The sequence below is a fragment of the Dromaius novaehollandiae genome, unplaced genomic scaffold, assembly GCF_036370855.1.
Source record: "Dromaius novaehollandiae isolate bDroNov1 unplaced genomic scaffold, bDroNov1.hap1 HAP1_SCAFFOLD_32, whole genome shotgun sequence".
NCBI lineage: Eukaryota > Metazoa > Chordata > Aves > Casuariiformes > Dromaiidae > Dromaius > Dromaius novaehollandiae.
Window position 1 is genome coordinate 118,921 of NW_026991447.1, and position 114,216 is coordinate 233,136.

Consider the following 114,216-nt stretch of genomic DNA (forward strand, 5'->3'; position numbering starts at 1 on the left):
CGTGTATTATGTAGTGATATCTGCAATACACTTGGAGTTGAAGATATTTTTAAGACTTCCCACAAATGTATCATCATTTCAAATAATGTAAAAAGAACCTCTCATTACTTGTGTTTCTGAGCAAGTTATATCAAAAATTATATGTGGCAACTTTTTAGTTAGTTTGACAAACGTACTTGTACAGCTCCTTAATCCTAAAGGATACTAAAACATTTTATATTTCAGTGTATTAAATTAATAAGTTATGCAGAGAGATTGCTTATGCTATCTCTGATACGAAGCAAGACAATTCTAATAGCAAAAGAAAACCTCAAAAATTTAAGAAACAGAATTATTCACCTTAGAATTTGGCCAACACACCAGTTGAACACATCTACTCTTGCAAAACACATCACAGTGCCCCACCGTGACCACGAGCAGTCAGGACCTTGATTTTACATCTTACCTAAAGGGTGATACTGCCAGTGATAAATCCACTGTCCTTACATATTACTGGAAATTAATTTTGAACAGAAAGAAACCAACTGCTACTCCCTGTAGTCTCTGCAAGTTTTCGCAGGGCTCCCATCCCATCTGACACCTTCCTGTTCAGCTCGTGAAAATTCACATGCTCGCAGCACAAGACAGCGTGACTACAAGCGAGCCTCGCATTTCCCCTCTGCGCCCCAAAGCATTCTAAGCACCGAAGGCGTTTCTGCTTACCACTGCTGCCTGCAGATAGTGTCCCTAGCGTCTTCTTAGCACTGTCACTATTTTGGGCCCCACTGCTACTGACTGATGTGGCTGTAGAGAGGTTACCACCCGTGGACGCATGGGCAACAACTGACAGAGGGGCAGAAACGGGCTGCGGACTCACTGAAACTGCCAGAAAGGAATTGCATAATCGTATTTAGAGAAAGATAGAGCGAGCGAGCGCAATTTGTTTGTAGAGACACCCTAACAGCATGCTGCTTGGCTACAGGCCATACGATCACACCAAGTAAAGTTTTTAAACTTCAGACAATAGTCCGCAGCCACATCCAGCTTCCCTAGGCCTGTATTTTATACCAAACAGCCCAAGCAAGACAAGCTATTCAACTAACTCAAGACCACTGTCAGTTTTATGCCCATTCCAACTCATCTATGAATGAATCTCTTTCTCCTTACTAATATCCTTCTACCTTGGCATCTCTTCTAATTTATCAAAGCAAACTCCTCCTAATCTTTTTCTGCTAGGAAGAGCAAGAGGAAGCACGTGGCAACAGCAGAAGTGTATCCTTCCCTAAGCAGAAACAGCCAAATCCTACTCACCTCCAACTATCAACTAGCTTTCTAAAGCCCCAAATGTTGAATACTTCCACAAACATCCTTTGTTCACCACAACATGTGCAAAACAGCTACTGGTAGGAAGTTAAGAACACTGACTACCGGCCTACAAGACATAGCCCCTTCTCTATTCCAGATATGAAGCTGATGCTTTGCTTGATCTAGACCAAATAGCCAAGAAAAAGCAATTAAAATAGCTAAACAAAAGCCTAATTTATTAAACATACCAGTCTACTTCACCCACACATGTAACTAGTATAAGAATTCTTTTTTCCACACACCAGACTCAAGTACTTGGGAAGAATCAAAGGGATAGTGAATAAAATAATTTCTGATTACGATCATGTTTCATTTACTCCTGAATTTTAAATGCTCATGCTGAAGTTTTGATTTGTATAACACAGGTACATGCCCAATGGCCAAACTCATTGTGTTGATACCAAATGTAACCAATAGTCAAAAAATAATATTTTTACATCCTTACTTAGTTAGGGGTTCCATTACACATGGAATGATTAAATATTATCTGAAAAACAAAAAGCCTCTAATCTGCAAATTATTTCCTTTTATGAGTCCAGATTTCTTATTAAAAAGCCAGTGGATAAGATACACTGATCTGCACATTAAATACAAACTCTGAACATTGAAGTTGCGCATCTTTCCATTTGCAGAAAATGGCCAAAATTATCAGCTAAAACTCATTACACCAAATCATAGGTTAAAGTAGTAACAATAAACTAGTTGTAATTTCACTGGTTTGACTATGTAAGCTAAGTTAGGGGAAATACAATTCATCAAATACCTGACTTCCTCCTCCATTTCAAAACCAATGAAAGAATCAAACTGTTCGTCACCCTGAACATTGACAAGCATTAAAGTACTTCTTAAAACAAGAAGTATTACGCTATTTTTCTTTTATGTGCATTATAAATTCTGTATTTTTAAAGAGCTACTACTTTGGCTGTACAACACAAGTGCCTGTTAACTAAAGTTCCCCCCTCATTTTTTAATAGGGCATCCTTTCTAACACCTAAGAAAATCTTACTTCTCAGGTACGGAGAAAGAGCTCCATTTCCCACCTCCCAGACTACCTGTCAGCAGGACAGCTAGCCTACAGCAGCATCACCACAACGTCAGCTCTACCCAGCACACAGAAAAGCTCTGTTCGCAAATACAGAGATCGAAATTTGTTAAATTATTCATTAACAGGGTTTTGTTGTTGTTGTTTCAAATAAGATTACTTACTGGATAGGATATAAGCAATCACTGCAGTTTCCCTTAAATATAACACCCATAACTTGAATAATTCTAGGCTAAAATACTTAATTACCTGTAGCAGTTTTATCAACCGAATTATAATCCTCAACAACAGAATCTTCAATCACATCACTGATTTTCTGCCATGGTTCCAGCTCCTCCTCCTCACATTCCATAAAAAGGTCTGTATCCGCCATTCTGTAAAGGGAAAAGAAAAACCATTTACTGGAAAAAAACATGCTTTTTCAGGCAACAAAACTCTCATTATAGAAATAATTCTAATTCCAGCAGTACTTACAATGTTTGTATTTCCCAATATTCCAAAGAAAAAATTTGAGCTGTGTATTTTCCAGTTCCTATTTATTCCTCAGGTTATAGAGCTGAATCTACATTCTAATTTAATCAGTTGTGTTTCCTTTTCAGAAAGAAATCTGTGAAGTTCCCTCCTGCACACTCTTGTTTTTGCCTTAAAATTTCAGTCTTTATGCCTCTCCTGACAAAGCCAAAACTAACAGCCTGAAATCAGAAGTCACTGCTCCATAACCCATTACCTTTAAATAAATAAAAACAGGCTGAAAGAAGGAAGAATTATGTTTTTACTTGATCTTTGGTTTGCAATATTCTAGGACTACTGCCAACATGCATATGACAGAGATTGAAAATTCAAGCTTAGATGAGTAAAAAATGTGCACACAAATGTGCAGGCAGTCCTTGGCTAAGCTCAGACTCCTCCTCCAACCAAACTCTCATATATTTTATCTCTTGTACGTTTCTATAGCCCTGTCACAATGAACAATTTTTCTAGTGTCAACTGTCCCACAGGACACCTCTTCCCAGAGGGTAGGAGAAATATCAAAGGTCTCCAAAAAGCTGCTTTCATCAATATTACTGATATCTAATCAATAAACACACATTTCCAACCACACTTGGACAACTTTCAAGCCATCAAGCCAAGTAAACTGAAATAAGCTTTCTTACAGAACTAGTTTCATACTGTTTCATTTAAACAGGATTTGCCTGTTTCTAAACTTCAATTCTAAATGATGCTTATGCAAAATTTTAATTCTGCTTAATAATACACTTAAGAGTCTTTAACTAACACCAGTAGTTCCAAAAGCTCAACTGCTTTTTTTTTTTTTTAAAAAGAAACTAGGGATTACAATAAGACACCACAAAACCTGAATTTCCTCACTTCCCACATGGGTTATAGCAAAAAAGAATCATTCTTTCCAGCTACTGCAGAATCACTAGAAAAGACTGATAGCTGAATAAGTTCTGTATTCTAACTGAATAGGAATTAACATGTCTAAGAGGGATTTTGCTCTTCATTACATTTTGGTGACAGAAGAGACTGTTATGATTGCATTTTGCCATCTCTACTACCATTTGACAGCCATAAAATCCGATGAGAAATGTTCTGAGACAAACTGGCCAAAATAAACAACTTATAATAAAGGACAAGCAAGAAAATAATCTAACTCCTTTTCAGACAATCCGTGTTTTCAATAGCCACGGAAAACAGTGCCCACCAGAAGGCTTAAACACAGAATAACATAAAACTGTTGAAAAACTTAAAATACACAGAGTTTTAAAATGTAAACTGGATTAAGTAATCACAGAGCAATTAAACTATAGGTCTTATATCATTAAGCTGTGTCTACCCTTCTTATCCTAACACAATCATAAATCTGGCCAAACAAAAGCTGAGCCTGCTATAAACTTCAGTTTGTAAATTAGTCTAAAGCTGGATTTACAAGAGTGGCTGCTAAGACTGCCTGCTACCACTTTGTGCAAATGCAATCTTCAATATTCATTTGCCTGTTGTGCCACAATACCTGTAAAACACAAAACCACACTCATGAATTTCCTGCAATCCAACATAGGCCAAAACAAAATTCCGACAAATGCTGACCTAAAGTAATTGCCCTAGCCAGGAAAGTTTAAAAACAGTAAGAATCCTAAATACTTGTTATTATTTGCTAAATCCAAAATTGCTAGTAATTTTTTAAGCAACATATGCAGTTCTTTGTGCTCCCTTCAGAAACAAAGTCTCTTACCCTGCCATTTTTCTGTGCTTTGTTTGGCTAGAAAGGATTTGCAGAAGTTACACTGCTATGCTGTAGTAGCATTATATTTTACTAACAAATAGTCATCAAAATCATTTCAGATTTATGCTTCATTATATAAATACACATCATTCTCACTTTCCAATTATAACTTTGAAACACACAAATATTTAATACAGAGAATGGTATTTAAAGGAAGCCCATCACACCACTTATGTTCAATAGCTGACCTTCTGTTCCCCACTTCCCTCAGCATTCCTATCAATAAAATAGCAAAGGTCATTCATCACGCTCTGCATGCAACTCTGAATGACTAGTACTGCAATTACTTCTGTGAACTTCTATTAAGATAAAAAGCAGTAGCTCTTTTTACTAAGCTGGTTTGCATCTATTCACACACTACCAACTTGAAATACGTATTTAATATAGCTGTCCCCATGCCTCACGGTTTTTTGTTTTTACATTACTGTATCATTTAAGATTCTGCCTTGAAAACATTTATGTACAATTTCACCTGTGATCTCTGTGGAACTGGACTTGCCCTTCCCTTATGTAGGCCTGAAAAAAAAAAGTCCCAACCCAGCTCCCAAATAACTTACTCCTATCAAAACCAGCTCTTCTACTTTTTTTTTTCTTTGGGGGGGAGGGGAGGGCAGGAGAAACCCTTGGTAGAGAAATCTCTCTTGTGCAATCCTGTTAATTTACAAGGAAAGTATAAGGAATCCTGTTTCTCTGAACATGGGTGCAAAGATGATTTCTTTACTCAGTGCTCCAAGTCCTTTTCAGCCAGCTTTTAACCCCCAAAGCATTCTTTCTCAGGGTTTTTAGATGACCTTCCTTCTCCCAGCTGTCTCCCTACCCCTCTGCTCTGCTGTTCTGTTGAGGGGTACAAGCATATCTCCACGGCTGTCTTTGCTTTGCTCTTATCACCCTTTCACAGCATTCATTATGAGTTGGAAAAAAAAAAACCTTCAAGTGAAATGCAGGCCAGTAACAGCTCCAGCTTGTCGTGTTGGCCTGTGGTATCCACTCCTGAGCTGTCAGCAAACAAAGGGACATTTAATGGTTCCTCATTTTAAATGATGAGAATATGCTTTCTATGCCGTAACATTGCCTCGAGCATAACACTAAGACAGACACAAACCAAGCAGAGAGTCCAGAAGAGAGCTACAAAAATAATCAGGTCTAGAAAATGTGATCTTCAAGAAAAGATGGAATGACCTGGAGTTGTTTAATCTACAGAAAAGATTACTGAAGCATAATAATCATCTTCAGATACATAAAAGACTGCTGCAAAGTGGAAGGAAATGATCTGTTCTCCACATCTGTAATGGAAACAAGAAATAAAGGGCTCAAATTGAAGAACAGAAGATTCCAAGGTAGACATAAAAAAAAAAAAAGCTTCTAGGAATAAAGAACTGCAACAGATTTCCCAGGAAACTCACAAATTTCTCTCTCTGGATGCCTCTGAAAACAGACAGAACTGTAAAAAATGGTACATGTAATATTGGGGAGGCAACATGGATTAAATGACTTTTTGGAGGAGCCTTACGACTCCGTTTTTCTACAGTATTGTGTACATTCATGAACTGAATTAGTAATACTAGGTATTACTACAAAACAGTATTACTACAAAACAGCAGGATATACTTAAGTTGCTGCCACTGAGGTTTACACTAGTGAAAAACAGTTAAATACTCCTAACAGTTAACTCTTTTCATCTTGCTGAATCTACAAAACATTACTAATGAATACAACACCTAGGCCAAATTATCCCAACCAAACATATCTAAACTCCCGCTCATGAATACTGTATAAAGCAATAATTGCTTAAATGTGTCCATTGAACTTTTCACACAAACATCTGCCTAAAACTGCTCTGTCTAGTAAAGAAAATTCCTTGTCACCAATAAGAGGGAAAAAATAGCCGACTGATAAAAAAGTTAAGTCTCTTACTTGTCAAATAAAATTATAATAGTATACAAACCCCCCACAAATTGTTGTAATAATTCTAATATACAATTAACCAAGCATATTGCATCAGGCTTCGACACTCCATTAAAATGAATTAGACCACTGCTTTCATAAAACTAAGCAAGAAGCTATGAATAAGAAACCTCCACCATCATCACTTACACGGAAAAAGAGCACATTTATGAATTATATGTATGGTATGTTGCTAATTCTGTTTCTTAAAAAAACCAAACAACTCGCATTTTTCATAGCACTCATTCTGTATTACCTGCATGCTTCAAAGACATTACTAGCTTATTTATTTACATAAAACCTGCAGTATGTTAAAAATGTTATTAACCTCACCTAAAAGGCAGGAAATTGAGTTCAGCGAAATTAAACGACTTGCTCAGGATCCCAGTAGAAGTGGGTGGCTTAGAAATAAAACTCAAGATGCCCAGCCCTTGTTCACTTAATTAACACAAACTCAAACATCCTCCTGTTTAAAAAAAAAAAAAGAAAAAATTCTGGATGACAGATGATATGACAACAGATTCCAAGAAATAAGGCTCTGAAATATAGGTTCATGGTAGAGATCTACTTAGCAGGGAAAAGAAAGAATCAAAGAGCCTTAAATATTATTTTCGCTGCCTGTTAGTACAAACTTTTTTTTTTTAATAATTACATGACCTTATCAAAAACAATCAAGAGCTCAGATGAAGATCTTGAAAGGATGACCATCGGATAATTACATATTCCTGTTTTTCAATAGTCAGCCCTCACAGAAACATCCAGAAAAAAAATTTATGTAAAGCTTCTAGGACAAAGCTTCTCTTAGCTGGCAAAAGAATGGTGACGCTTACAACAGTAACTATTTGTCTGGAATCATATTACTTCATGCCAAACAAGTAACAGTGCCTTAATACTATAGTGATGGACAGTCTATAAATAGTTAGGATAAATAACCTGATCTATTAGTTAAAACATACACATATGTCTACGTAGGAAGGTTAAAACTACAGAGGAAGTCTTTGCACACATTGTAAAAATATATTATTCAACACCTCATAATTATTCAAGAGACGCAAAGACAAAATGCTAAAGAGATTGTAGTTACAAGCTTCTTTTGACACTAACTTACATTATGCGCATAGCATTTCATCTGTTCATATCAACTGAACTAAGAAAATGTCTTCTCTCTTCTATAATGCAACAGCTTTGTTTTTCAAAGCTTTGATCTTGAATATTTTTGTATGTAAGAAGCCTTTGCTCAATAAAATGATTAATCCCAATGATAAATACTCTACATTTAGCTTTTCAGCACATAGTTGCCAGATGCTTGGTTGAAATTATGGATGCCAAAAATTCCCCCCAAACTACAAACTGTTCTAGATATACTGCAAGAAGTAAAGCCTTTCAGATTGAAAGGTGTTTTCTTCCTCCTCTAGCTGAAAAAGAGGGGAAGACCTTCAGGGAGTGAGCCAACATATTTTAGCTATATACAGATAACTGGCACAACTGTAAGATAGAGACCTTTTTTTTCTTTTTTTCCTGACAGCCGATGTGCTTCATGTTCTTTGTTATGCACGGGTGAAAAAAAAGTCAACAGTCATTAAACTCCTGTATTAAAAGGTTGGCCATTTGGGCCATTTGATAACATGTTCTGATCAAAGTGATTACCATTACTGGGGGGGAAATTCAAGAGTAAAGGTTTTTTTTTTGTTTTTTTGCATACAACTAGACAGATCAACTTATCATGAGAAATGGAGAAATCCTTTTCTTTCCTCCTATGCATCACCACAAAAAAACCTACCTGACTCCCTTATAATTTCAGCTGAAATCTGATCTAAGATCCCAATGTATTTATTTACTGATGAACAACTTTCATGTAGTTAGACAGATATAATCCCTACAGACTGCCATTATTGTCTCAAGAGAAAATGACTAAACAGCTAAAAAGGACAAAACATTTTACTCTGGTTAAAACATCACTGGTACTTCCAATCTTCAAAAACATGTCAATAAACAAAATACATATTTAATCCAAGTTCTCCACCTAAATGAGGTGGCAAGCAGAGGACTCAGTTTTCATAATGCAAATTTTAACTCAGTAAATTCACTGACTCACAGTGATATAAGTGCAGAGAATGAGGTCCCAAATGTTTTCTATTATCTAAAGCACCTGTGGACTGCAGCTCTTACATGACAGCTGCAGAGTAAGGCAGCTGTGCCTCATTGAAGTGATCTCTGAAAGATGTGTGGTTATATATTTACGGTTTCATTCACAGCTTGATATTATTTGACACAAAGCAAACAAGTTATGACATACATATGTTGTGTGTGCTTATACACACACACACACTTCTTTTTAAAAGGGACTTCAGATTAATGAGTTGTTCACAGTGTTCTTCAAAATTCACATGATGGGATGTGCTATTCTTCCTGTTTAAGCTTCACTTTCTAAGGCTTTTAATTAAAAAAATATAAATAAATCAGTACTTGTCAGGGCACTGCTGGTGGCCCAATTTCTGCCTACTGGGTGAAATCATCTGCAGCACAATCAGCCTTAAGGATGTAATAGCAGGTCAGAAATAAGCATGTATTCCATTATACAGGTGACTCGATAAACAAAAAGATGAATTTTGTTTAAAGACAGATTAAACAGGAGGGATAGAGACTGTTATCCCAGAATTTCACAGCTTTCTTCCTACCATACCACGTTACCTGCAGGGATATGAATATAGCCACTAATGGAAAAAGAGAAGGAATAATCTAAGTGTCTTGCTCAGATCAAATACAGAAAGCTTTATCAGAGCAGTGAAGGAGGACCCAGGAACCTCGACTCCTGCCTCTAGCTCCCAAGTCTAGACTTTAGTTAGCTACATTGCCTTTTTATAGATAGGTACGAACTCAAGATGCGAAAATATTTATACTCTATCACACACTGACCAGGTTGCAAATTAAGTCATTCTAATCAACAGATACCACCAATCCTTCACAAATCCCAATTTAAATTAAAGCTTTATTCACAAGTACAGCTTCAAAGAAAGAATATGCATCTTTACGGGAATTTGCAATGTATAAACAAGCCAACATGCAGTTAGAATCAATCTAACTATTAGCACATCACATTAATGTGATAGTATTTTTTTTAAAAGACAAAAGTCCCAACTGACTCCATGGGGAACCCACTCACAGTTGACTATTAGTCATGAAGGACTAAATGAAAGTTGAAGAAATAAAGGCAGGCCAGGAACACAGTTTATGAACTCTAACTTTAAAGATGAGACTTACATTTCCAAAAGTCTGTAGCTGACTAATTTCAGTCTTGCACGAGCAGTCACCCTGGTGCTAAAGCTTCCACTAAAGCCAACGGACCTTTTTCACCAATGCTTTATACCAATTTTGGACAGAGCTGGCACAAAGAAGCCAGAGAACAAAATACAAGTCCTTTGCAATATGGACGCACGAGGAATCTTTGCAACAGCCCCTAGACAGAAAATATTGTGGGTTGGGAATTATAGGGGAAGGGGGAAATATACCCAACACAAACTACATTCTACTGACTCCATCCAAATACAGAGGATGTAGCTGCCCTATGCTGCAATAAGAAGGTAGAAATAAGTTGTAGACAACCTATTTTCCTGATCCAGTCTAGATTAGCTATTGAAGATTTCATTCTAGCATGGTCATAAAGCTATCAAGATATCAACCCTTTTCCCAAAATGAGCTAAGGAAAAGCATCAGTGTGAAAAATCTGTTTTAAGAATTAACTGACCCTTAAATTTTCTTGCCCACTTGCTAGAAATCATCCCCCACTCCCTCCCCCAAGGATAGTCCAGAAAAGAAAATTAAAAAAATAAAATTGAAAATTTCTTTTTAAAAGGCACAAACAAGCTTAAGGAGATGTTTCCCCGCGCTAAGACAGAAATTAATACATAAATCATCTTCTCTTGTCCAAAGTCTCCTTCAGCATGCCAACTTCTCTCTATTATGTCTTCCTTTTATGAATGTGCAAGCTTAACAGAACTGCTGTCTTGTTCCTTATTTTCTCACTTTGTTTTGATTATATGCACTCAAAGGCAAGGAAGGTACCTTAACTTTTTAAGAACTAAGAAGCCTGGTGAGATTACATTACATGTGAATGCAAATTAATCCTATGGTGAAGGTTTCTGCTGTCAAGACATGCTGCAATCTCTTCTTTGAAAAAAAGGATAATGCTCTTCAGTGGCTTTAATGACTGAGTGGCACAGTCCAAAACTGATATAATTTGATGAAAATATATCTTGGGCTGTGATTTCATTATTGTTTATATGGCTATTCATCATTAGCAACACCTCTGATAGAAGAGGGCAGGTGAAAAGAACAGTGCAAGTTGAATGCCAAAGATGAACAGTTACATCCTTCAGGCCAAGGTAAATTTATTTTTGTTGACTGATGTGGTTGACTTGACTTTGCTACTGAAATTATTTTAAAAGGCATATTAAACTGTCTATGGATACTATCATCTGAAGTCTTATGTGTCTTACTAAAGGCTTTGAAGTGTGCAATGCCTACTAATTAAAATGTATTATTATTACACGCCCAATTATCATGATTATTATCTACTGTAAAGTTTGAACTGCAGAACAATAAAAAACATTCCACTTTCTGGTATTTGTCTCTACAGAGTGGGTTAACACTTTGGCACCTTTTGTGAACCCGGGACTACCCATAAGCTGCAAGTCTGTGCTTCCAGAGTCCACGGGTGTGCGCGTAGCGATGCTTGTGCAACTGGCTCTTTTGTGAGCAGACAATATATAGCACTCTACTCGTTTCAACCTGGACACAGGCTCTACTCGCATGAAGACAGTTGGAGCTTCTGTGACAGTATCTAAGCAGCTGTGGGTATCACACATACTAACAATGTAACCATATATATCCATAAACAAGACCAACCATAAAATTGCAGAACCCTACCCACAGCTAGAGCTTAAAGTAGCAAGGGAGAGGAAGTTCTTTGGGTGGGTACATCCACTGGACAATCTTATGTATGTTAATAACTCTACAGTATAAAAAAGGATGTGTATACAGTAAGCTAGACCTTTTATTCAAAGATAAAATTTAACATCTGTAACAACCCCAATCTACTAGACAGTATACACAGATGTCTAGGGAAGGGATGATGCATAACTCGTATATCCTTGCAAAGTATTTCCTAAAAGCAGCAACAGATTCCCCCTTCCTCTACCCTCACTTCCGATCACTCGCTTGTGCCCCATTTGGCATGTCTTGGTGACAGCTGCAACTACTGCCAAGTTAATAAAAATAAAGCTGTGTGTGTTGTCATGTGTTGCATGTTTTCCACAAGGGTTTTGGGCAGCAGAATTCATGCCTCTCCCACATCTCCACATGCTTTGTCACAGCACAGACAAGGGGAAGAAGCAAAGATGCTCTAACGACAGCAGTCTAGGTTTCTCAGACACTAGGAACAGCAGGACCGTCGTAAGGGCTAGGCAAAAGGAAGGAAATGCACTGATGATACCAAACATTTAACTTTTAATATCTGTAGCCCGAGGAAGCAGCTATGAGGTGTCCTCCATACAGTCTTTCAGTGAAATCTTTCAAGAGGGAGAAGAGGAGCCCGCTGCACTGACTTCCCAACCCAGCACACCAAACTGTGTCACTACAGCCTAGCAACGGGCCAGGCGAGCAGGTAGACCGGGCCATGCTGCTCACCAGGGAAAAAGCGCTGGCCAAGTGCAGCAAGGAATCCAAGGTTTCTTTTCAGTGTAACGGCATGGGGACAGCAAGCAAGCATAGTAGGAGGGCCTGCAGTCTAATGCCAAAAAACAAAACAAAACCAAACCAACCTTCCCCTCTCTGCATGCTTAGAAGCTGACGTGCTTTGGAAGAAAGAGCCTTTTCCACCGGGCACAAGGGGAAGAAGTAACTTAACAGTCTAAAGAAGACGTGCCTGTGGGAAAGGAGTCCAACGCTAATGTGGTGGCACCTGTCTTGTCCTGGGGAGAGCAAAGAGGACACTGAAGAGACAGGTGGGTGGCAAGTCAAGCATCCCCCATTCCTGAGCAGTCACTTGCTGCAGAGAGGGTTATCAGGCAGGCAAACCCAGATCCCCTCAGCCTCAGTCAGGAGGATAATGGAGAGAGGAAGAATCACTCGCCAAAGGTGGAGAACAGGCAGTCCAAAAGGGGCTTCTTTCACTCTCCAAAGGAGTGAACAGAGACTATCCTCGCTGTTAACTTCCCTTAAGAAGGGCAGAAAGGACATTTCTCCAGAGGAGGAAAGCAAAACCCATCCTCAGTTTTATTGTGGTTGCTAAGAAAGAGAGAGAAAAATAATCCCTGTGCCCAACATGGCCGCCCACCCAGCACCAGCCATGGGAAAAGGGGGGAGGGGGGGAAGGTAAGTCGGGGAAGATGCAGCCGTCCCCTCCCCCGGGGGAGACGATGGCAACCCCGCGGGAGCCTGGGGAGGGCACCGCTCGGCGCCGAGGTGTTTTGTTTGCGGGGGGGGGGGAGCGGAGGGAGCTGCCAGGCCGCTTCACCGCCTCCCTCCCCCCCCTCCAAGGAGCGTGCGGAGGGGAGGGGGGAGGCTCGGATCACTCCGCCTCCCCGCAGCCCGTGCGGGCGAGCGGCGGCATTCCGCCGCCCAGCGGGAGCCGCGGCGGCTCCTCCCCCTCCCCCGCCTCGGGAGCCCCGAGCCCTCCCTCCCGCCGCCGCCGCGGCGCTCCCTCCTCCCCGCCGCCAGCGTCTCGCGGCCGCTTTGTGTACGGCGCGCGCTGGCCCCGGCCGCCGCCGCCCCCCCCCCGCAGCAGCGCCCCCCCCCCTCCCCCAGACCCGGGCGGTTCGAACCGGTTCCAACGGTCACCAACCGCCACCCGCGCGCGCGGCCCCCTCCCCTCCTCCCGCCGCCGCCCCCCCCCGCGCCCCGCCGCTCCCCCGCAGCATGGCGGAGCCCGCCACCCCCGCCCCCATATAACGGACTGGCGCCAACTCACCTTCCTCGCTCGCTCCCTCTTCCTCCCGCCGCCGCCGCCTCCTCAGCCGAGGCTGCTCGCACACGCTCTTAAAGGGACACACACACGCCCCCCCGCACGGCAGCGCTTTCAGGGCGAAGCGACCGGCAGGGGAGGGCAGGTGGCATGAGCGTCCCGACCCCCCCTCCCCACGGGAACCTCTAGTAGGGTGATGATGCTGAGGAGGAGTATTAATTTTTCTCTTGTATATATATATTCTTTTTTCCGAAGGGGGCGGCTCCCCGCTTTTCTCCCCCCCCCCCCGCTCCGTCAGAAGGAAAAAAAAAGAGCCTTGCGGCCTGATACACACACGAAGGCACCCGCAGGCGCACGCACACACACACATACACACACATACACACACACACAAAAAAAGGGGACCTGGCCGGCGGAGGGATACGGTGACGTCATTTCCTCCTGGGCTGAGAGACGCCCGGCGGATTGGCGCGCGGCGGAGTGACGTCACCGGGCGGCCGGCGCACCCTAGCCTGGCCCCGGCGAAGTTTGTGTGAGGCGCAAAGGCGGCGGGGCGGGCTCGCGCCCCCCCCCCCCCCCCCGCGCCGCCTTGGCGACGGGCGCTGAGGGGGCGGCGCCGCCGCCGCAGCCCCCCCCCCGCTCCGCCCCGGCCCCGGGGGAGCCGCCGCCGCCGCCGCCGCGCCGGGCGCCTCGAGGCTCGGCCTCCCCCGCGCCGAGGCGCTGCCCCGAGGCCAGCGTGGCGCGTCCTGCCCCGCCGGCGACGCCTCGCCTCGGTGACCGCCGCTGGCCGCCGCCGCCGCCGCCCTCTGCTCCCGGCGGGGCGGCCTCGAGGCCTGGCCTGCGCGTCCAGCACCTCGGGGTCCCGCGGGGCCGCCACCGCCGGGTGCGGGGGGCTCGGCCGCGGTGCCGGCGGGTCCCGCTGGAGCGGGTGGTGGCCTCGGCGCGTGGTCTGGCCGCTGCCTTTGGAGAACCATCCATCGAGGCGCCAGACCCGCTCGATGCCGTCGTTAGTGGCCTTTGGTTGGCCGTACGGCGAGGACTCACCGTAGAGGCAGCGATAACCAGGTGGTTGATGCCATAATTAGGACTGAAAGTCTTAACCATGAGTGGACGGTGTTATTTTGGTGGTTACCAGTGTGGCCAAGAGTCAAGGCAGCTCAGTAGCTGCCTTGGGGAAGACGGGGAGAGCTGTTGATGTGGTTACAGGGCTGAAACCCGCTGGCCATGAGCGGTAATGTGTTCAGCGGCCAGTGACATCGCTGGGATTTGACTCTGCAGCGTCACCAGTAACACTTCTCAGTGGCTGCGTCTCAAAACAACCATCTGCAGAAGATACTTTCAGTGGTTAGCAGTCCAGGGTCCAAAAATTTTGAGGCCTTTTTGATAGAAAGTAGAGATCAATAGTGTCATAGCCCTTCTGTAAAACTCGTAATTACATCAAAAGTTGGCATTGGTTTCATCCTTCAGTGATAGCTTCAAGGCAGGGACAAAGGTTTAAATTGGATGAACTTCTCTACAGCTTCTGTAGAGGTTGCGTGGAAGTCAGAACTGAGGCACGTAGACGTGGCAATACAGCCCAGGCTTCGGAGCTGTCCGCATAAATGTAAGGGCTTTGCTTAAGTGGATGCTTAAATCCATACCTAGCTTTAAGTATGTAAACAAATATAATGAAAGTAACTAAATGCTTAAAATTATGCATTTGCTTAAGTACAGTCCTGGATCAGTGCCATGTAAGTGTCCCGGGCTGTCAAGCCAACACATGTAATTGGATACTACATTTCTGCCTAACATAAATTTAAATGGTTTATATCCTTAATAATATACATATTATTTTGAATAATTTAGTAATCTTAGGACATACAGCTTTTTAACTGCATACAGTACAGACTGAATATTGAAGAGAATACGGTTAAAACCAATAATGCATGGTTATTATTAATAGTTAATGTATTTAACATAAATACATGTACAGATTGTAGAATTCGGTTAAGCTGTTTTCAACATCCTTGAAATGTTACCTTATTCATTATTAAAAGAAACAATTTAGGAATTTGGTAAGTAGTATATTTCCCAAATGAGCCCCCCTTGCTGTGATATCCTTGTGTTGCTAGAATGTGATTTATTACTCTGCGGTTCATTAAACAAGCACATTAATTTTCTTCTGATGGTCTTCATGAGTTACCAGTCATTCTTCCTTCCGTTTACACGGTACCCCAAGCTACTTCACCTCATGCTGGAGGGAAGTGTTTTCATTTAATTGTCTGTGTGTCATCTATAAATAATATATATATATGCAATATGAAGGGCCACATTCTCTTCTGTGGTTATGCCACTCCTAATAATAACAAATATTATTATCAGTAGTTATGCGTTTGTGTTCCTGATTGCACTTTGGAGCCTCTGCCTTGGATGAAGCATTATTTAATTATTTAATATAACACTAGCAACTTTCACTGTCTTTTTTCCAAAAATATCATCTGGAGACAGAAACTGTGCATGAAAAGTGATTTTTTAATTGAATGAAAAGAAAAGCAGCCGCTTATACTGGCATTGCTAGTAATGGAGAAAGTTAAAGTTTGTAACCATAGTTCAGATTTCAATAACAACAAGGATTTACTGCTGAAGTTTTACAGTACTGACTGATGAATAGTGTTTGTGTTCACCAGTGAAAATATTTTCACTCACACATCCTAAATTTCCCAAATTTGATTTCTTCCATGCAAAGGCAATATTTCTTATACCTAAAGTGAAAAAAAAATTGACCAAGGTGGTTTTGTCTTTATCCAGTGTGTGTACTGCAGATGCCAAATTCAAATAAAATTAATGACAGAATGTAGCTGTTTTAAATCACATCAGAACTGGTGAGTTATTTTTCATTTTTTTCTTTTACAAGCGGAACAGAGGGAAAGTTCTCTATTTGGTGGAGTACAATAAAATGAGATTTTTTCAGTTGCTATTGAAACGCGTAAATTCACTAGGGTAGCAAGACAGGAGTCTGATATTCTTGCTCCAAAAAGAAGGTTCCTTTTTATTTAGGAAAAAATTACTAGTTACTTTTTTTTTTTTTTACAGTATAAACAGGTAAACATTTGTGTTTCATCTAATAAATAGCAACTGTACATGCACCCTGGACATTTTACTAGATTTGCTGCACTACAGGTGTTTACATTGATGAATCTACAACTAAGAAGAAAAAGGAAACAAGTCTTGAAGTGTAAAGAAAGTAAGTATCTATGGCGGAAAAAAAAGAACTATTTTCCTTACCGCGCATTCACCCAAGAAAAATCAGCTGTGTTTAGATCAGCATGCATGGACCAATCTAAGTATGACGGTCAAGCAGGTCCAGGCGTGCATCCCAACATCATCCTTACACATTTTCCTAATGTAATTTAGGGTTTAGTAAAAAGTTTGATTGACCCAGAAAAGTCCAATTGATATATTACATATTCCAAAGATAATAAATTGGAATATTTTGTGTTTTACTTCTGCAGGTTGCCAAGGTTTTGGACATTTGCCGTGTAAGGCTTGTGCCAGGGGTCTAAGATTAGAACCACCTGCAGCCTACTTGGTGTCAAAGCTAAAAGTGAAAAGGTTTCAACATATGATACTAGAATAACTGAGAAACTCTTTGCAAGGATGTACTTTAGCTCTGAAAGCGGAATAAGATGTAGACTTTTTCCAATTTTTAAGTATATTCAAAAAAACTGAGTGTGGGGCTGGCCAAAAGAACAAAGATACCCAGGGAGCAGAAATTTCCACTAGAATATGTTTGAATGAAACAAATGTTGAGAATGGAACTTACAATAGGAAAACAAAATTATATGTATGACTTCTTTTTTTCTTATGGCAGATGAGCTGAGCCAGGTATGTGAAGGTAGACAGATGCTTGTGCAGTGAGGCATGCTGGTGGCCCAAAACATTCAAGCTTACTACAGTTAAGTCAGATTTTCTCTAATTTTTTCAATTCATTTGTCAGTATTTCCAGTGTAGGACATTTCATTGTTTCCTTTTGATTACAGAACTGCCTTTCACTTATGCCACTGAATTCAAACTTAAATTTAATGTTTAATTATTATTCCTTAGATCTGAAAGTTTAAAACATCCACATGTTCTATGTTTTAACTTACATTTAAAGTTTTGACCTTTGCTTTTTTTTTTTTTTCCTTCCAAACAAACATTGAAATAAATGTCTCCAGCTCTTCCTGAAATGCTTTTCCCAACCTCCCCTGGAAGCATCCATGAAGCACAAATCAAGGGTGTTGTTTTACTTCAAAAGACTGGATGCGGGAAATCCTCCATTAAATGTTTTTCCTTAATATTTTGCACAAATGGGTCACTGTGATGCCTGAGGATACCTATTAATTAGTTCCATGTTCAATTTAGTTCTCAAATACGTTATTACTCATGTACATTTGCAAGGTGTAATACAGAGTACAAATTTTTCAGCTAGAGTTTTTTAGTTTATAGCTATACATTTCTCCCTTCTCCCCAGAATTTCTTTATGATAACTAAATTTGTAGAACATTTTTTTTCCCTGGTCACTGTTGTTTCTGTACAACCTAGTGGATAGAGTAAGGATAGGAATGAGTAAATAGGGTTTACTTAAGCCATCTTAAACCACATAGCTCCCAAATGTGCAAGTTCCAGTTACCATTTCTGTGTCTTTGAAAAGGTTGCTAAAAATTATTTTAAAAACCCTTAAATTTCTATCTCTAGGGTAAAAATCTGTCAGGCTGTTTTAATGTTGCAGAGAAGCAGTGAGCAAAATTTGTATTGTTTCTTCTTTGAGGATTCTTTAAAGCTTTTTTTTTGTCTTGTTTTGTCTTTAGTTAAATGAGCTGTTACGGTATGAGGTCCTAGTGGAATTGATTAAAATTGGAGGTATGCATTTGGAGTTGCATTTATAAAGGTATGCACTTTTGAAAACAATGAGCCCATAAATAAAGGATATCTTTAGAGTTCTTACTGAAGTTTTGGATCCCATTTACCAAGAAGATATATCACAATTAGAAGCTATTATTTGAATGCATATTTGTGCAATAAGGATAAATACTGAGGTTTTAGATCAAACCTTAGGAGTTCTTTTTAAAAGGCACCAAACATTTGATCTAAGAAATATGGGCACTAAAGAGCATTAGGGTCCAGTTCTTCAGCTCACACAGATCTCTCTTCCTTATTCCTGAGAGAGCCTAACTGAGCAACAAAGGTATTAATAAGGACCATAATTCCTTTCTTTAAAAAGCTGCTATGACATGGCAATATTTACTGACAGCTAATAATATTAGTCCTGAAAGAATGATAATATTATGCACAAAGTACGAGCTAATTACTCAGGCAAGTAACCTACCACTGCAGAAGTAACGCACTCAAGGGAGGGCTTAATAAAAACAGAGTTAAAGGCCTGTGGCCTGCAGGACTCTGGGATTTGGCCCAGGATCAAGATATTTCTCTGCAGGAAGCTGTTGTGGCTATAAAAATGTCTGTCTTTTTAATCATTGGTTTTGTTTGTCTTGTCAAGTCCCAGCTGAGATTTCCCTTTACAGTTTCACTAAACATCTGGTTGTTGTCATTTCATTACTAGCAGCCTTGAAGTAAAAAAAAAATCAGGCTTTCAAAGATTACGCAATTTCTTTCAATATTATGAAGTTATTTAAAAATAATAAATATATGGGATATTTCAGTTTTTCATTTCTATGCTTACATTCAGGTCATACTCAAGCTATGAGCTCTCCATAAGCATAAAGCTTAGAATATTACTTCTTAAAAGGAAAAATGGAGATTCCTTCAGATAGTATGATTGTGGCATTTAGGGATTTAATAGAAATCTCTGTTGTAAGATTTGTGATAAAATTTGAAAGGTATCAAAAGCATCATTTGCTGTTACATGTGTAGATACTTATTTTAACTCTGCTAATGGAATTCCCATATAGATAGTATTTTATGTAACAACTGAAGAACAAAAATATGATATGTGAATATCAGTGAAGTTTGAAGAAGGCCGTCAACATTTGTGTTGCAGATGATCACATTGCTAACTTGGCATCAACTGATGCATAGAGGCCCACCTCCATGCTGTTTTAAGACAAATTCACACTCACACTTTTCAGTCTGCCTCTGAATTCACATAAGATTGGGATCATGTATCCATATAAATAAACGGAGAAAGATGTTCTGAAAACTTTGCTTAAAATGCATTGGATAATTCTAGCTTCTCGGCTAATTCTGATAACAGTGGGTTTTTTTTCAGAAAAAAATACCCTTTCCCTTCCAAATTTCTCATTTTTTTCATAATCTTGTGGTATTAATGGATGCTCCTCCTTTGTCTGTAAATTCAAAGCACATATTCTCTATTTCATCATCTGACACAGTACTGAAAGTACTCACTAACTAGAGGTCTGTAGTAGCCTACTACAGAACTACAGTGCAAACATCCTTCCAATTTGACAGTCATTTCATAGCTATTTTTGATTGTATAGTTTTCTAAGTACTTTAATGTCAAACTTACTATTGTTTTATAAAAGCTATATGGTCATAGATTAATTAGCAGGAAGTTATGTGGCACATCAGACTTGTCACTATATCAAGATACATGTTCTCCATTGCTCTTCCCCTTTTCATCAAAGTGTTCTCTTATCACAGAAAGAAATTAGCATGTTGTGATTTGTTCCTGATAATATCATGCCATTTCTCTCTAAGGTATTTTTTCAGGTGTTTTGTTGAACAACTTTCCAAGAATTGAAGTGGAGCTGAATGTTATATGTTTCCCAGTTTCCCCTTTTGAAGGTAGGTTGTGATTGACTCTTGTGTGTCTTATGGAAACTAATTTTTCCTCTACAAATTCTCGAAGATAATTTCTAGTGTCTCCAATGACTCTGAAATTTTGGGGGTTGAGTTGCTTAAACTACATGTTTTCCATTTGGCCAGTAATTAGGTTGTCTTCATTTTGGGATTCTCAGAAGGAAACATTTGCAGCCAAACTTGCAAAAGTGGCGTATGTTGCTACAAATAGGCTAAATGCGTTTACTTTTTTAAAAATGAGCATTCAAATTTAGTAACTGTTTTTGACCAAGGTAGTTCTAATTTTCCCATCTCTCAATTCAACAGCTTTCAAATAAGCTAACGGATAGGTGTTGCACAGGTAAATTTAGTAGTGTTTATAGAATACTTGTATAGGAAGGTGCATCTACAGTAATTAAAAATTTTGCATTTTGCGCTTTGTTGGAATGGGTTTTTGTTTTGCTAAGCTTGGGGTAATGCATTAAATATTAATGGTTAAAAATGTATTAACTAGTCATGAATTGAATTAGGTGAGTATCTTATGAAAGAATTATTGCTTGTTATTTCATAAATTAAGATTTGTAGTGCATGTGCAAAAGGGGATTGAATTTAATTTATATTGACATCCTTAATTCTAGCATTTACTAACTAAGCAGTGTTCAACTTTGCAAACACAATTGCTTTGTAATGCAGCTTCCTAATCATAATTCTGTACTGGGCCTTATTCTGCCCTCATCTCTGTAGTGTTCAAAGGGTTTTTCCAGCTGTCCATTGAAGGACCTGGCTGTTGCTTGTCGTCTCTGTTCTTTTTCTCTCTCATCCTTTTCAGAGGTGATTGAATCTGTCCCCTGTGCACTGCTCTGCTTTGCTGGGCTTTTTGTTTTAGAATTCTTGTTTTGTGTTGCATTTGTTTGGATTTCTTTTCTTTTGTCCTTTGCTTTAATACTGTTTGCACAATCAAGAGAAGAAAGAAATAACATTCCTGATCTAAATCCAAAAGCCTCTACCAAAGCAACATTCTCAATGACATGTTCGCCTGAGGTTTGCAAGATTTTGCCTGTTTTGTAAATATTCATTTAAATCCATGCAGTGTTTTATAAACATTAAAAGGGCAAAACCCTGGTATTAAACTGCCTACTTAGCCAAACACACAACAGAGAATTCTTATTTGTTGTATTCTTTGACAATAGCTTTTTTATTGTTGTTCACACATTCTCATTTTGGAGGGAGGGTCAAATTATGTTGTTTGTATTAAAGTTATATAACTATAATGAAAATATGAATGCAATTTAAAGGTCATGACACTGCTCCTGAAGAAGTTTCATACTTCATACGATTGTGGGTCAATTATGCAAACAAAACGCATAACTTTTGGTTGCTTAATTCTGTAAACATATTATTGAGTTCAAAAAGTCATCAGTAATAAGATAGACAGAACAGTTCACAGATGGCCAGTTTGCATCTTGTCTCGGGCAGTGAGGAACAAAAATCCTTTCTGAGACTGCCACAATTTCATCTCATTATATGAAATTTTTGATACATGCCCAATACAGTTTGTAATGGCTAGTAACTATAATTCGTTCTTTTTACTGTGGTAATATATCAAGACCCTCAATTCAAGATGAGGGCCCCCAAATCCTGTATACTACGCATACATAGTATATAGGACATGAGATACATTAGAGAGCTTGCAGTTTATTATTTCCATTGCACTTATATTGACATAATTTGCATAATTGTTGGTAGAACCAGTGTAGAGTCTAAAGGTTGAATATAAAGAATTCACACATTATATCCACCTTGGAAGAATTATAGAGCAAACATTTGAAAAATGGTAGATCAGAATATGAGGACATTCGTTATGTCAGCTGAGAATGAACTATACAAAGTCTCACCAAGACTCTAAATAAAAAGAGCATTTGAAATACTGTGCTTAATACATGCCCTCATGCAGTATAGTACATGAAATCAGGTAATCTGGTTTTAGTGAAAAGTTATAGTGGGACAGGTATCGTGTAGTCTAATGGTTCCATGTTTGTTTTGTTTATGAAGAAAACAGTTCTGTCACATGCAGCACTTACTGGTACATGGAGAAGAGGAGCTAGGCTTTTGAGGATTCTTTAGTAAGTAAAACAACAGACTAAACAAACCATCTGATCCAGTTTTTTGGAACCAAATCAGAGTTTATCTCAGGCACAATCTGGAGTTCAGATGTCATTAAAAGGTATGAGGCAGAAACAAATCTGTTGGGCCACACACATTTTTTGTGCTGCTAGAAATATAATATTACAGCCATCTCACAAGAGATACAGATGTGTTGATAAAAAAGTATTCTACATTGTTAAGGTATGTTTACAAGTCTTAGTTGTGATACTTTAATGAGATTAATTTCTAGATTGATACAAGATACAAAAATCAGGCCTGCACTTGCCAAAAGTGTTAACAGGAGTCTGAGCTGCAGCACAGGGTGTCGTAGTAGTAGGAGCTGTATAGAAGCTGCAGACAGGTAGTGTGTTAGACGTTAGACTGCGAAGGACTAAATGAAAGTAGTCATTGCTGCTGTTGTATTTTTTTAATACAGTGCTATTTTGCTTCGTAGGTTTGATTTCAAGAGCTGTTTCTACAATTTTCACCATGCTGTTCCTGGGTGTCCCCTTTTGCATGTAGTTTTTTTTATCTTTAGCTGCTTTTTTTACAACTTCTCTGCTCAAGGCTGTGTCTGAGTGTTGTTCCAAAGCCTCCATGTGGAAAAAGTAAGCATGGCCTTACTCTAGTTCTGTGTTTATGATAGATGCATCCCAAGGTGTGCAGTAGATCGCAGTCCTTCCACAGCAGCATGAGATGTGAGCTTAGAGTACTAATGATTTAATACAATGTTATTTTGATACTGGACAATAATGTGTTCCTTGTTGAGTCAAATAATTTAAACATGAGTTAGAAAAAATATATTTTTGTTCCGAAGCAGTTAGCAGAGGTCAGCCCATCAAATGAGGAGAGCAAAACATGACTTAGATGGCCCAATCATGCACCTGAAATACCTAAATACAACTGCGGAGTGCTTAAAAGAATACTTAGAGAAAAGCATTTTTGAGCAATGTTAGGTTAGATTAGAATTTGTTTGCACAAAATATTTAGCAAGCAGTCTGAATTGGCAAACAAGTTAACAAACTGCATTTATCTAGCTTGTGTCCAGGAAGAAATGTTAAATTCACTAAATAAATGGTTAGTTATAAGTTGTTTGTCAACTCCCTCTGACACTCCCTTGGCTTAAGAGAAGGAATTGCTAAAATAGTTGTAGTGCTTCAGAAGCATTTAGTCTTTCAGCTGTTATTGGCAGCTTATATAAAAGAGAGAGAGGAAATGCAACAAGGGAGTAAAATGTAGAATCTGCTCTTGAGAGTGTTTTTGGGGAATGGCAGATTAAGTTGCCTGCTTTCTGGAAAAAAATACTGTTCTTTAGCAAATCCATGGAAAACAATAGATTCATTCCTATTAGGGACTGTTTAGCAGAATCCCAAATGGAATAAAGAGTGAAATCTAGATTTTCAGCTGCTCCAAGGCAGCAGTCAGTCTTGCAAGAATCTTCCACAAAAAGTCATTCTGTGAAGGTTTTGTCGGGCAAATTATCTTTCTGTAGCTGCCTTGCGTAGAGGATCGAAGGGCCATAAAAATGTTAAAACATAACCGCCTGCCAAACTAGACACAACTGAGAGCTCTGATCTGGCCTGGCATGCGTTGCCTCCTGGAGAACTTGAAATACTGCCCCAAATCAAGAGCTTTTAAGCAGAACCGTTTCCCCTTTTACTGCTAGAAAGCATGTGGGTTTTCTCTGTATAAGGACAGTTACTTGGGCACAGAATAGGCAGATAAATGCATCCAGCATGTAAGCAGGAGGATGTGGAAAGCCCACTAGAGTCAGAACCCGGTGCAGCTCCGGGGGGCTGAGGAAGGGGCTCGGGCAGAACTTCAGCGCTTCCTCCACTATTTCCCAGGAAGTAAACGCTGAATTTCTGTCCACGTCCTCCCACGCTCCTGGCTGGGCTGGATCCTCCCCTTGGCAGTTTCTCTCCCTCGTCTTGCCCGCCCTCTCCCTCCTGCATATAGGACCCCCTCGGAAGAGCTTTTGCTTTCCTAAATCCAGTCCAGGCAGCTGCACTTCCTGTTGCAGACACCTAGCAACCCTGAACTTCGGATCCAGCATGGGTAAGAGATCCTGCCGGTGGATCCAGCCTGGATCTGCTGGGGTCCTGCTCTTGTTTGCTAGCGTTCTGCACTTTGAAACCTCCAAACGACTTGTAAGCAGAGTTTAGTGGGCTCGTTTCTGTGGCAGACTAGTCAGGAGAAACGTGGGGCTGAAGTTCAGCATTTCCTCGGACTGTTAAGAGGTTTTTTTTCTTTAAACAGTTTAAAAACAGTGCGCTTTTCAATAAATAGCTTTAATGCTTTCAAAAAATAGTTTTAATGCTGTCATGAGTTGTCTCTTTTGTACCTCCGCATTTAGAAACTGAAATAAACACTTGGACTTGCTGCTCTCGTTGACTGTGAATGTGAAAGGCACTTTCAAGAAGACTGGCAGGGAACTGAGGACCATAATTTAACTTTTTGCTTATGTTTTTATGATAAGCAGTATAATTTTTATAAACTTTATTTTTGGATGGATGGACGGGAAATGCGGGGGGGGCTAAAACAGAACTTTTTTGAATGTCAGTATATTCTTATATAATTTGCAGGGCAGACACTGTTACATTTTGTTTTCACAATACAGGGTAAAATTCCTTGAAAAATACCTTAGTATAAAGACCCTAGTTACAAAGACAAAAACAATGGCACTGACTCAGCAAAAGTGACTAGTCTGGTTTATCTGCCCAGGATGAATGATTACCTTTTTGTACTTTTGTAAGTACTAATAGCACAAAATAAACTATTTTGCTTTAGCTTCTTAACAGCCTTTAAGTTTCAGTTTATAACCTGTGAAAGGGACAGTTTTGCCTCAATGGTCACAACAGTCTGTAAGGAATAACTAGGGAGTGCATAAAGAATAAGTTAAATACTGTACCTTAAAGCAGAGTGAGGTTGGTTACTTGGTCGCAGGGCTTGGAAAAGTATGCCTTGCTCTTGGCCCTGTAGAAGATGAAGTCTTGTCTTAGTCTTCAAAAATTTAACAGAATCATTAAAGTCTGCTTGAGTTATTTGTTACTTGGCGAAAGATTTGCTTTCTAGCAAGAATGTTTTTTTGTCTCTGTTGTTCTGTAAGGCCTATATCTTGTCTTGTATATAGTATAACTGATATTCTCATTTCCATTTTTTTCCATTTGCATGTTTATTTAAACAGTTTAACCTGGGCACAATGATACCATAAACCAGGTTTACCTCCCTTCATTTTTTTAATACATCTCTGTTCAACCCAAGCATACACCTTAGCCTGATAGAACTTGCTATTTACTGAGGCTCTGCAAAAAGCCCAGGTTGGCCTAAATTTATTCCACCTAGATTTATAACAAACTGTTTAATACAAACCATGAAAGAAAGTATCTTGCCTGTGTTAACAGTTTTAATTTACTGAATTTACTGTGAAACTGCTCTTTATCAGGTAGGATAATTTCTTTACGGTGCTATTACCTGTTGTTGTAAGTCTATAAGCCTCGTTATGTAGACTACTAATAACTCCAAGTTAACCTGAGTATAGTTGGCCTTCCTGTCGCTTCCCTAGTGGCTTTGCATGTCAATTAAAAACTTCAGCACATCGATTATGTAAGTATAAACAGATTGGACTTTTATTTAAAAAAGATATGCACTTTCAAAAGTTTTTTTTTATAAAAGAGTCTCCTAAATCCTGCTTTTACAATTTTTTTCTGGTATTTATTGGCCTTTGGGATGATCTGTATTTTCCATTCTTCTTTGCCCTGAGGAGCTCATAACAGATAATCAGCACTTCTGAAGACTTTACAACCCTTGAAAAGGTGGGGAGGCATCTCTGTGCTCTGTCTGACAAAAGGGAGCGTTGGTGTTTGGAGATGCAGAGCAACACGTTGCCTTGGCTTCCGTTGAAACCGAGGTGTCTGGAGTGCTGCTCTGTGCTGCGACTGCTGGACCGACAGATTCAGTCGTCATTCTTTGACTTGCACAGTGTGCAGTATTACTTGGCACATTGGTACAACTTGGTGCCTAGCAAAACTGAGGGAAACAAAGCTTTTTTTCCCTTGACTGTCACCTGAAAAAGCATGGTGCCCTTGCCACCATCAAAGTTCTTTTGACTTTTATGACATTGAGAATATTGGCCCCTTGCCTAAAATTTGGTGAATGGATGGAAAGCTGCAGGGAGTCCCATAGGTGTTATGTGGGAAATTACAGCTTGCATATAGTAAGTCGTTGTAAATGTAGCAAATTATCTCCCAAACTTGTTAATTAGCATAGAGTTTTCCAGAGTGGTCTATGGATCATTGGTGGTGGTTCATGAAATATTGGCTAGTTACGTCTAATTTAGTGTCTGTCTTGTTCTCCAGTTGGAAAAATACAGAGCAAAAGGAAACTAGACTGGATTTCTCAGTTCGCTTTGCTCTCCACACATGAGACTTGCTATAGACAATGGTAATTGAAAGAATAGTGATATTTTATCAGCTTTTGGGGTTTGTATGCATGAAAAACAACTGCTAAGATCAAAGAGGAATGAGGGTTAATGTGACTTTGTGAACGAAGGAAAATTGTACGTTGAAGCAGTTAAAGCTAAGTGCATGTGTTCTTAATTGATAAATTTACATGACAGCAGTTGTGGTGGAGCAATGTTCTGTGGCAAAGAAAGAGAGGGAAGGTGGACTTGGTGGAAGGAGGCTATCCGCATGACAATTTCTCTTTAGAAGTGCTTTTCACCTAGTTGGAGTTTGCAAACCCCCTCTGTGTGATACAGTGTTCCACTTCCTGGTATTCAAAACATTTGGTCAGCTGCCAGATTAATGGGGGATCTGGAACATAATGATAATATTAACATGTTTAAGCATGGATTATTAACATAGCATTGGAAATATTATTGTTAACATGTTGCTACAAGATAGTATAAATTAATTTCACGACAACACCCTTATTTTGTATTCACAAATGAGCTTGGCATTGTGTAACAGGGAAAGATTTGCATCATCTTCAGATGTCTTGAGGCAATTAGATACAACGGTTTGGAATAAAAGAGTATTTGAACAAGATCAGATGAAAAGGAGAAAAAAATGTTTTTGAGGAGAAGGAAGAGGAAATGTTCATCTTGCTGTATGTTTTTGCTAGAAAAGAATTTGGCACAAATAATCTTTTTCTCAAAATAATCTGCAGAACACTGTATTTGCAATGCTAATTAAGTTGTGGTCTAATGCATAGCGAGCTCCTGCTAATTTAGGTGATTGAGAAAATTAGAATAAAGTTTAAATTATGGCTTTTTGTGGAACTTGGACACAAATGGAACAAAGCAAACTTCCTTTTCTCTATTTTCAGATAAAATATTTCATAAAGAATGTGGAACTAAACCTAAAGTATGAAATTATCCTTTTAGAGAAGATCCTGCTTTTAATGTTATGATCCTCAGAATGCAGTGAGCTGATTGCATGAAGAAATGACCAAATCGTCTTTGCCTCCAAAGAAAGGCTCTGTAATTAAATGGGCAATGGAACTATCACTACCTCTATACCTCTAGCTGCTATAACCTTCTATTTTTAAATCCAGTGGTATCAGAGAATGGCAAATAATTAGCTGGTTTCCTCATTTTTGTTACAGACACTTGAGGCACTGAGGGAAGCAACTCTACTATGTTTTTGCTCCTGTCAGAATGTATTTCACTTCATGTCATATTGAAAAAATATGCTAGCATCCTGATGCACAGTGCTGCTAAATTGTTATGTTTTAAACAGCTGATTATATACTAATTCCATTTAGGAATGGAGTAGAAGCTAGAATCCTCCTACATGCTGGAATGGATTCTGCAGGCCTGAAGCTTTGTGGTTATAGAAAAGTAGAGATTTATGTGCTTCACTTAAGCCTATAAACTTGCAAAATGTTGTATATGCCTTTTAAAGAAATATTTCTTTTTTTTTTTTTAATTCTAGCCAGTAGTTTATTGATACAGACCTGAGCATATATGTTATATTTACCCTGTTAGAGCAGAAATTGCTGTATATGAGGCTGTTTTAGTATTTTTACTTAGCTATTGATTAGGATCCAAACTGGTACAAAGGGAACTAAAACTCTTTAGAAGTAAGCTGGAACAGTTATAAAAAATTGCCAGGTAGTAGTTCTGGATGAATTAATTAGCGATCCTACTTTTTGGAAGTGAACAGATTGCTTTCCAGACAGAGAAGGTTTAGATAACAGCTGCTGCAGTTCCTATTCCCCATGCAAATTTTGAGGTTTTGCACAGAGACATCCAGATTTATTGGTTGGTTTTGACTCTTACAGCACAGAAAAGCATTGCTTCTTGATCTTGTCACTATAAAATGACTTGTTCTTCCAACCTAACAGAGACCCCAGCCTTCAACCAGATATTGTCCTTTCTTCTGCTTTGAGGGGTTCCCTTCTCTGACGAAGTCTAGATTCTGTTTCAAGCTTCCTGAAATTATGGGTTCCCCACCAAGCTGTCTTCCTTCTGCTGATTCATGGTGTAGATGCTGTGTTGGAAATGGTAAACAAGGAATGCAGGCTGGAGTTCGAGGAGGGTTTCTAACAGCTGGAACGCTGATGGGAAGGCAGAGATGGGGAGCTGAGTTTCTAATAGAGAGGAGGTGGAATGGTTCATAATCCCCCTTCCTCCCATCCTTTCTGGTTGTCTGCAGTATTACCTCTCACCCAGGCTGAAAACCCTTAGGAATAACCACTTCAAGAATTTATATTCAGGAGAAGACTGGAGGCTTTCCAGTAACAATAAAAAGTGGTATTTAAACTGGGCAATCTATCTACTTACGCATCTGACAGTGCTTCAGCAGCTATCTCTAAACATTAAACACAGTTTTCTTTAAATCCCAGCCCCTTGTCATATATGAACATGGTGTTAAATTGTGAGGCCGAAATTTTTGAAACCAAGGCCCAAATTTTTCATAATTTTTGAGTGTGGAGTGTCACATTCTGGATTTCCGGAAACCGAACCTCAGCGCTGGCTGGAGGTCAGTGAGACTTGTAGGGGCTTGGCAAAGTGAAATTGGATCTGAGATTTCTCAATCTATGAATGCAAAGCCAATGTCCTGTTAAGACAAATGTTTTCAAGTAACTCCGAGATTAAAACTTTCTTTTTTTTTTTCTTCTCAAATCAGCCAAATGTGAAGCATGTGGTCCAGGATATGCAACTCCTTTGCAAGCCATGAAAGGCAAGTACTGTAACATATTTTCTGAAGTCCAGGACATCAGTAAAAGAGTTGTTTTCAAATTAAATGAAGATTAAGTACATGTCTTCTAGAGAGGCTTATTGACTAGCAAGGCTGAAAAAGCTTTAAATATTAAAAGAGATTTTATTTCATTTTGGACCTGACTCTGGGCAAAATATACAAGCTATGTTATCATGAGTTAACTGAATTGCAGTACTAAAAGTAGAGCTGGTTTTAGATAAATGCAGTGATATGGGATGCTAACATGCAACAAACTGTTCTATTTCTCTATTTTGCAAAATAGAGCTTTGCTTTAAGAGTATTGGGGGCAACTTACTGTAATTTAACCTGAAAAAAACCTTCCATTGGTGTTTTTGGATGGAGACTTCTATAGACTTCCCTCTTAATCTCCCATGAAAGCAAGTATTTTTCTAGGATAGAAGAAGGGAAAAAAGAGGAAAGGGACTGTAGGATATTTTGTATGACATGGCAAGCTTATTCACTGGTAGCTATAAAAAAGTTGCAGTCTGTTCTTCCTGGATGGGTAGTATTGCTGGCCTAAATGCTGAACCTCACCAAAGCCATTGAGGCATTTTACTGTAGTTTTTAGTAGTGTCAGAATGTCACTGTGAGTCTTAATATATTTTAAAAGCCTCAATTTTAGAAACTGTAATGAGTAGAATGTTGGCATAGACAGGCCCAAATCTGGGCCGTGACAGTAGGGAGTCGCTGGTGTAACTGGAGAAAGGAGAGGTTTGACATAGCCTTATAGGTGGGAAGGTGGTCCCCAGCACTGTCCTTCTTCAGCAAAACAGTTGCATTCCCAGGACCCCTCACATCAGTAGGGCAAGGGGAGAGGAGAAGCCCCATCGCTGAATAAGAACTTTTTCCTGGCAATTTCTGGACTCTTCACTGCTCAAACTATAATACTACTTAGCATTTCTCCATAGAATAGAAATACTGAGGTCTGGCTTCCCAGTTAGTAATGAGGAAGAATCCCAATTTGCAGATAGAGAAAGTAAATCCCAGGACAGATTCTTGTCAGGTTTAGAATAGCTTGCTGTGAAAATAATTTCTTTTGACTCATTAAATATTTCTGCCTTGAAAGGTCCCCGGGAGGAGATTTTGTACTTGCCTTGTATCTACAGAAACACTGGGATAGAGAAGCCTGACTATTTGGCCACGGTGGATGTTGACCCCAAATCTCCACACTACTGTCAGGTACCTGTGTGTTGAATGGCTCTAATGCTCCCTATCCTGGGGTAGTGAATATTTGGGTTTGCATTCTCAGTTTCTACTTTTACTTCTTCTCACCTGATTTGTGACCCTTTCAGTCATGAACTTTGGATCCCAGCCAATGTTTTCTTCTCTGCTCTGTATTTGACTTCATGTTTTCTTCTTTTTTTCTTCCATAATCACTTTCAAATAGAAATTTCAGTGTTGAGTATCAGTCAAACCCTGTGCTGTTTTTCTTAGTTGGTTACTAAAAGCTAATATTTTTCTTGTTAGTCTCAAGACACTTTCAGAGCCTTTTTATGCGTAGTGTTTTAATAGTTCTCTTTGTAACACTATTGTTGATTTATATTGAGCATGAGTATTAAGCTCTAGAAGGTTATATTTCCTCGGGATGCGTCAGTAGTTTAGACAGAGTTTATAACGAAGGAGCTCTGATACCCCAGGAAATTCTGTATTAGGCACTATGAAACTAATCCATTTACATCATAAATGGAAAGCTCTAGCTAGCTAGCTAGCTACCAATAGTACCAGATCCCAGTTATTGGTAAGACCCTTTCTTTAAACTGCCTTTAAACATTAAGTGCTTATACAACTCAAATAACTGAAGATATTTTGGATGTTGGTCTCCAGCCCTGCAGTGTCTTTAAGGAGCAGCAAATTGGGTTTGACAACAAAGTCTTTCATAATTTCTTCTAGCTACTGTTTAGGTTTGTATTGTGGGGGAGTTGAGGAAACAAATTTCTTAAAACTTTGATAAAACTTAGCTGTGATCTTTCCACTTTTCTTAGTTATACAGAGAAGTAGAGATATGAAGCAAGGGTACAGATTAACATGTCAGTTTGCTACAGTCAGTCCGGTTTGTAATCAGGTAAATCTTGTAAAACCAGAGACTTGTAGCACATGGACAATTAATGTATTTTTTCTGTTGTTTTTTTTTCTATATCATTGTTCTATATCTCCTGAATTAGTCTTTTAAAGATTTGGATGAATTTAATAGCATACCTCATTTTACAAATCCTATGCAATCATGATGTCCAAATTTCTTTTCCCACTTCACTGTTTCCATTCTTCATGTCTTGGGCTGAATCAGCTTGCTGAATAACAAATTGCAGTTTCCTTCTGCTCTTTGCTAGTTTATGCTTGGACATAAAGACTCTTTTCTTTGCATAGGAGAAAAGCTATCTCAGACTTGAATCTTAAGTCTTGTCTTTGACTCTGTAGGTGATCCATCGTCTGCCCATGCCCAACCTTAAGGATGAACTCCATCACTCAGGATGGAATGCCTGTAGCAGCTGCTTTGGGGATGCCACAAAGAGAAGAAATCGTCTGATTCTACCAAGTCTGATCTCTTCTCGCATTTATGTGGTGGATGTGGGAACAGACTTGCGAGCTCCTAGAATCCATAAGGTATGTTTAAATGACTTTAAGATGTCTTTTTATGTTTTTATTTTGACCAAGAGATAGAGATTTTATGGATTGTAACATCAAATTAGAATAGGAGAATCAGAACAGTTTTGGAAGCTTTTGTCAAATGTTAGGCACTTGTGGGAGTTTTGAGACTCTTACAATTTATTGATAAATTACACACAAAAACCTTGCATGCAAGAAATATGAGTAGTTGCGAACACTGACAATTTAGGAGGTTCCAGAACTCGGCCTGCCTGTGCGATATGAATTTCAGTCCAAGTGTTTGTGCACTATAATATTGTTTTTGACTGAGATCACAAAGCAAACTCCTACCTCACACAGTCAGCACATTCAATTGAGCATTTATGAATTGTATTTTTTTTCCACAGATCTTAGCGAGTTCAAATTTGATTGGATTTTCAGTGAGCAAAACCAGATCTTTTCCATAAAGGACAATACCTCCTTGATTTGTAATCCCTAGTCCCTAAACATGGTATATCTAGATCTTTTTTAAAGAAAAATGTAATAAAAAATTTTAATGTGGGGAAATTAACATTTTTTGTTATATCTTGTTCTTGGAAAGAATGGAAATTTTCTCAAAATAAAACTGCCACTGCAGTAATTCATTTGGCATAAATTTAGCTCTGGTATAGACTTGTACTTTATACATGTCTAATTGTTTATGTTCCCTTTACAGTCAGTGGAAAAAGGAGAGACATTGCTGGAGTGAGATTTGTCTAACCTATTTTAGAAGACTGTTTTAGGATGAAGGAATTGTGTCCTAAAAGTGTTTATTTCTTTTCATTGGCTATAAAGTAAGCTAGAGGATTAGCTTAGATGTAAGCCTATATACCGTCAGTGTCTTTACTTGGTCAGATGAATCCCACCCCAATGTGTAAAACTTCACTACAAAGTTACAAGCTTGGCAGAGACAAAATTAGTCTACTGATTAAAAAAGTCTTTTGAAGACAGGTCATAATGTGGAACGTAAGGCAATTTTAAGTGGTCTTTTGTCTTGCTCCACCTATCTGTAAATGCTGTCACTGATAATCTTACAGTTTTGAGTAACATTGGTAACTAAGCAGTTCTTTAGAACCTCGCTAGGCTATTAATGCAATGAAATAAGCACACGCACACATCCCCGGGGTCTCTTCTTGTACAGTGAATTTTGTTTCAAAGAGGGTCTCTGGCAAAGAAGTCCACTCGAAGATTTTTTTCCCCTCCTCTGAGCTGTTACTGCTCCAAATGAGAGCTGACATCTGAAAATTGCACAGTGGTATTTCTCCGGTGGTACTAATTAAAGCAAATAAAGATTTCACTGTCTCGCTGATCCATGAATTAGCCATTTAATTCTTGCTATTTATTTTATTGAGAAGAACAAATCTATAATGTCATGGACGGTACCGTCTTATTGGACAGATCAGAAGGAGGGAGGTGGCAAATACTCAAAAATCAAAGTGACAAAAGAAACAACTCCCCTCACCCACCCACCCTTACTACTCCTTCACCACTCTTTGAAGCTTGAACTCTTAGACAGGGGTGGAATTGACATTCTGTACTAATCTGAACAAAGGTCTGACTATGCGTATACTCATTTTAGATTGTTGAGCCAGTGGAGTTATTCTGGAAGGGTAATGTGGCTAATCCTCACACCTCTCACTGTCTGGGCAGTGGTGAGATTGTAATCAGCTGTTTGGGAGACCCTTCTGGCAATGGAAAAGGTATGAATCCCCTTCATGATTCAAGAAAAGTATCCACGGTAAGAAGTATCAGGTTCCCAAAATATAGGCTGCAAAGCTAGAAACATTGTTAAGAACTCACAGTTCTTTTGAGCACATAACCACTGTAGCAGCTGGGAACCTAAACTGTTTATTTAACTGTAGAGTAAATACTTCAGTTAACAGATAAGCTGTATAGACATTGCTCCACCATAGCAATTCAAACTTGATGTGGAGGAACACGTTTGAACTGTTCAGCTTCTGTGTCTTGGCCTTTCAAATGCATTACTAAAGAAGACCAACTCTAGTGTTCATAGCATGAGCAAGAAACCCATTACCACTTCGCTTGAGCCCCTTCAAGACAGAGCTGGGAAGAATTGCTTTTGAACATAGTCTGTATTGGCTCAATACTTGTGATTTGGGCAAGAAAGATTCTGTTACCAACCTAAGTCCTCTTTTGTCTGATGAAGATGGTAATTCCTATTTAAAACTTGCATATAAAGTTTGTTACCTATTCAGATGTAAAACACCTGACATCTAATAAAGAGAAATACTAGCTATTAGGGGGAAGATACTTTGGATGATTAAGTAGTGAAATCTGCTCCTTTTCAGAGGGTTTTCTCTTCTGCATCATGGGCAAATATGTCCCTGAATAAGATGTGTATTATGTGCCTAATCAAGGATACCAGATGCAATCAGAGAAAAATTGAGGTGAATCCTCCAGGATCTTCTCTAAGACATCCCTTAGTTGAAATGTACTCTAGGAGAGTCAGCTGATCTACTGAAATCAGTCAAGCAGAAATAGAGCAAAACTGGAGCATAGAAAATTCATAAAAAGGTGGTAATGTTCATGGAACTGCCTTTATAAATCCAGCTTTTATTTCATTTAGTCCACCAAAGCAATACCGAAGGAATCACAAAATTTCCTTGAGGCATGGGATACTAATTTACAGAATGTTTAGGAAGTAGATGTTTTAATATTAATATATTACTTGTCTTATTTAAAGCTGAAACTCTGTGTGCAAATCTCTGTTTTAATATCAGGTGGCTTTATTTTGTTGGATGGAGAGACCTTTGAGGTGAAGGGAAATTGGGAGAAGGGAGAGAAAGTACCCTCAATGGGTTACGACTTCTGGTATCAGCCACGGCATAATGTCCTCATGAGCACTGAATGGGGAACCCCAAAAGTCCTTGCAGGAGGTTTTGACCCAGCTGATTTAGAGAAAGGTGAGGAAGTGTTTGTTTAAACTTCAAAAGTAAAAGTTATTGTTCTTTAAAGTTAAAATAATCGCTTCTTTGCTTATTTTTGTTTGATCTGATCCATTAGGTCATTACGGCCGCCACATTAATGTGTGGGACTGGAACTCTCATACCTACATTCAATCAATTGACTTAGGAGAGAACTCTGTTCCTCTGGAAATTCGATTCCTCCACAATCCAGATGCTTCAGAAGGATTTGTTGGATGTGCTCTGAGTAGTGCAGTGCATCGTTTCTACAAGACTGAGGTAAATAATGAAAGCCCTGACAGAAACGAAAGCTCAAACCTAATTGCTTCAGAAATCCACTGATCACTTAGGATTCCAATCAAAAAAAGGCTCCTAACTCTAGTCTAATGCTAATCAAGCTATAGCATTGTGTCAGAGCAAACCTTTTAATGACAGTGTGCGTACAAGCCGATGCAATCTCATTCTGAAGCTGCTATGTAATCCCTCATCTTTGAACAATTGCAGTTGGTCAGTGTTTTGAGTATTTCTGCAGCAGTGTTGCTGATATCCAGCATGCAAATCCATCAGTAGCCTGTTTCTGAAAGGAAGCAAAGCTCAAAAATCATGGGGCTGATCTGTCAGTCCTACTCCCAACTCTCCTGCCCTCTACGGTAACTTGGGAACATGTTGAACAATTTAATCAAAATTGGTGAATCATGAAAGTCTCAAAGAGTGGGTGTTCTTGCCAAGGATAGGAACGTTGGTGATCAGGTAAACATGAGACTCCCTAATAAGTACTCGCATGGAGGAAATGGCTGCAGCATTAGCTCAAGATCTTTCTTTCTGGCCTGCAAACTGGCCAAAAAAATGTGGATTAAACAGCTAATCAGAACATAATGTATACCTTGTTACCAGTGACGATGAGTACTGTCTCTTGCTCAGCTAGTATTTGAGAGCATAGGGAGGACCTTAAGGTAGAAAAGGGAAGAGAAAGTGACGGGATCATGGACAGGGGAGCAGAGTTATTGCAGTTTTAGAGGGAGTGTGGAAGAAAAATAGGACACAAATTTACAGGAGACTAGCAATCTTTAGTTCTGCTGCTGATAGAGCAATCTGTTTGAGATGTTGTTTCATAGTGTAATCATTAACACAGCTCATTCTCATTGGCCATATACTTACCATCCTCACTCCTCGTTAACACTTAATTGCAGTGTATATATCACCTTTGTACAGGGCCAGTTAAATATATAGTAGTATTTGCTTTTCCTGCTTCTGTCATGCAAAACTGAGCCCTCTTGGCTAACATCAAGGCAATAATAGTGCTGTGTTCTCTCCTGTGCCTCCTGCAGAAAGGAGACTGGGCAGCAGAGAAGGTGATTGAAGTACCCAGCAAGAAGGTGAAGGGATGGCTTCTCCCTGACATGCCGGGTTAGTGTGAGCATGTTTGGGGAAGAAATGGCATGTTTTCCTCTTCAGTTCCCTGGTGCACTGTAGCTTTTTGGAAAATCTAATCCTTAAGTATCAAACGCTTCCTGTGTAAAAGAGTAAGTTTTTGTTTGGGTTCTGTGTGCACCACTTCTGATGTAACCAAACCAGCCACCGAGTAGGACATCTTGTCAGGCCTCTGCTCCCACACTGGCTGCTCGATGCCTGAAGTCAGTCTCTAGAAAAATACTTTGAGTTTTGGTCTCTCAGCATGAGCCCCATTGCAGAGGGGCAGGAGACCTGCATGGATGAACAAGGAGCTCCTGGCAGCACTCAAACAGAAGAAGGAAGTGCACAGAAGATGGAAGCAGGGACAGGCCACTTGGGAGCATTATAGGAACGTTGTCAGAGTATGCAGGGATGTGACTAGGAAGGCCAAGGACCATTTAGAATTGAATCTGGCAAGGGATGTCAAGGACAGCAAGAAGGTCATCTTTAAGTACATCAGTAACAAAAGGAAGACTAGGGAGAATGTGGGCCCACTACTGAATGGGGCAGGGGCCCAGGTCACGAATGATACAGAGAAGGCAGAGATGCTGAGTGCCGTCTTTGCTTCAGTCTTTACTGCTAAGACCAGCCCTCAGGAATCCCAGATACTAGAGACCACAGAGAAAGTCTGGAGAAAGGAAGACTTTCCCTTGGTTGAGGATGGTTGGGTTAGAGATGATTTAGGAAAACTTGACATCCACAAGTCCATGGGCCCTGATGGGATACACCCACGAATGCTGAGGGAGCTGGTGGATGTCGTTGCTGGGCCACTCTCAATCATCTCTGAAAGGACGTGGAGAACAGGAGAGGTGCCTGAGGACTGGAAGAAGGCTAATGCCACGCCAGTCTTCAAAAAGGGCAAGAAGGAGGACCCAGGGAACTACAGGCAGGTCAGCCTCACCTCGATCCCTGGAAAGGTGATGGAGCAGCTCATCCTGGATGCCATTTCCAGGCACCTGAAGGACAAGAAGGTGATTAGGAGTAGTCAGCTTGAATTCACAAAGGGGAAATCAGGCTTAACCAATCTGGTAGCCTTCTGTGATGGGATGACTAGCTGGGTAAATGAGGGGAGAGCAGTGGATATTGTCTACCTTGACTTCAGTAAGGCTTTCAACGCTGCCATTCAGAGGGACCTCAACAGGCCGGAGAGGTGGGCAGAGAGGAACCTCATCAGGTTCAACGAAGGCGAGTGCAGAGTCCTGCACCTAGGGAGGAATAACCCCCTGCACCAGGACAGGCTGGCAGCTGACCTGCTGGAAAGCAGCTCTGCGGAGAAGGACCTGGGGGTCCTGGTGGACAACAAGTTGACCATGAGCCAGCAGTGTGCCCTTGTGGCCAAGAAGGCCAATGGTATCCTGGGGTGCATTAGGCAGAGCATTGCCAGCTGGTAGAGGGAGGTGATCCTCCCCCTCTACTCCCCTGGCGAGGCCGCATCTGGAGTAGTGTGTCCAGTTCTGGGCTCCCAAAATGCAAGAGAGAGATGGAGCTACTGGAGCGAGTGCAGCAGAGGGCTACTAAGATGATTAAGGGACTGGAGCATCTCTCATGTGAAGAAAGGCTGAGAGAGCTTGGCCTGTTTAGCCTGGAGAAGAGAAGACTGGGGGGGGGGGGGAATCTTATCAATGTGTGCAAGTATCTGAAGGGAGGGTGTAGAGAAGATGGGGCCAGACTCTTTTCAGTGGTGCCCAGCGATAGGACGAGAGGCAACGGGCACAAACTGAAACACAGGAAGTTCCGTCTGAACATGAGGAAAAGCTTCTTTACTGTGAGGGTAACAGAGCGCTGGAGCAGGTTGTGCAGAGAGATTGTGGAGTCTCCTTCCTTGGAGATATTCAAAAGCCGCCAGGACATAATCCTGGGCAGTGTGCTGTAGGTGACCCTGCTTGAGCAGGGGGGTTGGACTAGATGATTTCCAGAGGTCCCTTCCAACCTCAACCATTCTGTGGTTCTGTGATTTAGGATTGGTCCTGGGAATGCTGATAGAGCCTGAACCTCCTTTGAGCAGGTGCTGGGTTTCCAAGGGTGATTGCGATTGTCCAACCCATATCTTAACATACTTTTCTGAGACTACTATGACTAGAGTTTTGAAAGATACAGCAGCTTGTTTGCTGCTGCTCCTGTCCATTTCCTGACTCTTCTACTGAATGTTTTCTTGAAGGTCTTATTACTGATATCCTCATCTCGCTGGATGACAGATTCCTGTATTTCAGCAATTGGCTGCATGGAGATATCCGTCAGTATGATATCACCAACACCCGCAAACCCAAGCTGGTAGGACAGGTAAGCCAGCATCAGAAAAGCTGTTATGCACAAGGGCAGTACAGTCTTCTCTTTACTTCCTTCTTTTCTTAAAGGAGGAAATGTCTAACAGTTACTGTTGAGTGAGAATTGTCACTATATAGCTTTAATGTTGCTTTGACATCCAGAGATCCTGAGTTCTTTTTCATACGTTTCCTTTGTTACAGGTGTTTCTGGGAGGCAGTATCACAAAAGGTGGACCCGTAACAGTGGTGGAAGACCAGGAGTTGCAGTGTCAGCCAGAGCCATTTGTGATCAAAGTATGTTTCCTAACGTGCATGTTATAAGTTGTCAGTTCTCTGCTAATTCCAGTCTGTTTTGAAATATGCCTACACCTCAGCCAAAGGTGACAGTACAGCATGCATAGCCATATCTGAGCTAGCTTATGTCTTGGCTTATAACTTGGCCTGCAGCAGTCACATTTCAGTGCAGAGTTGAGCTAGCATACCCTCGTAAATGTGCTGGTCCCTGATGGAATTGTACAAGCTGTTCAACTGTAGTGAAACCTGTGTAATTATATCTTCCCTGCTGTTGTTAGCTAGAAAATTTAAAGCTGATGCAGTGTGCATTCATCACAGTGGCATCACTTCTTCTGATATATTTCAATGATTGATAGTTGAAACACTAAATTAGCTCATGTACAATATATTTTGCAGTGCTTCTTTGTGTCTGTGTGCAAACTTTCAGGTAAAGAGTTCAATAGCACCTGGCACTCTGATAAAAAAATGGAAGAGCATTAATTGTCTCTGGTCATTATCAGTGTGCATTAACATTATCACTTTCCAGGCAGCTACCTGTGAAAAGTCTTATGGAACGCACAAGAACTGAATGTAGTCGTGAGTAAGATTCATTGGCCACCCAAGACAGCTTCAGGAAGTTCCATATACTCCTTTTTTACATAGTGCATGTTGTTACCTAGTTGCAGTATAGACATATCCTTGCTTGCAGCAATGTTTTGCCATGCACCTCATGCTTGATTTTGACTCTTCCATCCAAGTACAACAACCTGATCCCCTCGGTCCTTATTTTCTGACATTACCAGTTCTGTGAATTAAGCAGAATTCGTCTGAATTGGCTTTGAGACTCCCCGTTAATACGGGATAAGGTTCCTAATAAAACCTGTTCCCTCTCCAGGATGGGGTATTTGGCACTCCTGTATCAAGGATTTCAGAGAGCTAGATGTTCCTCTAAGTAGCAGGAGTGCCATGCTGTTTTGTTTTTCCTTGCCGTTGCATTTCCTTTGTTTGACCTCTGCGGCAGCTTGTCTTGTACACCTTGTTCCCTGTTACAATTTTAGGGGAAGAAGGTGGCTGGTGGACCTCAGATGATTCAGCTTAGTTTGGATGGGAAGAGATTGTATGTCACCTCCTCTCTCTACAGCAGCTGGGACAAGCAGTTCTACCCAGATCTCATCAAGTAAGAAAACTTCTGCTGTACAAGCCCGTATTCAAGATGTCCTTGTTAGAAACAGTGGTGTGTGTGTACCACCTGCTGGATACAGCACAGTTCCCAGCCAGGCACACTGATTCCAATAACTTATTATACACAGCTCACCAACCCAGAGGTATCACCTACTGACCAGAATCCGTCCTTACTTAATAGGCCCCAAAAACTCCGGGGCTGCACACACTATTTGGTATTGTTGGTTGAAATCATCATCTGTTGGGAGGTAGGTAAGAAGAGGAAGAAAGCACTGAGCATGATCTAGCTTCCTGGAGTACACAGTGCTTCCAAATTGCCCTTGAGTGTGTCAGCATGACAGTTTATTTTTTGGAATTAAAGAAAGCAGAAGATGATCTTCCAGATGTCCGCAGGAGGGAATAGTGCAGCTTGCCCATTACTTGATAAGTAACAACATCTGTTAATTTTCACTCATTCATTGCTAATTTGAGGTTGCAGATTTCACTGAGGTGGTGTAACTCACTTTGGAGAGCTGCTAAGGCCTATTTTGAATCTGGCATTCATTTTCCTTCTATATTAAAAGAAGAGCAACCCTGCCCATATACGGAAGAGAAGAGCAGCAAGTATGAATTCTTTTCCCAATGTCTGTTTTCTTGTCCCTTTTTTCAGGGAAGGCTCTGTTATGCTGCAGATTGATGTGGATACTGAAAGAGGTGGATTGAAAGTGAATAAAAACTTCCTGGTGGATTTTGGGAAGGAACCTGATGGGCCTGCCCTAGCTCATGAGATTCGTTACCCTGGTGGAGACAGTACCTCTGATATCTGGATGTAATTGTTTTATGGAACTGTATTCTTTGTTTCTTTTTTTTCCCCCCTTCCCCCCCTCCTTCTCCCTACCCTTCACTTCTCTTCTGTATAGGCAAATCAGTTCAGCTGGAACCTTGTCCACTATCTCAATTTAGACTTCCATTAGGGTGAGCCACAGAAGCTCCACTTTCTTGTGATTCTCTGAGGAAGCCAAGTGGGTCTTTCTGAACCATGATATAGATCTCATTTATTCCTCCACTATTTCCCCTTTCATGAAGTCTTGTATAATCACTATTGACTGTAGGTTTCTAGGCAGAGGTCACCAATCTTTTAAGGATTGTTTGCCCAATGATGGTGGAGAAGCTGTTCCTAAATAACACCGTAAGGGTATATTCCATGGGCTTGTCCTGGAGCAAGAGTGTCTTTTTGCTGCAAAATTTAATTGCTGATAAAGTAATCAGTGCTTTACAACACACACAGCATAAAAATGGTGCATATCTAATCTGAAGCCACATGTTTCCATAGCTGGGTTACATTTTAACTCTTGTGCAGTGATGCTGTAAAAAATTAACAGTAAAATTGTTCTGCAATTCAGGTGGAGCCTCACATTTTTATTCTTATTAACATTTCTGCTGTTTTTGTTACTTTCTGAAAGGATTTTACATTTTGTGCTCTTTGAAATAATGTAATTTGTCTAAAAATTCCTAGGTGAGGAATTTATTTTCGCTGAAGCTACCTTTGTTCCCATTATTGCAAGCAGAGTTTCCTTCTATCCTGTTTTTTAAGACTGCAGAAAACTGCAAAAAACTCTTCTGCACAGTGTATCTAAGCCAGGTGATGTTAACAACAGGTGTCTTTTAGGTCTCTTGCTTTATGATTGCAAATTATTGAAGGGACAAGAACTCACAAACCTACTCTTTCTTCTATTGCCAGTTCCTGATGCATCTTCCTGAGCTGTTTCTCGGGTCTGGTCCTCTTTCCTGTCTAGATCTGTTCCTTTCCCCTCTGTGTCCATTGCCAGTCTCTACCATTTCCTGCTGAGCTTTAGCGTTGCCAGCTGTAACATTAGACTCACATCAGCAGTGGCTGAGAAGCGGTGTGTTAATGGGACTTCCCGATGGAGCCTTTTGGCTGTTTCTTCTGCCTTTCCCTGTGCTGCTAGAATGAAAGCCCATCTATCTGACAGATCTTACTTTATAATCCAGCCTTCATTCTGTACACAGCTGCTCACAGTCTTGCCTGATATATTTGGAACTAGGCTTTGAGAGTTCCATTTTGTGTGCTTCTAATGTAGGGCAACTGGATTGCAGTCACCCCAGCCTCTTTGAAACCTGGGACAAGCAGTTCTGTTAGGACCTTGTAAAGCCAGAAAGCTTTCCTGAATGGCAAGGGGTTGTAGCTACCTGCGTTTGCAGTAAAAGCATTTTCAGCAGCTTTTTAGAAATGGGTGATGTTTAAATCATCTTTCTGCAAGGACCTGTGGTTTTCTTTGTGGAAGGACTGATTTCAATAATGGACTATACAGTGCTAACCCATGTAAATGCTACTAATAAATATTCCATACTGAATGGGTACAGTGGGTGCTCAGTTTCTAATCAATCTCGCGTTGTCCAGCAAAATCATTTGTTTGATTTGTTAGGAAGAGGATGGAAGAATACGTTTGCTGCCAGCCAATAATACTATAACTATATACTAATACAATATACGGCATATTTTTTCCTCAAATATTTCCAGCTATACCACTATGAGTTTTTAAAATGACAGAAAGTGCATGATTTTCCACATGGCCACGTGAGGGCAGAGTGCAACCTGTCTTCATGCAATGCAGAAGTACAACGCAATACAAAAACTTGGCGTAGAACGCTTCTGAGGGTGGCCCTTGCCCTCTTCTGGGTCTGACAGTGTATACTGCGGGATGACTGAGGTCAGCATCAACTACAGTGGCGCTCCAGTCAGGGCCCCAGACTGAAATCCAAGTCTGAAATGCCCCTGAATGCAGGTGTGTACAACTACCGAAGGCAGGGCTTGCTTCTATTCTTTGTAAAAGGCTAATGTTAAATGCAAAAAGTTGCCTAGATAAGGAAGAGAAGAGCAAAGTGTGGGAATCACTTGAATTAGAATATTATCCTGTTTTCCTAACATCTGCTAATCCAGACACTGGAAAAGGTGAGATCTGAGTAGAAGTATTCTAGTGGTTCTGGGAAGAAATCCAATGGGCCTTGGCATGGCTGTGGGATCTGTGTCCATAGCAGAGATTCTGCTTTTAGTATGTGTGCCTGTTTGGATCTGCCTTACTGCAAGATGAACTTCACTGTGGACTGTACTGACACCACCTTCGGAGGTCTCTGAGATGATACCCTCATGGCAAATACCACAATCAGTCAGAGGAATCCTGCTCCAGATAACCCACAGACTTCAGCGAGGAGCAGTGTGCCGTTGGAAATGGACCTCTGAATTTCAGACACTAGCCAAACGCCTACTTTTCAGAGCATCTCCGAAAAGCATTGTGATACCTTTCCCTATTAACTGACCATCCTCTCTCTCATGCCTGTCAAAGTGGAAGTGAAGCATGGAAAAGCATACAGTGAAACAAAATAAGTTGGAGGATGCAGACTAGGTCCAGGTCTGTGGTGGATGAGAAAAGATGTTAGGTGTTCATTCAGTAGCGTTAAAGAGGCTTTACCTACTGGCCAAAATCAATCCTTACTCAACGGGCACCAAAACCTCTGGGTGTGCACACGTTATTTGATGTTGCTGGTTGAAACCATGGTCTGTTTGGAAGTAGGCAGGAATAAGAAGAAACCACTGAACATGACCTAGCCTCCTGGAGCCCATAGTAATTCCAAACTGGCTTTGAGTTTATCAGCATGAATTTCTATTTTTTTGGAATTAAAGCAGAAGATGATCTTCCAGATGGGCACAGGGGGGCATAGTGCAGCTTGCCTATTACTTCATAAGTAACAACACTGGTTTTCACTCATTCATCGGTAACTGGAAGTTGCAGATTTCATTTATTTTCCTGCTGTCAAGACATATCCAAGGCAGCTAACTGTGTTTATCTCACTAAAAGAGTCTATTCGTAATAACTCTGACATGTGAGCAAGGACAACAGGAGATCTCATATCCCGATTGTTAGTTGGGAAAGCTATAAATGGAAAACAGTTCCTGCTTATGTGAAGCCAAATGAGTCATGATGAGAGCCACTGTCCAAGAAAAGTTTTTGCTCTGCCACCTCGAGCTCCCTGCTTTTCAGGGGAAGACTGAACTCCTGCTTCTGGGGCTAAGAGCGTAGGGAAGTGCCTTGTGTACAGAGAAGTGAACGATGACTCCTTGGAGTGGAACCTGAAATGTTTAGGTAGACTGCTCAGCATAGGTAATCATTGTCTGCATTTCCATCGCCATCAGTGTGGAGAAGAGTGAAACATTTTTGTTTTGGTTTGTTATAAGCTAGGAGTCTGATTCATAGTACATGCAGGAACTCTTGAAGGAGAGTTGCCAGTGCTTATCTTTAGGCAGAGGCACAGAAGAGATCATTTTCAGAGTGCATCTGCTGCAGTGTGAGTTGGCTGCCAGCAGAGAAAGCAGGTCCCACTTGTTGTTCCTCCCCAGCTGCACATTCCTGCCACTCCGCTTGTGTCAGATCTAGTGATCGTACAGTTGCAGGAGGAGTTAGATAAATGAGCTAATCCAACAGAAAACTACTCTGCCAAAAAAGTTGGCATGGCCAATTTCCCTGTGGCAGCACATGGCAGGGCCATTTGGTGGCAGCCTGAAGTTACTTCTCGTTACACGGTGTATGAAATCACAACCTAAGGATGTGGGTTTAGAGTGGGTTTGTCCAGTTGTAGCTGTGGGCTGTAGTGGGCAGGGTGATAATCCCATAGTTCCCATGCTTCTGGTCACACAGTTCCGCCCCTTGCTCTGTGACTACTGCTCCAACAGAAGACAGCTCACTTGGAGGGGAGAGGGTGGCTGAAATACCTGTGGGGAAAAAAGGCAGATGAATGCCACTGAGGAGAAGAAATGTATTTGTTTTCTGCTGATGTTCCCTCCGGCAAACCTAGTAGTCTGTACAGTGTGCAGTTGCTTGAAGTCATGTGCTGAAGGACACAGCATCTACAAGTATGAGTCTACTAGCGCTCTGACATTTGGTTTGTGTCCGTTAGATGAGGTGACTGAGACCGCCAGTGTGGATCGTAGCTTTGCATAGTTTACCTGCTTTTAATAATATTTGCCTCTGCCCTGCTGGATGTTGTGTACCACTCATACCAAAGTTTTGGGCGCTCTCTCTTTCCATGTCCTGAGCATCCTAAGTGGATTCTTCTCCTCAGCTGCCTCCTGAAGCATTCATGTCTTGCCACAGCCTATGAGCTGTGCACTGTGCTGCCTCAGATCTCCTTCTGGCTGCTCCCCTGGGGATCCGCAGCAGGCTGGGAGGCTCTCTGCCAGGAATCTCAGCTTCCTGCTCCCTTGCTGCTGCCCCTTCTGCGCTGACACTTGGTGAGCTCAGCTGGCTTTGCTCTGTCTTCACCTGAACCTACCGCTTCTCTGTGACTGAGGCTGGGGACAGTGTCCATGGTGCATGGTTCACAATGTCTAAAGGCTCAGGCGGGTATGGCATCCACAGCTTTTGCAGAGGGCAGCATGTCCTGTAACATCCAAGCTGTTGTGTTACGCACTCTACCAACCCATCCAATCTCATCATAAATGGGAAATCAGTTTTGATCTCCTTAATGATGCTGCAAATCCAGTTTCTCTAGTCAAACTGTGTGTTTCTGAACTGATGAGCCTGCTCTTGCAAAGGATCTGCTGTAAGCCAACATGTCTGTGGCAGGCTTCGCATCGCCCATCCTGAGACCAAGACAATCTGGAGCTGGGTGCATGCATAGTCGTCTGCATTGCCTTTCTGCCCATAGAGAGAAAAAGGCATTTTGGGAGTATGCTTCAAGTCACTCAAAGCTGGCCTTTAAAAATAGGTCAGATGAATTATACTCAGAAGACCCGTCTTCTCTCTGTTGTGCGAAGGGGGGTGGTCTAGAGCAGCAGTTTGGATGTAGACATCTATGGTGTGGCTGTCCCAAGAGCTGTGTGCCTGAAATGCTTCAAAGCATTGTGAGCTTTTGGGTCAAGCGTTGAGGGCACTGGAGGAATCCTGTCTCTGGCCTTAAAAGACACATTTCCAGAGCATATTTAGATAGCTATTGTTAAGGTTTTCAGTGGCACGGGCTGAGGAATCCCGTTCCTGAAAGAATGTCAGACTTCAGCTTTGACATCTCCAGTGTTTTAGCTGGACATATGCTACCATGAGAAGCAGGAAGTGCAAGTGGCAGTGTTGTCCTCAAAGAGTCTCTAGAGGCAGTCCCACCTGCAGCCTGATAGATGCTGCAAAGGCAGAAGTGGCTCCTTGCATTAAGATCCCCTTTTCTCTCTGCCTCCCTGAGGGAAATAATTGTGCCTTTGACTGCCTAGGTGATCCACCACCCATCATGAAAGATGAGTGTCATCACTCAGGGTGTTAATGGTGGCATCACATGTTTTGAAGATGTGCTAACAAGGAAAAGGAACAAGCTGATTCTTCTGTGTTTAATTTCTTCCTGAATTTGTGTCGTAGGTATGAGAATAAGCTTCCAGGATCCCAAACTATGTAAGGTATGCATGGAGTGACTCCACAGCGTGTTTCTGTGAAGAACACAAGAGCTTTTGTAAAATGATACAAGGAAGATAGATAGGTTTTTGATTAACCCTAAACACTTGTGTATGCAAATATTAAACTAGGACTAATCCAAAATCACTTATAATGCAAGTCATTTAAAAGGAGATCTTTGCTCAGATCCCCACAGAAGTTCAGGTAGGAATAAAAGGTGCAAATTGGGGTTGACTCCATGAATTTCAGATTTGTTAGCAAATGTCTGCTTCACAACATCTCCAAAATAGACGGGAAGCTGCCTATAGGCAGACTCCTTGCAGGTCAGGCTCTTATTAATGTTCAGAGCTTCAAGCTGGCACCCTCTCAGACACATCTTGGAGAAGCTAACAGTGAATTTTGTTATGTTCCTGTACCACGTCACCAACTTGCACCAGCTCTTGTCTTGCCCTTGCCATTTGAGGTGGAAAATTGTGCATTTTGACAGAAGGGTTGGATGGTGTGTTTTTTGTCCTGCTCCTGAGGAGGGGAATGGACAAGTGTGGAGCCAAGCCCAGGAGAGAGCTGGAGCAGGGGAAGGACCTGGACAATGTGCTTCTGCTGGCATTTTTTCCTGGGGCACTGGTGCTGACTATTCTTGCAAACCTTGGTTCTTGTGGTGCCTAGTGCCTAGCTGAACTGTTTGACTCTGATAAAAGGCTGCAGAGAGTATGGAGGCCGGGTCAAAAGTATAGAAAAAGGGGTTTTGAGAATCCAAGCTTGTGAGCAATGCTTAGATGTCCTGGGGTACCTCCAGTGTTACATGAGAGGGTCAGGTGGGAAGAGATGGGACCTCCATCCTGGAGAAGTGAGGGAAGGTTAGACACTGCTCCTGCAGTCAAGGGAGTTGTAGTTTGGGTGTTTAGAGGAGACCTAGTGTCCTTGCTGAAGCAAAGTCTTCTGATGCATTTACTGTGTTATGCCAGTCTGCACCGGGTTGTATAACGTGGTCATGCCCATTATCAAAATTATAGCATGTTCTTCCCCATCAGGGTTAGAAGTGATAAGCAGGGCCAGGGGAGTAGATGCCACCTTGGTGCGGACTGTAACATCAAGCCTCTTGATTGCTTTTCCGTGCCACGGCTTCCCCTCTCTGCCTGCAGTAGGAAGCTTTTATTGGGCTCAGTCACGATACTGATCTCCGCTAACCATCGTTTTCTTTCTCGCTGGTGCTGCCAAGCCTGTTCTTATCCTTCCTACTATCAGTTTTAATTAGAAAACATTACACCCCACAGCTTGGTTTTGTGATGGATGCCAGGGACGTCACCAAGGCAAACCAAATAGGATGACCAGCAAACTTAGTTAATGAGTAGAAGACTAATGATCTTTTTAATTAGCAAGTGTGCAGGTGCAAGAAGGTGCAGTGAGACATGCACATTGTGACAGCAAAAGCATGCACAGAGGCAGCAGCTGAGCACCTGAACTTGTCCCTAATGGAGCACGCCCTTCTCGTGCTTCCTTGGGCCTTGTTGTGTTTCGTGCCAGCCAGGCGAAAAAGGTCCACATGAAATCAGGTACAACATCTGAAACTCGTTTTTATTTTCAATTGGGGAAATATGGGCTGTTCTGCTCATCTCAGACCACTATGAGTGAGCAGTGTTGAGCTCTTTTGAGTGAAGCAGAGACGGGGAAAGGACAGCTGTAGTCACTCTGGGGGATCTACAGGCCCTGCAAGAGACAAGCCCCAGGCTGACGGGAGCCCTGGGTAGACGATACTGAAGGTCTCTGTGCTGCATTTTACAGAAAAGGTGGAACCAGCTCTTGCCACATCTCTCTGCAGCAGGAGTTTCCTGTTGAAGGATGGGATGTGCAAACTGGTTCAAAAACAGTTTCCCCAAGTCCCCTTTGGAAGCACATCTATGAAATAAATTCCTTTGTGAATACTCCAGAAGGGCTGTCACTGTTCGTAATCCAGAGGGAGAAATCCCGCAATATCCTGCTAGGCTTACAAAGTGGTGCACAGCCCTAGGGAGGTCTCGCTGTGTTCATCACCCTTGGAGCATGGTTGGCTCCATGCAGTTGAATTGAAGGGTTTGACGCTGCCCTGAGTGGGGAAAGACAGAATGTGCTGAGTTCTGCTCTGCCTTTTGCCTGAGATGTTTCTCTGGTGAGAAGGGGAGCTGTGAGGTTGCCCAGGCTGTCACAGGTCTCAACTAGCAGCTGAGAGGTGTCTAGAAAGCTTCCTCAGACCCATCTGAATGATAACTTTTCCATTTCTTCAGCTTCTGTGTCCCCTGCGTGTGCCAAAGCAGAGGAAGAGCCATGGTTGGTTCTCTGGCTGTGACTGCTGCTGCTGGGCTTGTAATTCTCATCGCTGGCCCAGAGCTGTAGCTGCACTGTCCCATGAGGGCCTGAGTGTCTTCTAGTGGGCACTGTCCTCTGGTCCAAAAGGACATTGCAGCTCAGGTTAGTGCTGTGATTTTAGCTCACGTGCTGTCATATTTGCTTCCCCAGTGCTGCAGGATAATAGGCTGTCCTTGACTTTGGGCGCTACGGCTTTTCTTGACCACTCTTGGTATTTGCAGAGGACGTCATTTCTTTCACCGTAGTCCCCATTGTCCAGGCTCTCGACTCCTGAAAACGAGCCAAGAAAATAAGGTTCTGAACCATTCCTTTGCATTCTTTTTCCTCTCCCCTGTGATATTTTAACACTTTCTCCTTGTTTTGCAAAGAAACTTGACCTACCATGTAGCTTGTCAGTAATAACCTACAGTTCTTCCTACCAGCCTATAAACCATACACCGCCTGCATGGAAGCGTCTGGCTGTGGTAGGTAACCATGCCTTTTCTGGCTGGTTTTGCCCCTTGCCCTGCAAGTCGCTAGATGGTTTTCTGCTAAAGAAATTATGAGTTCTTCCAAGAACCTGTTGGCACCATAAAAGACCAAGCATTTGGCTGCTTCCTGTGCCTGCTCGTCTCATGTTCAGAGAGATCTTTGGAAACCAGAGAGCCATTAATTACAGACCTAGTGAGATGGGTTAAGCTCTCCTCTCTTCTGACAGAGATCTTCTGAAGGGCTTCTTTAATGGCTCTGTCAGATGTTTCTCCATTCTTACGTGGAGCAGTTAATTACTCATCCCATGTAATTTGCCCACTAATTTAGTGAGTTCTTCCACAAGATACGCAAGATACGGTGGAAGGACGTAAGCCAGTTGAAGTTCCATGATGCCTGGCGTTTTCTTCCTGCTCTAGCTTGGCATCTGGCAGCAGCAAGGCTTGTGGAGGTCTCAAGAAAGGACTCTTCTTTCCAAAGCACTTCTCTCCAACCTTTGAATCCCTTTAACTGAAGTCTTTGCTAGTCCCACAGGTATTTTGTGGTGGTTGGTCCAGTTTGCATGTCATCCATCTGCACTAGTGCCAGGCAGTGTTAGTGTCTGCTGTGGGGCTTTGAATTTTTATTGACCAGAGTGGATAGCTGTGCACCGTTAATAATTTGTCTGCTAGCTCTCATTGTCTAGGTACTGAGGGAATCACTGAACATCTTGGAGTGGATTTGCTTTCTCTTTCCCAAATGGAGGTTTTGATGCCTTCCCTCTCTTCCAGCTCAGCAATCTGCCCTCCGAGGAAAACCCTGGGTGCACTTTCCCAGTGGCCTGATGTGAGGCCCACTCTCTGGATCCAGCCGTTCATTGTAGGGTGTTCCAGCACCCAGTCGGGTCCATATTGCAAGTACCCACTGAAGCTGTGCTTTGGGGTAGTGGGCAAAGAGGGGAGATTGCTGTGGCCAGCGGCCCTGAAGCAGACTGGCCACGTTCCTGTCGCTCAGAGCTGCAGTTCATCCAAGCAGCTGGGCATGGAGACATCTCCGTCATTAGTTTTCCATGGCATCATTCTACTTCAGCGAGGTAGAGAGAGTAAGTGGCTTATGCTTAGGCAAAGTTCAGCAGTGCTGAACTGCCCCCAATCCTGCAGGTCCCTATTTTTCACAGATGGACTAACTTTCCCATATGCAGGCGCAAACTTGAGAGGCAGCAGCCGTATCTTGACCTTGTAAGCGCTGCATCAATATGGCAGAGATTGTATTTCCTGAGGCACCTGTTTCTAGCCTAACGTATTTCCTAGGAGTTGTTTGGGAGATGTCGGCAGCTCCTCAGAAGCTCCTGACTTCTGACTTTAGTACTGTAGGAGTCCCTTGCCCCCCTGAGCCCTGCATCCAAGTCCCTGGTCCTTTGAAGCTCAGAATATTTTCTGTATGCGTAGAGGAAAGTGAGCTCAGCTTCGTGAGTTGATGGCAGGGGGGTCCGTAGCTGCAGCTCAGCTCTCAGGCAGAGACGTGGCTTCCTTCAGGGTCCAGACGTCAGAGGCACCTTTGGTGGCCTCTGTGTGTTCAAGCCCCATAATTTCCGGGAGGCTGCTGGTGGGGCCCATTATCTAGCTGCTCTTCTCATCCCTATTGTGGAATCTGCAGCCACTGCACATTTGTATTGGAAGAGCCTAGGTTTGGGGGATGATTTTAATTAGCTTGAGTCTCAGCTGGGACATGGAGGCCTCTAGAGTGTGAAGAGGTCTCCTTGGAAATCATCAGAGCAGCAGAATCAGATATGGGTGGCCTGTGTTTAAGGAAAGGACCTGCATGGACCAGCAGATTTTTCTTCTAGATTGGTAGTTAGCAAGACGGAAACAAGCCACAGTGCTGGTCTGGCACCTCCCAAACGCTTGGGAGTGTTTGCTCCTCCCTTGGCAGCTTTCTTTCTCCTCCCCACCCCTAACACTGGTATATAAGGCCCCCTCAGAGCAGCCTCTGCACAACACATCCCACTCCAGCGAGACAGACAGCAAGCTGCACCTCCAGTTCCAGCACTTCTGCTCTTGGCGAGAGTGAACCCGAAGACCTTCAGCATGGGTAAGAAATCTGCAGTCTCTGCTCAGCCTCCAGCAGCTCAAAGCTGTGTAGCATTGGTTTGCATCTTTGCATCTTGCTCCAGCCACTGTCTTGGGGCTGCAGACATTGCATCTCGAAACTCAGTTCCACGTGCAGACTGGTAGGTTTGTCCCTCTCCAGCACTGCAGAAAGGAGGAAGGTGGGGCTGAAGTCTGGTGTTGTGTCTGACTGATACAGAAGGTTCGTTTCCTCTAGTCACTACCCTGGTTCCAGGGGCTTATTTGTGCCTTGAAAAGCACCTTCCATTTGCCTGTAGCATCTGTGCTGAGGAGAGCCTCCCTTTCTACTGGGGAATTGTCAGGGAGACAAGATCCAAAACTTACTTTCTCAGCCTTACTTTCCAAAACTTCCTTTCCAGGCCAGACCTTTAGACCTGGTTATTAGTGTAAACTCTCTGTCCCTCCCAGTCAATGGGGAGGGGATCGCTGAGGAGCTCAGAAGATACAGAATAGAGCTGAGCAGTGGTTTTATCTGTGAGCCAGCCCCTGGTGGCTCTTGAAGGAGGATTCCTGTCTTTTGTCACTACTGCAACAAAGGTAGATGCTGGTCACAGAGGACCCCCTTGAGAGCCAGGGTGGGAGAAGGTCCATCTGGTGGGATAGAGCCTTTTGAAAAGACATCCTTAAAGGAGGTGGAAATCTCATTTTCTTCTCTTCTTCTCAAATCAGACCAACGCAGAGTTCAGTACCAGACGTACGTAGCCTGCCCGGAAGTTGTGAAAGGCAAGTCTTCTCAAGCGTGTTCGGAATGCAGGGCATTTGGGAAAGAGCTCTTCTTTTCCATTCTGACAGATTCATTGCATGTCTTAACACATTTCTTTTTTGATAAAAAGATCCCAGAGAGGAGCTTGCATACGTGACCTGTACCTACAGGGAAACAGGCATCGACCAACCTGACTTCCTGGCCACCATTGATCTCAAGCCCACATCTCCACACTATGGCCAGGTACCTGTGACTAGACTCTGTTCTTCCTGGACTGAGCACTAGCTGTTGGCTCCGTGCACCATAACGTCTCTAGATCCGGCACATTTACGCTTTCTGCTGTTCCCTGTATGCTTGGCTCCAGTTGAATCATCTCCATCTCTGTGTCCCTGTGGACATGTCAGCTGTGACCCACTTCCCAACTCATTTCCAGAGGATCTTGCTACTAGCAAGCATTAGAGCCCATGCACTGAACCACCCTGTCAAAGGCTGTTCAGCATGCAAGATGGTCTCTAGTGACAGATGGGTTCAGAGCAACCAGCGCTTTTGCAGAGTTGAGCGTGTTTCTATAACACTTCAAATTAAGAGGTGTTCTGTTATGCACTCTACCAACCTCTCTGCTCTCATCCTAAATGGGGAACCAGCACCTGCCTGCCTCCCAAGGCTGCAAGTCCAGGTTATCCACATCAACCGTATATCTCTGAACTGATTAGTCACATATAGACTTTGACTTCTCCACAAATCTGCACCAGTGCAGGGAGCAGTGTTATCCTCACTAAATAATTGCTTGCATTTAGGTCCCCTTTTCTCCCTGCCTCCCTGAGTGAACTCTAATTCTTCTTTTGACTGCCTAGGTGATCCACCGCCTGCCCATGCCCAACCTCAAAGATGAGCTGAATTGCGCGGGGTGGAGTGCAACAAGAAGGAACAAGCTGATTCTTCCCTGTTTGATTTCTTCCCGCATTTATGTGGTGGATGTGGGTACACAGTGCCGGGCTCCCCAACTGTGTAAGGTATGCCTGAGGTGACGCCAAGACAAGTTTCTGGGAAGGGGTTGGGAGCTGGTGCTTCTGGAGTAAGAGACAGGGAAGAAAGGTTCTCCTCATCTTCTCTTCCATTCTGATTTTAAGACCTGGGTCATGTTTCCCTTTCAGCTGTTTTCTTTCTAGACCAAGAAAGCCTTACACAGGATCTGGTCCATGTTTCTGATGATCATTTTGTTGCTTTCTCCATGTCTGTTGCGAGTAAGGAATGTCTTCTAGCTGAAAGTCATGTCATACCTGTGCATGACCCCCACCCGAATAGCGAGGTAGACAAACAAGCTGTCACAAGTCAGGTGTTGCTGCATTCATGCTTGTGTAAAGGAGAGCTCAGAGGCACCTCTGCTCCTCTCTGAAGAGGAGCAGGGTCTGTCAGGTGTGAGTTCCTGGGCAGAAAGCACTTCCTGCAAGTGTCAGAGAGTTTCACAAATCTCAGGTGGCCAAAGGCTCTGCCAGGATATGTGAAATGAGCTGAGCAATCAGGGGCTTAAGTGTGTATGTAAACTTTTTTCAGATGATTGAGCCGGTGGATGTCTTCTGGAAGTGTAACAAGGGCTACCTCTCTATAGTTCATAGCCTGCCTAATGGTGATATCCTTATTTCCAACATGGGAGATCCAGCTGGCAATGGAAAAGGTATTTTCCCTGTAATCATTCCAAGAATGTGATTCTTATTAGAAAAATAACAACCCTAAAAACTTCAGACTTTCAAAATTTCAAATAGCAAACACAGAAGAACTCCCAGTCCTTCTGTGCTGATATAAGAGCAAAACCCATCCACAAGCCTGAGGTCCAGAGTGAGGACGTGAAAACTAGTGATGGAGAAAAATCTGGTATCCTCCACACATTCAGCCATTTAATCTACCATTCAGCCATTTAATCTTAGTTAAGGGTTCATCCACAACCACTTGAGAATGGGGCAGTGGTTGAGCCCTGCCAACACAAGTATCTTGGGCCACTGAATGCACACTTAGGTGAATATTAAGTTGGGATCATTTTTGGTTCCAAACCCTTGTCCTTAGCCCATATGGAAAGCTGTAATACACATCATTTTGCCCAACAAAATCCGCTTGGTAGAGCCTTTGCAGATGAGTACCTCAAGGAAGAAAATCTTTCAAAGATCATGCTTGACCCTTTCAGTGAGGCTAATGCACAAAGCATGATATCAGTTTGGAAGTGGAGTATGTGATCTGTTGTGCTTTTCTTTCTGTGCCACAGGTGGTTTCATTGTCCTGGATGGAGAGACGTTTGAGCTGAAGGGGAACTGGGAGAATGAGTGTGGAGCCCCCCCCACCGGGCATGACTTCTCACTCCGGCCACGCCACAATGTTCTGATAAGCTCTTCTGGAGTCGTCCCCAAATGTGATGGACCTGGGTTTAATCCAGATTACCTGGGGAAAGGTGAGGGAATATAGGTGCAAATGATTTGGGGAGGATGCCTTTGTGATCAGGGAAAGGATTAGTGCTGCAGAAAGGGGGCAGGCCAAATTCTCCCAGAAAGGCCCATTTTACAGGTAGTGCAATGTCTGTCCTTAAGAGCGGCCGATCCCAGTCCTCCCCAACTGTTCCCTGAACTACTCAAATTCTTCTGCTGCTCCTGGCTGCGGCTGCTGTGGCTCTCCCTGTCTGTTAGTGTTCTTGGGAAAGATTAGTCTACAGGGCTAGCACCACCTCTTCTGACTTGTTTTTTGCCTTTGACCTGAACTCAGGGGTCTTTGGGCGCCGCCTGAATGTGTGGAACTTGTCCTGCCGTACCCTCATCCAGTACTTTGACCTGGGGGAGGATTCTCTGCCCATGAGTGTTCAGTTCCTCCACAACCCCGATGCTGCCGAGGGATACGTCAGCTGTGCCCTGAGTGGTGTTGTCTATCGCTTCTACAAGGATGAGGCAAGTATTGTCCCAGCAGTCACAGGAAGTAATGCGAGATCCAACCATCACAACCTACAGGGTGATGTAGAAACTCTGAAGAGAAATTCAGGGTTGCATCCTCCTGCTGTGTGTATGATCAGAATGAATGGAGACTCTTCATGTGGCAGCTGCACTTCTCCCATCATCTCTGAAAGGCACTGGATGGGGTTTTTGTTTGAACATCTTGGAGATTATTTAGAGTGGTGAATCCCAGCCTTGCTGTTGGTGTCAGAGGGTGCTGTCCCTAACTGTCTCCTTTTAGCGGGTGGGCCTTGTCTGGCGGCAGCCTTCCTAATGCAGATTTGCCTACCTGTGTGTGTGTGTGTGTGTGCGTGTGTGTGTGCAGTGAAGTGTTTTTGCACAGAAATGCTCAGAAATGCCCACACTGTAGTGTTCCTGTTTCTTGTACAGAGAGGCTGCTGGGCAGTAGAGGAGGTGATTAAGATACCAGCAAAGAAGGTGAGGGGATGGATTCTCCCTGAGATGCCAGGTTAGTGTGCCCTGATTCAAGATGAGTATGTGGGTTTTTTTTCTTCTGTTTGTTTGGGTTTTTTTCCTGCAAGAGCCTTAGGTTGTGCAGCCTGGCAAAGCCTGCTCACTGACCCTCAATGCCTTACTGCATAAACGTCTTGGAAGGGTTGTCTGAGCAGCTGAGTGGCTGTATACACCTCCAGAAATATGTTGCTTCCCCAGCTGGAGTCTGTTCCGCTGGGGCAGGTTTCCTGTAGTGGACTCTCTGCATACGGAATAGCAGGGAGAGGTGTGAGCTGTGGCTCCATGCAACACACTTTCTGCTGGTGCTGCCTTATCGCTATAGCTCTTTGCTTCTCTGTCCCAGCTTTCCTAGCCAACCTCCTCATCTCGCTGGATGACAGGTTTCTGTATGTCAGCAACTGGCTGCACGGAGACATCCGCCAGTATGACATCTCCGATTCCCGCAAGCCCAAGCTGGTGGGACAGGTAAGCCAGCACCAGAGAGACTTCCACTGTTGGGTTCCTTAGCAGTATCCAGTGGTGGTTAGAAGACAAGGCAACATGTCTCCCTGTCCCTTGCTTACAGGTGTTTGTGGGAGGCAGTATCTTCAGAGGTGGGCCTGTAACTGTGTGTAGAGATGAAGAGCTGAAGTGTCAGCCGGAGCCCTTGGTGATCAAGGTGAGTTATGCGGCCTCTTTCCCCTGCTGTGTCCTTTGCAAATTGCCTCTGCTCTGCTAGTTCTCTTCCCAGGGTTCCTGGGGGCAGGTCTCCATTGCAGCTGCCAGTGTGTGTGCCAGTGACACTGCAGCGTTTAAAAGCCTGGCCTGGATGGTTTTAACCTAGCAAGCATGGAAAGCATAGGAGTGCAGTGCAGTCGCACAAGATTCAGGCCGGTGCTTTCTGAGTAAATTTGCCGGTGCCCTGGCATGTGGCACAGTCCATGGTGAATTCTCTGTAGGCTTGTGCCTTGCAGGGTTCCTCGCTTGGGCCGAATGGGTTGGAGCTAGCTGAGCCATGCCTGCCAATGCTGTGATCGCACTGCCTGGCCACAGCGAAGAATTCCCTCGTGTCCCATCCTAGCACAACAGGGATTTTGCTGGAGCATAGTGGCAATGTTCTCTGCAGCTGAAAGAGATCCCAGTTAACTTAGAGGCTGCAGGTTCTGTCTGTCAGGTGAACACGCTCCTTGACCAGGGGAGAAGTTCAGCTCTGCTTGCGTCAAGGAGAGCCCTGCTCCAGTGTCCCTGCTAGGAGGAAAGCCAGCTCTTCTGCTCTGCTTCTCTGCTCCTGCTTTTGCTTCTCTGCTCAAAGAACGAAGCCAGTAGAGTCACTGCTCTCTGTTGTACCTTCAGTGCAAGAGAGTGCGCGGCGGTCCTTATAAAATGCAGCTGAGCGTGGATGGCAAGAGGCTGTATGTCACCACCTCCTTCTACAGCACATGGGACAAGCAGTTTTACCCGGATGTGGTCAAGTAAGAAATCTTTGGGAGGAGGGAAGTTGCAGTGTTGTCCCCCTGCATGTGCAGTCAAGGCCCATTTGCAGGGCTTCCCTGTTAGCAAAGGGAGAGGTGCCTCATCCAGGGGGCTACAAGGACCCATTTGTGGTTGCAGGGAGACAGATCTTCCTTTCCTCATGCCCACAGCTTATTTGTGTTGAACTACAAAGGCAGCTGACTTGCACACCTCACCTGGGCAAGGTGAACTGCTCCCTGCGTGGAGTTGCGGTGCCACGGTTTTGCTTGGGAGAGTGTATGTTTATCAGTGTCCTCTGCAGCACGAATCCATCCGTGGATCTCCTAGAGCCAGGCTAGGGCTGTGCTGCAGTATCTCCCAGTGTATCCACCAGAGATGTTTTTCTTAGCAAAGCTGATGGTGATCTCCAACACAAAGGCAAGCTCCAGCCTGTTTTCACATCATGCCTAGTAGTTTACTCACATCCATTGCGGATTCAGTAAAACCCCTAAACACTGGTGCATGCAGCTACTGCAGCTGAGCCTCAGCTGTGTTCTCTGCAGAAGACAAGGTGTTAAAGAGAAGGCTTTTGCCTAGATAGGGAAGAGAAGAGTGAAGTGCGGGGATGTCCTGAACAGAAGCATGGTTTCCTTGTCCATAATATCTGTTCTCTTTTTCCTTTGCAGGGAAGGCGCTGTCATGCTGCAGATTGATGTGGACACTGAGAATGGTGGCCTGAACTTGAACGAGAACTTCCTGGTGGATTTTGGGAAGGAACCCTGTGGGCCCTGCCTTGCTCATGATATCCACTTCCCTGGCGGAGATTCCACCTCCAATATCTCAGCCTAGGCCCCACGTGGAAGAATCCCTTCTCTCTCTCCTTTAGTGCAGGTGTTAAAAAGAGTGTCGGGTAACTGGGTAGGGGGTCCCCATTCACTGCTGGAATCTAAATTCCTGTTAACATAAGCTACAGAAGCTCTGCCTTGTTGGGAAGGTTTGGTTCGGGCAGACCAGTGAGCAAAGTCACGTGGCCCAGGATTAATCTTGCTGGACTGTGTATCTGAGCAGTGAGTCCAGGCGCCCTTTGTGTTCAGTGCAAGGAAATCCCTGGGCATGACTCAGAGCCCAGCGTGCTCGCTCGGATACAGAGCTCTGCAGCACACGCTGCCTTTCGGCAGATGCCTGCATACCCACCATTCCTTGCTTCCTGGCTACAGGCCTGTCAGAAGGCTGCCCTGATGTTTCCAGTCTGTTAGCTATTGCTGTATCGGAGCCTGATGGGAAACCGATGAATCCTCTGTTGTGATTCAGAGTTTACTCACATTTGAAAATGAAGGCAGAAGAAAGTCAAGCTTCCACTCCATTGGAGTTACTGTTCTTCAGCCAGGTCATTCCTGAATAGTCTTCCCCTGGCACGAGAACAGTTTTGACTCGTGCGCCAAGTGGTTGGGCTGAGGTTGGGCCAAATGCGTTAGAGCTGGAGGAGGATGCGTATGAACTCTGAAAAGAGGTGCCTGTTTTCTGACACTGCTTTGTACAATGGCTTTTGTATTCTCCTGCTTTAAACACTAATAAAATTGTTCTTGGCATCAGCTACATATTCCCATGTCTTGTTTCACTGAATCTTGCTATATTGTTTTCAGCAGTGGTTAATGATGAGGTCAGGGTTTTGGAAATCCCTGAGACAGGAATACTGATTGTGCAAGAGTGTGTTATTCTTTCTGAAATTGAAAGGTTGCAAAAATTAGGATATAAAGAGCAGTTAGTCTTTTATGTATTTGCCTTCAAAGGAAACACCCTCATTTACTTCCTTCACACTTCACATGGACAAACGTTCTGCTACAGCTCTCCTGTGCACGCTTATTGCTCCCAGGAGAAAAACAGGCCCTTCTGGAGAACAGTTTCATAGCTTCCTAAACAAGGTGTCAAAGAGGGCTGGGAGAAATTGCCCTCTGGGGTGTCCTTTTCTCCCCATTGACTAGAGAGGACAAAGTTAGATGAGAGTTGCAGGTGATGCACTTCGGTTGAGAGGGATCCCAGGGCCACTGCTCTGCCTGGTCCCACTCACATGAGTGTGACACCCCATTCTGATGCTCTAGGGCTCTCGGTGACTTCCTCGTTTGAGGGGCTTCTCAGCTGATGTCCCTGGTGTCGGGGTGCTGGTGGTGGGGTGGCTTTGGAATGAGCTTCATCTCCCCTTCCTTTGAATGTCTACAAAGCACATGTCTCACTAGAGTTGTTGCCTTCTCTTTGTTGGCTGGAGGGAGAGTCTGAACAGCAGACAGCGTTACGTCGGCCTGCGGTCCAGATGGCAGGAGTTAGATGGGGTGAATCCACTCTGGAAATCTCTCCCTGTGGTCAGGCCGGGCCCTGCACAAGTCCACACAGGGAAGTACTCACTTGCCCAACGGTCTGCTGTGCCTCATGCTATTGACTGACCACCATCTCTGACTTGCAGGTGGTCACACAGCGAGGCAAGGACACAGGCCGGCCTTGAGCCTCAGCTGGGCCTAGAAGATCTTCAGGTGCTTCTTCAGCAATGCTGCAAAGGTGACTCAGCCCCTCCTTCAGCAACACGCAGTCCAGTTGTGCTCTGCCCAGGCCGAGATGGAGGAGGGCACATTTCTTCTGGTAAGAACAAACTCTTCCATCCTCTCGATGGCCTGTTCGCAGGCATTTGGGTCCTGGTTTCAGTATATCAGGGAGTGTGGGCCTCTCCTTCCCCTTGTGCGTGAGTTGTCCTGAGGAATGTGAAACGCGGGTGCAGCTGTAGCAGTGTGAATGTGCCTCGCCTTGCCAGGCAGGGACTTTGGGTGGCTGAAGTGGGATGCTTCGCCTGGTCCCTCTAGCGGTTATTTGGAAGATATGTGTCTCCCTGCATCCTTCAGTTCCTTTTTGGCATTCAACAGCTCCCCTAAACCATGGGAACAGACACCACTGGCCTCATCCCTCTTCCCGGAGGGAATAGCCCCATTAAAGCTATCTTGCCTGAACTGCAGCAGAGACATTTCTATGGAGGTGGACTGGAAGCTGCATACGGGGTCTAGGTCCAGCTAGGCTGTTGTTTAGCCACACCTTGACCTTTGTATTTGTGTCCTGGGGTCCCCAGGAGAAGAAGCCTGCCCTGGTCAGAGGTATGGTGTGATACAGAGGGATGTAATGACCCCGTGCAATGTGCATCTGTGGTGAACTGAACTCCACAGAGCTTGGCATGGTGTTGGGCTTTGAACACAAACCCAAGAGCCCAAGCAGGCGAGTGCGGGGCAGGGAGGCATTGAACAAATGACATCGCTTTATTTGGTGGCCATCTCCAGGTCCTCTGGGCACACTCTTTGAGCTGGCTGGTTTCTGAGTCTACAGCTGGGCTGAGCACGATTGGTCAAGGCAGCAACTTGCCTGCAAAGACGTGCCTGCAAAGGCCGAGCATCCACTGCACAGCCCTTACCTGTCAAACCAGCTGACGCCCAACTTCACAGTCTAAAGCAGTAGCCGATACTCCAAGTTAGATGTGTCACGGGGAAAACTGTTGCATTGCTTCTGCCCTCCTCCCCGCCAGCAGATTAACATCCCACAGTAAACATTCATCATGCAGTTAAAAGAAACCCAGTCCTCACTTTTCATTTTAGTTTGTGATTAACATAAATCTCATAAAATTACCTCTGTGGTTGGGAATGTAAGCGCTTGCCCATCTCTCAACAGGGGCAACCCATCAGGTCCATGGGAAAATCAAGATAGTGCTTCTAGTAAGGGATTAAGAGAAGCAGAAGAGCCTGCTTTCTCTTTATGGCTAAAAGGGTGTGCAAGAACATTTGCATTATGCAGGGCAGCCACAGCCTGGGAGCCTCCCTGGGAGGGAGGAGGCTCTGACAGCACTGCAATAGCTTCCCTCGATGTTTTCAGTGCTGTAAGAAGCTACAAGGCTGCCCTGGTACCTTCCACACCCCTAAGCAGGTGGATCCTCCCCTCGATGTCCTTTTTCCTCCTCCTCCCCATCCAGCTCCCTATATATTTGAACCTCTGCAGAGCTGCATCTTCTCGCTCGACTTGTCCCTATCAGGCACGATGCAGGCAGGACCACCTCTTTCCACTCCTCATCAGCAGCTGACACCGAGCTCCAGCACAGGTAAGAAATCTCCTCCTTGACAGCAACCTGCTCTCAAGAGGAGAAAGCTTGGGCCTGACCAGTGACTTGCTGTCTGCTGGCTGTGGGCTCTGTTCTGGAGCCCTGATAAACTCTTCTTGAGCTGGGTGTTGCAGGTGTGTTACTGTGACACCCAGACAGCATAAGGTTAAGGAAAACATGGGGCTGAATGTGCTGTTTTCTCTAGCCAGGAAAGGGTTTCTTTTCTCAAGCTACTAAAAGTGCCAGGAAGCGTTTAGGTAGCTTGATGATTAAAAGCCTTCTGAGCTATTCTCTCATTTATTCATCTGCAACTTTTACTCGTTGTACAAGCTGTACACTCAGAGGTACCACGGCAGGGAGTCTTTGGTGCAGGGTTTGGGTTTTCTGCAGGAGTCATTTAAGGGAAAAGGTGGAGAAAGCTGGAGGGATGGTTTCTTAGAGCTTCAGGTGGTAACATTTCCTTGGAGGAACGAGGACCAATACTGGCGTCTTATGCTTTTCACAGAACGCACTGACTTTGGCAACTGTAGGAGAAAAACCTTAAAAAAAAAAAAAAAAGAAACTCACTCAGCAAAGCTGAGTCGTACAGTTAAATTGGGGGTTTTACTCCCTTTCCTCAAGCCTGCCATGACAAATGGGGAAAAGTTAGCCTTTTGGTGGTGGGGTTGTTTTGTAAGAAACTCTCCCTTTCTTTTGTATTAAGGACAGTTTTCTCAGCAGCTGTAAAGCCCTTTGGAGAATATGTCAGGCAGGGTTCAAAGCACCCCAGAGACACCCACAGCAGTGTGATGGGGGCTCAAGGGCTTCAGGGACCCCCAGGACAGCGTTAGGGGCTGCTGAGGAGGCTGAGACCGTGAGCGCTGAATCACTTGGGTGGAGTCAGGGCCCCTCTTACATGCAAAAGCTTTGCATTAATAGCCCTAAACTGAAGCACAGCAAAGTGTGGCTGTCCCAAAGACGGTCAGGAGGAGCCGTGGAGCAGAGCCCAGGGGCCAGTCCTCTCCTTCCAAGCCCCTCAGTGAGGGGATGCTGTTTCCCTGCCACAACGTGTGCAAATCAAAATTAGCACACACTCTCACAACATAGCCCTCAAAGCATGCAGTCAGACATCTACATCTGAGCTCAGTTCATCAGTCCTGGTGAAGTCCAAGAAGGACTTACCTTCTCTGACCATCGCTTGCTTTGCCATGGTCTCTAGAGGGCTGGTCATGTTATGGATGTGGTGGTGGACAGTGGGGGGTTGAGCACTCGCCGAGCTAATCCAGAACTCTCTCCATTTGGGGGTGCTCCCCTTTTGGGGGTGTGGGGGGGCTCCTTTCCACAGAGCAGGAGTGTGTGTAGCTCTTGCCGCAGCTATCGGGATGCGGGGCTACCACCTGGACCTGCGGTTTCTCCAGCAAGGCACCCAGAGCTGGTGTTTCCGTTGCAAAATGGGCATTAAAATAACTCGGTGTCATCTAATTTTTGCTCGGTTTTGTTTTTCTCCATGCAGAAAAATGTGGAGCATGTGGGCCAGGCTTCGCCTCCCCTCTGGATGCTATGAAAGGTAAGTCTGAAATCCAGGGCACCCAAGGAAGAGCCCTGAGCTAGCTGCAATTTAGGCAAACATTAAAATAATGCTTTCAAGGGGGCATTATCAATTAAATCCCTTCTCCAGGGCTCCCAGGAAGTGTTAGGAAAGCAATGGTTTTGCTTCTGGCCTGTCCTGGGGCTGAACGTCAATTGCGTAATGACAGCTTGGTTTCAGAGCAAAGCCTCTTAGGTTTCATGATGGCTTGGGATGGCTCAACTTGCAGCAAACACTTGTGGCTTTGCTGTGCAAAACCACATTTTTAAGTTTCTCACAGGCAGTGGTACCATAACAGCCCTTTGACACCACTGCTGGGAGCGAAACCCATGTGGATGTCCAGGGAACAGGCAGGGCTGGGGAGGAAGGGGAGACCATCCGAATTTCTCCAGAGTCCCTCAGGAACATGGCAGTACACTCTGCTCCTGATGGCTGGGATCACAACACGACAGAGCCTCCTTTTATGAAAACCAGCCTCACAGGCTGCTCCCTCAACCATTTGTGCATTTTGCCTGAAAATACCTCCTCTACCATAACTGTGTTGCCTCCCACTACCCATCCCTTAATCCTCTTCTCTGGGGTTTAGCAAACGTGCCCATGAAACACTTGCCTCTGGCCTTAGAAAGCTCTGGAGCTTCTTTCCAATTACTCCCAAACTTGCACGATGAAGCATCTTTAAAGAGTCCCCCCGGGGGCGAGGGCACTGGGGAAAGGCCTGCCTGCTGCACTGCAGAATGGGCATCTCACTCTTTTTGTGGCCACATTTTCCCAAGCTCTTTCAGGATGTTCTTCCAGATTGGTTCCTTCTTCTCCAGGGACCTTATGACCCAATTAGGTGACTCTTGCTCTCAGAGACTTTCTACCTGTCAGGCAGCTTCTGCCTGGGGCTGAACCTGCCTGACACCTCCGTTTGGTCCCACAGTGGGAGCAATACCGCCTGCTAATCACGGACACACCTTACACCGATGCTATCTCGGTAGACAGACTGTCCCAGGGCTCTTTACTGGCAATCTCTGTGTTCCCAGCTGGCTCCCTTTTACATATTTCACTTCTCAGTGCAGTCCTTCTGGAAGGTCCTTGCTCTGTTCAGATGGTAGGACCCAGCTGTGACTACATCCTTGGGGCTGAGCTGCCCTCTGCCAAGCGAAGACTGTTGTGGTCCCTCAACACCTCTTTGCACTTGCCTACTGAGCTCATCCTGAGACATCCTGGTCCATGGTTCCCATGCCTGAAACGTCCATGGAGCAGGCAAACGAAAGTGAAGAGCTGAGTCTTTAAAACATCCCTGGGTGCTGGCAGGGCTGGACCGCAATTTAAATTAATAGCAAATAGCACAAATCCCACTGACTCTGCTACTCTGACAAATTCCCTCAGGACTTTTGAGGTTCAGGCTCTACCTGGTTGTGTTGTGGCTCTGAGTAATTCTGGCATCTGCAAAGCTCTCCCACGCAGCCAGCGGTGGGATCGGCTTCCCGAGCCGGTGGCGATGAGCTCCTCAGTGTCTGTCGGATGCCTTGGGAAGGGGCCTGGGATGTGAGCTCTTGTAAAGGCATCATGTCGAAAAGCCAGCTAATAGCTTTGATCTGCCTCAGATCAAATCTGAAGGGGCCAGTTCACCTCTCTCCTCCTCAGCATTTCTTAGACCAGTCTCTAGTTCTTGCTTTGGTGGTACTTCATCCCGTGTACAACCACGCGTGAATAACACCTCCCCAATGGCAAGGCAACCGTGGGGGCCCGAATGCCCTTTCTTGACAGCTAGGCAGCACTCGGAGCAAAGCTATTTCGTAATACAAACTGCTGATCACCCCTTATACCGTCACCCAAACAGGAGGAGTGCGTGCAACACCGCAGCGGCGGCTGTTCGGAGATGAGGAGTTGAGGTCGAGCAGGCTCGCGAGCAGGGCTCTCCTGCACCGCTGCATCGTGGTAGATTTGCACCACTCAGTGCAACTCTACTGGAGTTACTGGGATTTTTTGCCTTTGATTTCAGTGCTGGCAAGCGTTTATCTTAGCCCTTCTCATGTATTTGTAAAGCTTCTCCTGGACCTGTGTAGATGTGATGGAAATAAGACATGACATGGTTTCATTTGCGGGACCAATAGGACTGGAGAAGGGCTGGCATGTCCTCATGGTCATGGGGCAATCCCAAAGCCATGGCCTTCTCAGAGACTTGGAGGCTATCTGAAGATCCAGGATCCAGAGATCCTTTCCGAGAGCAAGAACATCCTAAACCGACCAAGCCCAAATCCCCACGGGGCAGCCCCCTCCAAAGGGAGCACAGCCCAGCACCTCTGGCATGGTGGAGACCTGCACATCCAACTGCCTGCGTGTGCCCGAGGGAGCACGCCAGCTGCCCGCAGGGAGATCTGGTCTGGCCAGTGACTCCTGTGAGGCTTTTTTCCTGCTGGACGTACTTTCTGCTGATGCTTAGCCAAAGTTTCTATGCTGACAGGTCCCCGGGAGGAGATTGTGTATGTGCCCTGCATCTACAGGAACACCGGGAGGAAGAGACCAGACTTTCTGGCCACTGTGGATGTCAACCCTAAATCCCCGCACTATTGCCAGGTACCGAACCCCTTCTCTCGCTCTTAAACTGGCCTGGCCAGGTGGCAGCACACCAACAAAGAGAAATATTTCAGTGCTTGTCCCTCACATTGCCCAAAGTTGCTGGCTCAGTCCTGAAGGCTGATGCCTGCCTTGCTCTTCCCAAGACTCTGAGCCTGCCTGTGCTTAGGAAAACTATATAAAATCCCCTTTACAGCACAAAGATCCCTTGCACATCACCGCTCACCTCCGTAGGGTCAGGCTTGCCCGAGGCATCCTGACGCTTTGGCAGATGCCCCGAGCTCCCTGGCCGAGCTGCGAGCCGGCACTCTGCAGAGGGAAGCCTCATGCATTCCTCATGCAGCCAGGACTTGGACTTCACAGGTGATCCACCGCCTGCCCATGCCCAACGTGGGCGACGAGCTGCACCACTCGGGCTGGAACGTCTGCAGCAGCTGCTTTGGTGACACCACCAAGATGCGCAACCGCCTGATCCTTCCTAGCCTCATCTCCTCCCGCATTTATGTGGTGGACACAGGAACCAACCCGCGAGCTCCCAGGCTTTATAAGGTACCTTAAAGGCAGCACCAGTGCATGTTAATGGCTAGAGGACGGGGATCATGGCTTCCTGCTGGGGTGATGGCTTGGTGAAGAGGCTTTGGGGTACATCTAAGAGCTTGGCAGAATGCTGACGTCTAAATGGCAGTGCCTGAAGGCTGGGGAAGGTGGTTGCTCTCCCGCTGATGTGCTAATGGTTGAGTTCTTCATCGAACTCCTGGGGACAGCCCAAGCTGTGATGGTGCATGTGAACTTCCCTGCAGGTTGTCAACTCCGAGGATGTGTTCTGGAAGTGTGACCTGGGTTACCCGCACACCTCCCACTGCCTGGGCAGCGGGGAGATCATGATCAGCACACTGGGGGACCCAGCAGGCTACGGAAAAGGTGCTCTTCCTCCTATAATCCCCCAGGAGAGGATGCCGTGGCGGGAATAACACCCACACCCAACAGCTGTCCTGGAGACCTTGTCCAGGACTCTCTGCCCATTTTTCAGACTGCTCTGAAATGAGTCAGTCTGTTTGTTTTACAGCACTTAAGCTGCTAATCTGGCTGATTTCCTCACTACCAAACATGCTTTTGTTTTTGCATCAGGCGGTTTTATTCTGCTGGATGCAGAGACTTTTGAGATCAAGGGGAACTGGGAGAAAGGAGACAAGACGCCTCCAATGGGTTATGACTTCTGGTACCAGCCACGCCATAATGTCCTGATAAGCACTGAATGGGGAGTCCCAAAATGCCTAGGATATGGATTTGACCCAAATGATCTGAAGAAAGGTGAGAAAACATTTGTTTAAATACTCCGAGAGAGATGCTGAACAGGACTTCAGTAAGGCCAGACTTCAGTCTGCTGCCTTTTCTGCTGCTCGTGAAAGCTGAAAAACTAAAGGGTGTAGATAAAATTGTCCAAGACAGTTTGTCTGCAAAGCGAATTTCACACCAGTTCCCAGAGATCACATAGTTTCAAAAAAGAGAAGCCCAGCCCAGTTATTGTGAATACTTCCATTGCAAATTGTAGAAGTTCAACCCAAGATGGTCCATAAATGCTGCCATCGAGCTGCACTTAGTGTTGGATTTTGGCCACAGTGATGAAGGATGGAGCCCACCAAAGCCCAGCTCACCCCCAAAGTTACACTGCCCTTCCCAGCTGCCTCCTGGTGAGATGGTTGCCCAGCCGGATGCTGGGCACCTTCACTTGGCTTTTGCCAAAGCCCAAAATTAACTGCGCGTGCCAAGATGACAGCTCTGCAGATGGCCTGTCCCTGTCCCGGGCTCGAGACCCTCCGCCTCGCAGGTCCCCTCTGACCCCGCTCTGTCCGCCCCCTCGCAGGGCGCTATGGCCGCCGCCTCAACGTGTGGGACTGGACCACCCACGCCTACATCCAGGCCATCGACGTCGGGGAGGACGCAGCGCCCCTGGAGATCCGCTTCCTCCACAACCCGGCCGCCGCTGAGGGCTACGTGGGCTGCACCATCAGCAGCGCCATCCACCGCTTCTACAAGACCGAGGTGCGCGCTCCCGCAGGGCGGGGGACGTAGGAGACAACCGAGTTGGTCGAAAAAGTCGAAAAGATGAAAAGCCGGGTCCGTGTGGTGGTGGCTGCCAGTGACGTGAGCTGAGCACCACGTGTCCCATGTTAACGTCCTCCACAGCCCGGCTCCCGCGCGTGCAGCCTCCCCGTCCTTTGCAACAACCTGTTGGCAGGTTGCTGTAAATGCACACAACCTCCAAAACTTTAGCTGGCTTGGGATAATCTCACCAGGGAACTTGTTCTGGCTGGCAGTGATTCATGCTGCAAGGATTTCCTTAAAAGGAGATTTATTTATACCTTCGTAGTGGGTTTATAACAGCTTAAGCAGCGTCGAGCCAATATTCTTGGCAGAGTTTGTTGTGTGTAATGACAAACTGTGTAAGCAGAGAATACCTTTCAGCGAACCATCTAGGCCAGCTGAAAAATTAAGTTGTCAACCCCCAAAGCCCTTTGCCGGATCCCGGAGCCTCTGCTCCTGACGGCTCTGCAGAGATTGGGGTTTCTGCAGGCAGCGAAGCAGCTGAGCTGCAGCCCCGGTGACAAGCAGTGCTGACCACAGGGCGAGGAGCACTGCCCCTCACCCGGCCTCCATCCTCACGCTGAGCTCTGTCCCGTGCCTTCTGCAGCAAGGAGACTGGGCGGCGGAGAAGGTGATCCAGGTCCCCAGCAAGAAGGTGGAGGGGTGGCTTCTCCCGGAAATGCCAGGTCACTGTGCTCCCGTGGTCCCCACCGGCGCGGGCTTCATTTGCCGCCGCTCGTTTCATGACTCCGCCGTGCCCTCCCACAGGCTTCATCACTGACATCCTCATCTCGCTGGACGACAGGTTCCTCTATTTCAGCAACTGGCTGCACGGGGACATCCGCCAGTATGACATCTCCAACACCCGCGAGCCCAAGCTGGTGGGACAGGTAGGCCAGCGTCGGGCTGTCTCCTGCTGCTTTTGCTCTGGCAGGAGGGTGCGATCACCCCGCTCCGATCTCCTGGCTGCCCCCCGGGCTGCCCAGACCTTGGCTCTGCTTCCAGGTCTTCGTGGGAGGCAGCATCAGCAAAGGCGGGCCGGTGACCGTGCACGGAGACGAGGAGCTGCAGAGCCAGCCGGAGCCGTTCGTCATCAAGGTGAGTTGAGTTGTCCCCCAACAGCACGTTGCCATCCATGTCCCCCACTCAGGCCCGGCTCCGCCTGGACCGACATCGGCTGGGCACCCGGAGGACGCCGACTCCATAGATCCGTGAGCGCCGACTCCGAGCCAGCGCAGCGGGTGGTGGCAGTGCACGGGCGGGACCCCCAGCTGGGGCCTCTGCTGTGCCAGGTCCCCAAGAAGACCCCGCGGGCGGGTAATCAGGTGCCAGCAGCACGTCTTGTTCTCCGTGTACTTCCAGGGCAAGAAGGTGCCTGGGGGACCTCAGATGATCCAGCTCAGCTTGGACGGGAAGAGGCTGTACGTCACCACATCCCTCTACAGCGCCTGGGACAAGCAGTTCTACCCCGACCTTATCAGGTAGGAGACGGCGCGGGGAGCCGATATTTGGGTGCTCATGAGAAACACGCCCAAGCGTTGACTGCCCGGGGCTGGCGGACAACTAGGTTCAGACACCAGCATTTGGGCCACCCCCTCCGCACGGCTCATCCCGAATCTGGGCCGAGACGTGCCGAGAGGAGCCGCGCAGCCCCGACGGCCCCCGTCCTCCCCCCCCCCCCCCCGCCGCATCCGCTCTCTCGTCCCGCGCAGGGAGGGCTCCGTCATGCTGCAGCTCGACGTGGATACGGAGCGGGGTGGCCTGGCCGTCAACGAGAACTTCCTGGTGGATTTTGGGAAGGAGCCGGAGGGGCCCTGCCTCGCTCACGAAATCCGCTACCCCGGCGGGGACTGCACCTCCGACATCTGGGTTTGAGTTCCCTGAGGACCGTGCGGGCGGGGGGCACCGGCGCCCTCCGAGCGGCAGCGTCCCGCGTCTCAAGAACCCGAGAAATTTCGTACGCGTCACGCAGCAAACTCAGGTTTCAAATAAAACAGCCAAGCTGTCCCCTGCACCTGTAGCTGGCCTCATTTCTAATTTCACGCTGTCCTGTGTTTTCAGGAGCCATGAAGCAAATGCGCGGGAAAATCAGGGCCGCTAAAATGTCCTTAAAGGAAAAATCCGGGGCGGATGGGGAAGAGCAGGAGGGAAGGGGCAGGAGGAGGGCTGGTGGGCGCGGAGACGCTTTCCTCCGGCCACCAGCTTCCCTTGGGCCATTGCAAGAGGCCCGTGACCACAGAGCAGGCAGCGAGGGGATGGGGAATTGGAAGCTCCACCGACCGCAATCGCCGGCTTTTGAGGCACCAGCGAGGGAGAGGCTGCGGCAAATGTGCAAACACATACACTGCACACACACAACACTGCATGCACACATGCACACACACACACACCCACAGTGTGCACACTGCATGCACACAGCTCATGCACACACTCCGTGCACACATGCCCTGCGTGATGTACACACTGCATGCACATGCACAGAGACCGTGTGCACTCATTGCATGCATACGCACATACCTTGCGTGCAGATACCGTGCGCACAGATGCACAGACACTAACTCCACGCACACGCACGCAATGCACACGCGTTGCACACACTCCATGCCCACACGCTGCGCGCGCGCACCCACGCACACTGCACGCGCACACACCCGTTTACAGTCGCGCTTCTTCTTCCAGCCCCACCAATCAGGAGCCTGTTACTAGGCTGAGTTCAGACCGCGCCCGGCCAGTCAGGAGCCCAGTGCCGCTTGTATCCGGGTAGGAAAGCTAGCAGCCGCCAATCGCATTAAAGAAGAGCGGAGTATCCGGGCGGATCGGCGGTGCCGCAGCCAATCAGAAAAAAGCGACGAGCGGGGCCCGCGGGCGCGTCCCGGCGGGGCACAACACTTTCGGTTCCTGTTGCGCGTGGGGCAGCGGCACGTGGCGGGGACCGGACCGAACCGGACCGAACCGGACCGAACCGGCCCAGTCTGGCATGAGGGCACGGCGGGCCGGGCCCCGGCTGTAGCCGCCCGCAGGTGGGTGCGGGGCGGGTCGCCTCGGTTCCCCCCGGCCGGGCGGGAGGGGCCGGGCCGGGCCGGGCGGGGCGGGGCTGGTGCAGGCGGCCCGGGCGGGGAGGGGGGATCCGGCGCGTCCCCAACCCCGCCGGGGACTGCGTCCCCCTCGGGCCAGGCTGTCCCGGTGCCCCCCGCGCCCGGTCCCCTGCCCTGGCGCCGCTTGTCAGGGTCCCCCGTCCCGGCCCCCAGCATCCCAGCCTCTGCCCCGGGACCCGCGGCGACCCGCCGTCGCGGTGCCCCCCAGCATCGCTGTCCCCGTGTCTGTGGGGACCTGCCGTCGCGGTGCCCCCCAGCATTGCTGTCCCCATGTCTGTGGGGACCTGCCGTCGCGGTGCCCCCCAGCATCGCTGTCCCCGTGTCCGTGGGGACCTGCCGTCCCAGTGCCCCCCAGCATCGCTGTCCCCATGTCTGTGGGGACCTGCTGTCCCGGTGCCCCCCAGCATCGCTGTCCCCATGTCTGTGAGGACCTGCTGTCCCGGTGCCCCCCAGCATTGCTGTCCCCGTGTCCGTGGGGACCTGCCGTCCCGGTGCCCCCCAGCATCGCTGTCCCCGTGTCCGTGGGGACCTGCTGTCCCGGTGCCCCCCAGCATTGCTGTCCCCATGTCTGTGGAGACCTTCTGTCCCGGTGCCCCCCAGCATCGCTGTCCCCATGTCTGTGGAGACCTTCTGTCCTGGTGCCCCCCAGCATCGCTGTCCCCATGTCTGTGGGGACCTTCTGTCCTGGTGCCCCCCAGCATCGCTGTCCCCGTGTCTGTGGGGACCTGCTGTCCCGGTGCCCCCCAGCATCCCTGTCCCCGTGTCTGTGGGGACCTGCTGTCCCAGTGCCCCCCAGCATCGCTGTCCCTGTGTCCGTGGGGACCTGCCCTTCTGGTCCCCTCCTCAGCATCCCTTGCATGACCATGGCCCCTGGGACCTGCTCTGGTCCCTCCCAGCATCCTTGTACTCCAGGTCTGGACACATCTGCCCCCCAGGACCCACGGGAACCTCTTCTTCTGGCCTCTTCCAGCATCCCCATCCCCCTGTCCTGGACCCACTGGACCAGGGCCTGCTCTCCAAGCCCCTCAGCATCCCTCTGCCCTCTGGGTTCTGGCTGGGAACACAGTCCCCAAAGCAGATCTCAGTCTTCATTGCTGGAAGCACCCTTCCTGGGACCGCCGGGGCCTTTTCCGCAGCCTCGTCCGTCTGTCTGGCTGACACTCCAGGCTCTTTCTGGGATTTCAACCCACTCAGACACGGGTGGGTGTTCAGACCAGAAGAGACGGGGCTGAGGACACCCAAACCTCCGGGCTCAGCTGGGCTCTGCAGCAGCCCTGCTCTACCCATGCTCCCGAGTGCTGCATTCGTTCCTCCCGGAGCCCCGGCCTGGGCTCTGCAGGGAAGGCAGGTGGCCCGAGGTTGATGCTGTGGGTTCCTGTTGGTGCATTAATGATTCCGAAGGGTTTCTCTTCCCTTTTTGTTGAGTTTTGGTTTTCATTCCCCAACAGCAACCAAATGTCATGGCTGAGGAAGAATCGAGTGCCCAAGCCACCAGAAAGGGAAGTTTGTCGCCCAACGACTCCCAGAGCAGCACAACCGAGTCCAGCATGCTGCTGCAGAAGCTGAAGAGCACCATCTCGTAAGGGCAGCGCTCGCCTTTCTTGGGGCGGCTTTTCTTGTTAATCCGAGCACTAACAAATGCAGGCTAATGTAAGAAGGTCGATTAATCTGCAGCCTCGGGGACCGGCAGGATACATGTGGCCCTGTGCCTGCAGCTTCCTGCGTTAGCATTGGCAGTGCAGAGCGGCGTGACCTCAGGCATGCCTCGTTACGTCCTGTGCTAGGTGCTGTACAACGCAGAACAGAGCCCCATGCTGCACTGCCCATTTTGGGAGCAGAATCAGCTCCGGGCTTTGCTGTAGCACAGAGAGGTCTGCCACAACCCGGCAGGATGTGGTTTTATGCCCACTGTGCTTTCACTGGATTGGGGTAGAGCTCGCAGCCGTCCTTGCAGACGGACAGCCAGGCTGTTGGAGAGTGGTTGTGGGTGCACGGTGAAACCCAGAGCATCAGGAGAATAGTGTGAGCACCCAGCAGGCCGCACTTACACGTATGCACAGGCAGACTCCAGCTCTTGGTACTCTGTTATCCTCCTCTCAGCACTTGCTTCGGAGGCTCAACAGACAGGTAGTAGCCTCCTGGGTGCTGCTGACCGTGGGAGTGTGTATGGGTGTCCAAAAAGGCCTCGGGTAGAGCTGCTGTGTGTGAGCATGTTCCCTGTTCTGCTCAGGAACCTGCCACAGTGGCAGTTCCGTGGCAGAGGAGCTGGGCTAGAGCAGGTGGGTTGAGAAATTGCCCGTGACTCTGTCCTGGGCGCTGTGGCATCGTCCTTTTCTGTGTTAATGGCTTTTGTCTCTGTCCCACACAGCAAATCCGTGCAGAACAAAGTCGACTCTATTCTGGTGAGTGCCTCTGCAGCGTCTCGTGCTGAGGGTGAGGGAATGATGTGTCTCCGCTTCCCTGACGTGCTCCCACCCCTCTTCCAGTAAAACTGGGTGCTGGTTTTTACCCGATCCCATTTCCCATCGGGTGGGGATCTGGCTGCGAGAATTAGCACTGAGAAAGCACTAGTTGTCCTGCCCAGGCAGCAGTACCTGCTTTTCCCCAGCCCTGTGTGTGGACCAGAGGAGTGATGAGCCCCTCCCGTCCCCTTGAGGGGCAGTTCCTACCCTGCTCCGTGTGATTTTGCTTTGCCGTTGCCTTGCGTGCAGGCTGTGTTAGTGCTTAGAAAGCTGCTTTGGTTTAAATACTCCATCATTTACTGCCATTAAGAAGGTAATGAGACCACTGCTTACATCAGCTGTTTCTTCTTTTGGATCCTTAACCTTTCTTTGTCTCTGGTCCGTTCTCCCTCTCCCCGTGGACCCTTTGACCGTAGCAAGATGTGCAGAAGTTCTCCGACAACGACAAGCTCTACCTCTACCTCCAGCTGCCATCGGGGCCGAGCCTGGGGGAGAAAAGGTGAGTGCTGGGGTGAAACAGGGCCGTGTTTGTGAGCTTGGCCAGGAGAGCAGAGGCTCTCAGGAAGGTGGGTGGGAGACACGGATTGCAAGAGGCCAGGAGTGAAGACCGCCACAGCCCTGTCTTCTCCTGTCCTGCTTATGCTGCCTCTCTGCTAATTAAATGTTTGTCTTTTGTTGGGTTGCCTGGGTTCCCTCTGGAGCAGCGGTAGCCTGGATCTGAGTTCGCTGAGCACAGCCGAGTACATGCACGCGTGCAACTGGATCCGGAACCACCTGGAAGAGCACACCGACACCTGCCTGCCCAAGCAGGACGTCTACGATGCCTACAAGTGAGCGCAGGGGCGGGCGTGTCTCTCCCCCAGGGCTGCGCTTGTGCAGCAGAGCCCTGCGGGGAGGTGGGTTCAGAGGGCAGTGAGTGTCTGGGTTTTTTGGGGAAGGCTTTGCCCACTGTTGGGTACCCAAAATGAGCCATGTCAGTACAGAAAACTGGGTGCATCTGGAGGGCAGTGAGAAGGGCTTGATGGTTTTAACCTGCAACTCTCTCTCTGGCAGGCGATACTGCGATAACCTCTGCTGTCGCCCCCTCAGCGCTGCCAATTTTGGGAAGATCATCCGTGAGATCTTCCCAAACATCAAAGCCAGAAGATTGGGAGGCCGAGGACAATCGAAATATCCTTCCACAGGCACTGCTGGCCTGGGAAGCCATGGGAGCCGCTCCCCGTGGCAGTTGGATGGGCAGGCGAGAGCTGCTTGTTCTCCAGTGCGACCCATTTATAAGTCTGTGTATGAGATGGTGTTTTGTAGCTTCTGGAGGGGGTCCGATTCCTGTTTTTTTCAGCTCCTGAATTTCGGCTCGGTTGTCTGAGCAAGGTTTCGAGTTTCGGGGTGCATGGAAAGGATGTGGCTGGACTTAGCAGCAGCCTGGGCTTAGCTCATAGATGCCAGGAAGTGCAACGAGCAGGGAACAGCCCAGGTTGGCTTGGGGCTGGCTGCTGTCACCATCTCAAAGACGAGTCCAGACCCTTTGGCTGTAGCAGGGGGTGGTGGCACGAGCCCGGCAGCCGCATCCTTTCAAGTTTTAACCTGTTGCCTCTTGTGGCTGGAAAGCGTTGGCCATGTTTGTGTGGCACTGAAACACCTTAACCCTGCCAAACATACTGCTACAGTGGGATCCGGAGGAAGACGGTGGTCAGCTTGCCACCCCTGCCTAGCCTGGATCTCAAAGTGACGGAGACCGTAAGTCCTCTGGTGCCTCGGCTGCTTGAGTTTCACCAGCTCCTTGTGCTGTTGTTTAGGCAGGAGAACAAACCTCCTTGCTGCTGTGGGAGAGGTCTTGTTATATCGAACGGAGGCCGTTGGTGGTGGTGGGGACCCTCTTCATTTGTGCTCCTGGGGCCTAGTGAGGCTGGGAGCAGGTTGTGCTCTGTCCCACTAGCTTTCCAAAACGGTGGAAAGGGGATGTGCCTGCCCATCAGGCCTTGTATCACTGAGGCTTGAGACTTTCTGGGGACAGCAGGATCAGGCCCTGTTTGCATCCAGGGGGTCCTGGTGGGTGCCGTGAGGGCTCACAGCTTGTCCTGCCAGCAGCAGTCGGAGCTGACGGATCTGGTGCAGTCCTACAACAGCGAGGTGATGGAGGCGGCCTGCGCCCTGACCTGCGACTGGGCCGAGAAGATCCTCAAACGCTCGTTCAACAACATTGTGGAAGTGGCCCAGTTCCTTATCCAGCAGCACATCATCAGCTCCCGCTCGGCCCGGGCCGACCTGGTCATGGCCATGGTGGTCTCAGGTGGGTCACCGGGGTGGGATGGAGCCGCAGGCCCCACAGGACGTGGTGAGGAGCAGCTCAGAGAGCTCCTTCCAGTGTGTTCACACATGGGGGACGGGATTTCCCCCATCAGCTGCCCACAGAATGGCTGAGTTTCTCTGACCCCCATTTGGCTGAGCACAGAGGGGCTCAGGAGCGGTTGTCTCCACTTGGCCACCTCCTGTGCTTTCACAGAGAGCACGGAGAAGATCCACCGGGACAGTCGGTCTCCGCTGACAGCCAAGAAGAATGGCCTGGAAAGCTCGGAGAGCAGTGACAGGAGCCAGGGGCAGGTGAGACACGGCTCTACCACCCAGAGAGCCCTCGGTTGCCCTGGCCAGGTGCATTGGTGGTTGTTCCTCTGCTTGGGAGCTCTAGGACTCCTGGGTTCCTATCTCAGGATGGGGGCACTTAATTTTTAAACACAAGTAGGGAAGGCTTTGGGGGAAGCCTGGCCCAGCGTGAGGCTCTGCTGGGCTGGATGGAGCCCAGGTGACATCCCTCCTGCCATCACCTCTCTTTGCCCACAGAGCAAGAAGGAGAGTGGCTCCAAGCCCTCTGTCCTGCCCCGGCCGGAGAAGAAGAAGCCCCCTGAGGCCCCCAAGCCCACGAGCAGCCCCCAAGTGAACGCCCTGGTCGCCCGCCTGCCCCTGCTCCTGCCTCGCATCCAGCCGGGCGACAGACTCATGGCACCTGGGGCTCCGGCTGTGCGCTCGTCCCCTGCTGTCCTGGCCCCCAAAATCACAGCCACCCCCCTCGGGGGCACCGTCAAGGTGGCCGCCCTGCCGCTGCCGATGGGCACGACGTCGCCGTCGCTGCCCCTGGGCCTGGCTCCGGGGGTGAACGGGGCGGCGGGGCTGGTGAGCCAGCAAGCTGCCGTGCCCGTCCTCAACATGCTGCTGCCCAACGTGCCGCCTGGCGCGGGCCTCCCCAAGGCCGAGAGCCCTGCCAACCCCCGGAGCGCGGGGGGAGAGGGCCAGGGCCCCGGCCCGCAGGACTCGCCGCGCCCCAAGGCCACCAAGCGTCCCCCGGAGTCGCCCGGTGACGCCGCGCTGCAGAAGCGGAGGCGCGGGCGCCCGCGGAAGAAGCTGGACGAGGGAGGCGCCCGGTCCCCGGAGGAGCCTCCGCCGGGCGCCGACGAGGCGGCGGGAGGCAGCGAAGCGCTCCGGCTCGGCTCCGCGGACAGGGCGGAGCAGGAGCAGACCGCGACGCAGGGCTTGGACGTTTCGGCGGGCAGCCGAGGGGTGCCCGGCCCCGCGTCCGGAGAGAGGGGAGACCGTTGCCACAGAGCGTCTCCAGGCGCCGAGTTCAGGAGCAGCGCGCCTGGTGACGGCCCTGCCGCCAGCCACGTCGGGAACAGCCCGGCGAAAGCCTCCCTGCCTTCCCAGGTGAGCGTCATCCAGGATGGCAGGTCCAGCCTGAAGGCCCACGCCGGAGCCGGCACCCAGGAGCTGGAGGAAGACTCGCAGACGAGCCCAGGCAAGGCCGGGCCCCCCCTGGACGACGCCGTGTCTGCGGTGGGGTCCTGCGTAGCCCGGGAGGGGAGGGACCTCTCTCCCACCCCCTCGCACAGCGACAGACAGACGGAGGCCAGGAGAAGTCCCCTCTCGCTGCCCCTTCCTGCGCCGCTGCCCGGGAGCAACGCTGCAGCCGGCTCGCAGCGCTCGGACACGTCCCCGGGTGCCCCGGCGCCCGGGGTGGGCTCGCGGGGGCTGCCCGAGCTCCGTACGCGTGACGCCAGTTAGGAGCCCGGCAGCGCTGCCCCGCTGCAGTCCGGGATGCCCGGAGCCCGCCGCCAAACCCGGGGGAGCCCACGCGCAGCGAGCCTGGCCCCTCCGCCCGCCGCCCCTGCTTGGAGTCCGTGCACGCCTCGGTTCCCGCTGCAATCAGTCGCAAGCCCAACGCGGTGCCTCGCGGGGTGAGGGGAACAAATTGTGGTGTAAAACCGCCTCTGCCGCTTCCCAGCTTGCAAGCACTGCGCCTGCCTCTCCCGCGCCCTGGAATTAAAAACCGAACTGACTGCGCCATATGTGTGTCCGTCTGTGACCCCGGCAGGTCCGGCAGCCTCCCTCGCCGCTCTGGGGAGCGCGGCATTGGGAACCGCGTGCGAGGCGACCCCGGGAACCACGCAGCGTCAGCCCGGCCCCGCTGCGGCCCCGCAGGGGACGCGTGGGCCGGGGCTGCTCCTGCGGTGTTTGCAGGGAGCGTGGTGGCACTGGGGAGCTGCAGGGACGTGTGAACGTGTCCCTGTGTGCATCCAGGCTCGTGCCGCGCTCCTGGATGTTGCACTGTCCTGGCGGCTCCCGGCACAGCTGCCTGCTCGGACAGTTTTCCAGCCCAGACTGGGGTTTCTCGGTTGGGACCTGTTGCCACATGTGTCACCGCTGTTGCGCACACACGTGCCCCAAGTGCGACTGTGCAGCCAAACCATCTGCACAGCCCTCGTGCCCTTCTTGACGCCCGCGATTGCAGGGCCGCGTCCCCCTTGTCCTCGCTGTCCCCTCCCCACTGCGGCCTGGCCCTGGGCTGCCCTGTCCCTGCTCCTGAGGCCAAATCCCGCTTTGTTTCCCAGCCGTGAGGACCTGAGCCCAGCGCTGGGAGCGGGCGGGAGGGGTTCTGCATGCCCGACCCCGCGGCGGGCACAGGTTAAACTTCCTCGTGGGCAGGACAAGGAGCCTCCTGCATCCAACGTCCCGGGGGGTTGACGAAAAAGGGCAATTTTAGAGTGAAAACGCTGGTTACTGCCAAAGAGTGGAGGAAAGGAGCGGCCCTGCTGGGGCTGGCGGGTGCCCGGAGGCGGCGAGAGCCCCTCTGCCGCAGCCCCGGGCCCTGGGCGCTGCGTGAACCGCGTTGTAGCCTGTTCGCGGCGGCCCCGGTGCCGCCGAGCCGCGCCTAGCCGGGCCGGGCCTAGCCGGGCCGGGCCGAGCCGGGGGCTGCCGTGTCCCTCCGGGCCGGGCGAGGGCGCCCGCGGGCGGCGGCCCGGCCCCGCCAGGCCCCGTCAGGCGGCGCCGCGGGCAGCCCGGGCGGCCGCGGCCTGCGCCTGCCGCGCCGCTGCTCTGCGCGGGGGCCCCGCTCCCCCCGGCACCGGCACCGGCACCGGCACCGGCACCGGCACCGGCACCGGCACCGGCACCGCGCAGGTGAGCGCAGCGCCGCGGCCCGCCCCCCCTCACCCCCCCCGGCCGCCCCCAGCGCCCTCGGCCCGGCCCCGCCGCGGCGGCTCCCCCGGCCCGGGGGTCCCTCGCGCCCTCCCCGCGCCCTCCCCGCGCCCGGGCTCCGGCTCGCAGCAGCCCCGGGGCCGCCGGAGCCCCGCGCCGCTGCCGGGCGGCGCTGACTTTCCCCGCGGCGCCGCGCCGAGGGTTTCCTCGCTGTTCCGGTTTCGGGGGGGACGCGAACTTGCAAACGTCGCTGTTAATCTTGCGAACAGCTCCGGGTCAGCGGCGGCCAAGCAGAGGGGCTTTTTAATCTAGCTTACACCTTTTTTATGTACAGAAAGCACCTTTTTAATTTTTTCCCCTCCTCTCTCCCTTCGAGCAGCCGACACGGATCGTCTCCGAGCGCCCGAGCGAGCCCGCGTCGCTGAAGATGAAGAGCCCCCTCGGCCTCCTGCGGGCGCATCCGGGCGGCGAGATGCCGCGGGTAGCATTACGCCAGGTACGGGGCAGCCGGGGCTCTGCCGGGCCGCAGCCCGGGCGTCCGGACCTCTCGGTGACGGACCGCGGAGATCAGTGTCCTCCCTACACCTCTTGGCGTGATACAACCCTTTCTGGCTTCAGTGCTGACCTAAAAGCGCGTCCCCTCGTAGGGAAAGGTGCAGCTTTGCCGTGAAACCACGCAGTTCTGGGGTGTAGGCCGTTTGCATAAGTTTTTTTAAGTTTTTTTAAGTTCATTTTCTCTACACCATTAAATTGTCATTTCTGACCAGGCTTTACCACCCCGCTGAGCCAGCCGATGCCCCTGGTGCTTTGCAATTGCCTAAAAACCTACTTAAAGACTGGCAATATTGCGCGATATACTCAAGTCAGTGGGCTATGGAGCGGTAATTCTTCGGGGTAGGGAGGTGTTACGGTGGATTAGTAATCTGTCGGTGATTTTTTTTCCTAAAACTTCTGCTTCAGGTTAATCGTGAATTCAGCCAGGTGATTGATAACTTATATTTATAGTCCATTCACTCGCCCCTGCTTCTTTTAACCCGCAGTGAAACTTGGAGAAACAGCGCGGTGAAGTAAATCAGTAAAAATGTTGGTGGAAATGCCGATTTCCAGCTCTTTCGCACAGCTCTCTTGCCTTCCTTCTCTCAGTAGTGCCTGGAATAGCAGGGGTTTTCACTGCCTCCGATGTTTTGAGCTCTCCTTGGTGACTTTGTCACTCTCTGGGCAAACCGGAGGCCGTGTCCCACGGTGCCGGCTGTCTTCGGCGCGTGTGCACCAAGGGATCTGCTCCTGCGGAGTCAGCCGCGGGACCGGGACCTCGTCTGCCGGCTCTGCTTGGTGGAGATAGTCTCCGACTGCTTGCCTGGAAATCTGAACATGGTTCCCGTCCCGGGCTCCTTAAATCCCAGCCGGTTTGAAATCATGCAGTTGGGGTCTCCGCGTTTGGAACGGCGTCAGACGAGCTGCTGGCTGAAGATAGAGCAGGGACCGGGGAGGTGGGCTCCGGCTTTCCTCCTCCGCTTCCCCATTAACTCTAGGGAGCCCATCTCAACTCTTCCTTTAGATAAAGGCCCAGGCGTTACTGTGGATAGCGACAGCATCTTTGACTTAAAATTGTGGATTTACATACATAAACGAGTGTGGGAACGTTCAGGCGCAAAGTACCTTGTGATCATTGGGAGGAGGAGGAAACTTCTCATGGTGGTTGGGCCAGGACCGCTCGCTTGAGGGCTTCTGCCGCGGGAGGGTTCGGTGCTGCTCGCTGTCAGGAACAGGTTCTCCGTGCTTTTGGGTGGATCATGATTAATGTTCCTCAGGGGCTGAGAGGTGAGACAGTGATGGACGAGCACAAAAGGTTGCCTGTGTTAATGGAAGAGCTGATTTCTAAGTAAATCACTGGATTTAACTTTTCCCCGTGGGGTTGTGCAGTTTGCGGAGGAGAAAGGAATGAGGGAAGGGCGCACGATATCGTTTTGGGGCTTGCAGGTTGTGGCTTTCCCTTTTCCTCCTGCGCTTTGGTCTCCTCTGCAATGCGGAGATTGTTGCTTTGCAGTTGGGAAGGCCGAACAAAAATTCTTAGGAAAGGTGCCACAAAGACAAAAGTTTAAGTTTGTCATGGACATTTGGAGTAGGGAGTTGGTGGCAAGCTCTCTCTGAAGGAGCTAATGGGCCGAGGAGTTATTAGGACTCAGCCTTTAGCGTGTCATGTAATTTGTCATGGTTCCTGCCACATTTCTGCAGCATCATTTTTATTTTATTCCAAATTTAGGAGTAAGAAATTGTCCTGTTTGCATGAGCCCCAGAGCCATTGCTGTTTCGGTCGTGCAGAGTCGGCTGAATCCAATCAAATAAAACAATGCCTCGTGGAAGCACGGAGGGATGTGCAGTCCTTCCAGCGAGACTGTGTTTGCGAGGTCAAGCCCTGGAGTGAGGCACTTGCGCCCGCTTCCCGAAGCGCCTGCGCTCCCGTCCTGGAGCGGCACCTTCCCGTCGCGGAGCTGCCGAAACGGGTGGCAGAGCTGGAGATTGGGATGGATGTTGTGAGCTGCCTGTATTTGCTGGTGATCGCTGCCCGTCTCTGGTGTAGGGCTTCCCTTAGCCCTTTTCCTTGCAGCTTCGTGTTTTTGCTTTCCCTGTTCTGCTCATCTGCCCTTCGGGAGGAGAAGGAAGCTGCGCTTTTCTTTGGGAGAAAAGTTCAGAACCAGTTTTGTTGTGCGACAGGGGCAGGTTTCTGGGCAGAGTCTGTCTCCAGGGCATGTCTGGAGCCTGTTTTTTAAGCGGAGCACCATGCCTATGCCATGGATAGGCGGAATCTAGTTCAGCCAGGAGTGAAAGACGTGTGGTGGTCCGGGTGCATCAGTGTTGAGTTTCCCTCGGAAGTGGATTTCAGACTTGATTCTCACTGGGAGATGCTTCTTCCTCTTTCACTTTTCCTTGTTTCAGTGGAGCTCGTAGCATCCAGCTAGGTGCCCTGTGTGATCTGGGTCAATCCCAGTCCCTTTGTGCCTCAGTTTCCCCCCCTTTAATATGAGTATCACTCCGTTGGGGGCATTAAGTCGCTCCGTTTGCAGAGGGACATTCGCCGATGCAGTGGCTCTCCCGTTAATGCGGTGAAGGAGAGCTGCAAATAAGTCTTCCTTTGCTCTTCCACACTGCTATGATCTATTTTCTCCTGCCTTGTCCTAACTTATGTGGCTTTCTCGAAGGCAGAGCAAGATGTAGTGGGCCATCAGCACTGAGCAAAACAAAAAGTAATGCAGTGTAATAGAGACCAGATGTCTTGGTGATCTTCATCCTGTATTCTTGGTGGTTTGCCAGGGCTAATATTTCTTATTCCAGTCAGGCAGGAGGGAGACTTTTTTTTTTCTGTAAAGCCACGGAGCTGTTCCAGTAGATTTCCCTTTGCTTTTGTGACTTCTTGAAAGAGCCGTGCACTTGAGTTGCTTTGCTGACACATCGCTGCTTCATCGGTAGTTTCTGTGCTAATAGGGGCTTCCCTCGATTTTGTATTTAATCACCAATTGCAGCACAGTTCCACCAGAGAGAGAAACTTGGCCCGTTACGGCTGTGGGTGGAGGATGAACCACATGAATTCAGCTCAGCCTGGTTTCCAGACTGTATTGCTTCACTGTGTGTAGCTGATCGGTTTTTTATCCCTGGTGAGACCAGCGATTTGGAGCAGGGGAGTTATGCGGAGCCTTGAAGCTGCAAAGAGAGGTAAATAGTACATTGCAATACGCTTAACAAATGATGATGCAAATCACAGAAAAATGCAGAGAGGTGCAGGAGGTGGGGAGCAAATTCCCTCGCTGGGAATTTAGGGAGCGCTAGGAGCGGGGATGTTTCCCCAGCAGGCTCCGAGCTGGCCCTGTTGCTGGGATGTTGCGAGCGTTTGAGGGGGCTGGAGAGCGCAAGCGATGCAGCACACTGATTTTGAAGCCGTGTCTGCAGTGGAGAGGTAACCCTGCAGGCCCGTGGGTGGATTTATCTTGCGCAGTTCCTTAATCCCGGTTTAACCCACTCAGCGGTCGCAGGTCTGGCTGCCTCTTCCTTCGGTGCAGGGGTAGCAGCGTCGCGCACGGACCCTCCCAACACGTTGCTCCCAAGCAAGCCTTGCTTTTCGGAGGAACGTGGCCAAGGCATTCGGGAGTTTGGGTTGTCCGTGAGGAATCGCTGGTTGCATGACCACGTTTTGAAGCGTGGGTGCCTAGAAATAATCTAGATAATTTGTGCAAATCTGATTTAGGTGACAGGTTGGATCCAGGCTTTCCCATGGATATTAAGGAGGTTTAGCTGTCCAGGACCTGGAGCATGTGCTTTCTCGTGACGTGAACAAGAACCGGGGCTTCCCCTGGGTGTTTGAGGCTGTTTGAATAAATAATAAGACTCTAAATATTTTTTTCTCCTGGGATTTGGGATTTGGCCACCTGTGCACCTCTCTCATCACTTCTTTGGCCCAAGGACCACCTAAGGAGGTGGGTGCTATTGGGAGCGGAGGGGAAACAGCCTGGGAAGTCATCTTCCTTCATGGGCCTTTCGCTACATGTTTTATTGCTCCTTCCCTGTTTTGCATCTGATAAACATGTTTCAGAGCTAGTCTAGAAAAAACACCAGTTACTGGGCTGGGCTGAATAGAGATCTTCACTGAAGAAAAGAAAAGAAAAAAAAGATTTACATCCTCACTGGCGTGCTGGACAAGAAAGAAGAATAAAAGGGCAAAACTGGTGAAACAGAGGCACAATTAGCCTCTTTCTATTCCTTGCTGAAGAAAGAAGCTCAAAGAGCTGAAGCATTTTGCTCCAGGCCTTGCAGCAAGGCTGTGGGCGCTGGGAACTAGCTCGAGCTTTCCTAAACTAGGAGACTGGGTTTCCTTCCTCGCGTTGGGTAGCTATTTCAAATGGGTGTTTATGGGGAGAGAGGCTTTAATGGGAACCTCCGTGCTTCTTTTTTTCGTTTTCCTCCCCTCCCTCTACAGCGTAATGAGAAGGGTGTCGAAAGCGTTTCCGTGCATCAGACAAAACAGGCTGGGGCATCGAAAGCCCTCCGCAATTGCACTGTTAGGCTGCGATATTAGGAAGGGATGACTGAGCAGCCGGGTATAAAAGGGATTTTTGCACCCGGCATGTGGCTGCTGGTGACTCTGACAGTTGTCACAGCTGATTTTTTTTTGATTAGTCAGCATTTGTCATCCCAGTTGCCTTCCCGTGAACACTTTAAGGCTTCCACAACTGCTCCGATGAGCAAAGACCTCTTGCAGCTCCTCCCTTCCTTGTACCTGGTTTCACAGTGGGTTTCTCTTCAAATCCTTCTTGGCCAAATTATGCCAGAGAACGTCCTTTTTTTGCCGGTGTGGGATTAATTTAAAAATTGGAGCGTTTGGGATTTTGTGGGGCAAGGCGGGACTCACTAAGGAGGATAAACAGTTTCCTTGCGTTTGCACGATCTTTAGGATCTAATGACCACAAATATTTGAAGCATGCGGGATTTGTACCAAAGGGAATGGCAAGCACAGAGGAAAATGTGTATTACTGCTGTGCAGACAGAGTGAACGATGCTATTCATATTAATTCCAACTGCTGAACTTTGGTCAGGCTTTTTTACCTAGTAGTTAGAGCTTAAGTGCTTTTAAAACAAGAGGAGGAAATCAATCTCCAGAAATTGGCAGTCACTTCTGGACCTACCTGTGTTTTTACTCAGCTGTAGTATTTAAAAAGAAACGTCACGGATTGTCTTTCTCCTGTCTCAAGCTTCGGTAATTGTCCTCCCTTTTTGGCAGGCAGAGCTAGGCCAGCACAGCGCAAACTGAACTGTTATCGCTGACAAAAACCCAGAATAATGATAATAACCTGGTGCCTGAGAGACAAATCCCTCCTGGCTCCGACGTGACCTTGGGAACGTCCCCGGTGCCCAGGGCAGTGCTGTGCAGTGATTGATACCTGAGCTGACCCAGATAGCGGGAGCGGCGCGGTCCGGTTATCCCGGGACTCCGCCTGGCCCAGTTAGTCCCGCGGAGCAGCAGGATGCGGCACGGACGCCTCCGCTCCCCGTTTGCGGCTCTCGCCTCTGGCCGTCGAGGTAATTGCAGGTAAAATAACAAAATACTTCAATCCCGTGATGTCGGCAGGAGGGAACCTGGCATTTGTCTGCTGCAGAGGGAGAAAATCGCCCCGACGACTTTGGGTAAATAACCAGCTATTAAGGCAGAGAAAATAGAATCGAAAGTTTTTTTTCCCACAGTGCAGAAGCTTTTAGCCTGTAAGACGGAATTGTACAGTAAATCTGCTATTTGAAAACTGTTTCCAAAGTGCCCCTCATGAGTTTGTTCTGGGATTATCTCCGGACTTTGCAGCCAGCGCTATTTTCTTAAGCGTGTGTGTGTGCAGGTGCAGGGTGGGGAGCACGCGTCGCCTGCAAAGCTGTGACTGTAGCCATGCGCATGCTTGGCCTCGAAAGGTTTGTGTTACAGGCTAGCAGCTGAACCTAGAATTCACTCAGAAGCATAAACAGATAAAACAAGGTAATTAAATTAACCCAGTCGTGTCTTTCTGCAAGCCTTACAACCTGCCGGCGCAGGTTCTGCGGCTGAAACGTGGACTCGGGGTCGCACGGGGATCAGAGGGGCACAAAATTGCTCGGTGAACTTCTTCTCCGGAGACGGTAGTTTTTTCCACCGTGCTGGACGTGAGAAGCAGGAGGGAATTGGCAATCTGCTTGCAGTGCTTAACATTTGCAAAAGGCATTGTGCCCTTCTGCTGATCACGAGCTGCCTCGCTGTATCGTATGAGCAATAAAGGAAAGCAGTCAGGACTGCAGTAATGATCTTGGATTGAATAGAGGGCCTTATTTTATTTTTAGAGGACAATTTCACTTGGCGCCGGCCCTCTTTATTCACGCTGGTTATCCGTAGAGATGCACTGCTGTGCTTTTTATCGAGCTGGGAAACCAGGAAGCGTTTTCAATCCCCGATTTATCTGACTTATTTTAAAAAAGTCGTTAAGCGCTGATTGTCAGAGAGGGCTACATAATCTGGGCGTTAGCGTCTATACTTTGCAAAAAAAGGGTCATCGTCACGGCAAATTTGGGGTTTGCTCTGGAGCAGCGTGCCGTGGCTCTGCAGCCGGAGCGTGGGCCAGCGCTTGTCTGCATCCTGGGACCGTCGGGAGATTTCACCCTCAAAGAGCTAAATATCGATATCGGCGTCGGTCCCAAAGGGAAGTTAAATGCGTAAAAGCTGAGCGCGGGGTATGCTCGAGCAAGAAACAGAGCCCCCCGATCCCCCAGCTGGGCCCACAAACCTTTAATCCCGTTAGCCACCACGTAAGCTGGTGGTGGTCCTTCGGGGTAGCGTGGGGAAAACAACCTGGTTATTTTGCTCACTCTCATTCTCTTTTTGGCTTGCTCTTTTTTTTTTTTTTTTTTTTTACTATTGTCATGGTAACAGGGGGTGAGTGGAAAATTTGTGTAATGGCTGAGAGATGCTTGCAGCTCACTTTCGGGTCTGAGTGGAAGAGGTGCTGAGAAGACCTTTAGAGCCCAACGTGGTCACCTCGGTGTTGGGCTGGCAGAGCTTGCGTTGCGCGCGTTGATGCGGCTGCACGGGTCCGTTCCCTGTCTAGAGCTTGGGGAGGTGTCCAGAGGTTCCAGACCTTTGGAAAAGGTTTGCACCAAACATCATTTCAGCTCTATGTATCTCTTGAGGTATATTCCAGTGAATTCTTGCTTTTCCGGTGGCCGGCTAGAAGCGCTCTCCTTCTCAGACCGTGCCTCTAACTCCTTTCTGTGTTGCTTTGCAGCTCTGAAGCGTGCAGACCCGCCACTGCTATGGGAGACTCTGCTGCAGACCTGGCCCTAGGGACAGGCTTGGATCAGGCACCCGGCTCAGTGTCGCAGGGGAATGGCGGGACATCTCTCAGCGTCATCACGGAAGGGGTCGGGGAGCTGGCAGTTATCGACCCCGAGGTGGCAAAGAAAGCCTGCGAAGAAGTCCTGGAGAAGGTCAAGTTGATGCACGGCATTTCCTCGGACAGCTTAGCAAAATCGGCCGATGGCCCCGAGGCGGAGCGCGCCCTGCAGACCGCTGCAGATCTGGCCAACGGGGACATTGGAGAGGGCTGTGAAATCAAGTGCTTGGACGATCCACCCGACACGGCCTCGAGGATCCAGGAGGAGGACGAGACCATGGCCAACACGGTGAAGGTTGCCCGGAGGCGGCAGAAGAACAACTCTGCTAAGCAGTCCTGGCTCCTCCGCCTCTTTGAATCCAAACTCTTTGATATCTCTATGGCCATTTCATACTTGTACAATTCAAAGGAGCCTGGGGTGCAGGCTTACATTGGGAATAGGTTGTTCTGCTTTAGGAACGAGGACGTGGACTTCTATCTGCCGCAGCTGCTGAACATGTACATCCACATGGACGAGGACGTGGGTGACGCCATCAAGCCCTACATTGTGCACCGCTGCCGGCAGAGCATCAACTTCTCCCTGCAGTGTGCCCTGCTGCTGGGCGCCTACTCCTCGGACATGCACATTTCCACTCAGCGACACTCCCGCGGGACCAAGCTGCGGAAACTCATCCTCTCGGACGAGTTGAAGCCAGCCCACAAGAAGAGGGAGCTGCCATCTCTGAGCTCAGCACCTGACATGGGGCTGTCCCCTTCCAAAAGGACTCACCAGAGGTCCAAGTCGGACGCCACCGTTACCATCAGCCTGAGCAGCAATCTGAAGCGCACAGCCAGCAATCCCAAAGTCGAGAGCGAGGAAGAGGTAATGTTGGGGGTCTCCAAAACCAGCCCGCCTGGGAAGGGATGCCCCCAGGGACATGCTTGTGTGGTTTGTTCTCATCTCACGTTTCCTTTGCTGCAGAATTTTTATGCTAGTTACTGCAAAGGGTAGAAGTTTTGCTTCCTCTGTCTCCAAGCAAACTGGTGTTAAAATTCCCACACAGGATAATCACGCTAAGGAGAGCTGGTGGTCCAGCTCTAGTGATGTCCAGGTACAGGCTGAAGTTTTACCTGTGCTTTGTACCTGTACGTTGTTTTGTGCGGTTGTGTGACGCTCCCTGCAGCCCCTTCGCCCCCACATCCAGGGCATTTCACCTCCCCAGCCGCTTCTTCCATGAAGCTTGCAAACCTCGACTCTGCCCCTCTGAGATATCTCTGAGGGGTTTATCAGGGAGGGATGCACAGATGGGTGCACGCCAGCTGAGCTGCTCTTAAATCTCATTTCCACGGAAAGCAGGGTTCAAGGACACGTTGCTCTTGCCTGAGGCTTTTATCTGAAGGTGCTTTATGAGCGTGGGTGTGCCATTCCTCTGGTTTTACTTGAGGAAGTTGAGGCTCCAGAGGGGGAATTTTCTTGGTGTCGAGGAGAAGGGAGGGTGCTGGATGGCTTCGCAGATAAGGCAGAAAGCTGGATTAGGAGAAACGAGCCGATTCCGAAGCTGCTGAATTCCCACAGGATTTGGGCAACTAAGTTGGTGTCTCGGTGTTGCAATCTGCAGCCATCTGATCAGTGTTGAAAATCTCATTTCCTCCTTGTCCTAACTTATTCAAATTTAGCAACAGGGAGGTTGATTAGGAGGCGAAAAAGGCCCTTGGCGGTGAAGTGTCAAGAGCAGGTTGCAGGTTCCTCTTCTGATGCCCAGGGCTTGCTCTGCCGGGGTCAGGCGCTGCAAACCAGGGCAGACACACGGAGATGCCAGTACCTGCTGACGACTGCAGAGATGTTGCAGCCATTGCTAACGCTGATGTGATAAAAATATGATTCTGGGCAATATGGGCAATTCTGGGCAATAAAAATATGATTCTGGTAAGATGGGCAGGGAGTCTCGCCCTCACTGGACGCTCTCCTTGCCGCACAGGAAGGTCATCAGAGGGGGTACGGAGGTGCAGCATGTAGAGAAGATCGTGTTTCTGCAGCATTTTTCCCCTTGTTTGTCTCAAAGGAGGAACTGAAGAGCAGTTCAGAGCCTGGCGAGGCTGATACGTAAGATAGCTGGAGGCACGAATGCAGAGGTGAGGGGTAAAGCGACCGTCGTGGCTACCAGCAAGGAGGAGAGGTCCCTCCGGGCCGGTAAAACCATCCAGCTCTGCCCTGTCCCAAACAAGTCTCTGCTGCAAACGCCCTTCCAGCTATCGAGACCAGAGCCACGGCTGTAGTGTTGTCCAAGGCTGTCGCCCTTGTCTACTGTGACGGCCTCCGCTTTTCAATTTTGACTTTTTGCGGAGCTCCAAAATGGTGCAAAGACAAACTTTCCCTGCTGGAGGGGCTTGGCTGCACGGAGCGGGGACTTGCAGTTTACAGTGTTGGGTGCTAATGCAGTTTAACACCAAAATAAACAGAGATTAAATAGGTGAGCTTGGGAGTACCTACATTACATGTTTCTCAAACGTGAATAGCTCCTGTAGGCCTTGTAGCATTTATTTTTAAATATTCAAAAGCTGAAGCTTTGCCACTGAGCTGTGATATCAGTGCATGCTGTGAGACCATGCATGCACTTGCTGGATAGTGAATCATTTTGCTCGAGGGGGGTTTCTTACAAAGAAAATACAGATACATTGATTTCATGTTTGCCGGTAGACTTTGGGAATAAAAGGTTAAGTAGCATCCTTGATGGTGGAGATGTAGGCCACGGGGGGAAAGAGCTGGGAGCTGAAGGTTTTTGTATTTTGCCACTTTGGTTTTGAAGAATTGATGTCTTTAGCATGGGTCAAGTGGGAGAGGAGGACGGGGGAGGTGAGCTGGGGCTAAGTGCACAAAAACCGGAGAAAATCAGCTCTGCTTTCCCTGCCTTTACTCGAAAACCTTGAAATCCTCTCCGAGGGAGGTGGTTCACCTTCGTGGAAGCGATGGTTTCACAGGCTTGGAAATGGGCTCGTTAGACCGTGATCCTAAAGGTCCATCCCGGCGGGTCTTAGCCAGCATTTCAGCTGGCACAACAGCCACAAAAGCCAGTTCCACGAAACTCCTTCGCCGGGTTGTCCCCGTGCCCTGTGTCGACAAGACCTCCCAAACCAGCTTCCCTACTTCCATCTAGGCATCAAAGATCTCCTGATGGTCTTCGTAGTGGTGGAGTATTTCTTGGCTTTCCTGCCTTGCCTAAGATTCCCTCTTTCCCTGGGCTCTGCTCTTTCCCTGCTCTCTTTCCCGTTGCTGCCCCTCGACTCTTTGGTCGAAAACAGCCGTCGGATAGAAAGCAGGACGCGCGGAGGTCTCCCGTGCTCACGCTGGCTGCAGCTGCTGGAATCATGGAAAATGAAGCTTGACATAAATTATAGATGAAAGCGGCGCTGAGGGTAGTTTTTCTTGGCAAGGTTTTAGATGTATTTTGATCCAGTGGTCACGCAAGCTGTTTAAATGTTGCACAGCAGTGGAGATACTTGAGGCACTGCAAGAACTTTCGTGGCCTCTGAATCTCCCTTAACCAACTCCCTGGACTTTTATTATTTTAAGTGCTTAATGTTATTGCCTAGGATTTGAAAGCAGCAATCCCCTCTGCGAAAACACCTTCCCTGGAGCTGGCCAGCTGTTCACCGTGTTGGCTCTCAATGCGCAGAAAAAGGAGCTGGACAAGTAAATCTGTGTTTGGGTAGCGCTGGAGCTACATGAGAGCTCCCTTTCCATCCCAAAAGCTTATTTTGGGACCACGCAGAACTTGTCCAGCCCTCAGCATCAATTCCAGCAAACTCAGGGCTGTTTTTGGCTCTGATTTTGCTTTTCCTTCCAGGAAAGCAAGCAATAGCCAACGTGCGTTGTACTAGGACCCATCCTTAGCTTACTCCCCACTAAGCCTAAAGAGTTTGGAGCAATAACTGAAGTCCCCACTGCTCATCTGGGAGTTTTCATTCCCTTTCTGCTGCTGTATTTCTGTCGCCGGCGCGTGAGTTATCTGGCTGGGGGTCGAGACAAGGCCCTGTACGCTCCGATCGAAATAACCAACTTCTTGATACCGAGAGCCAATGAGAAAGGCTGAGGATGCGCCTTGGAGGCTTCTCAAAGCGAAAAGCAGCGTAAGGGATCGTTCAGAGAAACAAATCGGCCTCCGAGGCTTCGGTAATAATTTGCTGCTTTTCTCAAGGAGGTTTTATCCTGGCCGAGAAGAAGCACCCGGCCAAGCAGCGGTCATGCAGGTGACAGCAGGGCTGGCGGATCCCAGCCTGTCCCCTTCGCTACTCGCATTCGGCCTCCGACTTTGGTTTTTGTTGCATCTCCAGAGAAACGTCCGTTTCTGCCTTGGTAAAAACTGCAAAGCTTGAATGTAAAACCGATAGATCATTTGTCTGGGTTAAGGCTGCAGTGCCTGAATCTCCTGGTCAAGCGCTGTCTGAAATATCTGGCCTTGCACTGCGTTGGCCTCAACCTAATTCATTGAGTATTCGGCTATACTTCTCTCTTTCTTTCCCATCTGTACAAAAATGCCACGTGCAACCCGATCAAGGGTAAAACATTAAATTTCTTCAGCTGTCCTGTATTGCTAATGCAACATTTTGGTGGCACTGCAAACCTGGGCCTGTTTTATGAACGTAGATAATTCATATTCTGCTGCAGATCAGTTCAGAATTCAAATAAGCCAGGACCGGGGTGACGATCCAGAAAGAGGAAAGTATCTTAGGATGGAAAAGAATACCAGGTCTTGCAGAGAAGACAAATATTTCTGACCTATGACTGGAGGCTGTTGGAAAGCAATAGAAACTAAGGAAACTCTGTTGAGAAGATGCAGACAGAAGGGTCTCCGATACCTTCAGTGCCTGGATTAGGTGAATCATACTCAAAGCAGGTATTAATGCTACTTAACAAAAAAAATAAATAAATCTGCATTCCTTTTAGAGCGCGGTATATTAGCACAGTCCGATCAGTCGCCGGGCAAGCGGCTGCCGGGGGATTTGCGGTGCCGGCCAGCACTTGCTGCGAAGGTGCTGGGTGAGGAGGGAGGGCGTCCCTGGACGCGCTCTGCTCCGGGCAGAGATCATGGATAAGAGTGCAACCACCTCTTTTTACGGTGGGGAAACTCAGCGTTTTGAGTGTTTTTCTGTTGCAGCAATAATACCTCAGTTTCTGTCTGTCTCTAAAGCTTTTCCTGTTTGTCTGCCCACTCCCAAATTAATACTGCGGTATCTGTATGTTCATCATTCATATCATCCTACTCCTCCGATGAGCTCGTGGCCAGCTCTGTGTTTTCTCCTTCCTCCCTGGGGCGCACGTCTCTCTCTGGCACCCTCCTGTCCCGTGTTATCTCATCGTCCAGGAAAACAGAGGCTTTTTCCAGCTTTTTCGATAGCGCTCGCTGCCTTTACATCCCATCCGCCTTGTAGCTGGCGTTGCTGGGTCGGATGGACCATTGCGAGACACCCCGGTGCTAACGTGGGCGGTTAAGAGTGTTCGAGCAATATAGTAATGTATTATACTATATATATAGTATATATATAAAAGTATACTATATATACTATATATAATATACTATAAATATACAGTCAGAGTGTTACTTTCTGATGGACCAACTCAAGGTGGTGCAGCAGAGACTCTGGCCCGCAGCATTCGGCCTGAGCACCGGCAGGTCCTGCAAAGCCAGGAGTTGCTCCGGGATCGAATTTGTCCTTTTCTCCGCAGTTACCTGTGGACGTGGCGTTTTGTTTCGAACGTATAATTCTTTCTGTCGAGTTCTTTATGTTCCGGTTGTCACTTCGTGATGCCTAACCACAGTAATCACAGGCAGGAGGGGGTTTATTTTGAGTGCGGGTGGCAGCGTGGGCTTTGCATCCTCGCCAGGTTATGTGCCTGTAACATGATTTCATGATGCAGTTCTAATGTGAATTTATTTTGCTTTCGTTACCTTTCAATTAGCGGAAAGGCACACAAAGCAAGAGAGGAGCTTTTTGACCGGTGCTGTCTTGCATCCCTCTACCTTGAGAAATGGGTTTAGCATTTCTGCCCCTCTTGGTTGGTTGTTCCTAGGGCAGTGTTTTATTGCCGTCCCTGCTGCGGAGTCCAGGTGCGTCCACCTCCCTGCTGCATTTAACCTACCTTTTGTCTTTAAATGGGCTGAGGCTGCTGCCTGTTGAATTTTCCACCTGAAAACCTGAGACTTGGATACGAGATAATTTGCCGTAACCTGACGCTCGAGGCTGAGCTGGTAGAGACCAGCGGAGAAGAGCTGCTTCGTCCCCCGTCGCTTCTCTTCCGCGCCCGGGCTGTTTGCATCGGGAGCCTCCAGGACGGGCTCCGCTCCTGCAGCCCGGCGCCAGTCGGTCCCATTTGTGGTTTCTGTCCTGCCGATAACAACGTCGTTACGTCCTGGCTTTTGGGGCATGTTAGCGGTTTATGCACGTGCACAAAGCGGGATGTGCCAGGGATGAGCAAATGCTTTTGAGACGCTAAAGGCATCGCTGGTAGTGCAAGGTGCCGGTTTCTTTAGCGTTGCTTCGCTTGCTGGTGGCTGACAAACCCCTTTTCTTGTCCTCAGCCGTGTAAAGCCACGGGCAGCAGCCAAGTTCCAGGTTTTTAGAGGCCGTTTCCCTGCCGCCTTCACCGCGAGGTTTTGGTGAGGAGCGGCTGGCTGGGCAGCCTTCGGCCGTGCGTGGCCCGCGGTGTCCTGCTCCGGGCAGTCTGTGGCCCAGCCGCAGGCAGCCCTCGCCTCCTGGAAGCAGAAACCCCTCTGCCTCAGGGCAGCTGCTGAAATTTGGGTAAAACCCTTCTTTTCTCGCAGCGCGGCAGGCAGCGAGCGAGGGAGAGTTGCGCTTGGAGCAGAGGAAGCCGGCTCGTTATCCGATCACCTTCGCTGCGGACTGGGTTTGCAAAAGCCAAGTCTTCCTGTGTCGCTTTTTGTTTCAGCAAATCTCCGTGTGCCGAGCAGGATTCACCGTGAAGTTGCAGAGGGCTCTTCGCGGCGCCCGGCCGGGGCATTTGTTGCACAAACGCTACGTGCTTCCTCCGCAGCGTGCAAACGCGTTGGCAGCGGTTCCTCCTCCGGGTCGGCTCTGAGCAGCGGCGGCAGCTCAACCGCTCACCCCTTCCCTGTTCTCAGCCTGCTCTTGTGACATGTCAGGGCTGCAGCAAGAGAGGGATCCCCCCGCGCCGGCAATCTGCCCTCCTCGAGCCAGGCGAGGGCTGGCTGAATTTGCATTTTTGGGGATGAATTCTGCTGTAAGAAAAGCTGAGATGCTTTTTGGAAACACTTTGCAAAGATTACTCCCCTCGGAGTTAAAGCTGAAGCTGGTTGCGAGCTCTTCCAGCCCTGCCAATCCTGATTTTTCCTGTCTGGCAAGCTTTGCAATCCCGAAGTTTGCCCTGTTTGCTGATACTCCAGCCTTTATGGCCCGCGTGAGCTGTGCCAGGGCCCCACGGTTTGACCCCAGCCTTCCTGCCAGCATGGCAGGGTGTGGTGCTCGTAGTGCCCGTCGCAGGGCCTTCGCCTTGCAAATCCTCCTCTTTAAATAATTTTAGCATTAGGGGAGGTGTGCCAAAATTCATTGTGAAAATCCTGCGCCCGGATGAATCTGTTTTTATTAATTTTTTAGGGTTTAAAACAACGCACGGTTTAAAACAAGTGCATTCAGACCAGCTCAGCTAAATGGAAATGGTTTTTCTTTAGGCGCTCGCCTGGACCCTGAGCCTGCAAGGGCCTGGTCTGAACCGGGCGGACGGCACCCTGAGCCGGACTTGCATGGCCATGTGCATGCGAACAGCAACGTTCGGCCAAACTGGTTCAACTAGTCCAGGGAAAAAGTTTAATTAGAAAGCTGCTAATTGAATAATGGGCTGGGAATCTAGGCTGGCTGCTGGGAGGGAGCGCTGGAAACAGCAGCTCCTTAAGCACCAGCTTCTCGCTGTTAACTGCTTGGAGCCGTTTGGCGGAGGAAGAGCAAAGCTCTCAAGCGATTTGAGTGCTGCCCACGGTGTGGGGGTGAGAACGCTGCTTTTTTTTCTTTTTTTACAGCCGCGTCAGCAATATTTTGAGAAATGGCAGCAAGGGTTCGTATGCAAATCTGTTTACATCCGCATTTCTGCCCAAATTCGTACATCAGCATGTAATTGCACATGATTTCTGAATGTGAAAGCTGCTTTTTTTAGAGGTTGAAAGCCTTTCCCTGGCTCCTGCCAGCATGAGCTGCCTGGACTTTTGCATATTAAAACCTCTTTCTGGCCCTGCCTTTCCCAGTCGGGATGTGCAGCCTTTTACCTCTGTAACTGCACTTTTTGCTGGCAAAAGTGCTTTTTCTGGTCAGGCTCGCTTCCGTGCTTTTTCCCCTACAGCAATGATAAGAGCAGTGCATTTCCCAGCAATTTGCCTTCCGGAGAGCAGTCGGTCCCGCGGCAGCGCTGCCGGATGTGCCGCGGTCCGACGGATGGGGCAGAGCTTGGAGCGTCTTTTCTGCATCGCCTGCTCGGCTTCGGGTGGGACGTTCAGTCGACTGCCTCAGGGTCCACGTGGGCACGGTGACAGCAGGCATGAGTTTGGCAGCCCGAGCTGCAAAGTCTGGCGGTCTGAGTCTTTTGGGCATCCTGGACTCATGTCTTTTAGCCAAAGCCTTTAAATCCCCCCATAATGCAAACACTGTCGCAGAGCGGTTGCTTATCTGAAGAGCTCCCTTCATTTTGCGGTGGGTTTTCGGTTTTTTGCTTTCGAGATATCAAGTGCAATCCATAGTATCCATATGGCAATCCATAGTATACAAAAATGCTCCTCTTTTGGATACTGCGCTGGTTTTATAATAGGCGCGAAAGTCCTGTGAAGCGTTTGTAGCAGCAGAAGTATTGATATGAGGCAAGACACGCCGAGCTCGCTTTCAGACTCTTTACAAAGTTATTTTTATCAATATGATGGTATGTGTTTATCGGGTGGAAACTTGCGCTGAATGGCCTTAAATCTTAAGAATGACCAAGAATTTTAGCCATAAAGACCCAAAGCAGATCCTCAAGGAGATAAGCGGAGAGCGTAGCTGCTTAGGAGGTTTGTCCCAAGCACGGAGCAGAGGGTTCGGTAAACAGGAGCGAGCCATCGAAGGCCACAAGTGACCATAAACACACTTTGCACTTCAGATTTGGCCGAGAGAGTATTAGATGTTCAGAGCTTCTCGTTGCCTGGGTGACAAATCTGGAAACTCGTCAGCAGCTGGCTAACGGCTCCTCCGTATGTCGGGTTTGAGGGAGAGGAGTTGCATTTTTGGCACGCTTTGAATGCGTTCGCTTTCCCACTCCTTCTAGCTTGCTTTTCTATGGACACGAGTCTCGTGTGAGCCGCGTCTCCTCCACCCCAGGAACTTTTTGAAGTGCCGACCAAACGCTGCAGAGAGGAAGGAGCCTGAAACGCACCGCGTTTCTGCCGGCTTTGGGAAAATTGGCGGCTGTTTGGAAAGAGGAGGTTTGTTTGGTCCATGCTGGCTGACCGGCCGGCGCGGTGCCTGGCACCAAAGCAGCCTAGAACCCGCTGTCGCAGCCTGCAAGGGGCTGCACGGGGTGGACAGAGGACATGGAGGTCCTCCTTCCTCCTCTTCCAGGAGGAACGTTGTGGGGATGTAGGACACATCTGGAGGAGACCAAACCTTGCTGCTGCTTCTCACAGAACAGCTATTACATGTTTGCTATTACAATTTTCTGGCTCCTCTTTGCCTGGCCTCACTCTAGTCTGGGGAAGATCATCAAATATTGAATAAAGAGCCCAAAACACGTCCTTCTTTGGGTTGCCAAGCTGGGATGTAGCTGGATGGCTGAGTTCATCCCTCCCTGATTGGCGGCTGGGGTCAGCGTCGGTCCCTGTGCGCTGCCCTGTTGTGTCCAGGTTGTGATGACCCTGGGGGAATATCGAATGCGCTTGGAGGACGGTGCAGCCGACTTGGGTTTGGCCTCATTTTTTGCTGGCCAAAGGGTTTAGGCCAAACTGCCCCAAATTTACATGCTCCTATAGCTTTCAGTCCTTTGGAAGTGGAAGGAACGAAGCTGGCCATGTCCATGAAATGACACTGCTGAAAGTGAGGGCAGGTGAGGAGGAACGCAGTCCAAACATCTCCAGAATTGCTGAGGTTGTACCAGAGGGTTAAACACTTCGCAAAAAAAGATGCACTTAATTCCCCCTCTCAGTTTGTTATTCCTGTTCACTAGATCCCGACTCAGGCTGAGCAGGTTTTGTGTTGCTCACACCACAAACGCGATCCAAGATCGTTGGCCAAGCTGCCTTTCCCCTCTTGCCTTTTGGCCACCGATCTGCAGTTGCTTCCACCTTGCTAAACGCGATGGTGGCATGTCATGTTAGATAACGTTTGCTGCACTAGACGTGTCACATGGCACCAGCTGCCACTGCCACCAATCTCTAGAGATAACCACCTCCCCATGTCCTCGTTCTTGTGTCCAAAACTTCTCCAGGCTGCAGGGCTTGCAGCCATCACGTCAGCTTGGGCTGAAACCTCGGCCTTTTAACCTCTTGTTCTGGAAAGGCAGCAGAGTTGCCAGTATCTCTTACAGCTCAAATAACCTGCTTGCCCTACTTGTGCGTTCAGTCGGTGTCTTAGTTAATACCAGCCTAAGAGCTGAGCCTTTGAGGAACTTGGCTTGCCCTGTTGGGTAGATATCCCTCCGCTTAGTCAGCACTGACTCATTTTCTGCACGATGGTGCAAACGTGGGTTGCATCAACGCAAGCGCGAGTGCGCGCTGCCTTCCTGCTCCGGGCAGTCGCGTCCCTGGTCTTGAACGTTAAACTCTGCATAACGTCTGCCTGTGATGGCAGCTGAGGAAGCCAGCAAAAGCCGGTGGCTGGTAACCTTTGGAGTGCGATGAGCGGTATGTGATTGCCTGGAGAAACCGGGTGCAGCTGGCGTCACCTTTTATGACTGCCGCCTACACACTCATTTGCTGTGTGCTGGCAACGTGCCACCGTAGCCTCTCCTGTGTGTGACTCTGTCTCTGTGTCACCGTGATCCTTGGGCTGGAAGGAGAGCTCCTCTCGGCCCTCCGAGGAGACCCTCGTCTTCTCCAAGCCTCTCCTGAATTCTCTCTCCCATTAGGTTTACTGCTATCCCAGTTGTCTGTCCACTGTCCATGATAGTTATTTTCATAAAATCCATGGTGTTGGCATGACACAGGTCAAACTGAGCAGCTAGTCTGCTTGTGTGTGTGTTTATACCCTCTATATCTTGTCCGCACGCTCTCCACACTCCTCGAGGTGGGAATTCCCGTTGTCTTTGATGCAGAGGGTTCAGGAACGCTTTTAAGTGTCTGCCGGTAAGATCTGTCATCTGCATGGCCAAAGACTTTTATAGAGCTGGCACTTCCCTTTCTGAAGATCAGAGTCTATATTGGTACTAGTACTTTTAGTGTTTTATGTCCTAACATTGGTACAAGTAGCTTTTAGTGTTTTATGTGCTCATATACTTAATGTAAGCTGGAAGCTGCCTGATACGATTTCAAAACTGCCAACGTTGTAACGTGTCTTCATAAAAATCAAAGGTCATGGTCATGATGTGGATGTGCCTGGAAAGTTGAAATACGACAGCAAGAAACCCCTGCTTTCTTGAATCCTGCCCATGTAAGATGATAGTTCAGGCTGGCCTAATTAGGCTGTCTGATGTGTAGGACACGACTTTGCTCTTTCCTCCAAATGAGTGTCATCTTACCTGCTTTCCTAGATGAACAGTGCATGGAGTTGTCCTCCATACCCGTGCTGCTTATTCACCTTCCTTGCTGGCCATAAAGAAATCCAGTGAGTTGGATCCTCTGTGAGCGTGTGTTCAATGACTGCTGTGGTCCAGATTTCTAACCAGACGGGGTTTAGAGATGGTCAATCTTCCTTTCTCCTACCGCTCTTGGCAAGCCTTTTTCTTGGTGAGATTGCCAGAGTTCCCTTGTCTGATCCAGACTTTCTCTCCTTGGGGAGGTTGTTGCATGTGCTGCACCATGTGCAGCCATTTCTGTTCTAGCCTAACAGGTGTTTTTTCAGTGTATTTTGCGATTTGGGACTATGTTTGGGACCCAACAGCCACACACAAATGGAGATAAACCCTTTCTTTCATGGGACACGCTGCATGGGGAGCAGAAGCAGTTGATTATTGAGGATGTTAAGCTGATATAGCTCAACATCAAAGAAGCCCTCCTCTGGTTCGTTGGGATGGATTTGAACATTGGACAAAGTAAAGTGGGGTTTATATTTCTCAAAGTCCTCGATGCCAGATTTCCTACAGACTCCTGGAGGCACCGTTGCAGCCAGCTGGGCTCTTCTGTGTCTCGGGAGGCTGAATTTGGAGGCACGGTCCGGCTCACGGGAGTCCACGAGCTGGTGGAAATCTGATGATTGGATCATTACCACCTCATTCACCTCCTAACTTGAAAGCGTTAATACAGTGACACCTCTTAAATTTACCAAAGGGCTTTAGTTAAACGGTGTATTTTGCTGAGCCGCACGGTTCCTGCGTGGAGAGGTGCGTTCAGCTCGTACTCAAAGGCTGAGATTTGCAGAGCTGGTGTTCTTAGAAAAGGTCTGTAAAACACTTTTTTAGGGGTTTCTGGTGGGATCTAAGTCCTTAAGAGCAAGATTGTATGCAGGGAAGGAGGCTGGTTCTCATCCGCGCTCCCGTGCTGAGCCAGCATGGGAACCTGCTCGTACATGACCTTGAAAGTTGGGGGGATTTACGACTTTCAAATGCATAATTAAAATTGGGAGCTTGGTTTCTAAATCTGGGCGGAATTTGGAAACTCTGCCCTTAATCATTGCAAACTAACATAGCTTTAGTGCAGTATGCTCTGTTTTCGAGCGTACCTGCCTCTGGACGGGGCACTTTGACGTGTTCGGATACGCTCCCAGCTGCTGCCGGCGTTGGGAAAGGGACATGGCATTTAAGCCTGGATCTTTCAAGTCGTGCCTCGGGCTTTTAACCAGCGCTTCCTAAAACTCCACAGTAATTAACCAGCTGCCTGGGCCTGTAATTAGTGCATTTGCTTTGGTTTGTATCTGTTTAAAAAAATTAAAACCATCCTTGCTGTTTAATATCAGGATCTAGCCAAACGTTGCTTTTCATCTCCCCAAAAATTCACCGCGTCCCGTTGACGGCGACTCGGCTCAGGGGTAATTTCCAGCCTCTTGTCGACTCATCTGGGCTCCAGGTCTGTCCTGAGTCACCACCGCTGGAGCCGACTTATTGCCCAACTAGGACGAGTCTAGTGTTACCCTCCGCAAAAAAAGTTACCCCTGGGACGTGGAAGGAACGTGTTTCATCATCCCGGTCCCCGAACAGGCAGTGATTTATTCTCCAGCCTGTTCTCGCCGCTTAGTGCGGAGGAAAATCTCATTAACGTATAATTCCAGGCATTGCTTAGTTCGGTCGCTGCTGACTTTCAAATGGATAATTTAATAATAGTGCGGGATAATAATGCTAGATTGGCTTTTCAGCAAAGGAAATAAGAATGCTGTGAGACGATGAACTTCTAAAATCTTGCTTATTTTTGTGGGAATTGAGAAAGGACTCAGCAGTTTGGCTGAAACATCTAGTGGGTGGTTTTCAGAGGTGGAGAATCTTTTCTGCTGAAGAGTGAATGTGGCAAAATGGTATTTTTAAAAGCTTTGCTGCTTCATTTTTGAATTCTTGAATTCTGCCGTCTTGCAGCCTAATTCAGTTCTTCATCTTCTGATTATAGGTGGTTAATTAAAGCATTTTTCAGTGGATGGCAGGGTAGTTTTGCTATGCGTTGCCAGACAAATTCAATATAAAGAGCTTCTATATGAAATACTCCTTGCTTTGCGGTGGGACTCTCTCTTTAAACGTGAATATCTGTTAAATTATTATACCAGCAGTTCCAGTTTGACCGAAGTCTGCAGGTTTTATCTGCTGCTTGAGTCTAGGAAAAATCCATTTAAAACAAAACAGGAGCAACTACCTCAGTGAAATCTCTTGATCTAAGAATAAGATTGATCCGAGCGGAGCAAGTTGATGGAAGCAGACGCCACTTGTGTCCCCATCAGGCTCTCCAAAAATGAGTTTTTCTCCTTCCCAGAGCAACTGCTTATTCATCCCGTGGCAAAACCATCGTCTCCAATTTAAGGCGCCAGAATAGCTCTTAAGCCTCAATGCAGAGCTCCAATTCTCCCGGGGGATCCAAGGCTGGGAAAAACACCCGATAAAACGGGGCAAGTTCTTCATTTGAGTCAGGAACGGAAAATCTGGCTTTGGCAGCGTGGCTGGTTGGTTGGTTGCTGCTCCTCGATGCGTATATGAGAAAAATCCCTTATTAATATTCATACCTATGTAGTTTGCTTATTTTGCACTCCGTTTGCAAGCAGATATTTCTTTCTCAATGAGCCGGGCTAGGTCTCAGTACTGTTCGGGTTTTTATGTGGTCACATAGAAGCTATTAATTTAAATGCTGTTATTTCCTATAGTAAGCTTAAGCCTGGCGGAATTAGCATATTCCTGTAATTAACATGCTAAAAACAGCCCTGTTTTGTTTCTTTTTGGGGAAATGAATTATAAAACCAATTACACACCGGTCTCCAGGGTGTGAAGGTCCATTATTATCTCTTTTTGCATGAAAGCAATGGATTTAGGGGTTTTAAGCGCGATATTCCAAAAAGACTGGGTTTGCTCTTCGGCCGTCACTGAGCATCGTGCGGGAAATCACGACAGCGAACGGTCTCTGCTTGTGCCGTATTGGTGAAAAAAAGAGGGTTTGCTGGATCATAGAGCGAAACCACTTCTGCAAAATATATATCTGCTGGTTCGAACTCCGTCTCATCACCTTGATTATGGAAATAGTTGGATCATCAGGTTTTTTTCAGTCTTTGGGAAAGTTGTTTTCGGGGGGGGATTTTATAAAGGGAAAAGACTGGCTAAATCGGAGTCCATAGGAGGAAAATAAGTGTTTCGGAGCATGGTTTTGGGGCAGGGAGAGAGTGCTGTAGCCACAGCGGAGCCCAGCCTGAGCATCCTTGTCCCCATCAGCAGCTCCCGTCACTTCTGCAGCTAAATAGCAACAGCTTGTTTGGGCTAAAACGTCAGCTGAGATGAACTGTGACTTTAGTTATGCTTCTGGGGCTAGAAAAATGCTTGAAGGGCTGGAAATGAGGAAAAAACGTTGTGCTCTGGATATTTAATAATAGCAAACACTGATGTGCCGTGAGCCCTCTGGGCCTGGGAACCTGCTGGGTGGTTGGTGGCTCCGAGGAGCTGTCTCAGGATGGAGAGATCCATCGGATCCGGGAAATGCCGGGTGCTTTGCGGCAGCATCCCGCGCCCGTGCGGTAAGCTGAGATTGCAGGACGTGCTACTTCCCGTCGAAGAGGAGAAAGTAGCAAAATCGCTGTGGAAAAAATCCCGAGCAGTCGTCGTGAACCTGGAGCCTTAAACTATCCCTGCCTCCTCCTCCCGCTCCCTTCCTCTCCTTTAAAAAAAAAAAAAAAAAGAAAAAAAGTCAACCACCAACAAAAACCCTTTCATCCCTTTCCCAGGAGCTCTCCTCGAGTACGGAAAGTCTCGAGAAATCGTTCTGTTCCGTAAGTGGCCCGTTTTCGTGCTAGCGCCTGGGCTGCCTGCCTTCCCTGTTACAGCAGCATTTCCTCTGTGCCCTCAACTACTAAACTCCCGGCACCTGGCAATGCCCCACGAGCAGCTCTGACATGAAGCCGTCCCCCATAATGTAGGATTTTTCTTTTTTGGTTTTTGGGGTTTTTTTTTGGTTTTTTTGCATTGCTTGAACCTGCTTTCCTAAAAGCGAGCCTCCCTGCCAGCGTTTTGCACCCGTTGCATGCGCCCCGGTTGCATCCTCCGAGCTCTGGTTTGCTCTGCCCCGCGCAGAGGCAGCGGCTCTGCAAAGAGCTGCCGGGTTTGACCCGAAACTGGATTTTCCTTGGGCCGACGTGGCTAAAATAAACCACGAAGCCCCCAAAAATGACCTGAGGGTTTGACCTCGTCCATAAAAGGCAGCTAGGGAGAGAGAGACCCTCGTATTGAAAAGCCAAATGCAGAGGCGGGGGGTCCCTCGGCTGCTGCTGCTGGATTTTGTTTGAGAATTCCCCGACTTTGGGTCGTGTCGGTAGCGGATGAAAGAGGAAATGCTGTTTCCTTGAATTTTGACTTACGAGTTCTCTGCCAGGTGGGATTTAATTTGCTTTTTCCACCAATCTTTTTTTTCCCCTCTCTGTCTGTCGAGCTTTCAATCAAAAAGCCACTGTTTGCCTATTAGAGAATTTTTCTTTCGAAATGCACTTTTTTTTCTGCTTTTAATCAATAGCGTCTTTCTCATTTGTGTCGTTTTTTCCTACCTCTGTGTGCACATGTGTGTTCTCGGTTTTGGACTTCCTATGGGCTTCCACATATTGCATATGTAGTCCATGATCAAAACCATTCACTGGGAATTTAACGCAGTCCCTTACGTGTCCTCCCCGAAAGGGTTTGTCTGACGGTGAACCCCAGCATTTTTAAAGAAGTAGTTAATATAGATACCCAACGCTCTCATCCCTCTGCAGTCCTTTCGTGTCCTCAGTTTAACACCAAAATTTTAACACCTTTTGCACATGGCTTGGCGAGAGCAAGATGCAGACAGAAACTTTGACTCTGTAGTCATATATATATATGTGTGTGTGTGTGTATATATATATGTGTGTGTGTATGTGTATGTGTGTGTACCTATATATATTTATATACACAGAACATGAGGCTTTTTCCCCTAAATCCCCTCTGATGTAGACTTTTTTTTAATCTCCAATTCCACTGGTTTTAAGCGCTGCCAAGGACGGTAAGGTGCTCTTCTCAAGAGCCGGTGCGCGCTAGCCGTTGGAGCAGGGGGTGGGAGGTTAGACGCCTGGGTTGGATTCCCGATTTGCCCCTTGACTTTAGGTAAGTCGCTTGTTTTTTTATTATTTTTTATTTTTTCCCTGCTCCGCATAGCCTCATCAAAAGGCAAACAGCGAGATTCCCTCCCTCCAGTGGTTTTCTGGGGCTTAGCGTCTGCAAAATGTGGGCAGGCTCTTTGGTCCAAGGCGATCTCAGGAGGCTTCTTGCAGCTCTGCCCGCAGCGGTTGTTGTTGCCGTTGCAGCGTTTGCTCCACTTTTATGAGTTTGGGCCGGTGTCACCTCGACCTTGCTGCCCGCTCAGCCTCAGCCCGTCTCCATACCCCGAGGTCTGGGTGGTAGCAGGAGAGCTTTTCTCCTAGGCTTTGCTCACCCTGGTTATTTATCTCGTGCTTGAGTGTGGCAGACCGTTATTACAGCAACTCGGGCTCTTTGCAAGCATTTATGCCAAATTTATAAATCTGCGGCAGGCACCTGCACCGAGCTGAATTGCCCAGTGTCGATAAAAGTGCCTGGTAATTCTTATCGACATTGATGCCAAAACCCTGCTGAAGGGGCTAGGACACCCGCTCTGCTCCGATCCCCGGGGAGTTCCCAGCTCCGAGCACTTCGGGAAGGTCCTGCTCCCCTGGCAGGGTAGGAGCAAGCGAACGCAGGCAGCGGAAGGTGGGTACGGCCGAAATTTTGCTGAGCGAAGCTCTGAAATGACAAATGTGGTTGTTTCCCCTACCCAACGCAGTCTGAGCAGGGAAACTGTGTGCCAGGGTCAGCCACAGCTCCGGTGGGCTCGCAACCATCTCATGACGTTTGAAGGACAGGCAACAAGCACGGCGGATTGCTTAGCAGCAGGGAAAATGAGGTACAGCCAGGCACAAGAGGAGGACGTTACGAAAAGTAGGTGGCATAGAAAACCCAAAACCGCATCCCAACTGAGAGCCTTGTTTCTCAAAATGCTTAAATCCAGCTCAGGCAAAAGGCTCTGAAGCCGTCAACCAAAGCAGAGCAGGTGGCTCGAAGCTCTGGACCAGAACCGGGGTCACCTCCCTCCTCCAGCCCCTCGCACACAACCCAGGACTGGCTCTGAGTTTTCACCTTGGCGGTGCTGCCTGGTCCTGGGAAGCGGTTTGATCCCCACCTCTGGAATCGGCGCTGGGAGAAAGCCCTTCATGGTTATTCCTGGCTTTCTCGGAGTGTCTTAACCAAGCTTAAATAAAAAGCCTTACCTAAGAGGCTTTTAAGAGTGGGGATATATTTTTTTCAAGCCCTGCTGGTTAAATGTTTTGCTGTAGTAGAAAGTAAATGGTAGAAAATAAATGTTCATACTGGTGCCAAGCAATAAAATGGTCCTTCAGGTGGTCGGATGAGGGAAGAACACGTTCCATCCTCCGTTTCTCTCTCTGCTTCAGCCCTCCAACATTAATGATCCGGTGCAAACGCGGGTTTGCCGTGATGGGCTTTCCGCGGCTCCCAGAGACCAGGCTTCCCGCAGTCGCTCTGCTCTGGGGTGACCTGCGTTGAGCCGAGGCCGTTTTCCAAAGTCGCCGTGCCGCGTTTGGCGGGATGCGTTTGGAGCCTCGCGGGATGGGAAGGCTGGTTCCCAGCAGCGCGTTTCTGGCTGGAGGAGCTGAAATTTGACAGCTTTCATCCGGGACACGGACTGCAGAGTTACAAAATGGGATGCAGATGGAGCAGGGAGCTGCCGATGCCCGGACAGCTTCCCTCCTCTGCTGTAAAACAGGGAAGCTGATGCTTCGGATAAAGCTTTGGAGGAGAAGAGATCAAAATGCCAAGCATGCTGTGGCAGGAGGATTGATTTCTGCTTGTGATATACAAATCAATACAGGTCTGACCCCAAAAGGAGGATTTTTTTGCTCTTGGCCTTCGATTGCATACGGACCCCTTGCATTTATTGCCTCTCCCATTGGGCCCAATCCCAAATTCACACCCTATCTTGTATTAAGTTATTCCGCTGCGGCAAGGAGCGCATGGAAAACTCAGTGTGCAGGGAGGTGGCACGGGGCTATTTTCATGACATACATCCCAAACCGGCTTTTACCAGGGAGAAAAAAGGCCCTTAGAGGAGCGGCTGCAATGCCCCCTTCGGCGTTTCCACCGAAAGCGGTGGGAGAGGAAGAGGTGTTGGAAAGAGCAGAGCAGCCTTTGGAGTATCTTTCTGCTTTTTGCAGAGATTGCGGTAAATGCAATGGTGCAAAGCGATCCCGGAGGACGCGGAGGCCGTGGGTTGTCGGGGCGCAGGGGTGGACGGGGTGACAGCGGAGGGAGACCGCTTTGAAGGGCAGGACCTGGCATCTCTGGTCTGCTCTTGGCTGCAGCCAGGGTCCTGCTGGGACCAGACGCTCTCCAAGCCGTTGGAGGAGGCAGCATCAGCTGGTGCAGGGTTTTAAATACTCATCCGCTGCCTGGAAGGTGCAACAGATATCGCTGGCTTAGATGCTGTGCAAATCCTTCTCGGGTCCTGAGGACACCTCTGCCACACTCGCTAGCGTGGGAGGGAGAGGACAGTGCTCGCCCCTGAGTTTGGAAGGATTTTTGATGTGGACTACAGATCCAAATGAATTCCCACCTGCCCTATCCCAAAAGGGAACGGCTAGACTGATCCTTCTCCTCTTTTACCATTCTTTTATTTTGCTGCGTGGCCTTTCGTGGCTCCCCGACGTGTTTCTTTGCTTCCTTTTTTGCACGTTCCGTTGCTTTTTGCATGCGCGTTTCGAGCATGATTGTACAGTGAGCACTTTGCAAGTTTAATTCCGCATCTTCAATGGCAAAATCAACCTGCAATCGTTCGTTGTTCCCATTTAAAAGATCGACTGAAAAGCAGAGCGGAGAGCCCAGCTTAACCCACAGCGTACGGAGCTCGCGCTCGCAGGCTCTGGGTTAAGAGGGGCTTCAACAGTTGCAGTCTGATCCCTGCAAAACCCTCGGCTTGAGGAATGAGCCAGGCTTTGCCTGGGGAAAGCGGGGAGAGTACATTTAAGTAAAAAAAAATAAAAAAATGAAAAAAAAGGGTGCAGGGCTGGGGAAGAGGCCAATCCGTGCTCCCTCTGCTGGCTGCGGGCTCGCAGGAGCGCTGGGCTCTAGCAGGGCTCGAAAAGCAGCCGAAAAGGGATTCGGGTGTAGCGGCGGGATGGGGAGAGGAGGGGATGGGGAGGAGGATCTGAGCGGGAAGGAGAAAGCCCTTGGGCTCAGCCTTCTGCTTCCGGATGATGAGCCTGCGGCTCTGGTCACGGGAGCATCATCTGCGTGCAGGAGGGGCTTGGGATGGGAAACAGCTCCTTTTTCCAAGTGGAATTTGTCCTGGTGGTTTTAGACTGAGGAGCCCGATGACAAAACTAGCGGTATCTTACCGAGCTGCTGCCTGTTTAACGCTCTTCCCACCCCACCCTCCTTCCTTCACACTTTTTAGCCGGTCAGACTTGCTCCGGAGAGAGAGTTCATCAAATCGCTGATGGCCATCGGGAAGCGCCTGGCCACTTTGCCCACCAAAGAACAGAAGACCCAGCGGCTCATCTCAGAGCTGTCGCTGCTCAATCACAAGCTCCCGGCGCGCGTCTGGCTGCCGACGGCCGGCTTCGACCATCACGTGGTGCGAGTGCCCCACACGCAGGCCGTCGTGCTCAACTCCAAGGACAAGGTAAGAGCCAAGGGCCGGGAGTATTGAGAGGTGGATTTTGGCCTCCCTAGATGCCTGGATAAATAAACGCGTTGCACACGTGCTCCCTGCATCCGAACCGGGTCCGTCGTCGCGGCCTGGCTGCTTCCATGTGCGCGGAGAGCAGAGCAGGGCGGCGTTGCCTGCTCTTTCCAGCTGGGAGCGATGGGATCCACAGTAGCTAAAAGGAGGAGAGAAATGCCTTGAGAGTAAAGATCCCCTGAAACTTGTTTAAGTGTCTGGGAGGTTCAGCCCTGGCCTGGCAGCTCTTCCAGATCTGCTGACAAGCACAGCCTTGCCCCCGATAGCGTATCACGGAATGGTCGAGGTTGGAAGGGACCTCTGGAGATCATCTGGTCCAACCGCCAGCTCAAGCAGGGTCACCCACAGCAGGTTACCCAGGACCCTGCCCAGATGGCTTTTGAATAGCTCAAAGGATGGAGACTCCACAATCTGCCTGGGCAACCTGTTCCATGCAGAGCAGAAGGTGGTGGAGCACGGGGCCAAGCGGCTGACGGATGCCCCGCAAGGCCTGGGAGCATCACGCTGCCTCCTGTAGCTGCTTAGTCTTTGCAGAGCCCGTGCCGCAGTAATGCTTGGTTTTCCTCCCCCCAGGCTCCCTATTTAATCTACGTTGAAGTACTTGAATGTGACAATTTCGACACAGCGAATGTGCCAGCTCGCATCCCCGAGAACCGCATCCGGAGCACGCGGTCAGCCGAAAACCTCCCGGAGTGCGGGATCACGCACGAGCAGAGGACCAGCAGCTTCACCACCGTCCCCAACTACGACAATGACGACGAGGCCTGGTCCGTGGATGACATCGTGGAGCTGCAGGTGGAGGTGAGGCCGGGGTGGGGGGACATGCCGGATAGGGTTTGGCTCTGCACCACGCGGTGGTCCACAGCCCCCTCTGTGGGGTCAGTCCCTTGGGAGGGCTGGGAGGTGCTCCCGGGATCTGGCACGGCAGCAGCGCAGGATGGACAGGTACTTGGAGGTGGCAGCACAGTCCTCCCTGGGAAGGAGCATCCCTTTGGGATGGTGGACAAGTAGGAGCTCCATTTCATTACGTGAACGTGCCGCTGTGTCTCCTCTCACACACCTCTCCCCTTCCAGCTGCCGGAGATGCACACCAATAGCTGTGACAACATCTCCCAGTTCTCTGTGGACAGCATCACTAGCCAAGAGAGCAGGGAGCCCGTGTTCATAGCTGCTGGCGATATCAGGTGAGCTGCTTCGGGCTGGTACAACCTCCTCTGGTTACTTGAGCTGCTGGGAGCCATCTCACCTAAACGAGACACGTAGCTATAGCTGTTCCCGGGCTCACGGTCTTTGCTGCCCTCATCCAGCCCCTGCGTTTTCGCTCAGACGCTGGTGTCTTTTCTGCTGGCAAAGCGGTGGATGTGGCCCTGTTAAATGACCCTGGTTTGTGTTTTGCTCTGGGCAGGACTGAATCCACGAACGTTGTAAAATGCTTTGAATCAGGCTTGCGTGTGCGTGGTGATGGTGCTTTCCCGCTGAAACGTTCTCCCCGGGCAGGCTGAGGTTGCTGCTTAACGGCTCTGTCTTGCAGACGGCGGCTCTCGGAGCAGCTCGCGCACACCCCCACGTCCTTCAAGAGGGACCCCGAGGACCCGTCCGCTGTCGCCCTGAAGGAGCCTTGGCAGGAGAAAGTCAGGTACGGCTGGACGGGGCACATGAGCGCTGGGTTGGTCTCAACGCTGTGAGGACTTTGCACACCCTGGAAATGCCGGGAATGGGCCTCTGAGATTTGCTTAGTAAATAAACGTGGCCTTCGCTTTAGGCCCCGATCACCCCCAAGGGAGGAAATATTGATGTAGGACACAGTGAACGGGGAAGTGGAGTGCAGCGAGCGGGCGGGTGGGAAAATCTACGGCTAGAGTTGCTGTGTATTTACTGCCTTGTTTCACGTCAGCGCAGTTTGGCCTGTCCCAAGGTAAACTCGTTTGTGTTCCTGGCCTTGGAGTTGTACGACCAACTCCCGAATTTCTCCTTGAGCGAGACGGAGAGCGTCCTAGGCTTTTCCGGGCTCTGTCAGTTTGGGGGTTGTCTTGTCTGGGTTTTCATGGAGGGATTCAAGGAGAGGATGGGATTAATTTCCTTCTGCTCTTCTGAGACGTCTCGTGGCTTAGATGAGATCTGATCCATAGTTTGGTCAGGGGCTGGGTGTGTAGTTGTTGCAGTCCTGGGCTTTCTTAGCCCCCAAATTGCTGACTGGAAGCCGGGCTGACTTGCTGCTGCCGTCCCTTGTGCTCTCAATCTTACCGTTGCCTGCAGGAGGATCAGGGAAGGGTCACCCTACGGCCACCTGCCCTCTTGGCGCCTCCTCTCCGTCATCGTGAAGTGTGGGGACGACCTGCGGCAGGAGCTGCTGGCCTTCCAGGTCCTCAAGCAGCTGCAGGTGAGGCAGGGAGAGGCGCTGGCCGCGGCGGCTGTGGCCCCGGAGAGCCTCCCTCGTGCCCTGGACCCTGAAGGATTTCTCTCTCTCTCCTCCGCAGTCCATCTGGGAGCAGGAGCGGGTGCCCCTGTGGATCAAGCCATACAAAATCCTCGTCATCTCCGCTGACAGCGGCATGATTGAGCCAGTCGTGAATGCTGTGTCCATCCACCAAGTCAAGAAGCAATCCCTGCTTTCGCTGCTGGATTATTTCCTGCAGGAACACGGCAATTACACTACCGAAGCTTTCCTGACTGCACAGAGGAACTTTGTGCAGAGCTGTGCCGGCTACTGCCTGGTGTGCTACCTGCTGCAGGTCAAGGACAGGTGAGTCCCCGCGCGCCGGCACGGGAGCGGTCACTATTGCTGCCTGCCTGCTACCAGGATGCTTCGCTTTGTCCCCTCTGGGATCCTGCGTACGACACGGAAATCCTGGGAGCAGATAGATGCCAGCTCGGAGCTCCCTGCTTCAGCTTCTGGGGTCAGGCAGGTGTCTGCGATGCTCAAGAGAGTTTCCCTTCTCTCAGGCACAACGGCAACATCTTGCTGGATGCAGACGGACACATCATCCACATTGATTTTGGGTTCATCCTCTCCAGTTCCCCGAGGAACCTGGGCTTTGAGACATCTGCCTTCAAACTCACCACTGAATTTGTGGATGTAAGTGAGCCAGGGACACACCAGCGAGGGGTAGAGGGTGATCTTACAGTTTTGGCCGGCACAGTCAGACCTTGGCAGTAGTGACAGAAAGGCTGGGGTGACACCAGTGACAGTTCTTGGCCAGCTCTGCGGCTTCGGCCCCCCCCCCCACTGCTGAGCTGTTCTCAGGACCCAGCTAATGAGATTAAAGCTAGTGGGGCTCTGTTTGCTGTGTAGCTGCACTCAGAGAAGTGAAATTCCCTAAATAATCCCCTCGTGACCTTGTGGATGACAAGCCTTCAGCTCGAGGCATGCCGTCGTTCTGGCTTTTCTGTCGGCTGTCCTTCACCTTCCTTCTGCCTCTCCGTCACCTTCCAGGTCATGGGCGGGCTGGATGGGGACATGTTCAACTACTACAAGATGCTGATGCTGCAGGGGCTCATCGCTGCCCGGAAGCACATGGATAAAGTCGTGCAGATCGTGGAGATAATGCAGCAAGGTAAGGGGATCCTGCGGGCCCAGCGCCCGGCTTTTCTCTCTCCCGGAGACGCTGCGTGAGTGGCGTTGCTCTGGCTTCAGGCAGGGCTCAGACGTTGTCTGCAGAAAGCATCACCCAAAAGCAGTTTTTTGACACTTCAAGCCGTTAAGGAAACCTCTGCTGACCCTGATGCTCTTCCCGTGCAGAGGACAGGAGTTGGCGAGCAGCTGCGTGCGGGTCAGTTTGTCCTCCAAGCTGGCAGAGATGAGGTGGAGGAGGTCAGCAGAGCCTAGAGAGCATGCAGCTAAGTCTCGGATCACGAGAGGCACCGGGCAGCCCATGTTAGGGTCTGGGAGCCGCACAAGGAGCTCCTGGCCAGGGAAGGTGGCTGGGGAGCACAAGCTGCCATCAGGTCCCGTGAGATGAAGGAGAACGTGTGTCCTGCCTGGCTGCGTCAGGTCGTCCTTGGCTGGGTTTGGCCCCGCTGGGGTGGGAGTGTGGTGAGCGTCACGGCAGCGGGGAGAGCCGGTCCGCCTGCGTCCGGCATGTCCTCGAGATGCGGGGGGGGGAGGCCATCGCGGAGCTGAGGGACACGACGGTGTGGCGTGCAGCTGCTGAGAGCAGAGGGGCAGCTCCGCTCTTCCTTCCTGCCTTATTTTCCTGCCCTCAAGAGAGAGACGGAGTTGCTGCTTTTCCGGGAAGAGGAGTCGTAGGAGCCTTTGCCAGGTCTGGAGCAGGGAGAGGTGTGCGGAGAACGTGCAGCCACTTCCCTGGTAGTAGGACCCACATCCTTTTCCGGCGCGAGGGGTGTTGGACGCCAGGAGCTTGTTGCACACACGCTTGCCATGCGCCCAAGCCAGGGGAGACCTGTTGGCCACCATGTTCCTGGCAGCCGAGAGGGCACCAGCGCTGAGCCCGGGTCTGCCCAAGCTGGCTTGAGAAAGTCGAGGCCAGGACTGTGACCAAAAACGTGGCTAATCCCGGCTGGGAAAGTCCAGTGTCACAAACCAGAGTCAGAGACGGCGGTGACGGAAATGGCCCTGCTTGAGGCCATGGAGCCCTTCGGGGCCGCGCGCGTCTCTGCTGGCCCCACCTTGCCGCCGGTGGGGCTGGGAGCCCCGAGGAGCCCTGCCACCTTGTCCCTGCCACCTTGTCCCTGCCACCATGTCCCTTCCTCCCTCGGCAGGTTCCCAGCTGCCGTGTTTCCACGGCTCCAGCACCATCCGCAACCTGAAGGAGCGTTTCCACATGAACATGACGGAGGAGCAGCTGCAGCTGCTCATCGAGCAGATGGTGGACGGCAGCATGCGCTCCATCACCACCAAGCTCTACGACGGCTTCCAGTACCTCACCAACGGCATCATGTGATGGCCCCGGCCCTCCTGCTCCGAAAATGGCTCCGTGCCCCCCCCTCCGTGGTGCCCCCCCCCCCCCCGGGGCCTGAGCCTTGTCCCTGGGGCCCAGCTGGGGCTGCTCAATGGTTCAAGGATGCTGAGGTTCAGCATCTGCCAGGGCTGCTTTGGCCAGACTTGGCCTCACACCACCCCCCCCCCCAAAAAAAAAAAAGCTAAAAAAACAACAAAAAAAAGGAACATGCGATACAAGCAAGGAAGAAAAAACAAACTTGTGAAAAAAAAATGGAAGCAAAAAAACAAAAAAAAAAAAGGATCATGCAGTAACTGGTGATTGGGTACCCCCCCCCCCCCCGGTACCGTGGAGGCCAGGAGAAAGCCAGCGAAGGGCCTCCGACAGCGGTACAGCCCCCGCCTCGGCCTCGCGTCAGTATTATGCTGGTCCATGGACTCTCCCATCGGCTCTCGACCATTTCAGACCATTTTGGGGGGGGGGGGGGGAATGGGGGTCTGGCTGCTGCCCTGCGATGGCTGTGCCCCCCCCCCAAAAAAAACACCTCCCCCCCCAAAAATCAGCCCCTTCCCTGCATGTTCCACCACTGCGGCCTCAGCATTACTCATCTCCCACCATCAGCCCTTTCCTTTCTCACACCTTCTTGCCCACTATTCCCCCCCCCCCCCAAAAAAAAAAAGAAATCACCTTTTAATGTACATTGACTTTGCTGTTGCACAAGAGAGCAGCTGCTGCACCCAGCCCCGGGGTGCCGGCCCCCCCCCCCCCCCAAAACCGGTGGTGCCGGGCCTTGCTGGGTGCTGCGGCACCCTTGGGTGGCCCCCTGCTCTCCTGGCGAGCACCTTTCCACCCTGGTTCAGGACTCTGGGACTGTGAAGCATTGGGGGTTTTTTTGTTGTTTTTTTGGGGTTTTTTTTGTGTTTTTTTTGTTTCTCCTTTTGCAATAATTTCTTGCCTCGCTTTGCCCCCCCCGCCGCGGCCCTGGTTTTTTTGGGGGGGGGGCAGAAAGGGGGGGGGGCAGCGGAGCAGGGCAGCGCGTGGCACCTTCCACTTTTCAGCAGCCTCCTGGCACGCAGCAAAGGCAAGTTAGTGCCGTGGGGCAAGTCCAGTGCTGCGCTGCGGCATCCCCAAGCGTTTACCCGCCCCCCCCCCCAAAAAACATCCCCCCCCCAGGTTATGCTGCCCAGCCTCGGGGCTCTAGGAAGGGCCCTTGTTTCCCCCCCCCCCAAAAAAAAAACCATGGACAAAATCTCAGCCTGTCCTGCTGGTCAGATGGTGCCCCCCCCCCCCCGCCCCCAATGAGCCAGCGTGAGTGGGTCCCGCTGTGTCTGTGCCCCCCCCCCCCCAATGTAACCTCCCCTGTCCTCGGTCTGTTCGTTTAGCACTAATTATTTGTCCTGTTGATTATTTAGCATTAAAGGAAAAACAAAATTATTTTAAACCGCTGGTATCCGTGAGCTGGGCTGCGCTTTGGAGGCAGGGTAGGGCTTGCTGCCCCCCCCCCACCCCCCCTTCCCAAGGCTTTTTCTTTGGGGGGGGGCAGAAGCACTCCAAACCACTGCCCTGGTGGGCACAGGCATTTGGGGGGGGGATTTAGTTACCTCCCCCCCAAACCTGGGCTTAGCCCCATCCAGGGAGGCCCTACACCCCGAGGGGCTTGTGGGGGGGGGGTTAATAGGCACCTCTGCCCCATGGCTGGAAGTGGGGCCCCCCCCGGACACGCGTAGGGCCAGGCAAGTAACACAGGGCACAGCAGGGATTAAACCACTAAAAGTTTAATTGCATTATTACTACAAGAATAAAGGATACCTGAGAGCCTCTTGCAGTGCCCGTATTTTTAATGTAGCATAATCAGTTTATCCCCCCCCCCGACAGATGTACAGACCCCCCCCCCACTTTAACAGAAGTCAATCTAAAGGCACTGAAGTGCTTGAAAACCGAGAGATTACAAAGCCATTTGTTTTGTTTCCTTCCTCTAAAACTCGTAGAAACTTTAGGTGCTTCTCTGGTATGAAACATCATTTACACGTTCTCAGCCCCCCCCCCCCCCCCCGGGTAGAGCTCTGCCAAGGAGGGGGGGATCCCACAGACCCCCCCCCCCCAGCGGGGGTGAAGCT

General features: G+C 48.3%; 5 protein-coding genes and 1 long non-coding RNA gene across 11 annotated transcripts; all 6 read left to right on the top strand.

The window, feature by feature from the left end:
• Positions 1–12,402: 12,402 nt before the first annotated feature.
• LOC135326610 (uncharacterized) lies at positions 12,403–20,358 on the top strand. The gene is made up of 5 exons (XR_010386916.1): positions 12,403–12,616; positions 16,648–16,798; positions 17,426–17,509; positions 18,405–18,484; positions 20,272–20,358. It is a non-coding gene; the product is annotated as an uncharacterized LOC135326610 (long non-coding RNA).
• A 4,038-nt stretch (positions 20,359–24,396) lies between these two features.
• LOC135326612 (methanethiol oxidase-like) lies at positions 24,397–41,821 on the top strand. The gene is made up of 12 exons (XM_064504432.1): positions 24,397–24,555; positions 29,631–29,684; positions 30,790–30,902; positions 32,139–32,324; positions 33,925–34,045; positions 35,087–35,269; positions 35,370–35,548; positions 36,598–36,676; positions 38,880–39,001; positions 39,187–39,279; positions 40,317–40,435; positions 41,090–41,821. The coding sequence occupies exons 1-12, from the start codon at positions 24,552–24,554 to the stop codon at positions 41,250–41,252; spliced, it is 1,416 nt and encodes a 471-aa protein (XP_064360502.1). The 5' UTR covers positions 24,397–24,551; the 3' UTR covers positions 41,253–41,821.
• A 1,101-nt stretch (positions 41,822–42,922) lies between these two features.
• On the top strand, positions 42,923–58,959 carry LOC112992077 (methanethiol oxidase-like). The gene is made up of 12 exons (XM_026114949.2): positions 42,923–51,752; positions 52,460–52,513; positions 52,624–52,736; positions 53,348–53,506; positions 54,048–54,168; positions 54,751–54,933; positions 55,242–55,420; positions 55,853–55,931; positions 56,280–56,401; positions 56,502–56,594; positions 57,269–57,387; positions 58,054–58,959. The coding sequence occupies exons 1-12, from the start codon at positions 51,749–51,751 to the stop codon at positions 58,214–58,216; spliced, it is 1,389 nt and encodes a 462-aa protein (XP_025970734.2). The 5' UTR covers positions 42,923–51,748; the 3' UTR covers positions 58,217–58,959.
• Positions 58,960–61,334: 2,375 nt separating this feature from the next.
• On the top strand, positions 61,335–69,727 carry LOC135323561 (methanethiol oxidase-like). The gene is made up of 12 exons (XM_064504420.1): positions 61,335–61,490; positions 62,983–63,036; positions 65,510–65,622; positions 65,986–66,171; positions 66,423–66,543; positions 66,751–66,933; positions 67,487–67,665; positions 68,315–68,393; positions 68,476–68,597; positions 68,713–68,805; positions 69,070–69,188; positions 69,420–69,727. Exons 1-12 carry the CDS (start codon positions 61,430–61,432, stop codon positions 69,580–69,582), a joined length of 1,473 nt encoding a protein of 490 aa, XP_064360490.1. The 5' UTR covers positions 61,335–61,429; the 3' UTR covers positions 69,583–69,727.
• Positions 69,728–70,502: 775 nt separating this feature from the next.
• On the top strand, positions 70,503–77,599 carry LOC112992076 (DNA-binding protein RFX5). The gene is made up of 10 exons (XM_064504407.1): positions 70,503–70,727; positions 72,251–72,381; positions 73,171–73,204; positions 73,681–73,763; positions 73,969–74,094; positions 74,318–74,434; positions 74,920–75,001; positions 75,353–75,554; positions 75,768–75,865; positions 76,103–77,599. Exons 2-10 carry the CDS (start codon positions 72,263–72,265, stop codon positions 77,315–77,317), a joined length of 2,076 nt encoding a protein of 691 aa, XP_064360477.1. The 5' UTR covers positions 70,503–70,727; positions 72,251–72,262; the 3' UTR covers positions 77,318–77,599.
• Positions 77,600–78,535: 936 nt separating this feature from the next.
• LOC135326600 (phosphatidylinositol 4-kinase beta) lies at positions 78,536–113,917 on the top strand. Of its 6 annotated transcripts, XM_064504412.1 has the most exons (13): positions 78,536–78,712; positions 79,110–79,226; positions 86,518–87,487; positions 102,148–102,192; positions 106,914–107,141; positions 107,775–108,002; positions 108,276–108,385; positions 108,733–108,837; positions 109,458–109,581; positions 109,679–109,944; positions 110,145–110,277; positions 110,635–110,755; positions 111,921–113,917. In XM_064504412.1, exons 3-13 carry the CDS (start codon positions 86,546–86,548, stop codon positions 112,100–112,102), a joined length of 2,484 nt encoding a protein of 827 aa, XP_064360482.1. In that variant the 5' UTR covers positions 78,536–78,712; positions 79,110–79,226; positions 86,518–86,545; the 3' UTR covers positions 112,103–113,917. The 6 variants fall into 6 exon arrangements, with proteins under 6 accessions (XP_064360482.1, XP_064360487.1, XP_064360483.1 ...); XM_064504417.1 differs by lacking the exon at positions 102,148–102,192; XM_064504413.1 differs by lacking the exons at positions 78,536–78,712; positions 79,110–79,226 and adding an exon at positions 82,325–82,441.
• The last annotated feature ends 299 nt before the right edge of the window (positions 113,918–114,216 follow it).

Excerpts from the sequence above, each read along its gene's own strand:
- LOC112992076 (XM_064504407.1), top strand. The coding sequence starts at position 72,263 with ATGGCTGAGGAAGAATCGAGTGCCCAAGCCACCAGAAAGGGAAGTTTG. Across the intron at positions 74,095-74,317 it reads GACGTCTACGATGCCTACAA|GCGATACTGCGATAACCTCT; the intron begins GTGAGCGCAGGG and ends TCTCTCTGGCAG. Across the intron at positions 75,555-75,767 it reads CATGGCCATGGTGGTCTCAG|AGAGCACGGAGAAGATCCAC; the intron begins GTGGGTCACCGG and ends GTGCTTTCACAG.
- LOC112992077 (XM_026114949.2), top strand. Across the intron at positions 54,934-55,241 it reads TCCAGATTACCTGGGGAAAG|GGGTCTTTGGGCGCCGCCTG; the intron begins GTGAGGGAATAT and ends ACCTGAACTCAG. Across the intron at positions 56,402-56,501 it reads AGCCCAAGCTGGTGGGACAG|GTGTTTGTGGGAGGCAGTAT; the intron begins GTAAGCCAGCAC and ends CCTTGCTTACAG.
- LOC135323561 (XM_064504420.1), top strand. The coding sequence starts at position 61,430 with ATGCAGGCAGGACCACCTCTTTCCACTCCTCATCAGCAGCTGACACCG. Across the intron at positions 63,037-65,509 it reads CCCTCTGGATGCTATGAAAG|GTCCCCGGGAGGAGATTGTG; the intron begins GTAAGTCTGAAA and ends CTATGCTGACAG. Across the intron at positions 68,394-68,475 it reads GCTTCTCCCGGAAATGCCAG|GCTTCATCACTGACATCCTC; the intron begins GTCACTGTGCTC and ends GCCCTCCCACAG.
- LOC135326612 (XM_064504432.1), top strand. Across the intron at positions 32,325-33,924 it reads GAGCTCCTAGAATCCATAAG|ATTGTTGAGCCAGTGGAGTT; the intron begins GTATGTTTAAAT and ends TACTCATTTTAG. Across the intron at positions 39,280-40,316 it reads CAGAGCCATTTGTGATCAAA|GGGAAGAAGGTGGCTGGTGG; the intron begins GTATGTTTCCTA and ends TTACAATTTTAG.
- LOC135326600 (XM_064504412.1), top strand. The coding sequence starts at position 86,546 with ATGGGAGACTCTGCTGCAGACCTGGCCCTAGGGACAGGCTTGGATCAG. Across the intron at positions 102,193-106,913 it reads TCGAGAAATCGTTCTGTTCC|CCGGTCAGACTTGCTCCGGA; the intron begins GTAAGTGGCCCG and ends CACACTTTTTAG. Across the intron at positions 109,945-110,144 it reads CTGCTGCAGGTCAAGGACAG|GCACAACGGCAACATCTTGC; the intron begins GTGAGTCCCCGC and ends CCCTTCTCTCAG.